This window comes from Apostichopus japonicus, chromosome 15, assembly GCF_037975245.1.
Source record: "Apostichopus japonicus isolate 1M-3 chromosome 15, ASM3797524v1, whole genome shotgun sequence".
Lineage (NCBI taxonomy): Eukaryota > Metazoa > Echinodermata > Holothuroidea > Aspidochirotida > Stichopodidae > Apostichopus > Apostichopus japonicus.
In genome coordinates, this window is record NC_092575.1 from 3,058,999 (window position 1) to 3,203,177 (window position 144,179).

General features: G+C 37.5%; 7 protein-coding genes across 9 annotated transcripts; 2 read left to right on the forward strand and 5 right to left on the reverse strand.

Moving 5' to 3' along the window:
- Positions 1-429: 429 nt before the first annotated feature.
- LOC139980869 (SEC14-like protein 2) lies at positions 430-9,771 on the reverse strand. The gene is made up of 12 exons (XM_071992863.1): positions 9,320-9,771; positions 8,583-8,652; positions 8,097-8,140; positions 6,294-6,356; positions 5,754-5,847; positions 4,687-4,781; positions 4,103-4,198; positions 3,532-3,676; positions 2,800-2,912; positions 2,363-2,505; positions 1,547-1,701; positions 430-813 (listed from the first exon to the last, which is right to left on the reverse strand). Exons 1-12 carry the CDS (start codon positions 9,371-9,373, stop codon positions 695-697), a joined length of 1,191 nt encoding a protein of 396 aa, XP_071848964.1. The 5' UTR covers positions 9,374-9,771; the 3' UTR covers positions 430-694.
- A 505-nt stretch (positions 9,772-10,276) lies between these two features.
- On the reverse strand, positions 10,277-19,798 carry LOC139980868 (SEC14-like protein 2). The gene is made up of 12 exons (XM_071992862.1): positions 19,605-19,798; positions 19,157-19,226; positions 18,137-18,180; positions 17,512-17,574; positions 17,155-17,248; positions 16,287-16,381; positions 15,746-15,841; positions 14,813-14,957; positions 13,909-14,021; positions 13,210-13,352; positions 12,560-12,714; positions 10,277-11,847 (listed from the first exon to the last, which is right to left on the reverse strand). The coding sequence occupies exons 1-12, from the start codon at positions 19,656-19,658 to the stop codon at positions 11,729-11,731; spliced, it is 1,191 nt and encodes a 396-aa protein (XP_071848963.1). The 5' UTR covers positions 19,659-19,798; the 3' UTR covers positions 10,277-11,728.
- Positions 19,799-20,951: 1,153 nt separating this feature from the next.
- On the reverse strand, positions 20,952-30,066 carry LOC139980871 (peroxisome assembly protein 12-like). 2 transcript variants are annotated; one of them, XM_071992866.1, is made up of 10 exons: positions 29,951-30,066; positions 29,280-29,422; positions 28,652-28,760; positions 27,985-28,097; positions 27,055-27,207; positions 26,351-26,426; positions 25,521-25,599; positions 24,024-24,201; positions 22,846-22,949; positions 20,953-22,499 (listed from the first exon to the last, which is right to left on the reverse strand). In XM_071992866.1, exons 2-10 carry the CDS (start codon positions 29,400-29,402, stop codon positions 22,382-22,384), a joined length of 1,053 nt encoding a protein of 350 aa, XP_071848967.1. In that variant the 5' UTR covers positions 29,403-29,422; positions 29,951-30,066; the 3' UTR covers positions 20,953-22,381. The 2 variants fall into 2 exon arrangements, with proteins under 2 accessions (XP_071848966.1, XP_071848967.1); XM_071992865.1 differs by lacking the exon at positions 29,951-30,066 and having other exon boundaries at positions 20,952-22,499.
- On the forward strand, positions 29,727-35,725 carry LOC139980872 (mediator of RNA polymerase II transcription subunit 21-like). 2 transcript variants are annotated; one of them, XM_071992867.1, is made up of 5 exons: positions 29,727-30,062; positions 31,373-31,498; positions 32,095-32,176; positions 33,226-33,356; positions 33,883-35,725. In XM_071992867.1, the coding sequence occupies exons 2-5, from the start codon at positions 31,457-31,459 to the stop codon at positions 34,075-34,077; spliced, it is 450 nt and encodes a 149-aa protein (XP_071848968.1). In that variant the 5' UTR covers positions 29,727-30,062; positions 31,373-31,456; the 3' UTR covers positions 34,078-35,725. The 2 variants fall into 2 exon arrangements, with proteins under 2 accessions (XP_071848968.1, XP_071848969.1); XM_071992868.1 differs by having other exon boundaries at positions 29,916-30,057.
- Positions 35,726-35,792: 67 nt separating this feature from the next.
- Positions 35,793-72,890, reverse strand: LOC139980870 (mitogen-activated protein kinase 1-like). Its single transcript, XM_071992864.1, has 9 exons — positions 72,699-72,890; positions 57,533-57,659; positions 53,634-53,689; positions 52,552-52,741; positions 48,656-48,860; positions 47,605-47,763; positions 45,324-45,433; positions 44,251-44,368; positions 35,793-42,763 (listed from the first exon to the last, which is right to left on the reverse strand). The coding sequence occupies exons 1-9, from the start codon at positions 72,812-72,814 to the stop codon at positions 42,750-42,752; spliced, it is 1,095 nt and encodes a 364-aa protein (XP_071848965.1). The 5' UTR covers positions 72,815-72,890; the 3' UTR covers positions 35,793-42,749.
- A 7,732-nt stretch (positions 72,891-80,622) lies between these two features.
- Positions 80,623-128,915, reverse strand: LOC139981064 (protein yippee-like 1). Its single transcript, XM_071993208.1, has 5 exons — positions 128,728-128,915; positions 111,221-111,953; positions 107,102-107,145; positions 101,918-102,026; positions 80,623-89,160 (listed from the first exon to the last, which is right to left on the reverse strand). The coding sequence occupies exons 2-5, from the start codon at positions 111,320-111,322 to the stop codon at positions 89,065-89,067; spliced, it is 351 nt and encodes a 116-aa protein (XP_071849309.1). The 5' UTR covers positions 111,323-111,953; positions 128,728-128,915; the 3' UTR covers positions 80,623-89,064.
- A 6,687-nt stretch (positions 128,916-135,602) lies between these two features.
- On the forward strand, positions 135,603-140,708 carry LOC139981060 (uncharacterized). The gene is made up of 4 exons (XM_071993204.1): positions 135,603-136,038; positions 136,878-137,222; positions 138,111-138,301; positions 139,116-140,708. The coding sequence occupies exons 1-4, from the start codon at positions 135,660-135,662 to the stop codon at positions 140,010-140,012; spliced, it is 1,812 nt and encodes a 603-aa protein (XP_071849305.1). The 5' UTR covers positions 135,603-135,659; the 3' UTR covers positions 140,013-140,708.
- The last annotated feature ends 3,471 nt before the right edge of the window (positions 140,709-144,179 follow it).

Sequence of the window (144,179 nt, forward strand, 5' to 3'; positions counted from 1 at the left end):
GGTGGGAAATATGCCCCCAAATGATCGACTAAACATATCTTATTATTTGAACGGTTTGTCAACTTTCTAGATCTGACTCGACCAAAATCACTTCTTGCTAAACATATTTAAATAAATTGCTTGGATTACTGAATATAAAAGCCACATCTATGGAGATTAGCCAAACCACTGACACACACCTGTGTCAAAGGTCATTAGCATTTCCCTATAATATGCTATAAAGTAAAATAGTAATCATATTTATCAGGGACCCAAACAGATTTCAGATGGAGGAGGGGAGACGAACACCCAGTGGTATTAACATTGCTGCCTGTGGTGGCATTACATAAGTCCATGTGAAAAACATTGTTTGAAGGGTACATCTCATGCCCCATCCCCAAGCCTCTCCCTTCTTCCTAGGTGTCAGGGACCCTGCTTAATTAGGTAGACTTCAAGACGGATTTAAGAGCCTTTCTTAAAAGCATTTCCCTTCCCTCTGGACAGAACCTCCAGCAATTGCTACTATGTGCAAAAAATTGGAGGCAATACCGATGACCTATAAGGGCCGATTTTGATTCAAGGATCAAGGATTAATTCAAGGATCAATTCAAGGATCAATTCAAGGATTAATTCAAGGATTAATTCTCTGGTACTTTGAAAGGATCATCTCTGGTACTTTGAAACCTAGATGTCTACCAGCATTCTCCGGTACCATTTAATTGTCATCGCCTAGCTCTGACTTTTCTAGAGATTCTTCGTCTGGCTCTAACACCTCAATCTGGTAACTCAATGTCTTACTCTTCATGCGAGAGGTATTTCCAAAGCAAAATATATCTGGAACAAACAAACAAATCATATGATATTTAATAATTAATTTGAATGGTATATCAAATGTGGTATAGGACATAATGTCACATAATGTCATTTTATATTTACTGTTATTGTCTGAAGTTTTAATGCAATCTTTCTCTAGGAATGGGCCCAAAGTTTGGCCAAAACAAAAAAATGTCATCATGGTTTTGCGAAAATCAACTACACAATAATTTGGTACTAAACAAGATTGTACCAGAGGAGAGGTAGACTTTAGGATTGGGTAAGTTTGTGTTTATAATGGAATACATAATGAGTCTTAGACGTAATGCACCATATGAGCAATGTCTGGCCACGTTACAGGGGCCCCTGTTTTGATGCATTCATTTTTCATTGAGTATATATATATAAAATTATATTAACATTCAAGCTTCTTCCATTTTATTTTTCGTATTCATATTTTAAGGTGTTTCGTCATTTTGTTACTTAAATTTACTTAAAACTCAATTTTTTTTCTTTTTTAGGAATTTCGTTGTAAATCTATATTATTTTTAAAATTATTCCTTCATATGTATATTTTTTTTATTAATATTCAGCTGCGTCATCAATTTTATTCTTCATATTCACATTTTAAGGGTTTTGTCATTTTGTTGTAATTGTAAAGTGCTCTTGAACATGCTTCAGCATGAAAAAGAGCGCTATATAAATTTGGTAAATAATAATAATAATGTGAAATTTAAATCTCAACATTACTTACAAAACCCAGTTGTCTCAGCTTCTACTTCCCCGTCGACAGGAATCACATGGCAGTTGTATTTTTTCTCTTCTCTAATTATCTCTTTACCCTCAGAGGATTTGATCTTCTTGTAGATGCTGAAGGTGACATCGCCCTCGTCTGTTTTGAACACGTACCTGAAGGTGAAAGGAAATAGAAAACTCTCAATAAAAAATATATTCACAGGAAGCACAACTTATTTTTCAGTTGCATTAATTTATTTCACTAACCAGACGTTTTGATCTCACAAGAGGGGAAAGGAGAAAAAAAATTATTAAAAATTTAAGGAGGCCCTACCAGTTTGGTTAATGGTACGATATACAACAAGAGTCAATGACTTAGAAGTATTTTTAGCTCCTTCTTTTGAAGAGAGGAACCATGCTAGAACCAGCGTGGAATTTAACCTGTACCCTGTATGATACACCGGTCCTTTTGACTGCAATTTGCGACTTGCCACGGGGTAGGGTAAGTACCATGCATTTCCTTTTTTGGGGGGCTTAGTTTTTACTCCTTGCTTTCTTTTTCTCTTTTTTTTCTCCTGCTTGTTATTCTTGTTTCCCAGGGACAGCTATTCCACAAGTTTTCTTGTTAACCTTTCTAATTCATAGTAGTCTCCTCAATCATTCAATTATCTTTCTACTGCATGTGCTATTCTTTCTGTGTTTTTTTTTTTTAATACCTATAATTCTCATATTATTTAATGTCATTATTGATCGTCTCGCTATTAAGTTTTAACATGATCTCTCTTTGTAATGCTTGATTGATTGATTGATGGATTGATAGAAATAAAATATTCACCTGATGGCACTTTCTGGGACCCTTACTTCATATTTCAGCATCTTCGTCCCTCCACTACTGATCACAATCTTAGACAGAGCTTCTTCTTCAAAGAGCTGGTCCTTCATGTAATACGATTCAGGAACTTTCCCTGCTAACACAATCTGACAACAACAAAAAATCGGAAGATATTTACCATTTCAGAATAAATTTTAAGGCTGATGATGTATGTTATTAATAACCAGGCACACTGACGGCTAAATGTTTCGTTTTCTTCTTTGTTTCACGATGAAAGACCCTGTGTGAACACTCGATAAATCTGGTTTCTAATTCATCTATCATTTACATAAGGTATATGCACTACCCAACCCCCCAACCCAACCCAACCCCCCCACCACACCACCTTACATCCCTTTGTCATGTCAAACACTTCACATTTATTCAGACAGCTTAATTACCTTACTTGGACACTTAGGGTCACCATCTGGGTCGACCTGAGATCCACCCCAGTGTTTAGGTAATTGGTCGTCATCAATGTACTTCAGTAGTGTGTCCTGCCATTTACTGCTACCTACCGAGGAAAATAATGTCATATAACACACACACATCAGTGTGGTACAATCTAGGGAACAGGGGAACACCCCTAGGGTAGGGATTGGGAGCAGGGACTCATACCACCATTTTTTTTTTCTTTTTGTGAAAACCTATAAAAAAAAGTAAAACTTTACTTTTTCATAGAAGTGCGTCTGGATAATTAATAGTTCCATTTATGTGATTAAGAAGTGTCCTCTTCAGGTGCGTAGCCAAGGGTGGGGGGCGATAGGGGCAGCTGCCCCCCCCTTGAGCATATTTTTAACATTTTTTTTAATATTTTTATGATATCGCTAGTAATTTCAAAAGAGAAAAGGCTAAGATGCAACTTACAAGGCCTGGGAAGTGCCATTTCCAGCGATCTGGGAGGCATTTTCAGCCAAATTTTTCTTGTACGCTTTGCGCCAACCCATGGTGGCGCTACGCTTAGATAGTTTGCAATGCCGTTTCTATGGCTCTGATAGTTTGCCTACATTTTGGCCCCTCCCTTCGCAAATTCCTGGCTATGCGCCTGGTCCTCTTGTTGTCTAAAATAAGAAATTTGTTTTCCTTCAGATCAGATTAAAAGAAAATAAAATTAATATATGTGAATCACTTACTTTTCAGGATTTTGACTTTGCTCTTTGTTCCTTCATCAAGAAATGGTCTGACCAGGCTATAGGTTAGAGGAAATATCGCCGGTGGTCTAGTGATGAATACCTTGTTCACTGTCTCAGGGTAGTACTGCTCCATAATAACCATTATCTGATGATAGGAATAAAAATATACCTTTACCTAAATATGATTTGCAAAGAAAGGAACCATTAATAACAAGCTGCTTATCGACCGCAAAAATCCGTAATTAGGTAAATCTGTAAATGTTAAGCTTAGCAGAATCATCATCAGACGCTGCAAAACCAAGCTAAGAACAATTTAACTCTTTGTCCATTGTGTCTCTCAATAATGTGTTCTAAGTTTGTTTTAGTTTCAGTAAATAATAACTGGACATGGGAGAATGTGGCCCCACCCCCTCGTCCCCCTTCCCTCCCCCTCCCCCCTCCCCCCACCAAAAAATTGTCACTATCTCTCATTTTATCATAATAAATCAATATTTTACTAAAATGAAAAACTTGTACCATTAAAGAGGAGTATAATTCAAGAAGGTTATATATTTTCTGTGAACATTCTTACCTCATTCCATAGGGATATAAATGGCTTCCATAAAATTTGAGGACCTAATCCTTCCATATCCAAGATGAATGTAATGCCCTCTATATATTTTCCTTGCTGGAGGAAAGAAATGAGAGGCAGGCTGTTTATAAAAGATGAGCAAATTATTAAAAATACACATTAAAAATACCCATCCAGCTTATTGAGGTGTAGGGAGAATGAAAGATCTTTAGTGTTAGGCTCCAACATTTTTCAGCTTGATAAATTATACTGAGAATTTTCAAATATACTTTTTCTTTCCAGACATTGAGAGTTGCCTAATGAAGCAGTTAAATGTTTCAGTTACTAAGGAGTTAGTGAAATGATGGCCCAAGTTGATCATGTGACCATTAGTTGAATAATTAACTTAAATTGCACCTGGAGCCCAAGCTGGTTCTCATTCTTCACCAGGGACCAGAAAGGGAAACGGAAGAAGGGGATTGAGGAGGGGGTGGGAACAAATGTAACAGTATGAACACAGACTTGTTCAATTATTAATATCACATGCACCTTAGCTAGATTCCTTTCCTTTTGTCTTTACCTAACAGAATCAAAATTCTCATTACCGTTTTTGAATTTTCTCGAGCATCATGGTATAATTTCTCGATAATATGAATCCCTACTGTCTCCCTATCACTTGCTTTCAAGGAGAATAAGACACCTGATGATGAAAAAAAAATATTATTGGTCACAAATTTTCTTTTTAATTCCTTTCTTAATTTAGTACTCCCTTCCCTGTTTTGTCTTCTTCCATTTGCCTCTTGTACTTCCACACCTCTTCTCGAAAATACAGCCCAACCCCACACCCCCCCCGACCCAACTCCCTTTCTTCCCCACCTCTAAAAATATTTTGGACATTTCTTACTTTAATCATTTTGTTTTGATCATGTTAGACAGAGTCTAAGTCAGTGGCGGAGCGTCCATACAGTCAAGGGGGGCGGATGCCCCCCCTGACGGACTCAAACGGACTGCTGGCGCCCTTTTCAGCTTTTTACCACCCTTTACTTCTTCGCGATTATTGACATTTTTATTGCACTCTCACCTACCTATTGACATTTGTCACATTTTGTTGGTGTAATTTTCTGACAAAATGGCGATGACACCTATTTATTCTTCGTTTATCTTCAAATTAGCAAGGCCCGGAAAGGGTAATTTCCGGCGATCTAGGGAGTATCTTTACTCAAAAAATTTCTGTACGCTCCGCACCAACTCGTGGTGGCGCTCCGCTTAGATAGTGTCGAAAGCGCCCCTACAGACCATTCCTGCCCCCTCTGACCAATACCCGTTGCTCCGCCACTGGTCTAAGTTATCTCTTAGCAACAGTCTCATACAAAACCCAAAAACGATTACACTATAGATATATAGGCCTAGTTTCTGTTTTATCTTCGCATGTAGGAATGATTTTCCTCATGTTTTCTTCATGTTATTGCTTCGAAATTCATTATTCTGAATTATCCTCACTGTGACACATACATTCAAACATTGGTACTTTTTTACTCAAACATGGCTACTCACAGGGAGGTACTGGTGGCCAATTAGCCCTCCCTCCCTTCCTCCCCACCCCCTCCCCCTCATCCTTGACACCCTCCCTTGGCCACAGGCCTGAATATCTGTCTGTGAATGTTGATCGTACCTCTCGCATCTATTCTTCCGATAGTCATAATGACAACGAGGTGACCTTCCTTGTCCACACCGCTAGTTCCATTAGGCCAGTACTTCAAAATTGCCTATAAAAGACAAAGAAACAGAACTGCAGATGTAATGGTATAAATACAATAAACAAGCCCTCCCCCCAACACATTATACCCTCCCCCCACCCCCTCCCCTCTTATCCCATCTGCTTTCCTTATTCTCTCCCATATACTGGTAGAAATACTTGCCTTGTGCTTCCCTCAATATGATAACAATTTTCAGTTTTATGCACATTTTCCTTCCAACAGAGCTGTCATGTTTTCTAGCATCAAGGGTAAATAGACATCTTAGTAAACAATCAAATAAATTCAATTGAATAAATTGAGTAAACAGTTAGGTTCAATAATGTGACACAACATACAATGACCAAAACCAGAGATGCAACTACTAGCTCTGCTTAAGCAATGTTACCCCGCCCCACCATCCCCCACCCCCCTCCCTCATTTCCCATATTTGCTCAAGGTGTTCCTTAAACTAATACCTCTGGTAATGGGTGATCATCAAGAAAGGTTGACATCTTGTTCTTGGCTCTCCATTCTGCATTCTGCAAAAAGAAGAAGAAAAAGGGAGCAAGAAGAATAAAATAACAAACAGCACAGAGTTGTATGAAAGGCTAAGCCAAATACAACTTCTTCTATCAGGATGGAAACGTAGGGGGGGGGGGGGGGGTATATTGGCAGCCAGAAGTAGGAAAGGGAGAAGAATGGTAAATGAAAGTTGGGAACAAACTATTGGGTAGAAGGATATGGTGGGTAGAATGGTGGGAAGGGAATGAAAAGGAGGGAGCGAAAATCAGGGACATTGGGACCAAGGATGGTTAGGAAGACTTTGGAGGAGTAGGGAAGGATGAAATACGTAAAAGGGTATGGAGGGTAAATGAAGGATGCATGGAGATAAAGGGTGAGTTGGAGCAAATGGAAGGAAGGAGGATGCGGATGGTAGCTGTATATGGTGGGTAGGTGTATATGGTGGGTATGTTGATATGGTGGGTAGGTGGATATGGTGGGCAGGTGGATGTGATGGGTATGTGGATATGATGGGTATGTGGATATGATGGGTATGTGGATATGGTGGGTATGTGGATATGGTGGGTATGTGGATATGGTGGGTAGGTGGATATGACGGGTAAGTGGATATGACGGGTAAGTGGATATGACGGGTAAGTGGATATGGTGGGTAGGGGGATGTGGTTGGTAGGTGGATGTGATGGGTAGGTGGATATGGTGGGTAGGTGGATATGTTGGGTAGGTGGATATGTTGGGTAGGTGGATGTGATGGGTAGGTGGATGTGATGGGTAAGTGGATATGTTGGGTAGGTGGATATGTTGGGTAGGTGGATGTGTTGGGTAGGTGGATGTGTTGGGTAGGTGGATGTGGTTGGTAGGTAGATATGTTGGGTAGGTGGATGTGGTTGGTAGGTGGATATGTTGGGTAGGTGGATGTGGTGGGTAGGTGGATGTGGTTGGTAGGTGGATATAATGGGTAAGTGGATATAATGGGTAGGTGGATATGGTGGGTAGGTGGATGTGATGGGTAGGTGGATGTGATGGGTAGGTGGATGTGTTGGGTAGGTGGATGTGTTGGGTAGGTGGATGTGATGGGTAGGTGGATGTGATGGGTAGGTAGATATGATGGGTAGGTGGATGTGATGGGTAGGTGGATGTGTTGGGTAGGTGGATGTGTTGGGTAGGTGGATGTGTTGGGTAGGTGGATGTGTTGGGTAGGTGGATGTGTTGGGTAGGTGGATGTGATGGGTAGGTGGATGTGATGGGTAGGTGGATGTGATGGGTAGGTGGATGTGTTGGGTAGGTGGATGTGTTGGGTAGGTGGATGTGATGGGTAGGTGGGTAGCAGAATGGGATGAACAGTTTGATGTGGAGGGTTTGGATAGATGTTAAAGGTAGGAAAGAAGGAAAAAAAGGGTGGATATAGGGGGATGTGGAGGGGAGGAAGATGCTATTGAAAGTAGGAGGATGGGGTAGGAAGAAGGATGATAAATGAAGTCTGGTAAAATGGATGGGGTAAGAGGATAAAGAAGGTAAAATGAAAGGACAGATAGAAGGATGGTATGGGTAGTAGGATAGGGGAGAGTATATAGGATGAGAGCTGAGTAGGATATGTGTATCACACAGAACAGGTAAAGATGGAGGCTCCAGGAGGTTGGGAGAGAATGGGTAGAGGATGAGTATAGGCAGCACGATGTGGCAGATCTGGAAGAGGAATTGTTTGGTAGGTTGGAAGATGAAAGAAAAATGAAAGATGAAAGGTAATCAAACCACCCTACCTTCCTAAACATGTCCTCACTCTTCTTCAGGTTAAACTTTCTAGCTGTAGAAGATAAATAAAAACATAATTAAAACAAAATAATAATAACAGCCTAAATAAAGAAATAAACTTAAAAAACTGGCCACATACATATAAATAAATAATTAATAAATAAATAAATAAACAAAACAGAATTAATCTGGCACACAGACACCCATTCCTTTTTTCCTAACGGAAATATATCAGTTGAACATTTTTCTTTTTTTGGGGGTAGAATTTCTCTAAATAAAAAATAGCATAATCTGAGATATTCTAGAAACTTATGAAAATCCTGAAGTATTTTCACTTAAACATTCCTTAATTTTTTTTCCCCTACCAAGTATTAATATCCCCTACCCTCTCCCCTCCCCCCCAAAAAAAAATACCAAACCAAATGGTTCGTCAGCTCAGAAAAACAGCACCCCAATTTTGCTATAAAGTTTAGTTTTGGAAATGCATGACTCACCTCTTAGGAACCTAAGGTAATGTTGGTCTGTGTAGGTATCCTTCTTAATATCCTTTAAATTGACTTTGAGCTAATGAGAAGAAAAAACAAGGTTATTAGATGTGACTGAAATTAACATTAAACCAACTCAATTTCAGTCAATTTCTAATTGATCTTACCCCTCACCCTTCCCCACAACCCCCTCTCTCCCCTCCCCCCAAGAAAACCTAACAAAATAAGCTGAAGTCATACTAAAACAAATTTTTACATTAATAATGTTGGTTCATGATGTCGGCCTACTCTGGGTCCCAGAAAAGCAACTCCCCACCCCCCCCCCTTCCATATACAGGTCCAACACACTTATGTCCTCAACACACTTTGCCATGAACTGAAACAAAAACTAGTGGGGAACTCATATTTCTGTAGTGAATGGGTGGGTGGGTATATTGCCTAACTTTTTAAAGATAGGCCTAAGTGAAATTTATTTGTTAGACCTATAGCCTACTACAACAGCTGACATCAGCTCAAACTTAGCTAAAAGTTATTCTCCTAAGTGCGAATTAAGTTTCTGGCATTTTTTAGAACTTTGCTGAAAATGTAACTAACCATAATTAATTAATCAATTGTCTAATTAATAAGGCAATGTCACATGTGACATTCCTTCATTCAAGTCTTCATTCTTTGGGTAAAAAATCTAAAATACTACTTTCCTCTAAAAAACGGTTGGAAAAAACTTGGCCAATAAAATGACTTCTAACCTGAGCAAGCTTCTCGGCTTGTCCTGGAGACAGATCTCCGACCCTTCCACTCATCTTGCTTTGAAAAGGGAAAAAACTTAATTTCTACGATCGCTTGCCTCGTATCTCTTCCTCACTGCCTTTCCCGATGCTAGTTGATTTTTGCTTACTGAGCAACTCCACAATGACCAACTCTGTTACCTCTGATCATGTTTGCAGTTGGTTTGCATTAACAGTTAATCATCGCCTGTTTGTTCATTCATGCATACCCTTAACGTTTTTTGTGTTATATCAGCCTACAATTAACCATACATACCTACCTTCAATGTTTGTTCAATGATTATTGATTTACCATCTAAATAAATCCTGTATCCATATCCTTCTAGAGGGTCCTTATATTGTTAACCTTTGGGACAGGGATTACAAAGTCAAAACTAAGGCAGACAAATTGATCCACAAATAAATCAGATAAGAGTCTAAGCTACTTGTTTACAGGTCTGTAACTTTTCCAAGATTAAAATTTTTCACTATCATTCTTAGTTTGTCTTGTTTGATAATCCTCTAAAACTTTGTTCTTCTCGATATTGGTATCTCTGTTCACCTAGTATTTTACCTATCTCTAAGAGATAAAGTTTGGTTTGATTTTATGGCAAAACTAAACGGTCAAAGTATCACCTGCACAGCTAGGATTCATTATATGTATATATATATATATATATATATATATATATCAATATACATATTATATGTATCTACATATATATATATATATTTATGAATGTGCTTGCACATAAATTACTTATTATATGTCAATTTCTCATATTTAGGCCTATTTCCGTTGTATAAACTTGCTCGCACAGAACTATGCAGTAACTCAACCCATAACATCAACACATTTGTTTGCTGCTACTTGGCTGTTATTTCCATTTCAGTAAATGAAATGCAACCAGATACTGAAAAATGAAACTCCATTTGACATAAATTTGATGATGATAATTTTATTTCACATCTGGCAAGTTTGAATTACAGTGTTAATTATGTATGATATATTCATCTATAAACTGTCGATCTTATCTTGCCGGGATGTTAAAAGATCCATAATTAGCTGCGACTTGATGAAAACTCATTAGTCTATGAAAGAACAATGGACCCTGGTGCTTAATTAAATCACATCAGAAAGTAATGACTAATTAGTGACATAGGTGATGATTACTTGGCTTCCAAAGTTCAGGTAACTGTCACAGGATATCTGCAAGGTTTATAAGCAACAATTTATACCTGATGGTTCTCTGACTTATCGTAAAAAGTAAATTCTACTGACTTGTTAGCTATATAAACGTACTATATGTATATGTACATCAGCACCCATGCATAGGCGTAGAAGCCCAATTTGAATTGGGGGGGCTGTAACAACTTGCCTGAAAAAAAAACCAAAATTTTTTGTATCATATAGGCATGCATCGGTTATTACATCGCATGCCAAAAACATACAATCATTTGCCATGTTATTACCCTTCCATATTGGTTAGAATTGCTGGGCAAGTCGTTACAATAATAATGATCATAATAATATCAGTGTAACCATTGAAAACAAATTGCAAAATATTTTTTTTCCTTTCAGTAGGTGCCCGAAAAATTCTCAGCATATTGCCCCAATTTTCACAAAAAAATTTATGGGGGCACTCCAGCCACCCCCAAGCCCCCCCCTCCTCCGACGCCTATGCACCCATGTCATGTACACTGTAAAACATCATCAAGGCAGCATTGCTTAGCACTACAATTAAAGTGATAAAAGTGTTAGGAAGGAATGGGTGACAAGATTGTCAGCTTGATGTATCTCCTAACAACACATTAAATGCATCATCTTTCTTGCCTCACACAATAACAACACGGAGGATATTTTTTACTGACAAAACTAAACATTCTGAACCAATAAAATTGGTGTTTTCACAAACTGAATAAGTTGCATTAATTACTTCATCAATTTAGTATCACAAGATAATCGTATAAAACAGATCTACTTGATATCTCAATCTTTATAAACATTAAGTAGAAACAAAAATTCAAGTTTTTAGTTGAGATTAAAATGTTCAATTTCTTATGTCCTTACTATTCTACCATCCCACTTAAAAGCATTTTGTCAAAAAGGGAAAAAAATAGGAAATGTGTGATGAATGATCTATATACAATGACACTAGTGTCAGTGTGAGATTTGTTATTTTATTATTAATTCTCTGATAGGTTCCAAAACAAAATAAAAGTAGACCATGCAGAAGAAAAATCCTCAAAAGCAAAATGTTCCATAAATAAGCCATTTTTGCTACTGTGCTAAATATAAGTAAAAAAAGTTAGCAAAATGAGAGAAGAGAAAAGAAGGGGGATAGTGGAAGGGCAAACTGTGCCTCCAAATGTACAAAACTTTTTCTCCTATTATTCATTATCTCCAAGCTCAGCCTTCTCAATGGATTCTTCATCAGGCTCCAGTACCTCAATCTGATAGCTTAGTGTCTTGTTCTTCATGACCGAGGTATTCTCAAAACAGAAGATGTCTAAAAAGAAACAGAGGAAATGCAAGGACTGAGTGATTCGACACACATCCGAAGGTATTTTTCTTTCATTCCCACATGTTATTGGATACCCATTCTGCCAGTCTAAATAATGTTTCCCCCACCCCAGTTCTTATAGATATAGAAAAATCCCATTAATACAGTATTAAAAGGGTTTTTTTCATCCAAAAGTGTTATTTAAATAGTCCAGATGTGGTTTAAGGGTATGTTCATTAATCAACTCTATCTTGACCATTGGTGGATTCAGGATTTCATAAACTGGGGAGGATCACTTGGGGTGGGTGGGTGGGGTGCATGGGTGGGGTGGGGTGCATGGGTGGGGTGGAGTGGGGGTGTGTTAGAGGTCCAGGAGGTAAATATTTTGTAGATACATTAGATAAATCACCACTGAAATAGCAGTGCATAAGCAAAACATTGTTAAAATGTAATACTAAAACTAAATACTAAAACTGTTTTAATACCAGTGCCATGTGATGATTAGAAATTACATGTTTGTTGCTAAATTTTAGTGCTAAAAAAATTCAGAAGGGTGGCCCGGGGCCCTCTCGGGCTGCCTCAAGTGGATCGGCCCCTGCTGACAGTAACAACAAATGCATATTTTTGGGCTTGTGTACTTTTATCACGGGGAAAATGAATGCCGAAAATACATTCCGCGATGCTCAGTATTTGACCGAAAATAGATTGAAATGCTTACACAAGCCGAGGTCTGCTGCTTCCACTTCTCCATCCACTGGTATCACGTGACAGTTATAACTCTTCTCTTCTTTCAACCACTGCTTCTCGTCACCAGCTTTATTCCTCTTGTAGATGCTGAAGGTTATGTCACCGTCATCAGTCTTGAACACGTACCTACATACATATATACAGACAGACAGACAGATAGATAGACAGACAGATATATACAGACAGACAGACAGACAGACAAACATATAGACAGACAGATAGACAGACAGACAGATAGACAGACAGAAAGATAGACAGACAGACAGACAGAAAGATAGACAGACAGACAGAAAGATAGACATATTAAAAGAGATGATTAAATGTAGGAAGGATAAGGAGTCTCATTTCAGTTGCACAATTCAAGCTATTAATCCAGAAGAATAATGCTGTACTTTGCAATGGAAAAAAAAATTCAAAAATGAATATAAAAGTTTATAATACAGCCACTTATTAATACCACATAATTGAAAATCATAATATTGACTCAGACAAATCTGCAGTCAGAGATTAGTAATCATCGAGTCTGTTTGAATTCTCTTCTAGTCGAAACTTGTATTTGTTCTTTCAAAATTGTTCGTTTGTTACCCTTTTGGAAGATAAACGTCTTCCATTTTGATTTACCTGACGGCACTCTCAGGCATCCTTACTTCGTACTTGAGTGCCTTCGCAGCTCCGGGTTTGATGACGATCTTTGTGAGCGATTCTTCTTCAAAGAGTTGATCCTTCATGTAATAAGATTCGGGGACTTTTCCTCCCAGGACCAACTAAGTATAGAGAAAGAAACAAGAAACGATACCGGTTCTTCAAACATATCTATAACAAAAATAGTTGAGTGGTTTTTCATAATTTTCCATAAATATGCAGAACAAACTTCAAACCAATACACTACATCAAAAGCATATATTCATCTGATGTACAAGTGAAAAGGTTGGGGAAGGGATGTCAGGGGAGGGGAAGGGGCATCAGGGCAGTTGTCTGAACAATGGATTTTAAGTTATGTTTACAACTGAAACCATTCATCCTTTGATAAAAACATGAAGATGGGATAATGGGGCAAATTTAATATGAAGGATTATGTGTAGGATAGGTCAGTAGGATGCGAAAGCACTAACGTTCTGCATACCTGGATAGGTTGATAGGACGCTCAAGCCTTAAGTTCTAAGGGTCGGTCTGCATACCTGATTAATTCAAAATATCTTGTAGGCCGATTTTTCTTTCATAGGCCAGACTGAAATCTCTGACTGGTCCAATTTGGCAAAGGGACTGCAAATTACGAACACAATGGCCTATATCAGCTAAATTGACTGTTGACATAAATACCTTGCTGGGACACTTGGGGTCACCATCAGGGTCCACCAGAGTTCCACCCCAGTGCTTGGGTAGTTGATCAGCATCAATGTATTTGAGCAATGTTTCTTTCCAGTTACTGCTACCTGTAGGTACACAAAAAAAAAACTAATTTGGTTAACAGAAGATTAATAACTTCTTGCATTCAATTACTTTATGGTGTTGTGCATTAACCTCAATCTAAATTTTGATACCACATTTAAAAAAAGTATATTGCCTGAAATTCAGTATTTTACAAAATTGCTGGAATTTTCCTGCATCATTAGGTCATACCCACATCAAACCCGCATCAAACCCGCATCAAACCTGCACCAAACCCGCACCAAACCCAGACCAAACCCGCATCAAACCCGCATCAAACCCGCATCAAACCCACATCACCAATTTGTATGGTTAAGATACATTTTTGTTTTCCTTCACAAGGCATCTGGCAACAACTGAGTTTAAACACGTCATCAAGTCAATTTCTAGGTCTTCTTGAGATAGAGGTGAGGGGAAGGGGTGATGAAGAGGGACAGGGGAGAGGGGGCGGATATTTGCTAACTAAAAAGAACAAAGAAAATTACACTGGCTTATCTGAATAAAAACATGAAAAGGAAATCATTTTGTCCATTTACAAGAGATGGGGGGGGGGGTGTAATCTAAAGTTTAAGTTACACCTAAGGCTACCTCAGAATGTCTTTTACTGACCATTTCACTCCCTCCATGATAAATACTATATAAGCTCTTATGCAGGCAATGTGGAAAGCTAGTACGAAAAATTGTAAAAATTTAAATAATATTGGTTTATGAATCAAACAAGTCCTTCCAGAGCAATTATCGCAATAATTAGTATTGTTTGTTTGCAGAGAGAGGTGGAAAGAGAAGAACCATTTACTTTTTAAAATCTTGACTTTTTTCTTCGTACCCTCATCCAGGAAAGGCTTAACGAGACTGTAAGCTAGAGGAAATATCGCTGGTGGTCTGGTAACGAAAACTCTCTTAACTGTTTCAGGGTAGTACTGCTCCATAATAACCATCATCTGTATTTTAAAAAGAAAATAAAATTGTTCAAAAATGTCAAAATTTATCTTTAATTTATTCCTAAATATCAAAATTAGGAAAACAAAAGAGTTCTTTATGGACATTATTCAAGTCTGCAAAACAAGTTTCTTCAATCACACTCTAAATATGTATTGAAAGAAACATATGTACATATGAGTTAAAGGGCCTGACGTTTCGATCCTAGCAGGACCTTTCTCAGAGGCTAAATGAAACGAAAACAGACTAAGAACCAATGAGACACAGATGGACAGACAGTCCAACTAACAGACACACATACAACTAATGAATTTATTTCTTAGCTCTCTGACCACAGAGATCAAAACATCCATTCTAAAATACAGACAGGTTTTTCAATTCAAACTTTTTTTCTCAGTTTGGTCCTCAATTTAATCAATAACTTAATAATTGTAATGGATCAAACTAGGACACCCTGGCCCACAGATTATATCACCAAATGATGAACACATCGATAAATCGGATTTGAATTCCCCAAATTTCGTCCCCTGGACACTTTTTATACTAATATTAATCGTTGCAGCCTGGTAAATTTTAAAATTATTTGGACTTTTTACTTAACTTTTTTTCAAATTAAACTTGACATGTTATGAACTAGGGAGCTAGAATGTGATGCAGTTTTAATATAAAAAAACGATGTTTGAAAAATTACTCTAGAAAGAAATTCATCAAATTAAGTCATATTGCTGCTCTGAGGGAGCATAAAATGGTGATATAAGAAAAGTAAAGAAACTTTAGTAGAGCCAACTACCTCATTCCACAAGTTAATGAAAGGCTTCCATAAAATGTGAGGTCCTAGACCTTCCATGTCAAGAATAAGCGTCAGGCCCTCAACATATCGTCCTTGCTGCAAAGAAAAATGGGTAAGACACCAAATGCAAATCAGATATTTCATCTCATCACAACACATTACATCATTGCCATGTCAGAGGGGGAGGGGAGAGGGTGGGGGATTCATGGCACCTCCATTGTCAGAGGGGGGGGGGACATTCAGTCCCCTGTGAAGAATCAAACCACTTCTCAGGGCCTAGGAGGCCCCTCCATAAGTTAGGCTCATCCTCTTTTACCTAAACCTGATCAGGGGAATTTAAAAATTTCCACACACTTGCTCACTTATTTTAAATCCTGTGCACGACTTTAATGCAATTCATTCTTGAATATAGATAATGTTACAAGAAAACGAATACATATTATACTGACATGAGTATATAGACTATCTTGTAGTACTGGTCAATATGTTCATTCTAAAACCAATATAAAACGAATATAATCTGTCTGTATTTAACGCTCACCTTCTTTGAATTTTCTTTGGCAATTTCATACATTCGTTCAATCAGATGTATGCCAACCTTCTCTCTTTCACTTGACTTCAAAGAATAAATGATTCCTGGTCAAAATGAAGTGAAAATTTGAATTAAAGAAATTGCAAATAAATCTGGAAAAAAAAGAGATAAAAAACTTGAAGATACATATTGCACATAAAAGGGAAATGAATAAGAATAACTTATGTAGTCCAAAAGTTTCCGAAGCTAATTCCTTGGATGACAAAATTACTACGAGTAATGGTAAAAACTGACAAAGTGTCATTGTTGAATGGAAAGTAAATTTGCATGGAATCTGAAGGTTTGCTGGGAAGAAATAGTCCCCCACACAACTTTGTCAGCTGCAGGTTTCTAACAACACTTTCAAGTTATCATGAATTTAAAGGGAGTGAAGACTCGCGCACAAAGAAACGTCTAATGCCGGTAATCTGACCTAGTTTCGAATGAGGTGTAACAGAAGTGTTAGACACCACCATCGATCGCAGAAAATACACACACAGCTAGCTACCGTCGGTAATTAGACACTAGTGTACAGTCAATACATACAGCTACGGTCAATACCCACAACACATTGTACATAGTAGCGATGGACATCTCAGCAGGGAGTTGTTATGGAACTCCCTGATCTCAGGTCCAGGTTAAAGATAACAAGGTATCTCGTTTCATTACTGTCTGCATTTTGTAGCGACAAGAAGAAAACTTCACTTGCAAGCAAGCAGAAAGTTAACTTTTTCAGAGCGCGGCACGCGGTTTGGGGCAAGTCTTCAATGCCTTTAATTCACCTGTCAATTAGTAGTTACAGGAATTAAAAGTAGCGAATGAATCGTAGAAATATTACCTCTTACATCTACCGCACCGATGGCGTCAATCTCCACAGCATTTCCTTCTTTGTCTACCCCTGGATATCCTCTTGGCCAGTATTTATCCACTGCCTGTAAAAAAAAAAAGAGGGGGGGGATTGCAAGGTGGCCGCTGATGTGAAAACTTGGAAAACATTGAAACCTAAAGACCCTATCTGGAAATGAGTGAAACGTATATTATCGCTACCATTTATTTATTGTGATGACGTCCCCACCCCCCCCCCCCCGATCTCTCTCCTTAATATAGTAGGGTGTCATGGTGGACTTGCTTAAAAATACAACTATACAGACTTCATAATAATCGATGAGAAATTGGAGACATTTAGAAAACTGACCTCGGGTAAAGGATTGTCTTTCGTGAACGTTGACATCTTGTTCTTTATTCTCCATTCCACATTCTGGAGAGAAAATATCAATCAAAATAAAAAAATATATAAATCTGAATAGAAAATATATCAAGAATATAAATCACAACATGCATAGGCATTGCTTCATAACAGAAACTGCTGTATTAGACTGCAGGTTACATCATCCCTACCCATCCCCCCACCCCTCCTCCCCCTTCCCTCTCCTGAACCAACAGTCACAAACATACTTTCCAGGTCTAACTCCAATGCCATTAGATCATCTAGAATTTTTTTTACTTTATTATTATTAATACAGTCCTTTTATTTAAATGCTAAATTTTGATGTGTGCAATAATATGCATTCTTAAGATGACATCGAAAACAGAACTGGTACATTACAAACCTTCAACAGGCACGATGACATTTTTACCTTAAATTTCAGAGGTTTTAAAAACAATGAATCAAACGTGGTGCTGGCCAGCGAAACAAAGGTTTTCTTGATTGGACTGAACGTTTAATTAAACTTTCTAAAATTAGGAATAGTCACAAAGACATTGATGAGTATCCAAATTATATCTGAGAAAATATAGCTTTGATATAATTCCCTTCCTACCTTCCTTAGCATCTCCTCGCTCTTCTTCAGGTTGAAATTTCTTGCTGCAACAAATGAAGGAGGAAACTAACTGAACAGAATATGTCAATTAGACCGGCAGCATTCCTGAACATAGACATGTTGATAATTTTGCTCAAAGTTTTTCAAATACTGTGTTCGACAACTTTCAATCCCCACAATTGAGTCGGACCAAAGTTTAGTGGTGTTGAATTTGCCAGAATCATTACTGTGAAAGTATTGGAGTTCATGCATCGCTGCCCCCCCTCCCCCTCCTCACCCCACCCAAACTTGAGGGCAGCCTGCAATACTGGTTAAATTTTTCATTTGAGGTGGCTATTATTTGACTGTCTAGAAAATGTGCATGACATTGACTACCTTTTACATTAAAATCTTGACAGGTAATCTTTATGCGATGCAATCCAAAACAATGCAACACAATGCAATGTTGTTTAAGAGTTTTGTTCTTGATGTTATCAATATACCTGGTTCCCCTACACCATCAGTGGTGACAGGGGACCATGTCCTTCCCCCCCCCCCTTTCCCATAATTGTCATATTAGCAAATATGGTGTCATTAATTTGAACATTAGTCTGAATCATTCCCATCCCATCTGCCACCCCCCCCCTCCCCCCTCAATAACTCTGGGTAAGTTTTGTGTACTCTGAGACCTACTTTTCATCAACATGAAAGAAGATATTAGTAAAGCCCTTAAAATGATTATTATTATAATAATTATTAATAGCCCTGCTTAGCTCAATTCCAATGATGATGATATCATTGAATCTGCTGTTGCCAGGTACATTATATAAACTCTTGTCAAGTCACCCTGTTTTCTGATAAATGTACTATCAGGATTTAGTTTCATCGAGTGATGTAAAAGCTTTACTACGAGATAGTTTGACATACTTAACTTTACCATCTGTAGTCAACTATGGCAATCAATGGTAATTCACACAAGAAAAAAACACATCATTCCTTAAAGTTTTAAGAAATTATAAACTATCAAAAGTATAAACAAACCTCTAAGGAATCGCAGCAAATAATGGTCTGTGTGTTTCTCCAGCAAGATGTCCTTCAAATTTTCTCTGAACTAGAGATAAAAGATGCCATGAGAACTTTACTTTACATATATTCTGTGCAGAGTAGTAATATATGTAGGAGTCATATATGTAAAAGAATAGGTAGGGTGATAGGGGAATGTGTACAGACCCTCCAACCAACCCCCCCCCCACTCCATATTCAAATCCGACACAAAAATTAAGAAGTAATTGTAGAATCTTGTATGTAGACCAAATTTTATAGCTTAATTATGCCTCACTACGCCTCACTATATGGGGGGGGGGGTAGGGAACCTCCACATGTGAGATAGTCACACCCCCTCTCTTTTAAGCCCCGGATAGTCAACATAAAATGCATTTGTAACATAATAATAGGCCTACAGTACAAAAGAACAGTGGTCATTCATTACCTTAGCTAATTTTTCAGCTTGTTCGCTGGACAGGTCACCCACTCGTCCACTCATTTTGCTGATCTGTTGAATCTTCCTTCTTCCTGAGTTAAGCTTATCCTTTATCCGCAGATGGGATTAGTAGCATGAAAGAATCAGATTTAATGAATCACCTCGAGTGACTGACGACCCAACAAGTTCCTCTAACAACCAATTACAGAAGTGCTGTAATTCTTGGTTAAGTTCAAAGATCATTTAACTTTTAACACATTAGTTTTTCAGTTATCACACACTAATTTCAGAAAGTACAACCCTGGGAGTTTAAAGTAATAGACGTGATAAGCAAGACGTAATAGCTTTTGTGTCGTTTGAACGATAACAAATCGTATCGATTAAAGGTTATCGTCTGTAATCTTGATGTGTTTGATCCCAACCCTCCTAATTACCTTGAGACAGAAGCTCTACCGATAATGGCATCTAACGATTACTAAAGTCTTATCGGAGGATTAAAATAGAAGGGAAGTTTGAACTGTTGGAACTCCAGACAATCATTAGCAGATGATCTGCGTTAAACAATGAAGTCGTTTGATCTAATATTTGATCAAAGATCTGTGGGTACATGTGTATATATTAATAAAACTCTGGTGTGTGTTGTATGATAGATCAGGGAGCTCCGTGGATAGATCAAGTTTAAAATCAAGTAACAGTTATTAAACGCTCCACATAGTACATTGAACTTGGTAAAGGTTATATGTAATTAATTAAAAGGGTTAAAGCTAGCTCTGAAGAAGGAGAGAGACTAACTACCCATTCTATAATTCTATTGATCAGTGTCAAATTATCGATTAGCCAGATAAGGCAAATGCCTAGAGGACCCAAAGACACCTCAATACGATAGAATTTGAGTTGGAGGAGGCCTCACAAGGTTCATGATGTCCTTGAGGCTTTTACACAAGATACAGATCTGCTGATCCCCTCCCCCACCCTTTCCCTCCCCCTCCCCATTTGGATCAGATCGTGCAGTCCAAACAACACACATAGTTTCTGAGGCATTCAGAAGGCATCAAGGCACTTTTTGTTTAGAGGGCATATTCATGCTTGACATTACAGAGAATGGCTAGTTTACAAATACAGGATATTAATCACATGTATATAAGAAAAAATCAGGATTTTTCAAAAATGTTACTTTTTCTTCACATTTAAAATTGATCAAACAAGTTGCATGAAATGCACTGCTTTGGGATTTTTCATATCTACATTCACAGAACTATTATTAAGAAAAAGTAAAAGAATTTGTTGTTTAAACATTTTTTATTTCAGATATAAAAAATACAAATAATTACTTGACAATCTGTTTTGATTGGAAAGTAACAGAAATACAATAAACTTTTGTTATGAACGTTTCTTAATTGTTATCTTGAATTGCACAATTTATATGAAAAATAGTTAAATTTGACATGGAGATTCAAAATCACATTGAAAAATCATACTTCTTACTGTAATTCTTATGTCAAGGGAATAAATGTCCACATTTGAAGCTGCCCAGCAGAAACACAAATTTTCTTTTGTATTTATTCTTTATACTGTATACAAATGTTGATGTACCCTTGGGAAATGGCTAACTTGATAGAATCATTGTGATCCATATTTTGAAATTATGAATTTTAAGGCGATAGTGTCAGAATAAAACAAAGGGACTAACCATTTTCAAAAGAGAAAAATCAAAATGTATTGGATTAGTGTCCTAGATAATAATAATGATAATCATAATATCAATAATAATAACAATAATAATACTTTGAGCACCATATAAAGATGTTAGCAAATTTTGGACACATGTTGTAATTTTTGTAAAAACTTGCTGTTATCACCAACTGACAACAAAAAAAAGGCACAAAAATAAGATAACATTCTAAAAGTAACAAATGTTATCTCTGATAACTTATGTCATATAGCTAACAGCCAATCAGAGACAAGGATCAGTTAGTTCGTTATTTGCCTGCCTCTCTAAGATAACTAGTCTGTTGGCTGACAGGCTGTTCCTTTCTAATAGATATATGAAGCAGTCATTAATAAAACTGATTATTCATAACTGAATCTTCATAACTGAATATTCATCAATAACTGAATATTCATCAATAACTGTATATTCATCAATAACTGAATATAATTAAAAACATCCAGTTGGGATTCTTTTTTTCTATACTGTACTTTAATGTGCCACTTCAAAGCACTCATGTCAACAGTAAGAGCAGTATGGATACCATATTTCTATCAGTTGAAGGAACCGTGTCAAGACGAAAAATCTTGCTCAGTTTGAATGAATCAATATCAAATGATAGGTATTATCTCCTCAGACCCTACTGTGCCTTTCGTGTAAAACCAAACACAGCATGAAGGTTTATGTCCTGGCTATAAGAGGCTGCAGCCCCCTCAGCTTCCTACATTTGACATGGTACCTGAAGGTCAGCAACTGTTCCTACATGTGTGATTTGAAGCGTCATACTGGAGCTGTTAAAACTGGCTAACTACAAGAACCAAAGATCAAAGATTTTTAGTGCCACTATTTGATTGTCCTTCCACATAAGATTGTAGATTTTAAAACCAAAGGGATAAAGAAAACAATCCCAAGTATATGACTTCTCTAACATTCCAAGAAACAATACAATATAATTTAGTGACACTACATTTATGTAGGTAATTGATATTAATAAAAAAAAATTGTTGCACAATATTGGCTTGAAGGTGAGCTGCATATTTCTGATCTGGATGGTGATCAGACGAGGTCATTCCTATAATTAATCAGACGGTGGATACAATTTAACGACCTGATCCAGACTTGTGGGATACTTAGTGATCGGACAACATCTGTGGTTTTGGACGTAATTGAAGATACACGGATAACAGAAGACAAACCTGAAAATCAACATTAAATATTAATCAACAACTAGAAAAGAAAAAAAATCATGAAAAAAAATAATATTAGTAATTACTGTAACGAAGAGAGAGAAAAAGACTGTTAGCAAACTGCAATACCTACTGCCAAAAAACCTGTGTAGGTAAAATATGTAAACAGTCAGAGTGCCTGATATTTCGATCTTAGCAGGATTTTCTTCAGAGGCAAACTGAATACTCTGAAGAAGATTTTACCAGGATCGAAACGTCAGGCCCTCCAACTTTGACGTAACGTTATAACAAAACAATGGCAATGACCTTATAAATGACGAAGAACATCATCTTAAAGGGGAACAGTTGGACTTACCCTGATGTTGATAAAGTGGTATCATTTGTTCTCTTTCTTTGGCAGAGTGGACATCTTGATTTATTTTCTGGTAAGAGATGCTTGACATCTGACTGTAGTTCATCCTAATAAATAATAATCAAAACAAAAGATTTACAAAAAGGAGTCCAATTTACAATAAAATATTCAAGCAAAGCTTTTTAATAATTATGAATAAGTATGGAGAGAAAACTTAATTCCAATCTAATATAAATAATAATCAGAACAAAAAGATTAAAAAAAGGACAGTCCAATTTAAAATAAAACGATTACAAGAGACTTTTTTTTAATAAATATAGTCATAAATATGAGCAAGTATGGATAGAAAACTGAATTTCAAACTCATAATAAATACTTTGGTATTTTGACTATGAGGAGAATGTTACTTATGCTAGTTTAGAAATTTTCTTTGTTCTTCCAATTTTTTAATCAAAGTAAAAGTTGGATAAAGATTGACAGAAACCTAGTGTACTATATTTGTTTTCTTTTTATTTTGTTTTTTAGTTTTGACACTCTAATATTTTTCTTTGGGGTGTGGGAGGGGACTAGGATGGTATTGGCATAATATGGATACCAAACTAAGATTGGTAAACCCCAGTTTGTTTGGCCAAGAAACTGAGTTACCAAGGTCACTGGCTTGGCTCAAATCAAGGCAGAATTTCAAAGTTTATCAGTACAAATTTAATTACAGAATAAACTGTGCCTGGTGGGAGGGGGAAGGGGGCATTTTCAGAGCAAATTTTGCCACCAGTGGCGGAGTGTCCATACAGTCAGGGGGGGGAGGGCCGATGCCCCCCTGACGGGCTCAAATGGACTGCTGCCGCCCTTTTCAGCTTTTTACCACTTTTTACTTATTCGAGATTATTGACCTTATTGTTGCACTCTCATCTACCTATTGACATTTATCACATTTTGTTGGTGTAATTTTCTGACAAAATGGCAATGACACCTACTTATTCTTCGTTTATCTGCAAATTAGCAAGGCCCGGAAAAGGTCATTTCCAGCGATCTAGAGAAGTATCTTTACTCAAAAAATTTCTGTATGCTGAGCACCAACCTGTGGTGGCGCTCCACTTAGATAGTGTCAAAAGCGCCCCTACAGACCATTCTGACCCCCCTGACCAATACCCCTAGCTCCGCCACTGTTTGCCATCACTTACTTTTGGTGGTTGAGGTATTGGTAAAGCAGTGAAGGCTAACTGTGCCTGGTGATCTCCGTACATGTACCACCATTCTAAGAACTGTAGGAAGAATACTCCGACCGAAAGCCCCTGAGATAGGCAAAAAGCTACAAAGCCAAGAAGACTCTTTGAGCCTTGCAATAACTTCATTTGAAAACTGGAAAGAAAGAAAACAAAGAATGACTGACTGTTTAGGAAAAAGAAAACAAATGTAAAAACAAATGTATGGCACAACATCAGTTTAAATAATGTTATCAAAAAGTTGCTAGCCTACTATTTCTAGAATGGGGTTTAAGTTTAGAGGCAAAAGCGTTTTGTTAAGTTACAGGGCCTACAAAATACAACACAGATTTTTGCATTTTTTGTTCGATATACAAGCTTACAAGGTTTGATGGTATATTCCAGCAAAAGACAATGTTGTACGCTGGTAGCTGGAAAATCCATCTGAGTATCTTGTTTTCAAACTCTAGATGGACTTGTTTGAAAGTGAGTGAGATAGTAGCCAGATAAACTGGTCATGTTTCCAAGCCATCAGATTGCAGAAGGACTGTGAGGTTTTGTGACGTCATCATGACACATGATCTTCAATAGCACTACCTTGTATTTAAAAGTGTTGGATTGCCCTCGAGTTTGATTAGAATGTTTATATTCCTGGGAATGTACACTGAATTCAAGGCTTTGATATAAAAACTGGATTTCAATTTTGTTTTCCCTCTGATAACAAATGATTTTCCTCTACGGTTAAATGATTGATACATAACAAAGAAAACTTAACACATCAATGTTATAAGTCATCATCAGTTCGACCTCGGTTGACCATTATCATCATGAGGGGTAGGAGAAGTTGGCCGGACAATAACCCTGGCATCGAGATTTCTAGTCATTTCTGTCTTCCATAAGGGTTGCTAGCTCAGACGTACTTTCAGCCCCACTGTCCTCTAGTAGGAAATGCAGGAAGGTTTTATGCCTTGCACCAGGGGTACCATGTTTTGGCTCCCAGAGAATGAACTTGTTGGCTGCTTCTTCTGGGTGTCAGTGGTAGTGACCAGGTCATTCCCTCTGCTATTGTCAAGTGCACTCCATGGTTGACCATAACACAGAGGCTTATCATTATAACTTCCACCTTCATAGCTTGTATCAGTTATGGCACTGATATAGTTTATATGTAACAGCGATAAACTAAAATGAATTATCCTAATTTGGTTTGATGCTGGACCAAAGAAAATATTTCTTTTTCCAAATCTTCACAAACATCTCCTTCATATTGGTTAATGATTACGGTAAGGGTTGTTCTTCCTCGCAGAAAAAGGAAGAAACCGCAAATTTTACAAAACTTTATCATTTGTGGCGCATGAAACGTCTGTAGAAATACTTGCTGGTAATTTTTGTATTTCCGTCACAAATGTCCCGACATCTTACTAACTACACGGTACTCTGGCTTTACGATGGAAATTTTATTTTGTCATATTTACTTACGTTGAAGGGTGGGTACCTCTTTGTGCCTTTGATACCTCCGGCAGTACATCATCAGGCGTTAGGTAAACTAATTTTAACCCTGAAAGAGAACAAGAGATTGGTCAGTTGCTCATCCAAATACAATTAAACTTTCGGTGACACTGAATACTTCGTTTGTTCCCAAGAATACTTTGACCAGCTTTAGTTGAAGAAATCTTGTGAGAAGTGGAATATAGTTATACAATTTTCATATTGATGAAAGCAGTGGTGTAGCTAGGGGCGTCAAGGGAGGGCACGTGCCCTGGGCGCCGGGTTTAGGGGGGCACTGAAATGGGAGAATGAGAGTTAAAAAAATAAGCACTTTTTTAGAAAAACATGATGAAATTGATGTATGTCTTCAGGCATGAATATTTTCCAGTTACTAATAAGAATCTGAACTGAATGTAGTTGTTTTTATTAGCAACTTTATAGATTGTGATTTCCTTTCAGTCCATTTTGACCGTTTTCTCTTTCTTTTTATTATTCTGTTCTGTATTCTGTAATGACTACATGTCACAGAAATTTCGGGTACTTCAGTATACAGTTCCAAGGCAGTTTTTCGAAAGGTGGAAATATCATAGGTGGAAATATCATAGGCGTAGGAGCATAATTTGATTTAGGGGGGGGGGGGCTGTAACAACTTGCCCGAAAAATGTAACCAACAATTTTTGCGCGCTTCGCGCGCAATTTATTTTTCTTTCAGTAGTGGGGGCGCACTTTTCTACTCTTGCACCCGGCGCCAAAACCTCTAGCTACGCCACTGAATGAAAGCCAACTTAAATTTATGTATAACAACAGAATAGTTATGTTACCTGACAAATGCATATACGGTGAATGGCAGTTTATACCCTGGAATAAGTACCTCATTTGATAAAGAAGGAATGTACCCTGTAGATCAAAGGAAGAGGAATTAATGCAGACGACATATACGGTGTGATTTCAAACAAAGTTTGCTGGTTATCTTGGGAATGACTCTGATATCTTGTAAGATATGTTTTACAAACATCAAAAGTTACTTTTTCAATAATGTTTTAAATAAATTTATCACAGAGTGTAAAAGTGTGACTGTTTGCATTTACTTTAGATAAATAATAAATATGACTTGTGGAACAGGAATACTCTTCTCCCCGTAGTAACAGTTTCCGTACATGAGCCTGTAACCCCACCCAATGTACAAAACAGTATAACCATGATTTTCCCAAACGATATGGAGCAGACTTTGTTCTTCTTTGAAAATGCATTGTTTGGTGGTAAAGACATACAATCATTGGTGTACAATATTCACATTGTATACTTACATAATTCACCATTTTGTATAGGCAGGAAACAACCCCTGTCTATCCCTTGCCTGTGCGACCCCATTCTACCCCACCTCTACCTCTACCTCTACCTACCCCACCTCTCATCCATCCCTACCGTACTCCTTCCATGGGTCGTCCCCACCCCCTTGTGCAAATATATTCAGGACCTTATGAAGTTTGGCAGTAGGTGGGTACAAACAGTTTAAAGTGCTCACCTCCCAAGACATGTGAATGAATGGATATATTCTTATGTACACCCTCTGGAATTTTTGCATTCCACTTTGATTTGACCAACTGCCAGATCTTGATCCTTCTTTCCATTTTGCAAACAACTTATCCAGTTTGAGTTTAATGAAGGGTACGAAAACCTGCCAAAATAAGGAAAATATTATTTTAAACTTTTCACAAGACATATAAAAAAAAACACTATTAAAAAAGAAAACATATTTTTAATCGAGAAAATCATTCAAATGAATTTGTGTAAATATTGCATTTAAATGAATAAAACAAGTACTGTTTTGTTTCTTTGAAAATAAATGACCAAAACTTGACTGGTCAGTGAAGCACATTCAAGTAAACTAATATTAAAAAATATTAAATCTTGAACTAGCTAAAAACATTTCTGAATATTGTTTTCATTTTATGGGTTTTGAGAATAAACTCAACCTCTGATATCTAATGGGTGAGATTTTACTTCTATGGAGAGTGGGGGGTGGGGGAGTGGGGATTGGAGCTGGTGGGTATGTATAAGTGCTCAAAAACAAGGTGATGGCAGGCTTTCATCATATGCAAACAGGGCTTTTCACTCAATTTCTTACAAAGGAACTTGTAATACACATAGGTTTCAATAGGTATATGACTTCAATTCAGCATTCTCCAGCTTACACATGGATGTAAATATTTGACTTGTAAAATTAGTGCTTGTAGGACGGCATTCACAGCGTAAAAATGGCACTTTATAATATACAATATACTGTCTTTGAAACGACATGTAACAACATCTGAAGAAGTTTTTGACATTTTCCTCCCACTGTTGGAAACATTATTTACCACTCAAAAGGGTCACACACGCAACTACGCACACTCTAATTAAATCCCTGGTAAATGAGCAGCTCAGTTCATGCGGGAAATTAAATTTGACTTACCAAAAAGGCAAGGGATTTTAAGTGTTCTCTTCTGCTCAATTTGTTAACAGACGGACCTGAACACTTTATAGGCACTCTTTTCATTCCATAAAAATTCTCTGAGAAAGAGCCATCTGAAACAGAACAGAAGATATTTTCTTGACTTTGATATATTCAATTTTGAACAAGAAAAAGATGTGACTATTAAAGAATTACAAATTATTTGTAATTCTTTGATGATTCAAATTACAGATCTGTTCCAATGTCATAGATTAAGTTATACTAATCTGGAAACATGTGGAGTTATTTGTGTACCATAGGGTGGGTGCATTGCTACAAATGCATTCATAGCTTCATTGTATACCCAATAATGAAATCAATATTATGAGGTTAAGAAATCATTTGCAGATATTTGGAGAAATTTTCAAATAGGTCAAGTTATTTCTTCCCTCTCTACATTTTGTCCTCCCAATTTTTTAGGGGCCCCTCAGTCTGGGACCCTGGGTCTGGGTCCACCTCGAACAATGGTTAATTTGGTCATACATCAAGTTTTGTTTTGAGGGATAAATTAATGGACTGTGTTGTGAGATTCATATCACAATATATTTCATGTTCAAATGGATTTGTGGAGTGCAATACTATACATTGATAAACACAATGTAGATTCTTGAAACTTCCACATACTTACTGGTCTTAGCTAGAAAGTAATTTTGCAAAATCAGATCTAGGAGCGCATAAATTTCATCACCATAGCGAAACATCCACCCATAACTACCAGGATTCTTTTCAGCAATAAACTGTAATGGCGAAAGGAAAAGTACAGAAGCTGGTTGAATAATTGGTTATATTACTAAATAAACACATCTCTTGGCATTATTCAGAAATTTTTTTTTAGGAAACTTTTGCCTGCTTCCCAGGTGACAGGTTGCAACTCAGTATTGTGTATGAAAAGCACATTGAAGGCTATCATAGATATACTCTTAGTCTCTTACCACTGAGTGGAAGATGGAGAGAAGAGCCATTAGGATTATAATCACTGGCTTAATATATAAATGAAACATGAATTTAATATTGAACTTCCAACTAGGAGCCTATACTCTGCTACTGCAGGTTAGGGGCACAGTCTGCCAGCCTAGTATAGTAGGGAAGCTTCTGATTGGGTATAGTGGTATGATGCTTGCCTTTTATCACGTACAGCACATTACAGGTAACTAATGCAGTTTCTTCAGGGCACAAATGGGAGCCACTGTTGGGTATATGGTGTAAAATTTGATCAATTCACAGACAATTGGGTCCTATTTGTAACTTTTACAAACCTTTAAGAAGTGACTGAGAGCAGGTCTCAAGGTTGCTGTTAAACTCTCCTGAGCCAAAACCTCAAAGAAGGAAGGTCTTGCTTGGTCAGCCACGGATGTCAAATGAGCTGCATATTCAGCCATGACTTTTGTGTACTTTCAAACTAGCAAGAAAGTAATACAAACAAAATATGATATCTACTGAGATATAATGCAATGATACCAAATTTAACTTCAAATCTAGGCCTACTAATTGTAAGATACATGTGAGACTTTTTCCCACTTTAAAAAATGACCTGGAAGGCAGTCATTTTCCAATTTACTATAATAAGAAGCAACTTCACAGTAGATGAAGATACTTGTTCTTTACTCCACAACAAGGAAAACTCATGATCTGGGAGTTGTTTAACGAATTTCGAAACATTATATCTGATGGAACAGGAGGAGCGACTTGGCCAAGAATGGTCTGCATGTGCTAACGTTGAGTAGTCCATATCTCTATGCGACACACAACGCCAACACAGTAATATTACTCAGCCTACACTTCACACCGTACACAACAACACATTACATGGTAACAAGACCCCGCCTGACTTCATCCGTGTTACTGAGTGGATGACAAAAGCAACTTAAAGATAACGGGTTTGCTCCCACTGTCGGGTGGAACAGATAAGCAACAGTGTTAGCAGTACCTTACAGATGTTTGGTGTACCATACCACAAAACCATTCCAACTAAGTTAGATTTTGTTTACTTCAAATTCAACTTTGTCCCGTTTTCCTACATCGGTGCGCAATAACGTGAGGTAATATACTGGTTGCGCGAAACTTGCATTGTAGCGCTTGTTATTGTTATGCAATTCTTAAGCCTAGGCTAAGTAGCCTAACTCTGTAATAGGCTATGTTAAATGCTGTTAAGTCTTGGTAGACCAAGATGAATAGATGATATTCAAGGGCCATGTTTTTCGGCCAACGTTGAAAGCGATTCTTTTCCACTTAAGTGTTCATTATAATCTTCTTCAATTTTAGGTGTTCTGGTTCATTATTGAGAATATATCACTTGTTAAAACTATCTTGGTCTTTCTGGAAAAGCTATTCTATAATTTATTAAACTTAGCAAGACCAAATAAGTATGTTATCCGACCTTGCCTACCCAGTCGAGCCTCTAGCCTTACTTGCATTTCATTCCAGTTGAGCGGTGGAAATGAAAATTTCAGATGGCATGAAACATTTTGTTCATATACCATATTTTAGTTTGATTAAGCTTCTACCAGGATATTTATACAATATAATGGTATACTCTTGAAAACAGAAGATTCAAAGCACGACTTGTTACCATATATAAAGAGACTCATGGCCTGATCCCAAGCAACATAAATAACCTTCTTGAAGACAAAGAAAAACCAACTACACGTCAATCTCACAGTTTGAATTATAAAATTCCTCAAGCTCAAAAGAACTGTTATAAATATTCACTTTATCCTCGCACCATTCCTCAGTGGAACGCACTCCCACCTGATCTAAAATCAGCACCAAACACCGCCTCCTTCAAGTTAATGCTGGGAAGTCAGCAGCACCATTAGCCAGCTTGGAGGACTGCACGTCAACAGCCACATCAGGGGCGATTTGTGCAGTATTACACCAAGACCAAGACCAAGACCTACCCTATACTTAATGCTTGGCCTCTAGCCTAGGCTAATTGTCATCGTCAAGTTGAGACAGATTAGAATCAGCACTCTAGCGCAGAAGTTGTTTCACTGATAAAGATGGCAGTTTGGCGAGTACAGCATTGGGTACTAGGCCTCCGTGATAAATTTGTATTGCATAATATAACATTGTTTGATTTATTTCCTTTAAGATTAGGTTTGCCTAGAAATGGCTAATGTTATTCACCTGAAAATCAGAAAAATATTGAACTCACTTTTCCCTAATCATCTGTTAAGATAAAATCTTTATTCTTCCAGCATTTGTATGAACAATGAGGGTGGGCTTCTGTTTTCATCCAGTTGCAAGTCAAAGTATTAAGTAACTACATTCATTGTGTGCCCTATCACTATGTATTCAGCTTTCTCTACTTCATTCTGTGAAAAAAACTCTTGTGTTTCATTCCAAACAGAAGATAGTCCTGCCTTGCTGTCTAAGACGATTTCATCATTTATGATAATTGTGTATCCGTGGCTATTTGAATAGAAGAGTAACAATGTCGGATCGTGTCACCCAGCTCCAGGATGCTGTTAACCAGGTTTGTTGCATGAATTGTACTTTAAAATTTGAAACCCTGGTATCAAGTTTTCTCCTTTTGATGAGTTTTCAAGAGAATAATGAAGCAGGCATACTCTTCTTTCCCATCACCACTCTCTCCCTCAAGACTGCTTCTTGAATGCCCCCAACTAAACAACAACGGTATACCATAGGCAAAGTACCAATGGTTTACCAAGCAACCCCTTTGACAATCACTAATAAAAGGCAATGGAATCACAAAAAATCTCTTCAAATCTCAATTCACAAGCCAGATATGCCAAAACCCAGCCTCTGGTCAACACCACTTCAAGCTTCAAGCAAGGTGAATTACTTGCTTTTGGTTGAGAGAACCTTGCTCCGGTTTGCTTTCAGATGGGAAGGTTATCACTTGGCTGGAACGTTTCTATATTCAGATATGTATCAGATGCCATCTTGTCAGAACTGAGTCTTAATGGAACTAAATTCCCAATCTCCAATGAAAACTCTTAGGGTAAAAAACATCCAGAGGTATCTCTAATTTGATCATAATGTTATTGTGAGCAGTCAGTATTCAATTTGCTTTTGAAGCATTATATTTTTTACTTTTTTTGCTCATAGATGGCAGAGCACTTCTGTAACAGTATAGGGGTTCTCCAGCAGAATGCCACACCTTCCAAGTTCCAGCCACCAGAGAAGCAAGGTAATATATCTGCTCTTGTTGATTCTAACACTCGATTATATTATTTTTATTTGTTTGTTTCTTACCTTGATTGTTTCTTCTTTTTTTAAAGTTATTAATCCTAAATTAATTCAATAATAAAAGGATTCAAATTAGTATTGTTCCTTATTTCTCTGTTTCGTTATTCATCACTCCTGATGAAATATAATAATTACCCCAGGTTAAGATCAGGACTAATTCAAGCGGTGAAAGTACATCAAATTTGTCTTTGAATCTTCCAAATTCTTTCCTGCTTTTCTCATACCTAACACCTTGAAATGTAACTCCCTTCCTGAAAAATGATTAGTTGATAAACAATAAGAGTATGTAAGATCACCTGCAATCAATTGGCAGAATATGTGCTAGAGGGACATACAACACCCTCCCTCCCACCCCCCCCCCCACAACCCACTCCCCCTTCAGTTTAGAAACTATAAGTTTATAGAGCATTTAAAAGCTATTTTGATAGTTGTATATAATTATTTTCTAATGTTAATAGTGATATATGGACAGATATCGCACACACTCCCCCAAACATATTTCACCCAGCTCATAGGCATAAGAGGCAGGGGGGTGGGGGGCTGCAGCCCCACCCCCAATCAAAACTTTTTGTGAAAATTCGGGCAATATGCTGAGAATTTTTCGGGCACCTACTGAAAGAAAAATAATTTGCAAGTTGTCTTTCAATGGTTAAACTGATATTATTATTATCATGATTATTGTAACGACTTCCCCAATAATTATAACCAATATGGAAGGGTAATAACACAGAAAATGATTGTATATTATTGGCATGTGATGTAATAACCGATGAATGCCTATATGATATGCACATTAACATGTAGAACGCGTGCGGAGCAGGCGAAAAAGTTTGGTTATATTTTTCGGGCAAGTCGTTACAGCCCCACCAAATCAAATAAGGCTCCTACCCCTATGATCCAGCTCCATCAAGTCCGTCAGTGCTTACGCACATGACCATCGACACAATGAAAGGAAAGTTTACCTTTCAGTAATATATTTTGGCTTCCCAGGTACTGCAGACGCACCAGCTGTGCAGGATGACTTCACTCAGTTGTTTGCTCAACTCATCGCAAGAACGGCCAAAGATATTGACGTTTTGATAGAATCATTACCTAGCGAGGAACTAACCACAGAACTCCAGGTAAAAGCTTGTGTTTATGTTTTATGAGCCTTGTGCCAGCTGTACGAGCAATTTATTGATTTTGTCATGATTTGTTCATCACTGCAAGTATGGCAGAGACCATGTTAACTTAGGGAAATTCCAAAATCTCAGATATTGAGTCCTTGGAATGACCTTGAGAGATGACAAAGGACAAAGGCAGGGAGGAGTGAACACTTGCAAATACAGCAAAAGCCTGCTTCATGTCAGGAATTGGAAGTTTCAGACAGTGAGACCTAAGATTGTAACAAAATGTGACTAGGGATGAATTCAGTACTTTGAGGTGTGGAGGGGAAGAAGGGGGCAAGTAGATAAGGTGGGGGGGCAGGGGGGTTGAAGTGAGTGTACCTTGTATTGCCGGTTTAAATACCGACTTCATGGCGGAACAATTCTTTCTGATTTCAAACCTTCAACCGACTCGAGAAAAATGTCAAAAATTCTAAATTTTCACGAGTGGCGAAAGTGTACCATGAAACTTGACATTCTTGAATCTTATTCTTCTCTGTAGAATACCAGCTTGAAGAAACTGGAACAGGAGAACAAAGAAGCTGCACAGCGACTCAGCGATTTGGTGAAACGAGGAGATACACTACTCCTGAGAATACAAGAAGCCTTGAGCGAGATTGCAGAAGCCCAACTCAGGACTAAAAGCTCCATCACGAGTAAAAGCAGCAACTCGAAACTGCCAGACAACGGAACTTAAAAGAGACCTATATTGTACACCTTTTGGAAGCAAAACAAAAGTATTTTGTGGGGAAACTTTGGAAAGCTACTCCTAGGTTTGCCACAAGGCAGTTGGAGAGGCTGACATTAGAATGAGGGCGCCATTTAAAATGCCACATCATGTGAGTAATGAACGGCAGTTTATGTTTGTGGCAGAGCGGTGGTGGATGCTTATCAGTTTGTTAAACACGAAGGTGGTGGCTGCCTGGTAAGTTGAGATTGGAGCAGTGCAAGCTGACGAGAAAGTACATCAGGCCGAGCGAGGTATTTTGGGGGAGAATTCTTCTTAACAATTCTGAAGTACTGTTTGTAGTGCAATAAATATGATTGCTCCTTGGGAAACCTTTTATTTCAGCAAGAATTTGGGATTTCACATGAATTATTGATGTATCATTTTAAAAACCATATTTTTGAAATCATTGCAGAATTTTGGCTCTGAAAAAGTTGTGTTGAATGGGTCATTCACCTTCATTTTGTGATGAAAATCTATGGGAATGTATCTAGAATTAACTGCAATGTTATTTGAGTACTACCTAATAGGTTTTGTGAACTTCCCACCAAAATCAAAGTGGTGCTTTTATTGCTATGTGATTAAATTAACATTTGGATACTACAATAAGCCAGTTTTTACATTGCAAAACTGTTGTCAGACATGCACCAAAGTTGTTATAGCATTTTCAAGAAATTCTCATGCCAAAAAATCTTGATCAACCCCCCCTGCCCCCCCCCCATACCACTCCCAGAGCATATTGGATGTATACTATATGAATGAAAGTAGTGTGTTCACTTTGGTTTATTGTGTAGATCGAATGTTTAAGCATCCAATGATGGCCACAGTGATATCTATTTCAATCTAGCATTACCAATGAACTTTATTGATCATTGAAAGTGGATTTTGTTCTCTCTTCTCTCATGTAAACTGGATTTGTTTTGTATCTTATTTCCTGTAAACTGGATTTTCTCTCTCTCCTCTTGTAATCCCTCAATGCTTTGCTAAAATATTTTATACCACTCCCTTTGTGAACTAACAAATCAAACATGTTCATATCCTGTCATTGGTTTTTGTATAATTTAACGAAATTATTTTCGTTATTCTACTGAACAGCAGCCAACTATCTGTTGAGACGACAGTTTGGCTCTTAAAGGCATTGAAGACTCGCCCCAAACAGCGTGCCGCGCTCTGAAAAAGTTAACTTTCCGTTGCTTGCAAGTGAAGTTTTCTTCTTGTCGCTACAAAATCCAGACAGTAATGACCTTGTTATCTTTTATCTAGACCTGAGATGTCCATTGCTGCTATATGTACACTGTGTTGTGGGTATTGACCGTAGCTGTATGTATTGACTGTACACTAGTGTCTTATTTCCAACGATAGCAAGCTGTGTGTGTATTTTCTGGGATCAATGGTGGTGTCTCACACTTCTGTTACACCTCATTCGAAACTAGGTCAGATTACCGGCGTGAGACGTTTCTTTGTGCGTGAGTCTTCACACCCTTTAACAGAACTAAGTGACTTAGTCTTAGTACCAAACCTTTTATGATTACATTGTTATTATTCTTTTCCATTGTATCTGTTACACAGAAGTATTTGTAAAATTTTGAGAGATATTCAATAAACAGTGATAACATTACGAGAAGGTTGCTTCGACTCGAGTTGGCCAAAATATGAACAAGAAAGAAAAAGATAAAAACAGACAGTGATTTGGGGCATTGGTGCTGCCTTTAACTTGTATTTCTGACACATTTTTATGTAATATAAACATGGGAGAACTTCTTTGTAAAACATATACTTGGCCTTGCGGCATGATCGGGATTCATTAGTCATATACAGGGTACCACTAAAATAGAGGGTGACATAATCTTTTAGAACCAATTAACACTATCAAACAACTCATAAAGATTTGGAGATATAGGTTTTTTTGCAGATTCGGTTAAGTCACAGCCAATTCTAATCTCTCCCGACCCTCATGATTCCAATTTTCTTAATAATAACTACATACACACTAATTTACTTATATAATGGATGGGCCCATTGACAATATCACAAAAGGCCAATTCTGTAAATAACAGCTGCGGCATTATAACTCTGGAGGCACAAGTACCAAGGATCTCAAAAATTGTTCTCGCTATGAAAAGTGTAGTCAGATTTTATTTTTCCCCTTTCACTTAATTGGTCCCTCCTCTTGCTCGGAGATGAACAAATATCGTTTCAGCATGACGGTAAAATATAACGAAGATGGTCATGAATTGTGTTCCCCCTCCCGATCCCTGAATGCAATTACAAAGAGTATCCTACTACAAACTCAACTCATTTGACCTGATGATCAGAAGCATGTCATCATCAAAGCCAGACTTAGACTATGGGAATGGGCCAGGGGGGAGGGGGTGATGGGGAGGGGATCAGGAGCCTAGTATGTGCTTGCTGATCATTCAAATTCTCTACACAATCCATATCGGTCCACATCCCAAACTCGGTGGCAAAAATGCACAAGATGTTTTTAAGTTGCATGCGACTGTTGGAAGGAGCCAAATTGACAGGGGTCTACTGTAGTATTTACCTCGTTCCTCACACTGCAGTCCCTAATCACAGTTACACTGTTAGTGATATTGTTCACCACAGGCCTGTCCCTCTTTAACAACAACCAAAAGGTTTTATACAACAATGCATTGTTTTAATCGGTGAGACCCGTCAACAAGATTCAACGTCGACGTCTTGACACTATGAGCTCCATCCCATACATATGAAAATGATCTGGCATTGTTACTTTTGAGGAAGAAATTTAAACAAAAAATTCTAGATTAAAAAAAAAAAAAAAAAAATATGAAGAGAAGAGGAACTTCTTCATACATTTCAAGCTATCTTCTAAACTTTTAAGCGTCTTAGTCAACAGTACAAGTTCCCAAAAAACCATGTGAGCCCATAAAAGGACATCCCTTCATACAATAGTCCAGTATTAAAATACGAAGCTCCTACAAAGATAAAATGGTCCGCTTCTAAACTACAACCTCACCTTCCTCTCAAACAAAATGGTAGACTATGGTGATGACAAAAATATTGGTATATTCTTTGAAAACATTTTGTCACCTTAATAAAAAGTCTTATTGTTAAATACATCCTCCAATTCTCGACTAATTGGTAAGCTGTCGCTCCACCTTCTGCACCCCCCCCTCTACCTTTCCGGTCAAACTCTAAACCGTTTCCTAGTAGACGAGAAGAGATTAGTACAGTCACTAGAGTTCACACCTCCCATGGCAGCAGTATGATACATATATATATATATATGTTTCATCACATTCTGTGAATATTCCAACAATCCTGCACACAAAGCATTGGCAGTAGATATAAGACGTTGATTCACAACGTTTGCAATTTTGCAATCAACTTTAATAGCAGTCTACTTTTCTTCCATTAATTCATATACGATCAAAGTCACTTTTTACTTTCACTTGTCCAAATATAAAATTAAAACGATAGCTGAATATAAATCTTTTTCGAAAATCTGATTTCAATGTTTAGCACATTCTTTGGGTACATACATACATACATTTGCTTGATCTCCCTCGCTTGACTTTTAAACTTCAATCGGCCAATAAGAGTTACTCAGGTGAGCAGGGAACCTGGTGCTGCTTAAATACATGAGTAAGAGGGAGCCCTCAGCAGGTCTACGCAGTTTCAACCATGACATAATTTATCTCTACTCTGCATGTCTCGATAGACGTCACGAACGATCGACAGCAATGGCTCCATACTAATGTTACCTAACTTTTTTCCGATTGGACAAACCGTCAACATGTCACATGAATAAACAACAGCCAAGCGAATAAAGTTCTACACAGCACTTTTTTAAGTACCAACAGATACACAGGTCCAAAATGGTCACCCTCTTACACATTACTACATCTAAATGTCTACGGTAAAACCAGAAGAGGGAAGAGTCAAAACTCTCTATCGAAATAGCTTTCCATTAAATGTATATGTCTTTAAAAAAGGCAGGTTACGAAATATGAAGGAGAAAGTAAATAAAGCCCCCCCCCTCCCTCCCTTCCCATCCCCCAGATGCACAAATGCCTATTTCTGTAATGCAACCTACTTGTATATCTCTGCATATCACAGAAAATCAAACAATGATTTTTGCAAGAGCCAGACAATCACGATTTCCATCGTAACAACTACTAGACCATCTGATGCAATGTCATCTTGTTTCATGCATCCACCCATTGACCCTTTGACCTAGTACCATGGCTGCACCAGTGAAAATCCAACCCTGCCCGATTTTTTTTTCTCTCCTTGCGTGGATTACTGCTATTCATTACAACTGCACAACAAAAAGCGGAATTTTTTGTAAACCTTTTGAAGCATGTCAGGAGTATAATTTTGACAGATGGATTTGACCTTTGACATGCTGATGAATTAAAGAGTAGGAAAGGATGACATCATCAACAACGAAAACACTTTCACGAAAAATATCAAAATTTATAAATTAATATCAACAAATCTAAGAGATATGTGACTGGAGAATCTCTACGACACCGATGTGGATACTTTTTTTTGCAGAAAAGTTTGCTTCAAAAGTTGAAGAGAATGCAATATAATGTTTAAATGTTGTTTATGGTACAGAACTATTTTGTCTTTTATAGTTACATATGGTAGAATATAACAAAAAATCACACTTTGTAAATATTTTCAATGCCATGCAAAATCAAACATAAGATTTTTTTTTTCACTCTTCAAAGAAATATTCAAATTTCTCAATTAATGCTGTTTCATAATGTGTGAAACCTTGTTTGGATAACTTTAGAAGAGTTTTCATCATTTGCTTAACAAGCACTTGATTATGACAACTGGACTGTGTCCACAAGTGTAACAATAACATTTATGGTAACATATTAAATGCTCCACACCTTGTTGTACTTAAAAGGCATAACCAAGGAGTAACTTATTTCCATTTATCGGTCTCTTCACAAAATTCTATTATTAGGGTTTTTTCCCGCCCAGAGGAACTGTTCCATTTTAGGTGAAAAACTGCCCTCACTTTCTGTTGCTCCCTCACCTTTTTGGGGAGGGGGGGGGTGGGAGTGTCATGTCCATGAAATAAAAATAAGATATATGAATCTAGAAGATCTACACAAAGATATGAAAAAGAGTGATAAATTTTAAGATAGAAATAAAATGGTTTTCAACGGAAAATAGAAAGAATGTTTTCGTTAACTGACATCTCTCCAAATAAATAAAAAAATAATTGTTTACCTGCCAGACGAAAAAAAAACCAGTTTAATAATTTCAACAAATTCATTTTAAAATTATAGTGAAAAATGACGTTGTCCGTTACAGTTATCGTCCATGCTTTTTTATAAGAAAGAGGGTCTCAAAAACACACCCCATCATGAAACCTTATGTCGGTTGATAAAATTAACACCCCATACTTCAGCTTTTGGAAATTATCAACTCTTCCATGAAAATGAACAAAAGTACGGAATAATCATGAAAAACATTCACAAAATGCACATGTTGTTGGTTCTTTGATTACTTATGTTACCTCTAACACATAATTTTGCGATGGTCCATCCAATACGGTATTTGTAATGTCTTCCCAGGCTGACATTGTACTTGCATACATAATACATAATTCATTGATTCAAAACTTTCCATGACGAAAGTGCACACTTGTTAAATGTGCACACCTTGTTGCACACCAAGTGCACACTGTGCACACCAAGTGCACACTTGTTAAATGTGCACACTTGAAAGTGCACACCTTGTTAAATGTTCTGTACTTGCTCAGTCATGTTTGGTCTGTCTGTCTATCTGTCTGTTTAGAGTTCATACTTAAATGCCTTCTACTTATATCAAATCCTGCCACTGTTCACCCACTTTGCCAAAATGCATAGCCACAAGACACCAATCCATTTTCACCAACCCTCTCCCCCACCCAACCCCCAATGCTTCACTTGCACAGGAGGATGTGAATATCGTAACGAGATGACTTCTTCTAAGAAGTAAATATTATAACTGCTATTAAACTATATTCCAAAAAAAAAATAATTGAGTTCTCAAAGTTGATCATGTGAAAAATTCAAATTAGGAATGACATTAACTTCTTAGTACACCCTTGACCAGTTCTCTGCTGGTGTAAAGAACCAATACACATCCCGCCCTCCATCCCTGCCTCTCCTGTCCCATGGTAAAAACCTCTACCAACCTTTCCCACAAATCGACATCACCATGCCCATACAATAGTTTATCATCACTGCATCACTTGTAAAATGGCATTTTAACTTGGCCCCATCTCCATGAGTACAATAATTATCAAATTATAATTCTTATATAATTCACAGCTCAACACAATAAAGATAAAGTGGGAAAAAAATTCTTTATACCTTTTTAAAAGGTTACATATAATGTTGGATGATCCTTTGTACAAAATCTCTCTCTTTGTATCCACAACAAATGCCTTCAAATTACAAAAGGAAGATTGAAACAAACTATTGTGAGAGAAAGAAAAGAGAAAAAAAAAATTTGAAAGAAAAAAGAAAAAACTGTTATTTAAACCTTTACATAGATAGTGAAAAAGTTTTTTTTTTGTTTCTTGTTAGTAATTCGTTAACATGATTTTTTTTTTTTCTTTGCGATGATCTTTTTTACATTAATATTCTAAAAACCTATTGAACTTAATATATTTTTCTAGTACATACAAAAATACATTAACACCAAACCTGCGAGAGAGGGAAAACAAAAAATAAATCGAAGGGGGAAGGGGAAAAAAAGGTGGCGTTTAGTCGACTACGGAGGTGCGTTTTAAACACGATATACTTGGAAGGACTTGGGTGACGAGGACTCTATTTAGTTCCAGGGATTGGCTAAAGCTTTGAACAAGTACACGATTAGTAAAATGAATCAATGCTCTGTATATCCAAAAAAAATTGAAATTAAGACATGGTCAATCCATCAGGCAGGTATGAGCCTGCGGTAAAAAAAATCACGGAACTTTGCAAAAAAATTGCGGTATAGGCTCCAGTTTGCATGTTACAGTGTGTTAGGATAATAGTTTTTGTTCTCGTGGTAGCAAAAAAATCACGGAAAAAGCTCATGCCTGATCAAGGGAAATATTAGTCTGGTGTTGAAGAACACTTCACTGGAACGGATGCTGCTTTTAATCTTTCTGACGATATCGTCGGTAAAAGGTTACCATCAATTAAGGACCTTGTGAGATTTTGTCTATTATTACATTCTTTGTCACTTGCTCTTTGTCTATGTGTCCAACACTAATTGATGTTTGCTGTACACCTATTGCAGACGGACAGATCACAAACAAGTTTTTACCGAATCCCATGCTAGTTTTTTCAGTGGCATAAATGAATTGTCGACTCCAGGAAGTTGACATCAACTGATATTTCCTATATGACCCCTTAGTCTGCTAACTATTTTTACCGCCTGACATTTTTCGGTTAAAATTCTCCCCAAAAAACCTGTAATTCAACAATGATTCTGATGGAATATGAGCATGGTTAGTACAACTCAACATGAAAATTAATGGTGCCAATTTATTGTTTTGTTTCATTATTCATCTGATTCTAAAGGACTTCCCTGACTCCCAGTCTCTGCTGAAGGTAATTTTCTATTGAGTTCACAGCAAAGATAAAGCAGCGACTCTCAACCCTTGAGGTGAAGTAAAGGAACTCACAACAAATTCACTTGACACAATTTTATTGGAAAACTTTCAGAGCCTTCGATTCCATTGAGACTTCCTTGCAGAGGAGGAACGAACAGAGCTAACGACTACCTAGGGATGGACCCTCATTTATTTCCATGCTAAACATTTTGGTAGTCTTCCACGCACGATTTTGGATATTTGGATACCCAAATTCCCCAAAACAGTGTACAGTAAATATCCCTGTGAAAACTTGAAAATTTTATGGAGGTTGTAGAAACCCTTCCCAGGTAGCAAAGTGTAGTTCCCTGGTCATGTTCTTTGGTCAGGTGTCACTGCCCTTTTACCCCTGTGTCATTGGAAGGGTTGGGTGTGGTAGGGGGCAGGGGTGGACCTAGCCACGCATTGCGAATGTAAAGTTGTGGAAGCAAATCCAAGAATGGTGATCTCTTTTAAGGATAAATGTGACCTCTCTTGCAATTAAGTTTATTATTATTATTATTAGGCCAGTGCTTTACAAAAGTTCCACATAATGAATATGCATATGTAATGCAAAGATGTGAACAATGGAATGGAAAATAAATTCATTTGTAGATAACCTTTGCAGAGTGAACACAGTTTTGAATAAAGCATCACTCCAAACTGGCTAGTTTTTCATTCTGTTTGATTATTACAATATTTTCCTCTTCTCTGCTCTCCGCACCCCTCATACCCCTCTCATTTTGCTCACAGCTACGGCATACTGACAGAAATTTTCTCACAAAGAAAAAGTCCATCAAACGAGAAACCACAAACATAAAAAAAAAGTGCACAGCTTTACTCCTGGTGACATCTATGAGTCAGACAATGGCAAAAAAATAAGGGAAAGAAAACAAATACACAACTTTTTTGAAAAAATAAGAAAAATATAAACAGTACAATATACTTCTTTTTTTTTTCATCATTAATCTTGCAGACAATTCCACAAAGCGTGCACTACTGGTTGTGGTCTGTATCTTCCAATCTTCTATGAATAAGTCCCTGAAATGAAGAAGAAGATCAAAATTAAAAATATAGAAAAAAAATTCTTAAAATTTATTCCTCTTGATGTAAAACTTAACTGAAGTAATCATTAAGTCTTTTATAGATTTAAAAAAAAAAAATAATATATATGATTGAGTTGTATTGTAATAATAAAGAACTCACAAAATTATCATGTCTATTTGTATAAATGTCAAATGAGTCAATAAAAGAGATGGAAAAAAAAAAAAAAAAAGATTTTAAAAATATATAAAAATTTCAATGCTTGTGAAATGTATCACACTGACCTCTACGGTGGCTTAGTAGGGACATAGCAGAAGAAAAAATTGAGATTAAAAATCAAAATTTTGACTTTTTAACTGACAATTTTGCGATTTGGGGACACTTTTTTTTCACTGTCCCTATTAAGCCACCGTAGACCACAGAGTCCCAGTTTCATAGGTTTTTTTTCCTTTGTTGAGATGTAAGATACATTTTACTTCTGTCACATTATTTCCTGTCCTCCACAAGGATCTGTAAACGTCATGCCAGGACTAAAAACATCGGCGGCCCCTTTATATGTTTTCTCGTACGTATGAAATTAATATACGTCTCTGAAACATGGTTAAACTGTAGGACAAGATACTAATAAAAGGCATTGACCAATGTCCCTGCTAACCTGGACAATCAATGTGCGCCAAAAATGCCCTGCCCACGCCCCCTCCCCATATCCAAATACGTGTGCCTCAACTTCGTAAGGGTACGCAGACCCGAAAATATCGGCGGCCCCTTTATATGTTTTCTTGTACGTATGAAATTAATATACGTCTCTGAAACATGGTTAAACTGTAGGACAAGATACTAATTAAAGGCACTGACCAATGTCCCTGCTAACCTGGACAATCAATGTGTGCCAAAATGCCCTGTCCACGCCCCCTCCCCATTTCCAAATATGTGTGCCTCAACTTCGTAAGGGTACGCAGACCCAAAACCCGACAGCCACATTGAATGATGGTTATATTAACTTCCACTTGAACCACATACTGATGGCACTGACGATCACATCGCATAGCGGGAAAAGTTTTGGCATTTCGATTGTTAGGGAGGACGGGAAAAAGTCTCTGTAACCTTAAAACTGAATTTACAAAGAGATGACTAGCTGCCAACTAACTCTAACACTGTAAGGGATACACTTAGCCTAGACACATTGAAAGATTATGGTAACTTTCAAAAACCTATTTAGATTTCCCCAATTGTCTACGTGGTCAAAAGGTTAGTTGGCTCTACTGGTACAATTTTAATTTGCAGCCTACCATTATAAAATAAACATCAGAAAAAAAAGGAAAAAACCATCTTTCCTGCTTGTAAATTCTGTCTACCTTCAACCATCTGATCTATCTTCTTCAAGTCAAGGAAGGGACATTATTTACTCTCACTCCCCCATCCCATTACCCCTTCCCGCCCCCCCCCCCCCCCCCCGCAAGCAAAATGTGGTTATGATTACATACCATCTGCCGCCGTTTGTGTAGTAAATTCCCGTGCTTCATCAAAGATCATTCTCTTTAACGTCTCCTTTGGCAGATCGTCAAGTTCAGTCTCAAAGCTGAAGGGCTTTTCTGAGACCGGCTGTAAGAGATGTTTCAAGCAAGTTCTCTGAGTTTGGTCAAGCAATCTTACCAAAAACCCTCACCTTGTAATACTTCAGAATGAGAGAGCAATTTTAGCAACCTAAGACTCCCTCCTGGATTATTCCATCGACCACATGAGCAGGCTTACATTTCATTTTTCCGACATTTCATTTACCCATGTGCTATTCATATCTCTATTATCCATTACAGAAACAAAACTCAAAATTTGCCAATCGTTAACATTTTACCTACCGTCCCAATTTCATTAATTCAAATAAAAGATTGATTGACAGGATAAGTTCATGAACTACCAGAAATGGATCAGAGGAAACTTAAAAAGTGTTGCTTTCGCGTCAAGACATCTCCACCATCATGTTGGATTAGTCTGCAAGATATTTGACACGAAGCTGCGCTCACGACGTGTCTAATGTGAGCCAAACAACAAACAACTTAACTCTAAACACCGAGTGAGCCAGGGTTCTTCTTGCTCTCACCGATACCTCTCAAGATCTATCAACTTTACTATATAACTGTCATACCACTTGCTACACATTCATTTCTTATTTACGGCTTGGCTTGCCTATAAAGAGTGGTTATTCTGTGTAAATTGTCAGATTCAAAGCACCAGGGGTGCATTCTGTACAATCATAACACTTGGGTCATAACGCCCTCAATGACAGTTATACTAAGCCAATTTATACGCATTCACACACCAGTGATTCACTGTGGTCGAGTGGTAAGGACTTCGGTTCGTGACACAAGATCCGGGGGTCCGATTCCTACCTTCGCCTGATGAGTCCCAAAAGGATGAAACTGGTCGTAAAGTGGAATTTTTCTGGTGTGTTGTTCTTTATTTATTTAGTATATATCTGTCATACCACTTGCTACACATTCATTTCTTACATACATATATATATAGATACTGTGTTTATAAAAGATAACTTATCAATTACCTCATCAGCTGGGTCATAATATTGCTCCAAGTAGGGATGAGCTAAAGCTTCTTCCACTGTTATCCTCTCATTGGGGTTAAAGGTCAACATTCTACCCAATATATCCAAACCTGTTTCATAGAATGGAGAAGAATAAGGAATGACGAAACATTGCGACAATGTTCAACCTATCATTACATGATTTATGGATGACTTATTATAGGCAGTTGTTTATGTCTTGATATGCCATATCCTCAGATGTTAAAACGGTCATTTCTCAACAAAACAAAATTATACGTGGTAAGGAACTACATGCCTGGTTGGACAGCAATGATCATATCATAAAGTAAAAATCTAAAACATTTCAAAATTAAGTTTTTGCTTACACTACTCCTTTATTAAATTACCACAATAATTACACCATTATAGTGAATATATATATACATTTATATACAATTTCTAGTATTTTAATGAAAATCAACAATACAATCTCATAAAGCTAGTATCGGCTATTATCTGCTATCGCGGTAAATGACGCAGAGATGTGTATAACAGTTTTTGTAAACTGAAGCGTATCGATTGTTTTCGTCATTTTAACGAGAAATCGAATTCATAAATCTGAAAACAGCTATGCAGACCATAATTGCTTCACAAAAGAAGCACTTTAATAGGGATAACACTGAGCAATAAATATCATCTGAAATCACCGATCTCATATGCAACGTGTTTGACTATATGACGTCTTATATTTCATATATATAGTATGTAAAACTAATGCTTTGTCACCGAGTCGGATTAAGAGGTGGCGGCCAGGGCATAATATCTGACACAACAGACGCTGCTTGTCTGCTGAGATCATCTCTAATGTTAATGAGTTCATAAGACTAGCTAAGAATATACATAGTACTAAAGATCACCCACTTCACTCCGAGTTGATCTCTCTTTGTGCAATAGAACCGACAAGTACAATCTACGTAATCCTACTATCTTGCCAACTTTTAGTATTATGCTTTATAAGAACTCATTTATCTACAGAGCAGCCATTTATATTCAAAATGGGTTCTTAGAATCTCTGTTATAATCCTGTTAATCTTTCAAACTTCTAATCATCCATCTTATTTCTTATTTGTTCATGCTTTCATGATTGTACATTTTTACGACTTTTATGTATCATTATTATGTGTCCTATTTATAAATTTTATAATTTATACTGGAATAAAGAAATTGAAAATTGAAATTGAATATTCATATAGCCTGGCTGTAGGGGATTCTGCAGCTGCTGCAGCTTTCTTTGACATGAGGTGCCTTGTAAAGAATGACAACAAGCTCCCCTACCCCTACTTAGCATTATAAATGTGGGTAGCATTATACATGGACGGTCTTATCTCGGTAAACCACCACACCTGTAGCTACCACTCGGACGCAAAAGTGCCCTCTTCCGAGTCATTAATGTCTGTCCTAGCTGGAAGCTTGCTTCTACTAATCTCCAGAAGCAAGCCAACGACAGCTCTGACAAGTCGAAAAAATTTATCAAAAAATTGATATGAAAACAAATATTTGACATGTAACATCATCCTACAAAATTAGTTCAAATGCCTTCCTGATCATCATTGAATTTTCAGGCAAAACGCTAATTACTACTCTTTTTCAACAACAAAATCCTGTTGAAAAGAGCAAAGAACATTTTTTTTTTGTGTAATAGGATTCAACCCAATGACCTCTGGGATTGCACTTGTTTTTCGAATCAAGTGCAATCCCAGGACATTTTGTGCTCTTTTCAAATTGTTTATCCCCAGTCAGTTTTATCTTCCCCACTGTAGAATGACTTGATCAAATTTTATCCGTTGATATCTAATAAAATGTGTAAAAGTAAGTTGGCCTGACGTTTAGATCCTAGCAGGATCTTCAAAGGCTAAATGACAAATAACAGTAACAGAAGGGACAAAAACACGCACAGAATACAGACAGGTTAATGAGCATGGTGAACACAGATAGATAGATGTAAGGGGATTAGTAGACAAGGGATGGAGAGAAGAAAGAAAGAAACCAACAGGGGAAGAGGAGAGGTATGAGATAAACAGTAGAGGGACAAAGAGAGGACTAAGGGAAGGTGTTTTTGTCCCTTCTGTTACTGTTACTGGTCATTTAGTCTTTGAAGAAGATCCTGCTAGGATCGAAACGTCAGGCCAACTTACTTTTACACATTCTCATACACAGGCTCTCTAGTTGATAAGCAGTTTGCTAACAGTTTTTTTTATTTGATTTCTAATAGACAACAACTCTTCGACGACTATAGACTCACTTTTTGCGTCGGCATTAACGAAGATCTTAGTCCAGGGCATCTTTTCCTTGCGAGAGAGGGACTGAAGGTAGCTCTTAGCTTTGTCATTCTTGATACACTCCAGGTCTTTCTCTGTCGGTGAGCCGATGATTCCCAAAATGTGGTTCAGCTGATCCAAATCTGAAGAACATTGATGTTAAGTAAGGATAAACAGAATAAAACCCCTCGTGACATGAATCAGGATACCATAAAATCAGAATGCCCTCTAGAAGCACTAGTAATTTGTAAGGGACAGTTTCCCCCTCTCATGATTAGGCTTGTCAAGAAACAACAAAGTGCTCAACTGCTTACAAATGTCCATAGGAAATCGTGTATCCTAAGGATGAATTTCTCTAATGTTAGCTTAAGGCCCTTTGGAGGCCTCGGCTTGATCACCATTTAATTAGAAAAAGAGGGGCAAAGCGCCTCATTTGGATTCGACACATCACTATCTGTTTGAGACAATTCATGAGAGAAAATGACTCCTTCGCGGGGTTGCCAACCTCTCAGGCCTTACAAGCAAAACAAGTTTATTTTCTTAAGCTTAGGCTTCTAATTTTCCCATAAGGTTTATTTGCACTTAGGTTATACCCTTTAAATGACCTTTCAAAATGAATTTGTGATAACTAGGTGATGATTATCTATATTTTAAAGCAAATCCAAGAAAGGAAAACACAGCCAAGAATGCTCCACACAATTCACCAAGTTTTGTCTACAATTTACTATGACAGGCATTCATAAAGATAAGCAAAAATATTTCACGGACACAAGAGAGAACGTTATTTCTCACGTTTGATTCCCTAGTGTAGCTAAACCCACTGTCAATGTAAATTAACATTTAATTAGAAGCAGAGAGCATCGATGGCTTTCAAATTCCAAGAAATAGCTATTTGCATATATATATCACAGAGCCTAATGTTAAGCTTACAGGAGTATATACATATATATATACCCATGCATGGCAATTTTATTAATCATCATCAGAGACGACCAAATAGCAGGCGTATCTATGGTCACCAAAAAAAAAGGATACAGTGTTTTCCTGGGAAAATTGGCCGGTTGTTGAGCATCTCCGCTAAAATGCAACCGACGGACCAGATGTCTATGGCCTTGCTGTAACCCTTGGAGTTGAGCATAATCTCGGGGGCCCGGTACCACCTGGTGGCCACATACTCTGTTAGAAAACCGGTGTGGTCGTGATCGGGGTCCGCAATTCTGGCAAGTCCAAAGTCACAAATCTACTCAGAGGAAAAAGAAATAAAATTATGTAAAAAAAATTCACAATAAAAATTAACTACAAACATTTGAAATGATATATATATATTTATTTCTGGGTGAAGTGGGGTAGGAAGGGGTGAGGGGGGGCGGGCTGTGACATTTTTGCAATATGATTGCCAGCCACATCAGCGTACAAAATACTGTGCATTATCAAGTGAGCCATCTGGTCTTTAGTTTTGGGGGCAGGTCCCAGTCAACTAAAATTAATCTGGTTCAGCCTCAGCTGCCAAGGGTCATAAATAAAGAAGCATAAAGAAATGAACATATTATCTAACCGGAATATATCCTGAGTTTTATTTATGTAATTTGATTATGTAAATGTTTGCCAGACAAGTGTAAAATAAAAGTTCAGTCGAGAACTACACACTTAAAAATTGACTTTAGCCACACACAAAAAAAAAAAAAAAACTTCAAATGTAACTTAAATACCAATCCATACACATCACTATATTATCAAGGGTTAAAACAAAAGGGATCGTACAGAAATATATATTTTTTAGTAACAGATGTATTTATAATGTTGATATTCATGAAAAAAAACTGGGCTGTTTATTAATAATTTAGTCTCTTTTTGTAAATTATCTTTCTTGACACTTCCCTGTAAATTTTTGTTAAAAACTCAATTTTGCACACGTTTGCTGGCATTAATATAAAACATTCGTTATATATAAACATATTGAAAAACAAACAACAATATGTGCAATTCAAATTCCTTTCGGAGACCCCTGGTCTTCACTGACAGATGCTAATAACATACAAATCCACTCCTACACTTTCAGCCCACTCTCACAATCTGTGCTCATGTATGTGTAATATATGTATAATATATATAATATATATAATATATCAGCCCTGCTCTTGACTATCAGCAACTGAAAGTTCTGCACTGTCTGATCGTAGTAAAGAGGAAATGCCTCCTCAAAGCTACCTTCCTCTGACATCTTGAGCCAAAATAATTATGCCTGCTACTTGTCAGTCAACACATACTACATTAATAACTAAGGGATAAACATTGTTCATTCCTTTACAGACTTCAACTGCTTTCTACTTACAACTGTTTTGTTTTTGCACTTTTTTTGGCTTTTCTTATTCCATCATCTCTTTTTTTTCCATATTTCAATTATTTATTTCTTTGAGGGAGGGTGACATCACCCCCCCCCCCCCAAATGAATTTCTTTGCCAAACAATGCAAGCTAGAACCTGGATTTCAAATTAAGTGCAGGAATACTTTGAAGGCACGATCCAATCTAAATAATTTTTGTCTGACCTCTTTGCACGTCCGTGAAAGAAGTTGCACAACCAATTACGATGGAAGAATAGGCAGGAAGAAATATACAGAACTGTGTGAAACTGATTAATCAACACTTAGTTCTCCAGAATCAGAACCAAAAACTCATGTGATATCCCGGGCATCTTAACCAAACCCTCCATTCTTTCCTGGCAAAGTTTATCTTTCCCCTCGTGAGAGTGTGACACACAAGCCGGTGATGTAACCAAAGACTTTGACTAACGTCACAGCATGCCAAGAGAGCTAGCTGTCGGTTATCACCCTGGAATATTGAGCCTTTAGAAAGAAAGAAAGTACGCTAATAGCTACGAGAAATATCGCAATCCGATCTCAAACTTTGATCGTGAGATCATGCGGAGCCCCGGAGCAGAGAACACTGACGAGAGAGTCGCCGTAGCCGTACGTCAATCACGTTTGGGAGAGACGGCCATGAAAAAAAAAATAGTGGGTAATATTCAAACAATCTCTCCATTACTTAATCTCCAATAACCTCCCGAGTCCATGACTTATTGAGTGGCTTTTGGCATTCTGTGAGCTCGTATCTCAGAGAGAGAGAGTATGGCAGCTGGATGTAAACAAAACATGATCGAGAGGAGCATAATTGATGCGGGAATGTTTCGGAGCAAATTAAAATCAAATAAATATATCCCTCCGAGCAGGAATCGCAGTAGCCGGCCAATTATCCTAGCGATGGGGAAGATGAGATCATCTCTAGGAATACGTGAAGGCTTTGAGTGGAATGAGAGCATCGAGTGAAACACTTAAAGCTTTTCAGATGTAACCAATAATAATGAAATATCCGTAACTGTTTCTCTGTTTCCCAAACGTCTTCAGAAAGCCAGTTGGCTTTGTGCTTCCTTGCTCATACCATTTGCTTAATATTCTTATTAACTATCTGACGAATTGTAGAGCAAGTGAGTTAAAATTTGTCCAAGAATTAAGTGAGAAACCAGAAAAGGATCAGATATTTTCAGCTCTTATTTGTAGCACTCCCATTGTGGGTATCAACCATTTTAATCCACTGGTAAAAGATTCTACAGTCTAGACTTTGTTTTTACAAAATGTTTCAATATCCAGAAAGAACAGTCATCCTATTTCAAATATAGACACACAGATGAATGAATAAACTGATATTTTCTGTTACCAATTTTGAGCTATGGAATCCGCTTTGCCACATTTCAAACATCCCTTTGATACTTGTTGTTGGTAAATAAGAGCTCTACATGACATTGTTTATACACTGTGAAAATATTTTACAATCTACTGCCAAAGCAAAAGCCATCTGTGATAAAATCATGGAGAAAAACGGCCAATTTTGAGACAATTTGAGATAAACCTGTTGATCCCTTGAAGCTCAGAGGGTGAAAACTGATAAGGCAAGACGATCATTTTGTTGAAGAAAATTTCATTCCTGGATGACTGCCTGTTTTGTTGAAGACCTACAGTATAGAGCTCCTTCCACAAAACTAAACTGAACAGAATTTGACCAAACTATGTTCACCAAAAGAAAATCATAGCATAATAATTCACAGGTTAATTGTAGCTTTAATTGCGGAGTTATCATGTTTCTAAAGGTTTTCAGACTTTGACCCTATTGACCTCTACCAATTTCAAAAGGGTTCTTGCACTCACCAAGCTGGATCGACATGCTAAGTACTGCATGAAGTTTAAGAACTTTTTGTACTTTTTGAGTTATCAACAGAGTTGACAGAACTTTGACCTCTGTTGATCCCAAATGACCATTGAACTTCACAGAAAAGAATATGTTTCTTGTACTCAATAAGATGGATCCACACACCAAACTTATGAAAATTAATCCAACATTAAATTTTTGAATCATGCCATCACCATCACATAGATCGCAAAATTTTAAAGGATCTTTTCTTTGGAGGCTGTTCCTCCATGTTAATCCAAACATTAAAAGAACCTCATTTACGGCTAGGAATTATGTTAGCCTTGGGAGAAGATCCTGCTAGGACCAAATCCACTCTAAGGTTCATTCTTTTGTGAGAACATTTTCGGGAAGTAACTCAATTTTTATACTCCTATCTCTGTTAGAAGATTACAAGCCGCTTCATTACAACCAGTTGGATTTAAAGTGCCTCTGGAAAACAGAGAGGAAAGAAAAGCAAAAAAAACCTTTCCCAGGTGATAGTGATATTTTTTCGTCGGTGAAAGTGAGAAAGTGACAAAGAAAAATTACGACAGGATAGCGCAAAGAAAATTTCAAGTTCGATTTAAAAAAAAAAAAGTTTGATTTTATACGACTATCATAATGTGTGACTAACTAAAGGGCCAATTAAACAGCCTATAAGGAAAGAAATAATGATTTAAACACAAAAGAATTCAAATTGGGACTTTACCTTTAGATCGCAAGTAGTGTTCAGCAGGAGGTTACTGGGCTTCAGGTCTCTGTGTAAAACATTGGCAGAATGGATGTACTTCAAGCCTCGCAGGATTTGATATAAGAAATAGCAAATGTGGTCGTTACTCAGTTTCTGGGTTTTCAGTAGCTTGTAAAGATCGGTTTCCATCAAACTTTGAACAATATATCTGGAGGTATTATGCAAGTTAAGGAGAGTACAGAACAATCCAATCATCTTACAGTGTGCCTATCCCTTGTTCTTCCCTTTTCTCTTTATCCTCCTTTTTTAAATCTTCCGTTTTTTTTTTTTCGTTTTAAATCTTCTCCCAAGGGGGGGGGGGGGAGGTGGGATAATGCACTATGAAAATAACTGCAACTTTGGTTTAGTCTGATTTGGGAGTATGGGAGAGATGGTGGTATTTTAAGGTTAACTGTCATTGGTTCTGGGAGGTGTTTTGAGGGAGGGCATAGATATCAGGTTAAGGCATTGCTAGTACCTGTAAAAGGCACTCTTAGAATTTAATAGTTTTATTGAGCAAAGGTGCTTGGAAAAGGGCAATTTACTAATCTCATTCCCACTGTTACATGATCATCAAACTTTTTTGTAGTATTTGACAAATTTAGATTTAGACCACCTTAAGGTTGCATTTTATGTCGAAATAGTCAGAGAGCGGTGCAGAAAGTAAATATGTGTAGAATTCAAGATAGAATGGGTGTTGACCCAGACGAGGGTCAACAGGGTCACAATGCTAAACATCACCAGATAATAGGCAAGGTAGATTGGGAAAGTGCACTAGTGCTGTCAACTAAAACAATTATGTAAGACACACCTCTACATTGAATCTCAAGGTGCCCATTACTAATGACCTCAACCTTCCCCATTCCACCCCACCCTCCCCCAGCCCACCCTCCCCCAGCCCACCCTCCCCCAGCCCACCCTTCCCCAGCCCACCCTCCTCCAACCCCCCCAACCTATACTCTCCTTATCTACAAATGAAGTGTCTAGAAGACATCTGTAAGTGCTTCCTCCCCCCCCCCCTTCTCTTACTTCCTTTCTCTCTCCTATTTCTCAAAGGATACACATCTTTCATCTCATCCACAGTTGTTGCGTGGATAATGTCTTGAATATTGATAATCTGAAAAGAAACAGGAAGAAGAAGAAGAACAATAAGACCCGATTAATTTTGCAAAGCGTTTGATTACGAACGAGCCTTTGCAACAATTTAATTTTCCGTCCAAATTCGACTCCTACACACATCCCGGAGATACTATCCTTCCCCCTCCATGATAACAAAGCCAGGAATACTTCCTTCCATTGGTAAGATTATTGGGACCCCTTCCACTCCCAGCCTCCCCCCCCCCCGACCTTAATGTATATCCCCTCAATACATAGCTGATGCTGCTTCAAATGGGTTTTAAGGCTTTGAACTCTGTTGACTTCAAATAACTTTGACCTCCACCAATTTCATTAATAGAGCTCTTGTGATTCTCAAGGGGGGATCAACGCTCCACAAATGAACTTCAACCGAGACGTTCTCCTTGAGTTATCGTGTTTACAAGTTTGGCGCCACACATACATACACACACAAACACACGCCATTACCATCGCATAGATTCCTTTGCCTCTGGCAAAGGATCATGAACGGTAAACTGGAACCGAACACACCTAACTGTACAAACTACAACTTACGTATTACTTTTACAATGGTTTCAATAAAAGGCAATGCTTGGTTTGAACGAAAAGAGGGAGCTTGCAGATTCATCCATTCAATGCTTAATATTACCAGATCTCCTGATGAGAAATATTTAAGCAAATGTAGATGTTATCACACCAGACTTTATTTTCCTTTTTTTTTGTGGGAGTAGAAATTTGAAATTGAGATGAACACATGTCAAAGATAAAAAAAATTAAAGTATTATCCATCTTTTTCATATCCTGAAATCGTAAGTTAATGCAGAAAACAGGTTTGCAAAAATCTCAACGATCTTAATCTTTTCAAATAAAATGGCTGGCTGCACTTGCAAACAGTTTGTGTCTCCTGCCAGGCGTCTACAAGAGATGTGAATATCTTGTAACTACTGCATTTAATCAGCCCCTGTAACAGATCTTCAAAACTAAAGGTACAGTACTTAGTTTTCCAAGCCAGGCCTAACATGAATATTCAATCTATAAAACCATCTCTCTTGGCCGGGGGGGGGGGGCATCGACCTCCGCTAGGTCTGTGAAATGCTTTCGGTGGTCTGTGAGGATCAACAACGAAGTTGGTGTCCAAAAGAAACCAGTCGTTCTCGTCAACATTGTACCGACTAACTGTATATAGGCTATCAAGAAGCAATACCGTTAATACCAAATGTTAACAACACAGACAAAAAACTCCCACACTGAAGCACATGTTTAGAAAAAGTAGTGACTACTGCAGAAGCATGTATATTAAGAGCGAAGATACTTACAAAATCAAAGTCCAATTTGGCAAAGCTGTTCCCCCTTCCCCCCCCTCCCCCCCCCCCCAATGAGCCATAAAAGCACATAACAAAAACTGATAGGCTCCAAAATTTAAATAAATATGCTGACATGTTTTTCTAAATATATATTTTTTCTTTATACCCCTCAACATTTTTTTGTTTAAACTTATATCAAATTAATTTTTGTGGGATGATTTCCTGTTTGGACTTCATTTGACCTACGAGTCTGGTTGGGATGGTTTGCAAGGCTTTCCAGCCAGTGGTCGATGTCCACTTTGTAATGTGATGTGTTACATAACTTTATGTTAAAACGTTACGTGTACATGTTATTCGAATAGACCAATCAGAAGTCTCCAACCAGTGATATATATATGCAGTACACAAGGCGTGTGCCTCCACTTCACATTCCTACCTTACAGTATGTCTCAAAGTTGTGTTTCCGTTCACGTTATATTTATGTTATTCCTTGTAAATATATATGTGTTGAAGTCCGAGACTTGTCATGTTCTTATTTGATAAATCCACCCAAGTCAATAACTTTACACACTTTAGGTGAAACTTATCACTAAATGTTATTTGGAGACAGAACAGCAACCCAGCAGCTTTAAGTTGGTCCTACAGTAAGACGTGGTGCAGTTACGCAGTACAAAACATAATTCAGAGATAAATCGGCTCCAACAGAAACCTGACGGCTGAGGAATATTATCTTTCTGCAAAGTGCTTTCCAAGGGACTAGTTATCACCCAATTAGTGATACTGTTGCTTGGCAACAAGGGCAGACTATAGCAAACTGCAAGTGTAATATTTATGTGGACTTTTACAGTATTGTTGAAGACAAACATAAGAGAGATAACATGTCTGAGTTGGCAGAGTATATATCTACAGCGAGACAAATTACACATCCATCCTTGTCACTTCAGACTCAAATGTTGAACATGATGATATCCATTTAAGCATTCTCAATCACACTGGTTTGAGTATGTTCTACCAATGACAACACATACCCTGTCTCCTGTACACTCTGGACGGTGGATGAAAATACAGCAATCAAAATGCATGTAGGACGTCTTAATGGTTGATCCAGAAGCAAGAGGGCACTGGCCTTAGAGAGAGAGGGAGGGAGGGGAGAGGGCCAATGGGGTGCAGTGCAAGACTGAAAACTGCTTCTTAGGCTAGGGTACACCGGAGTGTGTACGAACAGAAAAGAGCTAAACCAAAGTTAGTATTCATCAGAGGAATTGCTCTTAAAAAATATCAAATGAGTTAGGGCTGTCATTTTAAAGAAAACTCATGTGTTGTTATTACAAAGTGCTCCCTCTATGGTATTCAATACATCCTCTTCACTACTTTAATACCCTCCTCATAAGAAGACAATTATGTTGATAATACATTGTATCATATATGGAACGTAGTGTCAACGGTCTCATGTGACTACACTTCCAAGTCCTTTTTTATGGTATCGGATCGAGTCCTGTCGAACTTATGTATAAAAATCTGAAAGGGGAAACATACTCACTATGTGGTCACCTAACATGTTTTATGGTGAATTACTAACAAAATCAAAGTTAATTTGTGTGTAAAGAGAAATAAATTTGTCATCGATGAGCCTTTGCACAATTGTTGGAATAGAACTATGTAAGTACAACAATAAACCTTCATGCCAAAAATTTACTATACATATCTCAAAACTGATATAACCAACTATCAAATTGAAAATAATCCTTCAGAGGTCTAATCCAAACTTTGTTCTAAAGTTTTGTGTGTGTGTGTGTATACATATATACCTATCATTAAGGTTAAAGGTTAATCATTGCTAGTTGTGCACGACTTACAACTCTCCCTACAGTAGACCTCATCCATTGAACATACAGTAGAAGGCAGCGATGATTCAAATGTTCACACATTTACCTAATTTGGATCATAGAACCACATTTAACGTATTTCTTATCTCACAGTTAAAGACCACAAGCTGGGAACCCATAGTGCCATGCTGGAGGTACTGTGCCAAAATATTTAACTTCGTCCTTGTTAGCCGTCAAAAATTTACCTCTCCCGCATCCCTTCTATATAGCCACCGAAAGACTCGGCAGGGGATGTTATTTAATGTGGACACATCGAAGCGATCTCGACAACGAGAAAAATCACCACTGCAAACTATGTAATATTATGGGACAGTACAGAATATGCAGCAGCATATGAATCTTAACAGCAACTTGAAAGGTTTGATCAGTGTGTTTACAATGCTCTCACTGTGAAGCAGTCAAGGTTTCGTTTTAAAGCTTTAATAGCAAAGTTCTGACACTTTTGTCAACGTGTTTACATGAAATTAATATAGCCTGAATGAGAATAATGTGTTCTTAATAATAAACAAATTTGCTATGATCAATGTCTTGTTCAACTAACACAGTACAGTACAGTAGGTCTAAAACCTCCTCTGTCCCTTCAGGACCACCGTACCTGGATACAACCAAATTTCCACACCAAAATGAGGGCGGCGTTCAAGGTGCGGGACTTACATTTTCGTGTCTGAACCTTGTAAGAATCTTGATTTCTCTGAGAGTTCTCTGGCAGTAGGTCTGATGTTCGAAAGGACTGATTTTCTTGATGGCGACTTTTCCTTGGTTTTCATTGTTTGTGGCAGAGCTAGAAGAGAGAGATAAACATCAACACAAAAGTTTCAATAAAGTTCAACAACGAAAGAAAAAAAGATTTTTGTGACGATTCCCCAGTCCTTTAAAATTCTACTATTGGACAGTATTGTTGTCAACACTGGTCTCCTGGTACTAATGGGCTTTAAAGGGAAACAGCAGGGCAAAGAAGAGGAAACGATTAAATCTCAAATAAAATAATTAAGTACATCACACCAGATGGGGGAGAAATACTACTACCAATGGTAACATTACATCCTGAGCTTCAGGATGTAATTCACTGACAGAGTGAGAAAATACGACCTACCGTAGAAGACTGACCGGTTTGACTACTTATGAAAGAAAATGCCAACCTGTCTCCTCTTTAAAAATGCACCTTTCCCATCTACCTAACCTCCTAACCTTGGTAGCATTTTAGCATTGCAAAGACATTACCAGATCTTCATTAATCTAAAGTAATTGTCATAAATGACCTGTACTTATCAATCAAACGTTTATAATGTAACCTCAGACAGGGTATTGTGAGGTTCTTCGCTGTTGTACGGTAACCTTGATATAAAGACCGACTGTACATTATCTCAACTTCCACGTAGCTCAAATACTGTAATAAATGACCTGTATCTATCAATCAAATGTTTATAATGTAACCTCAGACAGGTTATCATGAGGTTCTTCACTGTTGTACGGTAACCTTGATATAAAGTCCCACTGTACATTATCTTAACTTCCACGTAACTAAAATACTGTAATATGAAATGACCTGAACTTATCAATCAAACGTATATAATGTAACCTCAGACAGGATATCGTGAGGTTCTTCGCTGTTGTACAGTAACCTTGATATAAAGTCCCACTGTACATTATCTTAACTTCCAATTAACTAAAATACTGTAATAAATGACCTATACTTATCAATCAAACGTTTATAAATGTAACCTCAGACAGGTTATCATGAGGTTCTTCTCTGTTGAACAGTAACCTTGATATAAATTCAGACGGTACAGTGTACATGATCTTAACTTCCACGTAACTAAAATACTGTAATAAATGACTTGTATTTTATCAATCATCATTTCATAACAATGAAAAGTATATATAGATAACATCAGTAAAAGGAAACTGGTAGGTGCTTTTGCCATTGTAGTTACATCATCCACTTCAAAAACCAAAGTACAGTGTTTGTTATAAATGACATGTTACTAATCAATCATCATCATCATCTCACATTATCATCATCATCTCTTAAACCAAACCTTTATGGGACGGAGCTTATCTTTCCCTGTAAACAAATTGTACAAATGCAGTGCGCCCGTACCCCTTAGACTGATCACGACTCTCGTTTAAGTTTAAGGGAACTCTTCTCTAGAGTAGAGCAAACAATATGATGATGATGTTGTTATGGCCATTCAGACACTTCCCAGGGGATATCCTCATTGACAATCAAGTGGCATGTTACTTCCGGAGAGGCTTGGCAAACTTCTAACAGCTTAGCACAAGTTTGGACAGTTTTTTAAGGCTCTACTAGAAGTAGTTCCATTCATACTAATAACTACTAACTGTTGTAGTTAATAGCTTGAATTACAGTGTGTGTACTTTCCTGTACCACACTTAACACCAGAAAGCTACATACAGTATGCATACCGGGTTATCATTTTTTTTCCAGTATGATATCACAAAATGCTATGCAAAAATGGTCAAAATTACTATGCAAGTCCAAACATGTATAGCAGTTTTTTTTTTGTTTTTTTTTACAAAGGAACCAAAGTATTTTATCTGACACAAAATCCACAGACTTCAATACTGCTATGTCACAAAATCTGAACACTAAATTTATTTTGTTGAATATACCTTTCCAACCAATGCAAATTGTCACTCAAATGAAAAATACATTTAACAATGTTACAGGATGACTCAAGTACTGTAGTGTTGCAATGTTTATCGGTATACGTACTAATCATATTGGCCGATAGTGACAATATCCGCCTAATATAATACTACTATCGGTAGTTTGCTACATCAACTTCCAATATTTTTTCGACGACTGATATTTGTTGTTGCACAAACAGTTGCCTTTTCTTCCGAGCGAACTTCATATTTGCAATGTTTGGTAGCGACTTTATTCCACCCCCCAAACAGATCTGTATCGGCTCATACTGGGATCTAAGTTATCGGATATCGATAAAAGCTGATACTAGCGGTATCTGTGCAACACTAGACTATAATAAGGCAAGAGTTTGATTCTGACATAACCCTAGAACCCCCGCAAATAGAGCACTGGTCTTGTTTCTCCTTGCTATAAAATTTCTTAAATTTGGATTTCAAGATCTTTAATCCTGAAATATTGCATGTCAAATATTATCGCTATAATCAGGAATGCTTCTTGCATACAAATTTATGCAGACCTGTGACATCAGCTCGTTAGGTAACATATAAATTAACGTAGTACTGCTAATCATTTGTTTTAGCGATTCTCTTAACCATATCACAACACAATCTGTTAGCAGCATAAAACAACAGAGAACCCAAGGACAAAATTCCAACTAATATATTTATCCTTGACCAATTTATAAAGTATAATTGTAAACAAGGTCATAATTAAAATGCCATAATTTGTTGGTTCCAACTGATTTCTCAACTTCTTCTGTTTTTCATTGGTTATGAGAAACACTCCAAAATTACCTGGTTTGGATAATTACGAGTGACGAGCTTACCTGTCTCCCCACAACCTTAGCACCTCGTTCTACCGTGCCTAGAATGAACTGGCAACCTTTTAACACTGCACGCCCTGTATGACTGGCTCCTCCAGTTAATGATTATTTCATTCTGGGCACCGTAGAATGAGGTGCAAAGGTTGTGGGGAGACAGGTAAGCGAGGAGCAAACTAAATTGACACAACCGGCAGGGAATAATTTATTATTGAACTTTGTAGTAGTTTGGACGGCTCTGAATTTTAGCTCTTCAAAAATACTATCGTTCCTGGTACAAAGACCTGTTGTACATATTTGCACCATTATATACATGTATAGCAACTTGACCACTTCGCATACATTTGCAATAAAAGATTCTATACTGGAAAAAAACCGATCCCCTCAAATGGACTGTGTACATGCTAACCTAGGCAGTTCAGGCATTCCCATTGATGATCCTTGGATGTTTAAAGCATAATTTCTGAAAGACTTAAATTTATGCTATGTATTACACAAAAGGACATTTAACTTTAAGAGCTGGATTGACAAGCAGACACATTGTCTATTCAGTTTTAAAGGAGCATTTCCAGACATTGAGCAAATATTAAAAGTGACAACTTGAAAAGCCAGGATGGCTTTCAACAACAGTACTAGCACTCACATTTAATTTTTTGAAATTAAGTCCTGAAATTGATTCACTCACTTTTTACTATATTGAGGTCTTTCTTCCAAGTTGATTATGGAGCATTATGGACGAGTTATTTAACTTATGTTGACATAACCTTGAATTACTGTTTACTTGTTAATGAGTAAGGATAACAAATGTGACACAACAATCCGTGACTCATTTTCAACTGCTGTGTAATCAATTTTTTGTTCTTAAAATGTTGTAGCTTTCTGAGTTGAGTGGATTGAGATATTCAATAGTACAATCCCATATCATACATTGTAGGATAATTGACCAAATTTCATTTCATGTTAACAAAGTCATTTAACTAAAAAAACAAATTTGACATGAACAGTGTGTAGGCATTGAAATCATGAGAACAGAGTGGAAACATTTATTAGTCATCACCTCATTGACTTTCATTTAGTGTACAAAGTCCAAAGGAAGTGTAGCACTGTAGTTTTGATCAAATATGATCTTCTACTGCCGGTAATACTCATTAGGTTCAGTAAAATTGTCAACCAAATTTAAGCAATTTTGTGCTTTCAAGAAAAGACAGCGTATGTAGTCAATCAAAAGTAGACTAATGCCAAAGTATTGTTGCCAGAAGCAAAATTAAGTGATATGATACATACAACCAAACATGTATGATACAATATGCCTTTTCACACTTTCAGCTGCACATGGGGATATTCAAATTGAAGGTGATAAGACATTCGTCTAAGTCAGGGTTGTCCAACCTTTTGCAGAGGAGGGCCACATGGAATGATTATGATGAAGAGGGGGCCGCATGAACCCTACGCTCGATTTTTCGATTTTTTGCCCGAAGCCCAAGGCAACAAAATGTGAGCACTGCGCGCGGAGCGCACTGATTTAATTTCCTTCCTGATAAAACAGTTGAATGAAGTCCAGCCGCCCCCCTCCCCTCCGCTTAGAGAGTGTCACACAAACTGACCTGTATGCAGTTTTGTGGACCCACAAGGTTCGAATGATTGATTGTATAGCTTCAAATTGTTATCAATAAATCTGCTCACTAAAATTTCGCACCGTAGAGCATCTCTGGCGGGCCGGACGCAACCCTGCGGCGGGCCGGACTGTGGCCCGCGGGCCGTAGGTTGGACAACCCTGGTCTAAGTGATGGTCCGCAGTGTTATAAGGTTGACAAACCCTCTCATAATTCCCAAATTATATTCACACCAAATTTGGGTATTTACGAGCATTGAGCTTACCTACTGTATATCTCCTCACGACCTCGGTGCTATCGCGCATATGGAGAACTGGTAATCTTTTAACATTATGCCCTCTATTGACCTGTCATTTCCGGACCACGGCCCTCCTCATTGGTAACATTTTAGGGCTGTACCCCCCCTCCCCTCAGCACTAAACCATTTCACACAACTGATGGCTAAAATGGGAATGGAACAGACTTGTTACACACAGTAAGTCTGCATTGAGTGAATTATAGTATCTTTACAACCGAGTCAAATGATCCCAGCTGCTTTTAAGCTATCTCTGTGTTGGGATAGAACAAAATCTCAGAAACGTTATTCGGTTGATTTCATTATTTAGATAGCTTGAGTTATGACTCATTACCAATTTACCACACTGGAATGTAAAGTGGTCTTGTCTTCCTTCAATGATGGGATATGTAGACCTACGAGATGCCAATTACCACATGGGTGCTTCACTGGCACTCTCAGAAAATGGACTCTGGTTTTACGATACGTACTCAAATTCAATTTGATGGCATGTATATATATATGACGTACAGTGGTTGGATGTTCAGTGCGAATCCATGTGAGTTCACATGCCCGCTACTCCTCTATCAAACACTGACTGAGAGAGCTACACTTTGGCTGGTACAGTGTACCTGCAAAGCATTAAATGCTTTAGCTTCTTTCCTATTTTTGTAAACTGGTCAGGGACCTTGGTATTCGGCGAAACGAGCTGTAAGACACTACTCTCTCCGGTCTAACATAAACCATTACTACTCTGCACCTGGGGACGCCGGCCAGAAAAGTTTGTAATGAATCACAAAATTCACCAGACAATCATTCCCTATTTACAGAACTTTATTAAAGACGGTTGAAAGAAACAAAACGATACGTGGACAAAACAAATTCAGCAAACAAGTACGCGAGAGCAATTTTTTTACTTTTTTTATTAAATTCTATGCTCTAGTTTTTCTCTGTTTTATCATCTCTCCATGATCAACCCTACAGTAATAGGACTACAGAACATAGAGACAATTAAGAAGAGTCTCGACATCATATGTAGTAGCACTGACATACAAACAAGACTGTTGTATCATCACAAGTACAGTGCACATTATGATACTGCAAACTGTACATAATCGTAACCAATCGTAATTAATACATTGTAATTTGTATTTCCGCCCTCCTCCTCCTCAGGTAGTCCTGTCATAGCAATTTGAAGATGCTTGTTTTTGATAAAGCATTTCGAGCAATTTAATTGATTATCGATACGACAGCTTGCCGTGCTTGGTTCTTAACGCATCTCAGACCAAACTGCACGTAATTTGCCACCAGAGAGGGCAGGCTTAGACCTTTTCATTAACCACACCATATCTACAGTAGATCTCCATCAACGCCTGTGAGCAAATTTCAACTGATATAATCATTCGCTGCATGCCCCGAAAACTCAACAGTTTGGATGATCAGACTGTGGCGGCAGTCTATTAAATGTACTTTCTCACATTACTGTACGTCAGGGTTTAATATCCCTATCCCAACTTTTAATTTAAATTTTTTTCCTTTTTTTTTGTGGCCTGTGAGCATGTTGCCTTCTCAATCACTTAGCTGTGTAGATGCATGATCTTGATTTTCCAATCGGTCTCCCTACTGTAGCAGTACAGATCGTTGCAGACACGTTGAGCTCACGACTGGCGAGAGGGCTGGCTGATGACAACTTCAGTAGAAAATTACGGATTAGGAAACTGGGTTACCAATCAACGTGAACGCAATTAATATCTCCTAGACAGAGCCTGGCAGGAATTTCCTTGGCAAATTTCAGGACGTTCTCGACCTCAAAATGAGCAAGTTCCTTCTTTCACGGATCGAGAATGAGAGAGGTGGATGGATCATGATGACATTAAAAGGAACATCGAAAGAATTTACAGACAATTTTTGGGGTAAAACGCTCAGTGCCAAAACGTGACCAAACTTGCGAGAAATCAACTTTGTTTAAAGAGATACTCACGTCATGGACAATGTACAAGACTGTGTTGGGAATGGCATCTCGTATTTCTTAAAACTGTGAAAATCATGGTTTGAAGACAATGTTGGAACATGGCATAGATTTACCGACAAATGTGTCTATTACATTATCGTCAATATCGAAAATGTTCAACTGTTTTTTTATATGCTGGTTCATAGAGCTACTGTACAGTGGTGTGTTATTCTATGTTTTATGGCACTACTGATTCTGCTCCTAAAACATAAATTGTTATGAAAAACCTCTGTTTAAAAGAGGTATAAAACTTTGGAATAAATTGAAACTAACAAACAACATCACTTGTATTTGTCTCTTTCTTCCAATTTTGTGCATCTACTTGGAGAGGATGGACATATATATTTCAAGAGGCATGGATGGCTCAAAATGTAGTCTAGCAGTGTTGGATGGTAATACAATACAGCAGGTTTTTGCAGATAGGACCTTTCATTATGTATTCATTAAACAATTGAAAATGCTCAGTTAACAGGGGCACTCGGTTATACGCTCGTTTGAATAGCGTAACCTCAAAAGGTTTCCTTTCTTAACCATACGCAGATCGAAAATGGAAATTATAAAGTGGAAGAAACCTAAATGACTTTCCAAAACGCACGTTGCTTTAATCAGTTAAATGAATGAATTTCTTTGGTCCCCGTTTATATCAACTCCCAGGTCAAATCGAGCAGAAATTACAATTTTTGTGCCAATTGTATTTCAGACATTATGTTTGTCCCGGCCTGCTTTCATCAAAAGAGAAACTTCACACAAGGAATGTACGCACCCAAAAAAATACTTTCATTTTGGTCAAATTTTAAATTGCAAAAGCTGACAAACATCTCTGGAATATTCCCACAGGTTCTATTCTATTGTACGAACCAAACGTTACATCACGAGCGTTACACAAGGTAAACACATCAATTAGGTCTAGCAATGCCTGCCTATAATTGACAGTGTTCATTAGATTTTTGACGTTGTTGACTTGTATATCTTTTCCCCAACTTTCGTTTGTCACTGACAAACAGAATACGGGAGAGAGAATACCGGTTCCGAGAAATGCTGTGAAAGGGACAACATGACGAATCCATTCAATTGAAGCCTTTTTTAAATCCAATATTACCTCCGATAAGTAGTAACTTTATGATAATCTGACAAAAAGAGATGTAAGATGACCAAATTAGGTAGTCCAAAAAGGGACACAAACCCAACCAACATCTTTCCCATACATATTACAACTTAATAGGTCCTTCGTGATGAACAACCCCCTGCAAAACAGCTGACAAAAATCCTGTTTCTTAAATTCTTTCGGGAGGCATCCAACTCTAAAAGTCACATCAGCTACAGTAAGTTAACTTTCCAAATGCATCAGGGTTTCAAGGATAAATCAACAAGAATATTAGGAATAGACATGTAAAGCTTTCGAGGAACATTTGCTGCTACTGTATGACATCACAGATCCACACCGGGGTGGGGGGGGGAGAATTGAGGGATTAGGCCATTCAATCGACCATATCTTGATTTAGGGGACCTTCAGAGATATTGAATATGGGATTTTCGACTGAAAGCGTGGAATATCTTTAACTTTCGTAAAAGTGTCACACTGTCAGCCACCGGGATAACGCTTTTAAACAGTTCTTGAAACATTAGTAGGGGGATACAGTATACTAGTATAGTTATTTGCACACAGGTTCTAGGATATAGAATTGCTGTGTGCAAACTTTACTTGGTACAGAAGCTCTTCCACATCAAACCATCAAATTGTAAAAGTGCGGATTGTCTTTTCCATCTACGATAAACGTCAATAAAAACCTGCTTTGCCATTCTATGTTTGAGGGGAAGATGAGATACAGACTTTCTATTTTGTTTAATAAACACCACTGGTCTTCACTACAATCAAGAATATTTGGCCTTCTTTTCATGCTTCGGTGCTTTGGTATTTCCGAGCTTGTGGGCTATTCAAAGGAAACAAAATTAAGATCAACTTTTCCACATAAACAAGGCTCCCGGAAAAGCAAAAGAAAACCCAGAAAAACAAATCGATGCAATGAAAGTTGATTGCTACGGACGGACGTTCTCTTTGCCTCATTGAAAAAGCATAGCATGTGCATGAAGGAGGCAGGTAGTAAAGGGACAAATAGAAATGATATAATAATGATTTGAAGAATTCTGTTGTCTAGCAAAAGAGACAGCAGACATTATAGTATCACATCATGGTGCAAACCTATATATGATTTATATGATATGGTACAAATCGTCATATGTTGTTATACACCTCTGTTAGGAGCTTTGAGAGAAGCAACCAGCTTTTCAGGCTGTATGAATTTTTTTGGCTGGGTTTTTTTTGGCTAAGAGCCCAACTTTGGGTGGAAAGAGAGGAATAGGAAGAAGGCAGAAAACTGAAAATGAGAGAGGCAGTGGGTGAACCATTTTCTTTGTTCTCTAAATTTGATTATCCATTGTAACCATTTATAGTATATATTTAATACTTCACTACCCAAAAAAAATAACGATATTGATAAACATTGCCACACAAATGAAAATATTAAATAATTACGGTCTGCCAAACACACAATTCCAACTTCTACACAAGCATTGTTGTTCGAGCTGTAAGCAAAGCCCTTACATAGCTGAGTGTAATATACTAATTTCTGGCAGCCCGCATAAAGTACATTTTGCATAGAACTTCTCCTCCTTTACATTGAAAAACGTTGTATTTAATGTTTTTAAGATACAAGGTTAAATTAAATACTAACAATGTTTACTATTTTTCCACATGAAACCCATAAATCAACTACTGTAGGAGCTTGAGACTTAGTTACAAATTATTCAATTGTCTCCTGTACTGACTCCACCCAACCTTATCGGAATGAGGTTGGCGGGTTGACGATTTAACAGTAAAATTGCAGAATACAAGACTCTTAATAGCCTGATTAGCCAAACACTGCCTTGGCAAGTATAACCTTTTTCTAAGAAAGATTGAAATTTGACTTTCAAATTGCTGGCCAACTCTGTCTTGATTTATGTAAAATACTGCCATAATAACCACAAAGCCAACTGGATGAATGACTTCTTGCCATGTTTCATACTGTATGAGAATATTTCATGTAACACTAGCAGATGAGATTTGTCACAATTTTTTTTTTTTACCATCGCTGTCTTCAAGTGAACGAGAAGGTTCTTGCACTTGTGTGGAACTACTCATCAAATTCATCCACATATAACCATTTACCATTATTGTTACCATGGCTGAAAATTTTGCACATTTTGACCTGTAATTGACATTTAATGACCTTTGACCTTCAAGAGTACCAAAAATGTCATTTGCTCATGAAAAGTTGACCTACAGTACATACTTAGCATGAAGTACATCCAGGCTTTACATGGGGATTTAGCATTGTCCGACTTTGACCTCAAACGACCTCAGATGATATTTGTGAAAATCGCTTGTCCTTTCCATCACTAAAATAGACACACAATATATCCGAAAATTCATGATGGACCATGCATGAAGTTTTTGAATTCTCATGTCTACTTAAAAGCTAAGCCATACCACACATTCTAACACACACACATACTGTAAACACCATCATCACCATCACATAGATTCCTTTTGCCTTTGGTAAGGAATACAAAAACATATACATGTATCAAAAAAAAATATTTAAAAAAAAAGCCTTCCCTTGAAGTATCTTATGCATGTGCTACCCATTTCTACTAGACTACAACCCCTTCAAACATTAGTAATCTGAACTTAGAATCAAGAGAACTCATGAATTATTTACCAGAGTCTACTGCAAGAAGACATCACAGTTGCCCATGATGTGCAGCAGCATACTATTACATGCTGACAGCAGACTGTGGGTTATCATGTACAGAAATTAAATTTTCTAGATTAGCGCTGCTGTTTCTCTGTCTATCTCAACTGGGCAAGTCGCCTTCTAGTGCTGCTGTGTGATCCAAGTTACATAAATTTCTCAATACTGCAGGCAGGTGATATGAAAGTGCCGTGATCAAATTTGTGTAGACCATTTATGTATCCTCTCTATTTTTATGACTTGAAGAAATTTGCACATCATAATCATCATTTCTAATGACAGAGATCTGTCATTATAATATTTTTGTCTGGATTATTAGGAAATTTTAGCCAATCAAAAAATTTATTTTCAAGAAGGTCTGGGCAATTTGAGGTTTTATTTTGTAGTAAAGGAGTATCAGGTTGAAGCCAAAGTCAAAACTAAAGGTGACATTTTCACGGTGAGACGAGAGAGAGGAAGTGGGTGATGACTCCAAATACGGCCATAGGCGGCACGGTGCTAAAATATCCACCAATTTGTGCAGCTGACGAAGATGGGAAAGCATGGTGGTATAAATGGTGACATTAACTTCACATGTGTACGATGTCTGGAAATAAGATTTGTTGCATATATTTATTTAGTTGCACTGATGACATATCATATTTCCTCTGGTAGACCAAACAAAATGTCTTCTCATGTTGTGCAAGGAAAGACTATTAGCCATAGGTATTACAGCCATTCATGGGGTCATTCATAATGTGTACCTTTCAGGCAGTTTACAGGTTACTGTGGTACATGCTGTGGTAGAACTGAGCTCATCGAAGAAAACAAACAGGTCTCACTCCTGGGGTCTTTGCATAGTATAGAATGGCACTGTTATTGTTCCCTATTCTCTAGACATGCTTAACAACCGTACCTGGACTGACAGTCGCTTACTTGTCCGAAGCCATGCCACAAATACTCATCTAAATAACCTCTATTCTCCAATCAATAAGCAAGACAATGGATGCCAATGACCCCCGTTTGCATGGTCAAAATTTCAAAATCAATTGCGTCAAAGTCTTCTATATGAATATATGTCAAAGACCAAGGTCTTCTTCCCTGGATTCAGTGATAGCCATTCAAGCGTTTCCCAAAACAATCACCCACTGTTTCAGTGATTTGATCAAGACTGTAGGAAAAATATCACACCACAATACAAATCTAGATATAGATTTCAGTGCTAGAGTGGTTGATGCAGGGAAAAATTTAGTGTTCAAAATTTTGCTGGCATATTTGAATGCTCAGAGCTTTGTCTCTGTTTAAATATTATGGTTTCTATGGTACAAACAGTGCTATGCATCATAGCACTTGTATATAGTAATTTTGCCAAGTTTGCATTGCAACATCAAATGATGCATACTTATTGTCGTGGGAGAGTTTACACTACACTGCAAAGTAATATACATTGTCAAACATTGGTGCATACAAATCTAATTACTTTTCTTAACTCTCTTTTCAGTAGAACTAGTAACCATATCAATGAAGAATGTGTACACGCCCTAGCTATAACTCAGCTACACCTGTAGCCCAAGAACAAAATCAGTGTCATTTACAAAATGTTTTGTTGTGACCTGTCATAGGACGAATACAAATGTGTTTTCATTAGAGAAAGCCTACGCATTGTCAAAACCTAAGCATTACAAAAGCCTAAGCATTATGATAGTACTGTACCTACAGTAGTCTATCGGCCTGAGACCTTAAGTCTGACTCTTAGTAACTAGTCTTTACGGAGATCGACAAATCTTGGACAGAACTGTAGTGTAGAGTTATAGACATTTTATGTGGTGTATGACACTGTTCATGATTAATCATGTTGGGTTGCAGGAATTCCCTGGTAGTGATAAATGATTTCCGTAATCGTTTTCGATAATTCCCAGAGAAAGACGGTAAGCCAAGGGTAAACAGAACAAGTACTGTACATTGCAGCAACATAAACGAGCATGCGTTATGCTCACATGCACAGTATCGTACTACACACATGTGGTACTTCAGCTAGCTTGTCATACGTGCGTGCGGCCGTGAGGTAGAAAGCAAGCTTGGTCGCATCCAGGGTCTGTACTCTGTAGTTTACGAAGTATGTACGTGACTGTTCGTAATCACTAGCGCATATCATGTACAGTATGCACATACAGCTAAAGTGTAGGATTTTCCCCTCTTACTGAACGTACCAAAATGTGATTTATTTCTTATGTTGTTTCTTATATGAATGGAGGGCAATACCAACAAGCTACTTTAATATTTTTTTTGGGGGGGGGGGAGATTTTCATTTTAAAGAATAGGGATTTTCCAAGTTTTGTTTGAAGTGTTGAACAACCTAAGCAGGGTTTTTAGGTTGTCCGACCCGAGTTTTAGAAATCTTGGACGAGCGTAGGACTGTTAAATTTGCGCCCTGTTGATGGTTGGAAGTCTAGACACTGCTATGATGGGATCATGCATTCAGCAGGGATGGTACATTGTTACCGGATGTTGGCTCTTAAAATATATCAAGAAATCGTTGTTCATGAGGAACTAGTTAACCGTGTATATCGATCATGGAAATTCTCATTTCAGGAAATTGCAACAACCCTCCGAGACATGTACTTTTATTGCCTATGTACAGTACATACATGCATGTAACAAGAAACTCACTCTCCTTGGCTATACCTAACAAAAGTGAGTGACATAAATGGTAATTGAGGCACACACGTTAGTTACTCAATTGGGGAAGGGTACATTTGCAGCAATGGTTTTGGAGATAACATAACCATTCCTTACATTTTGAAGTACATGTATGACTGTCATGTCCCACCAAATGAGATCCCCCTGGAAGACTGTTATTTACAACACTAAAGCAGCCACATGTTTGCATGGGAGAAGCTAAATGGCCAGCTTATTAGTGCACTTCACATCTAGTTGCTATCCAACTTACAATGTTAGATAATTTTGGAGTGTTTTTTCTTAACTATTTGGAGGACCATTCATGTGGGGGGAAAGCACAGATTTCTTCTCCATTGACAAACCAATTTTACTTTTTAGCCAACAAGGGATGATACTCAAGACCTCAAAGATACTAGCAGCTGGAATAATTTATCCGGTATAGCATCGTAAACTGCTCTGCAAAATGGGCAAAACTGCTATACAAGTGTAAAGATGCATGGTAGTATTGTACACAGGAACAACAAGTACTATTTTAAAAGAGACAAAGTACAGAGCCTTCAAAACTGCTATGAAAATTTGAACCCTGAATTATTCCATGATTAGGTTTCATTGCTTGAAGTGCCACTGCCTTTATCGGCATGACCACATTACTGGAGATTGGCAAAGAAGCAAATTCTAACACGAGGCATAATAACTAAGCCTAAAACGGTTAAACTTACATACTTTATTCCATATCCTAACATAGGTTAGGTCGATAAAAGAAGTACCTTGTCCCTAATGTCCATATCCTAACATAGGCTAGGCCAATAAAAGAAGCACCTTGTCCTTAATGTCCATATCCTAACATAGGTTAGGCCTATAAAAGAAGCACCTTGTCCCTCATGTCCATATTCTAACATAGGTTAGGCCAATAAAAGAAGCACCTTGTCCCTAATGTGATATTAGTAAATTTGGATGGCATATAGTAACTTCTCCCTGCCAGGAGAAAAAATATTGTTTTTGAAGACAAAGGCAATGACGATCTCTGTCAAGTTTCCTGTGTTTAGTTCAAGTAAGTGATTTCGAAAAGGGGGGGGGGGGCTTACAATTTTATTTTCACACGGTTACTACCGCGTCTGTCTGTGTAGCTGTATGTGTAAAAACCAGAACACTAGGTTAGGGAACACACAAATGTTTCCCCTATACCACCATTACAATGTTCTTGGCACCTGTGTTTCAACCAGTTAGCTGAATTAACCCAATTTTACTTGACTTTGTTCTGTGGCACAGTTTTGTCCTTCAACTGATTCTGCCAAAGGTTTTGAGTCACAACAGTAGAAGCAATAAAAGAGTTCTGTTAGACCTTACGTTAGGCCTAACACAAATTTCTGATGCTTTAGCCTAGGTTTACTTTTCTAATTTGCCAACCTTTGCTAGGTCTAGTGCAATGCTAGAGGATCTAAGTAGCAAATAATGTTTTCATGTAGGCCTAACCATAGGATATATCAGCTTTATCAAGTCAACAGTTAGCCAAGCCTATAGTTCTTGATTGACATAACTAGCCTATAACTATTACTTAGGCCTAGGCTAGGCTTCCAAAATACATCAAAATAGGCCTAGGCCTAGCCTAGATTGTACTCGTTTGTACGGAAATTATGCAGATAACAGCTTTAAAATGGGACACTGATGCATTTAAGGCCTGACAAAAGACCAAATTGCTAAATAATGCATAAAGTATTATTACTTTTCACGCAATTAATGAGATACACTTGCACTAGGACTCAGAGGCGGAATCATTGCATACCTAGTCTGTACCATAAACATAAATTGCACAGCGTAGGCCAAACGGATGTAGCTTCAGTATATACACAATCAATACATGTATGCGCAGGTTTACACTGACGTTAGCCTAATAGGTAATGATCAATTTAGATTGATTCATCGTAACGTTAGGCTACAACAAGTGCAACAACAACTATTCAGTTCATGACATTACTTACCATACCATCCCGTAAGCACCCTCTCCTATGTAAGCAAGACCTGTATATTTAGGACCAACATTGAAGGCCTGTCCGCGGACTTCTTCCACGGGTAGTTTACCGTTTCCAGTGGCCATTTTTTTAGCCTAAACACTTATGGGTCAGCTAACACGGCTTGCAAGTTCTGCACGGCCTCCCAGCTATATTGCCTTGATAATCGCTGATTCGCCAGGTTCGTACCATGTGATCTGCCTCTGACGTCAAGGGTGGATTTCTGATATTCAAAATCAGAGGGATACATTCAGCTGGATTTCTCGTCTCAGAGAAGCGATAGGAGTCGGGAAATTCCCTAACAGGAACATTATTCCCACTATTCTCTATGGTTATCGAAAAGGTACCAAACCTGCACAGTTGAATTATGAGTATGTTACAACTTACATACGATTAATTATCGAGACAAGATTGTAGCCAAATCTTAAAAACTGCTACCTGCTATACAGATATATAGCAGAGATCTTTGATGTTTTAACACAATATAGCCGTTCGACACATTCGGTTATATCAACCTGCAGGGGCGTCAATCACGGGAGAGGGGAGGGTGCAGGGGGAATACCCCCTCACTATCTGCTAAGCCAGCACTGATAGCAGCATTCGCTAATCTCCTTTTCCAGTATACTACTATTTTGTATATTTCATAGTATTTTGTATTGCACGTATAAGCAATATAACACTATATGTAAATAATATTTTGCATTCAGTTTTGTTAGTAATGCCGCAATAGTTTGTAAGTGTTTATGAGATAATTTTATATTTCATAGGAGTTTTGAGACAGATACATATATGGTGTTAAGCCTGGGTTCTAACCTGCTAGTCATGTTGATGTTATAACCATGTTACTCATACCTCAATTCTAGTTTAGTGGTTATGTACAAATGTCATCTCAAAATATTTTATTTTTGATTAAGTTAACTGATGTACGTACAGGGCCGTAGCCTGCGGGCAAGGGGAGGGGGGCCATAGGGACAGCTTCTCAGTTTCTGAGATTTCCACTTTCCTAAATGAAAGTAGGCCTTACGACAATGTGAACCTGGACATTATGCAGGGCTATAGTTTTAGCGAAATGTTCATATCTTTTCTTGCGATTTCATATTCAGTAGTGTGCAGCCTCAAGATTATAGGCGCTTATTGTAGGAATGACGTTCAAAAAGAACACACGGTTTAGCTTAACCGCTCACCACGTATATGCACGATCGCGAGTGCAATGACCGTGCTTTTGTTTTGGTTTTCACGAGTTTGGTTAGAATAACAATAAACGTAGAGAGCTCCTAAGATTTAACGTCTGATGTGAAACTACGGTTCATAAATACAGTTTCGTCCATATGTTCTATATAGGCCTATCAGTTTCATTGTTAACATATATATCAATGCACCAATGTTTTAACTACATCAACATCCATTGCTATCAGAAGTTGAACTTGAAACAGCAAAGACATTATAGGCTAGAAAGGGACTGGCACCACAAGTATTATGTTACACCATTTGCGCTGTGTCACTCTCTTACATGCAGTGGGATGCGATACTTCAAATATGTGTGTGGAGGAGGGGGGGGGGGAGCTGAGTTCTACATTTTACCCGACCGTTCAGGTGAGAGCATGGACCTCTATGAAAGGGCCAGAGGTGAATGAATAATATACAGGAAGTGGTGTGAACCTGGGATTGTTGAAGCCTAATCCTATGTAAGGGGATCTCGGAGTCCACCCCCCCCCCACCCCACAATGATGCATTCTAAGGCATATTTATAGACTAGAAGTTAGGTATAAAAATACTTCGAAACATATGGGTGTACTAATAAATACTCTTGGATGTTTGTGTGAAGTTGAATAGCAAAAGGAGGAGGGGGTGGGTACACCCATAGCAGTATTCTAATTTTCCGCCCGCTGAATGTAGTCAATGCGCCAACTGAACTATTTTACCCCGACTGACTATAGAAGGTGAGGCTGGGGGGGGGGGGGGTTGCTTGGACACCCAAGCCTCCTGATAATAAATGGTGCTACATGTTTTGGTCCCTTTCGGAGACGTTTAGCAACGTTTTTAACATATAACTACATGTGGGTCAGTTGGGTCAATGTACTTTTTTTTCCATGCACGACACACACTATGTATAATGAAGGGATGAAGATTCGATGAAAATCTATTAAGTTCTCTCTCTCCGTTCAAGTGTCCGTAAAATCGATCAGGAACGTAATGGCATTGAATGCATTCGCGAAAACGAATAGAAAAGCAAGACTGACAAACGAGGCCAAGAAGCTTAGTTTATTGGTCAATTACTGACCTATAAAAATCTATAAATGTTGAACGCAGTTAACACGTAGCCTGCACAGCTGTCGGTTGTGTATTATATAATACTGTTATATAACATTATGTACGCTCGCATGTATAAGCAAGCCATGCAGTCTAAGTTACATTGGTCTTGGCCTTGTACCAGTAAAAGAAATTGATCCATTATCATATTCTTAAATCTTCATAAGTATACATCTCATGAAGCATCGTGTGTGTTGAGCACGTAGTGCACGAAAACTTCCCTAAGTAATCATAGTTACGTGATGACTTTTAAATAAGGAATTTATGAATGTAATCTCCATCGGTGTACTGTTTAGAAAATAATGACCCTTTTTGGCAGGCAGTGACGTCACAGTCATAATAATCAAACCTTTAAAGGTGGTACGGTACGTCACTTGACTCCGTATACAAAATGACGTCATTGATGCGGTATATCTGTTGCTTCCGACAGAGGGAAGCATATGGAACGCGAAAAGGGAACAATTCCTGATTTGTACAAAAACCATGTAAAATTCGTTACCAATATGTCCAAATTTGTAGCAACAACCATGTAAAAAATCGTCCAAAACATCCTGATTTGTAGCATTGGGGATGTAAAAATCGTTAACTCGTTGCTACAATTGACGCCGTTGTTAACGAATATTTCCCTTTTCGCGTGCCATAGAAACATAGTGCAGTTCCGTGTAAACGCAGAGTACCAAACTTACACACACAGATGTGTTTTACATGCAGACTGAGGACCCCATTGTTCAAATCTACGAGTACCACTGACTAACTGCAACTCTTCAAAACGATGTTAACATCAATGACATAATCAGTTCAGTGTTTTTAATTTATTATCCTCTCCTATTTCATTCAATGTTGTATATAGCAGCTCTATGTGTTTGCACAGACAGAACTTCACTCCCAATGGAATGCATTGAAACCTTGGAACGCCGTAAATAAACTTCCAAATCTGTCAAACTTCTGTGCAATGGAAATGTTTGCATTATTACTACGAGCACCGTCTGATTTGCAAAGGAGTTGGTGATCCACATCCGAGTCGGACCAGCCTGCATGATCGTGTCTCCCGCCCCCACCCCCCCCCCCAGATTGATTACATGACGATAAAGCTAAGGTGGGGGTAGCGTGTTGTCGGACCCTTCGTTCTCAAACCATGGTGTCTATAGGCCTACAATGCTGTACTGCGGTTGTTCTCAATGAATTTTCTACGTAGGCCAGAGAAAACTTTGGCTGGAGCAAGGGGTCAGTCAGAATTGAAAATTTCGTGAATGTTAGGCCGGTAGGATATTCAATCGTAAGGCTTTATGACCCGTGAATCCGAATAGTGCAAGATAATGGGCCATTTGGTGGAGGGGGGCCGGGGGAAGGGCAGCTCTCCTTGAAGTCTTTCGCGGGCCGGATTTGGACCCCTAATATACTGCTGTAACGCTGGTCTGAGCATACAACACAATGAGAGAGATACGGTGGTCACGGTTACGAACGTCGATGAACTTAATTGTTTACAGTGCATTAGATCACTGATAGAATGCAGGACATAAACTGATAATCGCTCTGTTTAGAGCGCAAAAGAAGACTACTTGAAAAGAGTTCTACAAAACCATACCGAGGAGCTTACCAACATAGCTTAAATGAATATATGCAAATCATATAATGAATATTCATAATCAAAATCATCGCATGCTGTAACGTACGGTAACTTATTACTGCAGCTGTATAAACGCATTGTTATTACACTGTATCTACACTTAAAACAATAAAAGTTTCAGACGGCTCATCCACGTGACATCAATTCAGAAAATAATGGCGCTAGAAACGACTCATTTCAACATAATACACAATTATTACACATCCGTTGTTATGAAATAGTAGTCAAATTCCATTGCACATCCTTATCAGACCTCTTCACCCGTGTTGGTGTAATTTTATTTGATCAAATTGGCTGTATGATTCCATAAGCCTACACTGTATATATTACACGAAAACAGTGATATTTCCTGTGGAAGGTCAGTAAGGTAAAGGGAACTCTATGTTACTGGTATATGAACAGTTATTAACAATCAATCCACTCTTGTCAGTACAATCGTCCTTTATGGTGGCGAAGGGAAGGAAGGAGAGGGAAAGGAAAGGAAGATGGAATGTTGGAGGTGCGGGGATGGGGGATGGGGGAGGGGGGCACGTCACAAAAAATGACAGCTTACCCGAAGCGAAACATTTGAAAACATCTTAGTGTTATCACAGCTTATAATGTTGTGTTGCACTGAAAATTTTATTGTATACGCGTTTGATATTGTGTATACATTCATGGTTGTTTAAGCAAGCACAAATAACACAAATCATTATTAACAAAGTTTGAAATTCCCTTCATTTTTTGGCCGATTATACTATTCAACCTGACTGTTATAGTCGTCATTTACAAAGCTCTCAGTGGACGTGATTTGTTTCTCGGCCGCAAGTCAGCCGAATAAACAGTAAAATTTTGATGTAGAATATACAATTTTAGTGCCAGGTTATTATTATATTGAAACTAAATAACATATCTTGACAACAGAAGTGGCTGTAGAATCAAAACTAGAACTTTTGCTTATTTCCTCCCTTTCTTTCTAATTATTACCTTGGTCTATGACGCATCAACACTAAAACTCTGTCTGCAGTCATCATTGAATGTGGACAATGTTGTGATAGCTATTGTTTGGTGGAGGTGAATTTGTTCGTAAGATTTTCATTTTCTTCTTGGAAATTCTGGAAACTGAAACAGCCCTCAGCCTGGAAAGTGACAAATTTCGTGTGTTAGTCAATGGAACGATTATATATAGTTGTGGTTCTAGACCGGATAAAAACACTGTAGAGGACGCCCTCCAAGCATTCTTGTGGTAGTGGGAAATATTTGTAAAGAGCGCCACAATTAACGCACGATCTCGGTTAATATCTTGATATGTGGGCAGATTTACTGCATAAAAAGCAGTTATTTCTTCAAAAATATTTATGGTATCACTTAACAAATCTGTAGCAAAGTGATGGACCTTGAACAGTTCATTTTGTTTATGACTTTAAACCACCATTTGGAACAAATTAAGCGCCATTTTTTACTAATTCAGAAAGCTTTGTGAAAAAGTGCCATTCGCTTCTAGTCAGATTTTTTGCCGTGAAAAGTGCAAAATCTGACTATACAGCCATGGTTACGATTGTGAGATGAATCGCGAAATTTACACATCTTACACACTGACGTTACTAAGCAACCAAAGAAAAACAACAGCCTCAAGTGTTATCGACATGTCTGATGTAAATTTATCACCAAACGTGCATATTTTCCACCAGACTTGAGGATCATAGCTAAAGTGAAACAAAAATCTATCAAAAATTAAAAGAACCAAAAAATGTAATAAAGCGTTCAAGAAGTAGTCACCATGACGACAATAAAAAGCTTCTTTTCCTGGCAAAACTGGTCTGTAATTAAAATTATGGTAATAAAAAATATCGTTGCATTTGATTAAGTATGATTATCGTTTTCCATTGGGAAACGTAACTAAGATTGAGTCAAGATTCAAATCACTAATTCCACTGACTCAGCTCTAGTCCGGAGATTTACTGATAATAACTCGATTTCACCTAAACAAAAACAATGTTTTATGATACTATTCTTTATGATACTACTTTTGATGATACTACTTTTGATGATACTATTCTTTATGATACTATTTTATGATTTTATTCTTTATGATAGGCTACTATTCTTATGATACTATTTTTGATGACACTGTTTTGTATGATACTATTCTTTATGATACTATTCTTATGATATTATTCTTATGATACTATTATTATGATACTATTTTATGATACTATTCTTTATGATACTATTATTTATGATACTATTTTTGATGATACTATTATTTATGATACTATTTTTGATGATATTGTTTTGTATGGTACTATTCTTTATGATACTATTTATGATGTTTTTCTTTATGACACTATTTTATGATACTTTTCTTTATGATACTTTTTAGATGATACTGTTTTATGTTTCTATTCTTTATGATACTGATTTTTATGATACTATTTATTAATGATACTATTGTGTAATAAATTATCAAACAACCATGATGATTTTCTTCTTTTTTTTTTCTTTTTTTTTTGCCAGATTTGTGGATCAGTCTCAGAGTGCGAGTGAATAATAAATGTCCGACAATAATATCCCCTTTGTTTACCCAGATCATTAGTCGGACGCATGATTGTGCAGGTGGCCTATTGAACTTTCCGTTCATTACGGTATAAATTAGTTTGTATAATGGACTATACGTGTTCTTGAAGTCAATATTGGAGTCAATATACGGAGTGTTAGCTCAGTGGTTAACACCGGTGCCTTTCAATCGTAAGGTCCCCGGTTCGAGTCACTCCCAGATTAATATATGTCGTCCAGTTACAGAGTTGTTGACAATTAACAATTCATAATCATGGACGTGAGAGACTGACTTCGGTCAGCTTGCGGCTTTGATAAGCCAATTAGGCTTCTTCGCGAGTTCCTGCTTGCAGGAGGATCTAATATACGTAGGCTACATACATACATATTGTATCCCTATTGTAGCACCATTATACCGATGGTATTACGTAATGTCTGATACAATCCAGATCTCTCTAATAATACATTTCCGTAGCATAACAAGCCGTTCGATATATAGACACAACAAAATACATTACAGTCGTTCGTTATTATAGTTGTTACGCACACTGGCTGTCGTATTTCTGACCATACATAATCCAGCTTTATTCGCACGGTCAGGGACACGCATTAAGGCTACATGCTAAACTTTATCAAAATATTCCCGATTCCTCGCAGGTGATTTCAGTAGGACAGTGCAATAACAAAATATTATCACGGACAGCTTGTAAAGCGAAATAGCGCCACGCATATCTCCACGGCTAACTCTGAAAAAACGAGGTCAAAACAAACTGACGAAAACAATAACAACTGCAAATTTCCTTTAAAAAAAAAAGCAAATAAAAAGCAAGCGCAAATAACATAAATAAAACATGTTTTATCAAAGAAATGAAAAAGATCCTCAAAGACTGATGTTCAATAGTGATGAACGATTTGAGGGTATCCTTCACATGATCTCTTGTGGGTTACAAACCTCAGAGGCTAACACCATTTTTTTTAAACCCGAATTTTGCTTTCTTGATGAGTCTCTAAATTCTCACATCATTGAGGAACGGTCAATGAGATGACAGTATTAGACAAGACACCTGGAAGGGGGTCTGGGGGCATGGGAGGTATGGGGTTGGAAATATTCCTGAGTATACATCTACCTGTCGGGAGATGGGGGTAAGGGGGGGGGGCCTGCTTGGCCTTGATACACTCTTCATTCTTCCTTAAGTATATTATGAAAATTAGAAAACTTTTGTTTATCCTATACTTTCCTGGGCCCAGTCCATAATTCCCCCCGAGCCCAACAAAAACACCCCTGGGCTGGTGGGTGGAGTGTAGAGTAGATGATGGGGAGGGGGAATGGCAGGAATGCATGGGCTGGGGGCAAGGGTAAGGTAATGCAGTGGTAAATGGAAAATAGAAAATTAGAGACAGAAATGACAAAGAGACATGAGATTTATTATTTTGTGACAGAGAGAGGCTTGTTAGAATCAAGGCACCAGCCATCATCACAGTGTCTTTTACATGAAAACTCACAAAACTGAAGAAGAAATGAAGAAACCAATGATCTGTACACGTTTCTATGGCGACTTTACAATGAGCATGTTCAACAAAATACCTTCAAACGTCTAAAATAGAATTTTGATTATTTTATCATCTCTTTTTTTTGTTTACTTTTTTTTTAAACATTTTTTGCTGTTGTTGTCTACTCTCTTTCCAACTATAATCCTCAGATGTAACGATGTGTCAATTAAAACAAAGAAAGAAAAGTTTGTTTGACTTTGAGAAAGAAAAATTAGAGAGAAAAGCAGAGGTTAATGTTACTATGAATGTGCTCGCAACACAAAGTTCTCTGACATATTCTTTATTAAATGTGAAGATAAAATGTGATGTTTTGGACAGTACTACAGGCAAGAACATAATCAAATGAACTCATTATATCCATATATATATTAATTTATTATTATTATTAACTTTTTTTTTGCATTATTAACTCTTCAATAATTTTTCTTTTCAGACCTCGTTTTCTTTACTTAAGTCTTTTCGAACAACAACACCGACGACTCTAGGACTGTATATGCGAAGGCATAGTAAAACCACACTGAAGATCAATAAACCAAATTGCACACAACTATCTAGATATTTAAATTTATTGATAGAAAGAAAGAAACAAAGCAAAAAAAAACAAAAAACAATAACAATGTGTTAAATTACTCTCTTAGGAGGCTTTTGTTTCTTTGTTTGTTAAATATTATTCTTATATAACTATTTTTATCATTATAGTCAGACACTACATCTTGACAGAGTATAATTTTAATATCCCTGATGGTCATATTAAAAATTATGAAACTTTAACCAATGTGTAAAGCAGAGTTTACATCAGTTTATCAACTTTAACCCTATCGAGTAGTTATCCCCCCCCCCCCTCCCCCTTCGACAACTCCCGTTCTATCACAGCGCCCACCCCCACCCGTCACGTTTAGCCATGATCTGTATTTAATAGCACCTTAATAAAATTAAACTGTTAGGTAAAATTGCCACCTCCATCTGCCTCCCAATCCACCAAATCATTTTACAAGTACTGGACTACCAGCTAAAGGTAAAAGTAGGGGGAAGGGGGGGTGAAGGTGGGGAGGGGGGTGGAGGCAGGGCAAATAAAATTAGAATGGGTAGACTCATTTATATTTCAAAATGGATCTAAAATAACAAGATGTTTAAATAATTTATAAACAGTTCAACAGTACAAGCTGATGAAAAATGTTCTGCGGACTGTAAGAAGAAAAACAGATGGCGTAAAAAAACTTGACTCTAATTGCGACCATTTTGCACTTTCTAGCAAATTTTTGGACACCATGGTTCTCATAGAATTAACAGACTGGTTCATTGGCTACCATGGTACCAAAACAAATTGCGTGTACGTTTGATGGCTATTTCTCCCCGTCCCAATTACCATCATTCATTGCCCTCGCCCCCCCCCCCATCTTCCCTGGTAACTTTTATAAGTGATGTGTGACTACAGTTGAAATGCTTGTGTTTTTTCATAATTATATTTTCCAAGATGAACTTTTGCATTTTGTGAATAATAATAAATAAGCATACCTAATTGAAGCCCCTCCTCTCCCTACCCCCCCCCCCTATTTGTTTTGTATATCTAGGTATCAAAGTTCAGTTTTGAATATTTAACATACCCCTTCCATATATGATAGATTAATCACTGAAATATCTAGACAGTTGTTGGGTGGCAATTAATGGCAATATAGTAATAACTGAATAACCTTATACACTGTCAAATTTATGGTATTAAAATTTCACAGAATGGACCTTTATATTATCAAATTTTCTGAGAAAATTCATATTTTTGATTTTCACCACATAAATTAAGAGTTATACGATCAAAAACATCTATCCTCTCCAGTAACCAGCCCTGCTGCCGAGTAACAGTTTGTCATCAATCAATACGAGATGAAGAGTGGCAATTTCTCTGCTTCCTTCAGAGTGCGGGGGGCGAGAGGAGAGGTACTTCTTGTTTACATTGCCCACAGTCGTTATTCATCCTTACTCATCATCATTCTCAAAGATTATCCTTGAAAAAGAGGACTTAATTTTCCTCTTTTTTTTTTTCATTTTTAAAATGGAACTGATTCCGAATTGTAATAGGTCTAAATTTAGATTGGGAATAATGTCAGATTGTTTGACATATTTTTTTCTTCTCTTTCTCTTTCAATTTTATTTTTCCTTTTTATGAAAAAAAACAAACCCATTTTAGATACAAAGTATGATATATCAAGCTTACAAGAAAGAATGTAAAACGCCTCCTTGGCTGACATTTACTTTCATCCTACCTATCACAGAGGCAATACTGTTGATCTGAACAAAAACCTCCATGCAGGCGATAGTTTTTCAAAGGAAGACGTGTATCGCTTTAATTCATGCTTGTGCTCAATTTTCATTTCCCATTTTTTTGTCTCTGCCCCCCCTTAATTATTCCCCCTCCCCATCCCTGTCCATAACCCTGAAATTTCTGACCACGACTAAAAAATTTACCAATACCTTTCACAGGGGCAAAAGTAGGTAACTGCTCTTAGTGCCAACAATTGAATACCACAAGTTTTCATGTAATTGGTTTATTAAGAGAGGGCTCTCTCCCCAAGGTTTCCTGGGGGACTGCTGCCCCCCCCCCCTCTCCTCTCCCCGGTTGTACTCCAAAAAGTTGAAAACAATGACAAGGATTTTTCACCACAGCACTTTGATTCCCTGTAAAAGTTTTTCATTGCATTGGTTATTATTGAATAATATTTTATCATTTTAACATTGTCTGGGAATGTCATGCTGGTAACATTGAGGGCATACACTGTACTGCAAGCTTCTACTTAATAACACAAGGTCTTTTGCAACTGACTTGAATGGAAAGCCTAAGGTTAACTTTTGGTTTTCTCAATCAAAAATCATTTTGATCGACACTGAGGAAAGCCAAGTTAAGTCTGATATTCAAAATCTCTGTGTGTATTGTTTTGTACTTTTTACTGATTTTTTCTCTTTCTTTCGATAAAAAGGAAAAATTGCAAGGTTTTTCGGTTCTGAATATAAAGCAGAAACAAACTCATTTGAAAACAGTTTTGGTCAAATGATCACCTCCACAAGTCAAATAATTTTGAATGAATCCATTTAAAAAGGTTGGTTTTGAACAGTTTTATGGTCTGTCAACATAAAAAACAACAAGTGAGAAAATCCTTGGCCGATTAGAACCCTTGAACTTTTTAAGTAACTGACCTTGCAGACAGATTGAAGTAATACACAGACCTTTCTCAAGTGACTTTTGAAAGGATGGCTACCCTGAACTTTCTACAAAGATGCTCACTCAAGTAATCAGGAAAATGTCTTTAATTAAAGGGGTATTCAGCACTGTACTGTAGTTAGCCCAAAACAACAAAAACCTGGTCAACAATGGTTGATCTTTCAGACCCCTTTCAGACATAACACTTTCAATTTCAAAGCATTTTTTTCTGGGACTAATTAGGAGATGAAAATTGACCCCATTCAATATCTGTGAATAAATTTGGAAGGTACCAAGCACCAGAAAAAAACAATGTACTTTGGAGGTCAATTTTTGCCTGCCACTTTCTATGTGTAGTCTGTGTCAAACTTTGTTGCTAATTATATCGATGACCTTTGAAGTCACTGATTTGGTAAACACAAAACAAATGGGGTCACTGTTCTTAAAACAGAAGAAAAGATTATTTTCGCTGTCGGTATTTGTACCGGCAACGAAATCAGGCGTGACACGGTCAGCTTCATGGGGTTTATATTGCAAAAGTTTGTATTACTCTTGATACCCACATATTTTGAGGGCATGCCAAAATAGAAAAATTTAAATATATATCGAAAACTTGTGTATTGTTTTTACATGCACTTTTAAGGCACCCTAACAATTTTTTGAAAGCTCCCAAAAAGAATTAAACTTAAAAAAGCATAAACTGTTCTCACATTTTGGGGACCGACCGAGGGTAGTTCATTGATCATGTAACAGGTATGCGGGGGGAGGGGGGGGGGGGTGGTGGGGGGGCAAGGGGGATTCTCTTAAATCTTATGGCAATGGTACAGTAAGTGAAGTTGATCTACAGAATGGTATGACATGTTTTGTTTTTTACCGATCTTGCGAAAATATTCTTCCTTTGCATATTACAAGAAATGAACGAGGACTCATCAGTTCTTACACAACACACGAAGGGAAGGTCTTGAAAAGAGAATTAAAACTTACTCACACTTGTGACCATTCATGGAGTTTCCTAGCACATTTAAAGCAAACGTGACGCTAGTCACGACAAGTGCCATAATCAATGTAGCGGGTTTTACGATGAGGCAAACTAAACTAAAAACACCATGTAGTACCACAAAGCCGACATGGTTGTTGTTAATGTATAAGGTATTCATTCATATATGTATAATGAATAAACATGAATTTTCAAAACAAATATCACAGATAGCAGATCTCATTGGATTATACAATATCTTCCTCTTTTTTGGAGAAAAAACATCATAATCAGACCTTTGTTATCTTCTCCTTCTTCTTTCCTCCTGTTTGCCATTGATAAGTTCTTTACTACCTCATCACCCCCCCCCACCCCACCGTCTGCCCCATTATCCCCCTACCCTTATCCCTTGCCTACAAGTCTAACTGTTTAGACGTTAGCAAGCAAATTCTCAAAGCCACATCATCTCACCTCCCCCAACCTCCCATTTGTATTGTTTTATTCCATAGTATGACTGACAACTTTATTTCAGTTCATTATACTGCCCTCTACTCTAAAATACAGCGCCCTCTTTGCTAATATACAGCGCCCTCTGTTATAATATAGAGTGCCCTCTTTAATTAATGCCCTCTACTTATAATAATCACCCGTTTTAACACAAAGTGCTGAACCTGTACCTGGATGTAAGGTAGCCAGGTAATATTATTTGAATTAAGATGTTTTTGATATCTTTATTAAAAACGATAACAGGAAAATATTTAAAAAATAATAATACATCCCCCCCCTCCCATATTTTGAATCTAGTTGCAAATATGGAGCTTGAAATGTGAGAAAATGAACCAAAACATTTTTTGGGGACTAATTAAATTGATGCACAAGATATTAAAACAACAAGAAATCCATCATATCATTTATCATATTCTATATTCATCTGTATTTTTTGCCATTTTACAAATAATTGCTCTAAAAGTTTCCAAACGAAGCATATTTCATGGTGATCCCACTCCCCCCTCACTTATCCTCAAACATTGAGGTACCATTGTCAACAGTTCTACTAACCAACTATTTATTCTTAGCATTTTTTACCTTCAGTTTATAATCTGAGCAATTCTGCATTACTGATAAAATATTACAATTATTTAAATGAAAACTTCCAGCAAGGTTCGTCAGATCATTTTAAAACGCTTTTTGTTGCCAAAATTTCGATCTTTAGTCTCTTTTTCTGGTAAACCACCACTTTCCAGGACTACTACTACTCTTTGCTTTAAATAATCAAATCAAACAAAGTTATTTAGTTCCATGAACTACTGTAATTAATAACTACGCCATTACTAATTATGGTTTGTCAAGATGCATGAGGATGACGAGGGACATTTCAAACCGAGACAGTTATAAATGTCACACTACACTGAAGTTTCTCCTTTTTTATCTTTGTCTCTAAATTATGTTCTTATTTTAAAGTCTTGAATAGTGTTCCTTTCACTACCACACCATAATTTAACACAACATTCAGAATTTGAAAGATGCCACAGACGTTGGGTCGCATCGACCAATCTTTGAAAATAGAACTTTGTTTAGTACGCAACGTTGTAAATATAGCAGTCTGTTTGCAATGCCAAATTGAATAAACCAGAGTGAAAAATGGAAAAAGAAACCCCTTCCCCATCCCAAAAAGAAAAAGAAAAAGAAAAAAAAAGAAAGATAGATAGGCCTAAAATCATGAAGAAGAAAATATTTAATACTAAAATGACTATAAATTTTGAGACAAGAAATTCTCTTGAAATAAATTAGAAACAAAAGACATAAGCACTCTGCACTATTTACATGAACTAACTAATTAAGAAATGCACACACACGCACAACAATATAAACAAAAGACAAACGAGTGTTCTCTTGACAAAATTCCTACCAACCCCCCCCCCCTTCCCCAACAAACAGAATAGAGCAAAAATAAATTATTTCGCGAGCAACACCCCACGGAACGAAGTACAGTAAAGAAAATTCTTTGACGAAAACAAGTTGTTGTCTTTCTTTCCCAAAGTCGACTCATATGGTGCTGAATGTTTTTTATTTTAAATGTTTTTTTTAAAAACATAAAGATAACCAGCATCTTTTAAACATGAACAGCAATGTCTTTATTGATAAATAAACTTATAGATATCTGTGAATATATATATATGAATCTCATTCTCAATGAATGTTTCACCGTAACTTCTCAAGCAAGTCTATCCAAAAGAATGTAATTCTGAAAAAAATCACTTATTTTTTAGGGTATTTTTCCCAAATATATTTGCTTTGAACTTGGACAAGTCACAAACCCACAAGCATTTTATTGTTCTTAAATTTAGCTCTTTGCTTCTGGTCCTTCCATTAAATTCAAATATTATTTAACTTGAATTACATCTGAATGTTTCATAATGATTGAACAGATATAAAACAAACTGAGCTCAATTCAAAGGCAGGCTAATAAAGCCAAACAACATCGATAACATTCACCCATGTTGTTAAAATGGTTTCCCTATTAATTGCATTGCCACCTTGTTGTGCAACAAGTGCAACTTGTATTCTAATTGTATCAATATAAATGTGATGCAACAAATGGTAAATTGGGATCTGCAAACTCTGTCAATACATATTCCATTACATAACATATTCCATTACATAACCAATTCCAAGCAGGTAATTTGACCTGACCAGAATCTCCATAATGCCAAAATGCTGAAAAATGCTATAACTTCAGCTACACATCCTATCTTAACGCTGAATTAGACATGCAAGCAAGCAAGCCACACTAGCAACGATTTTCTTTTGCTGTGGTATCAAGCAACCAACAAAACATTTGAAAAAGATGGAAAATTTTGTTTACAACTTTTTTTTGCACCATCTGTGTAGTTATCCTTTCATGAACCACACTGCTACTGTATTTTTTCGTATGTTCAGAGCTGTGGCACCCATTATAAAGCTAGCATTTAACAGATAAGGTTAAACGTTAGTACATACCTACCTCAGCCGGGCATGACTGCCAGCAGAGGGAATATCTCACCCAAGTCTACTTAAGTACTAAACAAACACTCGGACATTCAAAAGTAAACCAAAAATAACAAAACAACAACGACCACATGGAAATGAAAGTATGAGACTGTTGAAATATGATCACAAAACAATTACGGTAGAAATGTAATCAGCTAGACCGACGAGGAAGACCTACGACGACCCACGAATATTGATGTGGCTGGCAAAGAAATAGCCAAAGGTCGTCTTGAATGATCAGATCAGTATCCTCGCTAAAACCATGAGATTCTAGATGTTTGTCAGAGTATTTGACATCATAGGTTTTTTTTGTCGAAAGATGCATGCATCACCATCATGATAATAAAAAAAGAAAACATGTACACACACGCACACGCACACACACATATATGAAACTCTTAGTACTAAGCACTGATTAAATTAGGCCATCTCACTCCACAGACCTCAATCGCATATATTTCCTCCTCGTTTCCGAGGCTCTTAACTTCCGGCTTTTTTTCACCAACTGTCCTTCGGTTGCGTTCCTGAAAATGTTGCTTTTTTTCACCAACTGTCCATCGGTTGCGTTCCTGAAAATGTTTGCGTCACATGACGACGTCGTCATCGTTCCTTGTCTCACTTGCACTTTGCGATAATTCCTTGCAAATTATAGAAGACCCACGTATCCGTTTGAAATGATGCAGGATTCTTTATTTTGTGTTTCTTTTCCTGAACTTATTGCACTTGTCCGTTCTCCTGTTTCTCTCTCTCTTTCAATCTTTTTTCCTTTCTTTCTTTCGCTCTTTCAATACAGGCTTTCTCCTATTTTTTTCTTCCCCTCTCCTCCTCCTCCTCCTTCTCTTTATATCCACAGCAAGAAAATTCCATCCACAGAACATTCATTTTTCAGACATAAAAAAGAAAGAAGTCTCTTTATGTCTCCTTTTAAGCTTAATTTAACAAACGACTTCTATTAAGATAATTAAAACTCCAGCTAACCCCCTCCTTCTCCTCTTGTTCTCCTGTCTAAAAATAAACAACTTGTTGTCCTCTCCTCTCCGTCTCAGAGAAACGGCCACATTTCAGGGTCAGAGTTTTAGATGTAGAGGGCGGGCCGTTATCCCCTGCATAGTTGCCCCTAATCACATTCCCAACCATTGTCCTTGGTCATGTGGGCTAGTTCTATGATGTATTTTCCTTCTTTGTACCGTTGGCTATTCTCAAAGGCACGCTCCTGGTTTAGAAGAAATAGAAGAGAAAAAGAAACAAGGATAAACTGAATGTTAAGTTCAAAATGCAATAAGAAATAGTGTATTTATATTAAAACCAATTCATGATTGTCATTGGTTGGAAACAAATTTATAATGCGAATATTCATGAAATAAATATCATTACCTCAGAAATGTGGTACAGAGTTATTTGCATAAAGTGAATGATTGGGCCGTGTGTAAAAGGGTTTTAACAGGTAAAGATCAATAATGTGTGTGAACCATAGTTCAAAGCAGCGCTATGCACAGGTCTAAGGCCACATTGTACAGTAGCTACAGAGAGCTTCGTGATGAACTGCACTGCTGAATTAGCGTCTCGGGAGATCAACTAGAATTCACGGCTTGGCAGGATCACTTGACACAGATTAAAGACCTGGATTTATTACTGCATGAAATGAATATTCGTTATTCCCATAAAAAAAAAAGTCAATTGTAAGGTTTTCATACATTTTACAGAGTTGAAACGGTGTACTACTGTGGTACGTAGAAAGACACTTTGCCAAAACCAATGCGCGGGTTGCTGGTACGTTATTCCTACAGTGTATCAACTTATCTGATGGTAACACGTCAGGAACGACAGAAATTTAGCTACCAAACAGAAGAGAGAAAACGCTGCCAAAGTTTAATAGAGTTAACAAAGAAAGCGAACAGAACAGCATTTGAACCTCAGGAATTACGTATCCTTTGCTCCAACAGCTCAGCTCAGGATCATTTTGGTGCTAATTCAGAAACTGGTAGCATCACACCCCCTCTAGTCCTAATGCCCCCCCTCCCATCCCAAAAACTAATTAGCTAGCCAACATTAAATTTGAAGCAGCCCATACACTAACATCTCTACAAAGTAGAAAGATACCATCAATATATGCATGGATAAACAACTGCTCAAATTTGAATATGAGGTTATAGGTCAATAGATTGACCCAAAATTTCAGCATGCAAATTCCATTCAGATTTTTGAAGACAAGATAATTAATTTACCCTAGGGACACAAAGTTTGAAAATTAAGTTGACTAATTGCATACATTTGAGATGCTCCATTTGTACTTAAACACTGGAAAATGACATAATTAATGCCAATTACCCCCCAAAAATACCATTTTGCTTTCAACCGTATTTTATAGCAAGTGAGAAGAGATGCTACCTATGTTTGAATGTAGAGCTAGCTGCTTTAATTTCCAGTAGCGATGCATGAACACAATACTTTTGCTTACATTGACTTTGCTGAGAATGTTGGTTCTCTTTCATAGGCTGACTACTACTACCTCGGTAATTGATTGAAGACGCAAATCAACTTTGATTGAGAGCTCTGTCGGGCTTCATTGTAATTAAAGCATGTAGTCCAACTGTACAACATAGAAGAGCTCTCCCTATATAGACATGTATAGATACAGTATGTATATGCACTCTGGAAATGCAGACAGCGCTTGATTACCATGGCAACCATGGGCAACTGGAAACGAAATTGATTTTAAGTAGGCCTGCAGTCGAAGAAATATTGAAAGATACTGGCAAACTCGGTGTTTACTGTTGGGGGGGGGGGGGGAACACAAAACTGCATAGATAGTCTTTAGGGGATCAAATTGGCCTGAATTTATTACCCAGTGCGTGTGAGATTCAGTCAACAGTATATATTAGCAAGCTGTATGAGAGCTCACATAGAACATGTGTTCTATTTATAATATTTATTTAAAGTAGCAGTTTGTTGCATATATGTCACTTACACTAGAACTAATTGGAATGAATGCTTAGTCCACATTCTTAATAGATGCATTCATATTTTTTTACCTAGTGTGTCCAATTTTGTTCAGTTACTAAATTTTACTAAGTTTTGGCATTTCTTAGAAGTACCTCCTACGTTTAGGTCGGCTGAACCTGTAACTTGCCAAGTCTTGTTTCAAAATCTGATTATAATTCATCTCTTATATAAATTGAGACATCAATTATTTTGCAACTCAAACAAAAGGTAAACGATCGAGTAATTAATGAATTTGATTGGATTCTCAATATTTTGTCGCCTCCTGACCATTTTTCCACGGCAATGTTTGTGGCGGACAAATTGGAAAGATTCCATGTTTTTTTTACTAATTACTTCAATATTTTAAAAAGTTACACTCGTCGACCTAACGACCTAATTTTATCTTGGGATTTTAATATTGAATAGTATATTTTGCGCATGAGGTTTTCTTTGTTCTTGTCGTTCTTGTTTTTGCTGTTGTTAGCCTATGTTTATTATTATGTTATTATTATGTTATTATCAGCCTAAGCATTCATGATACATTCAGTGGTTTATATGCAAATTAGCTTCTAACACTTTACATAGTATGTCATATTTACGGAGAAATGTACAGTAAGAATATACTAACAGACTAAAATAATATCGACACAGAATGACAAACAGATTTGTGGGATTCTGACCTAATTAATGTCCTATTATTCAATTATTATAATTATTACATTTTTTGGCTCTAGTTGATCCTTCCATATCACATGCATAGACATGAATATGGTACCACATATGACAACTGCATGAATTCACATGTTATTTATGCTATTTACCAAATATAATGCCAACTCATGTTAGATGATAATGCAAAATTATGTTAAACGATTATTTTCAGGAATAGTTGAAATTAAAGGGGAATATCTATTATCTAATACAAACCTTAATATAAGCTTTAGAAACATTGCTAGTGCTGAAATGTTATCTCCTTATTTTTTCCCCTTGGAATTTTACATATCAAATTACAATAAAATCTTCCTAAAGTTATTCTCTAAACCATGGTTTCCCAAACCTGGGGTTTGACCCCAACTGGGGTCGCGAAGCAATTCTTGTGGGGTCGCAGGCTTGTTTCAAAATATAAAAAAAAATCTGAGGGTACCCAAAATTTACCCGAATTTGAACGTTCGCAGTCAAAATCCTACAAAATTCACCCTGAAAACTCATATCTAGGGTTTTATTAGCGGCCGTTCTAGCGTTTTTCCTGAGTGAATCTGGCGTTTTTTGCTCAATTGTCGCTGGCCACCCTGCTTCTGTATATTCACTATATTGTTTTCACATACAACTACAGTACTGTACTACAGGTACATGTGGGCCTGCACAACTTCATTATTCCGGAGACACAAACTTGGGGTCGCGCTCGGATGGCGCTACATGAAATGGGGTCCCCGCCTTGAAAAGTTTGGGAACCACTGCTCTAAACCATACCAGGGGAGCTCAGCATCTATTGTTATATACCATAACACCATAATCTAAAATTTATTTTATTTTATACAAGTCTGACTTTGCATAAGTCTGTACATCAATGTCAGTAAGCATATAAACTTGCAAACAATACAAACAGAACCTTGAATGTAATACCTACCAGTACTTTTACTAAATACATCCATTTGTCATTTTTTCTAAATTTTATTAACCATGTCTGAAATCACTAGCATTTGTTTTTAAAATCTATTTGGCTTTAATGAAATAGTAATGTGGGATGTTACTAGCCTGGGTGATTTTTGTATTAGTATCCATGGTGATTTTTAATGAACTGATGTACATACTGATAATATGTAAATGAATTGTACCATCACTTACACATGGCAGAATTTGTGTTGCATAGGGATGAAATACATAACAGTGAAATTTTACACAAAATTGATCTGCCTAGATATTTTTCAGAGATGATAAATAAGTCACTACAGCTGGTTTTTAATGAAGATTACATTATTTCACTTTTCCAAGTAGAATCAATAAACTCAAGTTTCTGTTTCTCTGTTACCCCAAAATTATGATCAGGTTATACTTCTTTGACCTTTATTGATACCGACTTACATCCTAATTTACATATATGCACATCAGGTTAGGCTCATGTATGCCCAACAGTATTGTGAATTATTAAAGTGGTCCTGTTTAATGGGGGAAGTGGGATAAACTACAAATGATGTGGACTGCATAATCATTGAAAATCACTGTACCTGTGTACAGTAACAACAAAACCCTAGGGAATTGCTTCTATGCAGATATCCCAAAACTTTATGTTTGGATATGATGAGTTACAAGCTTAGCTATCTCCTCACAACCCTAGCACTGTCGCTGTTCTCTGACAAGAACAATTCGCTAATATAGCAAAAGTCCATGCACATAGAAATGACCATTTACTAACATTTTGTATATACAGTTCTAAAATGATTACCAGTTCACTCTAGGACAGAGTGCTAATGTTGTGAGCAGACAGGTAAGCCAAGAAGTGAAGTAAAAAAAGGCACACTTATGTTTGCAGTTACAAAACTTACAACAAGATAATTTTCATTTTACGCGTATTCTAAATTTCTAAATGGGACATCCAAGGGGGGGGGGGGGTTCGATAAGGCCTATTTGTACCTATGATGCAGATAAAAGTGATAACGTAAAATCAATCCCCCTCTGTGTTGAGTATAAAACTTTCAACTGGGACTGACTATGCTGTTACTTATAAACCTAAGTGAGTATTGTATTGGTAAGTACTGTTTATTTACAAAGGACCATTGTCATTTAAATTACCAAAACTAGTTTTGTTCTTAAAGGGACGAAGAGCACACTTTACAGCGGAAGAACATCATGTAACTAGTACTATTATATCAATAAATCAATATGAAAGATCCTTGTCACCTTCTTTTGGGGGAGCTAGCTAAATAACGCTTTTTGTCTTCTTACAAAATATCTCCTTTTGAAGAGACAAGAGGCTTTAAAGCTCTTCATATTCACTGATCAGAACCCCTGTTGTCACTGACCCTCTCTCTCCGCCTCTCTCTCTCTCTCATCATGGAAACAGCTTTTGGATATAACTGTCATATTTTATGCAGTATAGTAGTATTACCCACAGGGACCTGCTCTTGTCAGCAGTAAACCCCTTTTGAGATAGAGAATGACCTTTCATCATTTTGAATGATATATAACAAACAAATTCCTACCTTACAGTCGCATTGATTGCCAACTCTTTACCTGAAGTGATGCTGTTCACAATATAGTCACACCCTCTCATGGTCACAGATTAATCAAAGTTTGCACCTGTATCCTGGCCGTTAACCCCCACCATCCCCTGTTCCGCCTCCCACCCCTTACCCCCTCCTGTCCACCATACATCCTCTTCTTCTTCAGCAACAAAAAAATATCAACTTGTGAAAGTAAATCTGCACAGAGTCCTTAGATTTCCATTGTAAAAATTTTAAATTATTTTTATTGGCGTACCAATCTGCCAGAAAAATTGTTTGCACCTGTCTTGTACCAAACCTTTACACTTGCCATCAATTCCCCTTATCTGCTAGTATCCCCTCCCATTCCTCTTACCCCTACCCCCCCACCACCCCTCCCAACCACACATACTTTTGTCTTCAACAAAACATATAGAGAACCAAATCTGTCAGACAAATTGTTTGGACGGTTAAACACTTGTTTATCAAGTTGAGAGACCCATTATAGACGACGAACGATTGTCAACAACTTCAACAGGCCAAATCAAAACAAAAACAATTTGAAAACACAAAACAGAATTAGTATAACAGTCGCTTTTTGATGATATTTCATACAATCCTAATAACCTTCAAGTTCTGGGATAGCAATTAAGTCTTCTTTTGTATCTTAGGTCGTCTGTATTATAAGCAGTGAAGATAATACCAGTCTATTACATTTCATCATCTTTTACAAACTGAAAGGTACTTTGTTATTGATAAGGTATTGGTCAGATTTTGTGTCTGTTGCATTTACATTTCATATGAAAACAGCTTTATCTACTTTTATTCAACCTCCCCCCCCCCCAATCTTACCTGTTCACCCTTATAGGCGTGTACTCCAATCAGGAAAAGGGAGGGGATGGGCTGTTGGGGCTGTGGGGGGAGAGGAGGGGAGGGGAACCTGTTAATTGTTGGTTCTTTCACTGACAATTAGACCAGATAATCTTACAAATTCTTTTCTCATGGTCCCCCACCCCCCGTCCCTTCCTCATCCCTTTTTGCATTGGTCAGAATTGTCAAACTGACTGCATGTTCATTACCTCATTCAAGCTAATGTTGATGGAAACCACAATTCCTAAAACACACAGTGGAGTGCAACAATTTAAAGTTTGTCCCACCCTGTTTATGCCCCCCCCTTTTGTCTCTTCCCCCTTCCCGTCGGTATCCCCTAGCTTTCTCTTTTCCTTTTCTACCCTCCCAACATATCTTTTTTCCATTCCCAAGATTTTTCCACTCTAACACCTCTGACATAACAATGTGTGATACTACAACTGAACCCGACCCATGATAATTGGTTTTTCTCTTTGATGCTAAGTAGATTATGCTTTCAGATTTAAATTGGACGGTGGTTAATAAAGTTGTAAAATCTTATCACCTTGTCATTGGTTCTAACCAGAATGAGAGTAGGTGTCCTCAAATTCTTTAAAGCAACATATTCTATAGTGAATATGCAAATTTAATCTGCAATGGTTTTGAGGTTATTACATCATACCCCACCGAGAGAAGATCTGTTTTCTCTGTGGAAGGGGAGGGATGGGGGGGTGGGAGGCATCACCATGGCATACCAGTCATGAACATTTGTGTACAACCTCTGACCTCTCCCATATCTATATATGGTCTCTAAAATGCAATCAATTTATTACACAATGCAAATGACTGAACATTTCCATTTCACCTACTAAGACTAAATATTTCAGATGATTTTTTAGCAAACACATATCGCAAATATATAAATCAACAATCATCGTATCAATATTGACATTAAAACAATTAATCATTTAAATGGGCTTAAAGACGTTCTGTTAGAGGATCTTAAAGTAGACCAAATTCAGGTTTTCCGCTCCACGTGCTACTTCAATACAGAGTATTCTTTTGTGTTGATATTGTCCAATTGTTTGCGATGAATATTCCATATCAAATCCCATAGCAATATATAGTTTGAACATGAGTTTGGGCTAATCAAACTTTATTTGATATAGCACTTAAACCGAAACTCAATTTTTTTTAAATTGCGCTTTTCATGGAATCAACAACAACAACAAACAAAGAAGGAGAAACAAATTATCTAGAGGATTAAATATTGACAACTTAAAATTGAATAATTATTAGCAACTAGCTCACATAAGCCTATATTTAAATTAAAAACGTTAAGGAGGAACATGTCTATTACAGCAGTATGTCAATGGTAGCATGCTGAGCGAGCTGCAAGCCAGGCTGCATTGGACATTTTCTCTGCCTGCTATGCTGTGCTATTTCCCACAATAGACACTGCAGGCCTGCAGAGATGATCTCTATTGTTTGATATTGATGCAGCTTTGCTGCAGTGGTTCCAACAGCTACTGCAGCCTTTTCTTTTGGAAACAGTACTGTAAACTTTTGACAAATTTGCAGTCTTTGAGTTTACTTTTTTGAGTTTACACTTGCTGCTGAACCCAAACTTGAAATCCCTGCTTTAAATGTATTGTTCCTGCCTTGATAAAGAGGCAACAGGGTTGCAGGTCTTATTTTTATTTCCAGCAGGATTGAAAACTGCCATGATGCCAGAGAAGAGTGCTCGTTGATTGATATAGTGTTCATAAATCTTATCTGATACCATCTGCAAAATATCTCTGGAAATAAATTGAAGGTAAGAACAGGTAGCTCTCCAAAAAAGGACCCTGGGATTAAAAGTAGCAGGTATCTGTACTATTGTAAATGATTAAAGGCATTGGACGACTCGCCCCAAACAGCGTGCCGCCATCTTTAAAAAGTTAACTTTCTGTTGCTTGCAAGTGAAGTTTTTCTCTTGTCGCTACAAAATGCAGACAGTAATGAAACATGCTCCCTTGTTATCTTTAGCTGGACCTGAGATGTCCATCGCTGTATCGTTTATACACTGTGCTGTGGGTATTGACCGCAGCTGTATGTACTGACTGTACACTAGTGTCTAATTATCGACGGTAGCAAGCTGTGTGTGTATTTTCTGGGATAGATGGTGGTGTCTAACACTTCTGTTACACCTCATTCGAAGCTAGGTAAGATTACCAGCATTAGAAGTTTCTTTTTGCATACAATGTTACTGCATGATGCCCGAGTTTCATACCCTATTTTTATCCACACTGTGCTGTATTTCTTGTGTGACTACATAGGTTTTCGTAAAAACCATATAAGTTCTTGTAGCTCAACTTCCCCAGAAAGGCATTCTGGGAAAAAAATTGCAACCGTACTTCCCCTCGGTGCAGCTCATTTTAAGATACCTTAACATGAATCTTTGAGAGAAACCTGCTAGCATTTAAAACTACACATTCTCACATGAAAATGCAGCCTATGCTAAACCCTTGGTCTTTAAGTTACCACTCCTTTTACCCGCTCTCTCCACCTCTCTCTCTCTTTTTGGAAAGTGAAACAGAGAGCTTGGTTTAGTTACTGTCTGATGGAGAGGACTTGATACAATTGCTCCAACATCGACTTGTAAATCTGACACCGCTGTCTGTTAGGTGACACCAATCTCCAAATAAACGGTCACCTTGTGCAAAGGGAAACTGAGAGAGCGAGAGAGAGAAGAGAGGGTGCACCTAATTAAGGTAGCCACCTCTCTCTGTCTCCGCTGACACTTGAGCTATGAAGATAATCGACAACTAAACTCTCTCCAGAGATGCTTTTCAGGGCATCTTGTAAAAATAGCAAAGGTATTTTTAGTTTCACAGTCACTGGAAGGATGGACATGAAACTTGTGTTGTTTTACACAGATGACTCACCTAGGCTAAGTGCAAGATACGGTTACCGTGGGTGACAAAATGGCGCTAGTTGTAAAGTATATATGTGTATATATTTCAAAATAATCCTATCTGTAAAAATTAAGTATCCCAACAGTCATGATTTCATCAAATTATGCCCATATATGTATATATATAGTCTTCGACTGGTCTTAAATTCCTATGTGACTTGTATGAAATAGTACAATTTAAAACAGGATGCGAAACAAGATAAACATGTCAGCTAAAAATTGTGCTAATGCATGGCATATAATCACCAGAATATTACTCATGACAACTGCATCGACTTTCATAGTCAGTGGTGGTTTGAAATTTATATGCTTATTACTGATGACTCATCTAGCAGAATGAACAATGTGCAGTATCAACAGCTGACAAAAAGTGAAAGTTTTCTTTGTAAGGGACCAAATACTATGGCTTCACTTACATACTGTAGATTGAATGTATTTGTGCAATGTAATGTGAACATCCAAATGAAATACAGAAAAATTTACTAACTTATAAATGTAATATACCTCAAAGGTCAAAGTCTACCGTTTAGCTCTTCTACCAGCCTGAGTCTGACTGATTATACAGGATTTACATCAACTTGAAAATATAGCAGAGCGAACAGTTTCTACAGCTGAAAAATGTTGCCAGGTGAAAAATTGTATTGTTACAAAACTGACTAAACATAGCAGTATGTATTAAAGAAACAGTCCTGAACAGATAAAACAAAATGGCATTCGCATATTAGATGTTACAAAATGTCCGATTCTAAAGTAGTTTAAGACTTAAAGTTTTAACCACGGAGAGTTCTAAGACATGTGACTTTATTATTCCTTTCAATTTGTTAAATCTTCCACATTTCATACAGTAACGAATATCATTCCATATGTAGCCTGGCAATAAGTTAAACAGCACACACAATTAAACTTTAGAATTTCACTCTTACCAATCAGTTTAATAAAACATCTCCTGAAACAATCACAAAATAAATGTCACCCTAATACATATTGACTACATAATGGCAATGGAACTAGAACTGCATCTGCCTGCAAATATGCAGTATTGTAGTACATGTGGCGTGCTTGCAGAACTTTTCGTTTTGTTCATGGTGTTATTTTTTGGGTGGACAATGCACCAGGGAGTATAGTCATGTAGGTACCTACAAAGTGAGGGAGCTTGTGAGCGCTGTGACAGGCTCAGAATAAGTTGCCTACGCAGCTAGCCTCTGAAACTGCAAATGTACAGAGACTACATGAAACTTTAAGTTTCAACGTCCAGTCATGTAGGTATCCTTCACTTGGCAAGTAATGCCAATATCGTAGCGCTCATGTGCACTGCAATAAACAATATGAAACCTGGTTACATTGGCAGTTATAATTCAGATGGTATAGTAATTGTGTGGGAGTTATAGCTTAAGTGGGATACATGACCTAGATCATGATAACTTGCAAGTCCTTCACCTCAGCCTTCTCATAAATCAAACCCATAAACAGCAAACAGATGCAAAACATGTTTATTCATGAATGAATTACAATGCATCTGCATGTAAAATGGTAACAGTAGCAAGGAAAAAACAACTATCCAACAAGCAAGACAGAGGACAGTAAGCAACAGTCCCATCCCCACCCTCAGTCCCACCGTCATCCATCCCACCATCGCCCCCACCAACGAAAGGTTGACAAGTGAGCAAAACCAATGTATTCATAGTTAGACAGTATTCACAACAAATTTTAACACATTTTACTTGCCCAAAAGTTTTCAAAAACTTTCTTTATCATTCTAATCCTCATTTTTTATACTTTCCAGACAGTGTTCAGTTTTCGGGAGTATTCTTCATGTGAGACAGATGAACAAAGACAAAAGAAAGAATCCGGTTCCAGAACCTGTTTTCTCTGTGTTGACAATGTTTACAATATATCACAGCCATTTTTGGACATGTTCTGTCAAAACTGCTGAAACTTTGAGGGGCTAGACAGGAAAGGTTCCTTATCTTTCCATGTTCCCACCCACGCAAAATCTGAATAAATAATTAAATTTTTTCATTCCCCTCACCCCCCACCCCCCCCCACCCCCCTCATCTTTCCCATCAGTAGATAGAGAACAGTCAAAGATTGTATCAGCAGATAGTACGACTGACATATTCCAGAGACAGAACAGAAAAAAAAATTAGGCCGAACCTGTTGTAAACACAGACAATGGAAAAACACCAGTGAAGCAAGACATCTTTACACAATCAATCAAACTACAGGCTCTCTCTCCTTCTGATTCCCTGATCTGATGTCTTTCAATTTACGAGGCTTGTATCCCTCCCGACTGATAGTAGGATTATATGTGGTACATGTAGTACATATCACATTTATAACCCTCTCAAATGCCAACTATATAGAGTATATCGACCAATGATGGCCTGGCGTGCACGATACAACTTAAAGAATATTCGTCACACAGGATTATACACACCGATCTTCATGTCTAAAGAAAAATATTATATTATTTTTCTCTTCCATCAAGTCTAAATATGACATCGTTGAACCAAATGCGATCCATTTTGGTTATGTTTTTTTCTCCAATTATAACAATTTTTATTTTCTATAATGGATTTTTTTTTTTTTTTTTTAAATTCTGAATCAGAACACAGTTGCAATGTTACATCACAGACTTAACTCCCAGACACAGCTTTTAAACTAGAATATTTCTCAAAATGTAAGAAAGATTTTTTCCTTAGCTGTCTGGAAGAGTAATTCTTTACAAAGGTTTCTCTCTGTCTTATAAGCTAAGGATTATGGTTGTGGAAATTTTACTCCCCTCTTAATGTCTTATTTTAATCTGTTAATCCCATTTATTTAAAGAGTAACGAGCATCGTCAATGAAGAGGGCTGTTCAAAATTTCTTTCTTCGGATGACTCGTGATGCAAATTCAGTTTAGCTGTTATCACCACCACATTCATCTTTAGAACATTTACGATCAACCTCATTATAATATTATAGTTTGAGAGTAACTGTAAAATTTTCCAGTGCATTTTTTTTTCAGAACAATAACTTTTGTGCGGTCTTATTTTCACTGACAAAATTGAGTAAAAGAAATAAGAAATCCAGATTCTTTTTTTCTTTTCCTTTTTTGGAAATCTGATGTGTAAGTTAATAGCGCGGAAACTAAGTAGAAAATTAAAAACACAGTATCTATCATGCAACTTGATTTCTCTCGATAAAAACAAATACACACGAACAAAAACTGTTTTGTTACAATTTTCGTTGAAATTAGTATCATGGTCGATGGAAAGTTGATATTTGTTGGGGAGGGTATATGTTTGGTGGAGAACAGATTTGCCAAAAAAATGCTGTTTTGTTTTGTTAGAAATGTGGTCGAATCGGATCGTGTTCGATGGAGAATAAATGTTTTCTAGACGTTTGTTGCCAAACAGATATTTTGTTGGAGAGTGCATGCTTAGCTGATCTTTGGCGGAGAAATGAGAAGCTTGATGAATGTTTGGTGGAGAATAGATTCGCCAGAAGGGCTGGATATTTCGAAGAAATAAAAAGACATTCGCCTGCGATCTCATCCCTTCCACCGAGCAACCCTCAAAGTCTCTTAGGGCATTGTGGTCAAGTGGTCAATGCAGTGGACTGGTGATCTAAGGATTACAGGTTCGAGCCCTGGCCAGATCACTGAGTTGTGTCCTTGGGCAAGGCACTTTATCTCCATTGCCTCTCTTCACCCAGGTGTATAAATGCGAGGTAATTTGTAAATATAGTTGCGTGCGCCGGTTTGTGGCTGCACCCTATGGGAAGTCCCCCAGGGGACACGTGGTTGTGGTGCACTGTGGTGCCCCAGGAGATTGATTGAATTGCGCACACTTTGGTGTGTAGGTGTGACAAGTTACCAATGACCAAGGCTAAGTTGTACCAGCGCATAGAGACTTTAGTGTATATTTGCGCCTTATAAGAACTGTGTATTATTATAGTTATTATTATTAGATCTATGTTGTGTCAATCAACTGTTACTTACATATTTCCAGCCAAGAGTCGTTTTGCAGCATTCACAGTAAATATCTGACACGGCATGTAGCCCGGTTAGCAGTACCCTCTCCTCAGCAGGTCCACAGCCTATGTTTACTCTGAAAAATGGATGACACAATTAAAAACACCATGGTCACACATCAAAAGTTGCAACAAAAAAAAACAACAAAAAACAAGATGGAATGATATTAAAAACAGTTACATCATTCAAATATATGTTCAAATGATTTACAAGTTGCTACCATATCGCTAACAACCAAATATTTATAGTTATAACATTAAATCTATCTGCACAGGTGATCATGTCATCAAACTGTAATAATCATATTATATAACTACAATATAAACAGCAGGGTTGCCATTATAAGCTATAGAGCATTTTTACAGACTGTTTGAACATGAAACAAAAATCAATCCTTCGAATGAAGGAAGCTATTAAAGCATTCCTGCATCATCAGGAAACCAACTTGGCAGATCATTAAATGTCACTTCACCGATTTGATTATCAAAAATGTGGAAAACTATTAGATTGCAAAGATTTTGGCAATAGGATGTTTATTATGTAGTACAAATAGATCAGTCCAGATATTACACATCTCATCAATTCAACATGCACTGCATATAAGCATCACCACACATGTAAAAATATGAAAGTATATATCTTTATTAATATTAAATGTACAGTATAAACTTCTGATATGTATGACAAAATAGTCAGGCTTTTGATGTAAATATTTTAACGTAATATCAAGTAATGTTATATCTAGGCTAAAACCGTTTCTCAGGTATCATCCAACTTATAGTATGCAACCAGTATATCATAGTTCACTTTTGCACAGACACACAGACACACTAGAGAGGAAACCGAATATACACGAATGTACAACCTCAGTATGTATTCACTGCAGGCAGTGGGCTAAGCCATAACTTGTTCCGCAGACGGTAACTAGGGCAACAGACATTTAATTCTTACAGCAGTTAAAGAAACAACAGCACAGATTCACTTTTGTTGTGAATGCATCAAAGTTGGACAGGCCACACAACAACTTTATATTAGAATATTAGAATGTGAATTATTATAGTGAATTATAACACCATTTTTAAAATTCCGACTTTTGCCTAACATCTCATTTTTCTGTTATTATAATTCCGTCATAACACTGTAATTATGACGTAAATGGTTTTACAAGACTGCTCGACACGTACGCCATTCGACAGACTCTAACTGAGATCTGGACGCATAACAAAATGCTCATCAAATATGATGACATTTTCCATGAAATGTGTTTATGAGAACTTGTGTTGATATTACAAGCATGTATGTGTATATATAGTTCACTATTACATGTTTATGAGGCAGTCATTGTGGTTTTCACGATTTGTGTAAGTAGTGTTGTAGGCTCTGAATTTTCCCTCCTGTTTTTTCCTTTTTTAAACAAAGTAGTTCCTGTGTACAAAAGCTGCTTTGAACATGTTGCACTTTTAAAGCAATTTACCCATTTTGTCTATCATTTTAGGATGCCACACTGGATAAAATTATGGTAGATTTTCTGTTATATAACGTGTCTTTTTGAACTCAACCTGCATTGGGGACCTGTATCAGTTTGACAAGATCAATTTCAGAACAAGTTTGATCTATTTGTGAGCATATTGACCGGTGAATGCCATATGGCTCACCAAGTACTTCATCTTACAAATAGTACATCTATATTTTTTTTAAATTCTGGTAATCGAGTACCAGTAGGATTAAAAATACATAGCGGAGAGTAAAAGTACAGTTACACAACTATGCTAGAATATGTGTAATATGTGGATTCAATGTCATATGGACTGATAAGCATGCTCCATTTACAGTATATACATCAAGCCACCCCCACCCCCAACCCCCCCCCCCCCCCCAGTGTTTTCCTTCAAGAAAAGTGCAGGAAAAAGCAACAGGGATACACACACAAAAATTGATGTTATCAAACAATTTTGTTTCTTCTTTTGTGGCTTGGATATCAGAGAACACAGAAGGAAGTATTAAAATGTGGTATAAATCTTTGGGTCAATTGAGGCAATATTAGACCACTTTAGGCCTCCCAGGAGCAGCGTACCCGTACCCGGAAAATTGTTTATTACTGAGTAAAGAAAACTTTGCTGCTCTCATAGCCAAAAAATCTTAATGGTCACATAAGAAGGGAATTAATGGTGCCATGAGCGACCAATGTGTCAGCTATCTTGAGATGGGTAGGGTTTACACAGCTAGTGAGAACTTCTACAAGGACTTTGAGACCACATTACTTTGACGATTCTGTGTTTAAGTCAATGGGGCAACTATATATGGAGTATGCTACCATAAAGTGTATATTATATGTTGCCAGGTACAAAAGTCGTATTTAGCACCAAACGTAAACTACATCAGTCATACATCAGCTTCAAATATTCATATGAAGATTCGACTCTATTCAACTCTATTCAACATTTTTCTTTTTCAATCCAATTTTTTTTCTTCTAGAGCAGGGGTGGGCAACCTTTTAGAATGAATGGGCCAGATATGAGAGGTGAAAAATTTACTGGGTCGCACCTAACCAACGACCTGCTGTTGATTTCAAACCTTTGATTCCGAGGACTTTCAAGCAATAGGTGTGTGTACTTAATCTGTATTCACAAAAACAAATTGTCAATACAGTACAGTTGATAATTAATGGGGATAATAGGCCTACCTGACAGCATCATTAGTGCCGATAAATTCTAAGCAGCTAGCTCGTTTTTTTTGTGATGATGTAAAATAGATTGATTTTTTTTCTTTTTCTTGAGACATCTCACAGGTCGCAAAAAAATCACTGGCGGGCCGCATGTGGCCCGCGGGCCATAGGTTGCCCACCCCTGGTCTAGAGTATCCACAGGTCTTTTTTGCCAGTGTCACGCTCATGACACCTCATAGATTAGAGAAATGAGTATTAATATCGGGTCTACTGAAAAGCTGAAGATATCAAATTGAAAATATCAACATGTCTTTCGGAGTCTCATCATGGCTTTGCGACCCCTTAGACATCTGACAGATTAGAAGAAAGTACTAATAACAGGCAGACTTTTAAAGCTGTTAAGACCAATCCCACTTGAAGGGTGAAAATCTATCCACGAACGAATGCAGGTGGTTCACTTCAAAATGGCAGATTTCAGCAGGAAGGAGAGGAATTAATGCATGAACCAGACAGAAGTGGGTCAGTGCTAAATGTGATTATTAATTTTGTAGGATTAGGCAGATTAGGAAAAGTTTGCGCTTTGAATGGACACGACTAGATAAAGGGGAAGAGGATTAATGAATGCATATAATTATGAAGTCAATTGTCACCTTAGGTACAAAATTAAACGAGGCCCAACAACTATACTGCCAACCGAGTTCACATCATTTTGAGTCGAGAAATCAATGACATTTCACGAATGGAACTTTCCATCATTAACAGTTGAATTTGTTGTCCAGACATGAACATAAAACTGGATATTACCAGAAGCGTGGATCATGTGACTTTCTAAATCCGACCAGTTTTATAGATAAGGGAGACACATATTGAAACCTTTATCCATAGTACTGCACATTCCAAAAATTTTCAAGACAGAGAAAAGTGTATCCCAACTTTACTTTAATAATTTCCATATTTCAGGGCAAACTGCTAAGTATTTTCTTCCTTCTTATTTTTACCTCCAACGAATAACCAGGCCTTACATTTTGGTGGTCTGAACAGCCAATCTGGCTGTCCGACAAATTGTATGCAAAATAACAATAACCAATATGAATGTACACTGTAGGAGAGATGTAACGGTTTGGGTGACAACAGCATGATACCATTTTATCATTTAATCTATTTGGGAGTATTTTAATTTCAAAGCAATCTGCATCTGATATAAAGAACTAGTCTTCCACCAGACCAACCCCCACAGAGCTGATTTTGGTTGTCCGGTGAGGAATTTGGTCGGCTTGGTCCGACTGGACTACCATCAAGAAATTCACCCAGACATGAACAACCAAAGAGAGCATAAAATCCTACAGATATAATTATTTTGGTCCTTCAAGCTAAATTCCCAGGGGAGTGGGGACATTTCGCTTTCCTGTGAAGGTTGAAACACTTCCTAAATTAAAATATGAAAAAGGTACAACGACTTTGAATTGAAAGCCCGATTTTTTTTTGGAAGTGCTCGACATAAAACAAGAGTAACAAAGAATGACGGCGAGTTCGCTCTCCTTTTTCTGCCTCTTTAAATGCATCTAGCGATGAGATTACTTCTCCGAGAGTCTCGGGAGAGGAGACACTCTCCGAGACAAAAAGGCAGGGGTACCCCCTATCAAACTCTCCAACTCCCATCAGGACGACATGATCTACGTCAATTGGGGAGGGCCCCATCTGAGGGTACGATACCATCATGAAATATTAAGGCAAGGAGAGTACATACTGCAGAGATGTGTCAAGGGAACGCCAGATCCCCTCCGCAAAATGCGCAGATCTTTGGAGACAATTACCAAAGGTGAACTCACTTTGCAATATATTGAATACTACCCAATCACTCGTAACTTTTTCATTTTTTATTTTTTTCCCTTTGTCTGCTCAGAAGATCTAAAAGGCAACACTTTGTGCAAAGTCTGAAGGATTTGTTCCGTTGGTCTAAGTCCCACATTAGGGATGCATACAGCTCATTAGCATGAGCCATTTAATATTCATTCCACAGGTCAAGAAACCAATTAATTATCTAATTATCTCAGTTAGGCTTGACTGTAAGGGCGGGTTATTTGTAACCGAAAGAAAATTGGCGCAAAATTTGTATGAGCGTGAGAATGCAATTTCCTTCGCATAAATACTTCGTACAAACAAGATTATCTTCCTGCGGATATTTGCGAGCTGGCATAAAAGGATGATCGGGTACAGAAACTTGTTCACATTTGAAGCTCAGCTTTCATGTTGCAAACTTGCAATTTATGATTTATGCAACGGAGACAAAACTGTTTGGCCGACAAAAATTAGCCAGATTAAAACTGAATTCTTTTTCAACTACTATAAAAGCAGCTGGCTGGCTACCTTTGAGTGAACATAGATGGTATGAGAGTGTCTTGGAGTTTGTTGCAATCGTGTTTGAATTATTAATACTGATAAATGTTTATAATAATCATAATAATTAAGTGAACTTAGAAACTTACACAGAATTGAACAAATAGGCTCGACCTTGGCTTCCCTGAAAAGACTGGAGAAAGAGAGAGAGAAAAAAAGAGAGAAATGAGTTTATATGGAAATTATAAACAAACAGTGCGATGTGATGCTATGACATGATTTAACACATTAGGATAGTTCTACAATATTACCATTGTTGCGGATATTCTGCACACCTTGTGGTTAACCCAGCAGCTGTGAGAAAGTATGGACAGCTGTCTTTAGTACAGAGTAATAAGAAATTGTAGTGTAAACAATTGAAAAAAAAAAATTACTTCGTTGCCACGGAAACATTAATTCAACACTTGCATCTACAGTACACAGACTCATAAACGTATCCAATGGCTAAATTATAGCATAACCTAAAAAAAAAAAAATTGTAGAAAAGAAACTAGCTGAATTTCTAAAGTCCTGGTATTACACACATTCTGATGAGATGGCAAAGTTAACAGACACACATTACACACACTTCAATTCACCTTACTTTTCACAACTGGTTAAATGCAAGGCCAACCTTGCAATTTTTTTTCTTTTGTTCGACAGTTAATTTTACGACAGGGTGAAATCACAGTTTTAAAGCTAATTAATATATATATGAGGATACCAGAAACTAGGCCCTTTTCAATCAGTCACGCCCAGTGGACAGGCAAACTGACATATCTCCATAGTGATATTTCTAATAACAATATTTACTAAACGTAAACCAGCCTTGGTTTTTTCTTTGTTTATTCCATTCTTTGTTTGAAACAGACATTAAGTTTTCTAATGACGTTATAGCTGAGTTCTGCCCTAGAAAAAGTGTGTGGACGTGCTCGTCATTTTGAATTGAATTATTGAATATAAAATTTTTTTTTACCAAAGTGACAATTAGCGTTTTACAATACAGCTCTAACGTTATAACCTCAACAGTTCCAACTTCCAGTTAGACATAATGGAGAAAATTTGTTGGTATTTGAAAATACATTTGTTTGGCGTTGCATATGATTACAAATAATTGCATATTTTGTATTATAAAGTTTCTGAGCCCAAAATTTTGTGAGAATCATATAGAATTGCTCATTCATTGTCAATTTAGCCATCTTTGCACAAATGAAAGGAAATAACAACCAATAAGGGCAGTACTGTACAGTAGGTGTAGTAGTTTACTCAATCACAGAGATATTGTAAATAACAATCACAGATGCAAGGGTGGGGATACAGGTGGGGGGGGGTACACCCACCCCTCTCCCTTTTAATTCACACACAAATTATTAAAATGAGTTATAAGCACAACGTTGCCTGTAGACCTTATTATACATCAAAATAGGCCTCCGAAAGCATCATTTTAAGTCTAATAATTTTTCCCCCATCCAACCCTTTTCATGGGGGTCAACTTCACTGACTCCAGGATCACAACCCCCTCTCCCTCCCACTCCTTTTTAAAATTCTGGATCCGACCCTTAACAACCTCCGATATCCCGATATCAAACATTGCATAAAATTAACAAGGACAGGTCTACGTATGAAACGAAAAATGCTGTTAACTTTTGCTGTATCTGCTAAACTGATGCAACTTTCATCTTCTCCTCTCCTCCCAACCCCCTCCCCCCCCTCTCTTTTGCTTTGTTAGCACACAGCCATTTCAAACAGCAGCAATCCAGTTATTCTTGGAATAATCTATGCGACTCCACTCCATGGTGTTATCCTTGTGTGTAATGCTATGCAGTGTATCCCTCTCATGCCACACACATGTCGTCGTAGTATGAATTGCTCGTTTAATTGCAAGGGTTGTTTTGATGGGAGTTGTTGTGATATGCTTTCATATTCACAGGGTACCTGACGTGAACCCTGTGTCATCAATATGTTGGATACCCTGGATGTGATTAAACTGAATCAGTAGTCTTATTAAATGAAACAGGAACAGCATATGATTTAACCGACGTACTCTCTGTGATCTGATAATAGTGCAATTCTGGGGAGCTGCTGTATATACAGCGCACTACTTGGAGGTAAATTAAATGTACATAATAATTGACCTCGGGAGGATATATAGTTCGTACGAGGTCTACATTATCTAAACCCACTTAATTGAGATGTGTTGTGAAAGTGTGAAGCAAGGGGGAAGGTAGAGAAAGGATGGGGGGGGGGTTGGTTGGACTGCGCCATAAAAATCCTAAAACTATAATTATTGACCAGTACAAATTGTAACTGCCAAAAAAGTCTGGAAATTTTGAATAATTTGTGTAAAAGCCAATTTAGAAGAATTTAACTTTTTTTTACATTTTCTGTAAACTTTTATTTAATCAACCAACTTGAGTGAATTCAATAAGCTTTGAAGTTGTTGAGGGAGAGACATTATAAGTATTATCAGAGCAATTCCCCCCCCCCACCTCCCTCTTTAAATCTGAAATGTCAGTTGTACTGTACCAACTGTTAGATTTTTTGGGTTGTTTTTTTCCCACACTCTATATTTATAGTCTTATTAAGATATATCAATTACTTGCTTATCCTGCAACAAACTACGACAATTATTTCTAGAAGTCAAAGCCAACTGCATCCATCTGAGTATATGAATAAACCAAATCAAAACTTCATTCATTTTCAGTTTCATTTCTGTTCTTTCTTTCCAACCAATCACTTAATCAGAAGGACAGCTAGGGACTGTCTACCCAACAAAATACAATCTTTCAGACAGACAAGGAGCTAACGGACAACAATATTTATTACCATAATCCCCGACCACATGTGTGGCAAAGTAATCAAACTTGACTTCCCACTTCAAATCACTACTGATTATAAATGAGTCACACTCAGGGCTACACACAAAAAATCCCACTGACAATAATACACACACACAGACTGACAATAATATACACAGAACCCAAACAGTGTGAGTCAGAGAGAGGACTTTTTACTCACAGCCAACAAAATCTCGGAATAACCTTATAATAAATTGCATACCTAGGTTGTTCATACAAATCAATGACGCAGTGCTTTCACACATATGAGCATCTAGAGGTCAGATCCATGGTAGTACCAAACTGCAATAAATGCAAGACCTTAATCTTACCCTTGGGATGTTCAGATTTTAAATGTCAACATCAATTTTGAATTTTTTGTTGTTGTCAAAGTTAAAAAAAAAAATGGAATATATAGCCAGATGAATATATATGAGAGAGGTAAAATGAATCAAGCAAGAGATATTGATTCATAACACAAACTTCCCTGATCTGCATGCAAATTCCTGGAAAATGTTGTGGTGGTGTTATATAGATCTAAATTTATAGGATAAGAGCTTCTCTCCATGCAGTGTCATGGTAGCATAGTGATGAGTGTGTGCTAAAAGACTCTCTTTTGAGTCCTGTGTGTAATTACTGTAATATTTTCAATGTTTATATACCCCTTTCAGGCATTCTTTCCCTCCATCCTACTCCACCCCAAAAGAAAAACTGTTGCTGAAGTATCAACACTAAATGAATAATGATAATAAGATTTGTCTTAATTTATCCGTTTTGAAAAATTAATTTAAAAAATAGCAAATTTGAACGCTCGAAGCATCTTTAAGCAATGCTTCGTTGTTCCATATACTGTACACGCATCTTCATGGTCCTTGGATTTAATCATTCCAAGATTCCACATTCACAAAATACCAACAAAATTGAACCAACATAACATGACACCCCCCATCCTACCCTATCCCCTACCCTTCCATTAAACCATCCTGTTTACCTCTAGTTATGGCTCACAGTTTAAATGCCACATTCATTACTGATGCAAAAATCATCTCTGCATTGTTATTTGAGTGTCAGACAAGTTATTTGGAACCTTGAGAATTTGTACCTATACCCCTGGAGGCAAAAACACATGTCGATGTTTTCAACTTCCCGTCCGTCCATATGTTTGAGCGAATGGGTTTGGTTCATATTCATCAATATTTATTCAATATTATATCAATGTTTTATACACCTCAATACATGAAAATGTCACTATTTTCAAACTACAGTGAGTCTGTCATGAAAGAAGAACTCACCAGCAACGCTTATAACGAATATGTATATATTACCCTGTAATTAATTAATCTGTTACACATGCGTGAAACAATGAAACCATAACAAGTGATTTTGAGTTACCTTGGATATGAGGTCATCGTGATTGGCTAGATGAGCCCTGCAGTGTATACAGCTATACCTTCTGTGACAGTTGGGCAGATATGCCTGGAATGTCTTCACCATCTTGGACTTCTCCGTGTCAATCTCTCCGACAAACACCGTTGACAAAAATATGGAACCGAATCGCTCCGTAAAAAACAAAAGACGACGAGATCACTGCGAGCTCGTTACCCGAGGGGCGAGGTTTCCACGGGGGGCCCCTTAAAAAGCTGCGATCCAATTCAATCACGGCTGCAATAGTGTTAAGCACAACGACGCGATGCTGTGCAACAATTGCTACAAAATCAAAAGACAAAATGTTGCGTATCCCAGTAAAGGTATTCTTGATTCGTCTGACGCCAAAAATTTTCAAACTTTCAAAAATAACTTTTCCAAATCTACCATTTTTATGACCTGTTTGCCAAATCAACAATTTACTATATATGTACTGTAGTTCCTTTCTTCTATTTTTTTTTCTTTTTTATGGTGGAATTTGACAAATACCATCAACGGATCATCTATCTGTAAGGTTCAAAATTCTCTTAGATTGCATCTGTTTAGATCTTTTCCTTCCCTTATATAGGAAAGGGACTCTTCTCGTGACCATCTGCATAACAAGGTGACCAGAATTTAGGTGCCGCTGGTGTCCGACCAGGCTCCTGTACCCTGTAGGGCTGCCTATCATCTGATAATTCTCTTGAGAAAGAAATCTTTTCTGCAAAAAAAAAGAAAAAATCAGAAAAAGGATAATTTATGATTGTATATTGATGTAGATATCTTTACTTGATTGCAATCAATATTTTGAAGTACCTTTTAGCAGGGAACAGTCAACTTACCAATAATTTCACTAGTACCAATTTTATGGCATCCCATATAAACACCCAGCTAAAAGCTGTATTTGCGTGAGGATGTTGTGGTCAAGTGGTTAAGGCAGTAGACTTGTGACCTAAGGTTTGCAGGTTTAAGTCCTGGCCAGATTGTTATGTTGTGTCCTTGGGCAAGGCACTCCATTGCCTCTCTTCACCCAAGTGTATAAATAGTGACTGATGAGGTAATTTATAAATATAGTTGCCTGTGTACCTCTCTGTGGCGTCACCCTATGTAGTCTTGTTCAAGACCCTGGCATTCTGCCATTACTTTGCCTTCTACGATTAATATGAGTGCGCCCTCACATCCTCTATAGAAAATCTGTCAAAATCGTTTTAAGGCTAATTCCGCTGACAGGCAGATTTGTGGAAGGGCGCCCTGAGTTAGTGTTATAATTCGACGATATTTATATCTAGAACGAACGTCTTGACCAAGACTACACCCTATGGGAAGTCTCAAAAGGGACACATAGATGTGGTGCACTGCAGGAGGAACCGCTTGAATTGTGCACACTCTGTTGTGTGGGTGTGCCCACTTTGGTGTGTGGGTGTGCATACTTTGGTGTGTGGGAGTGACAAGTTACCAATGACCAGGGGTAAAGTCGTATAAGGGGGACTTATCCTCAGACAAGACTGTAAACTTTCAACTTCAGCTATATTTCCATCCTTGCTCCATCAAGGACATATCCTATGATAATGTCTCAACATCTGAGGCCCCGCTTCAAAGAATTAACAAAACTGAGCTAGGCAAAGACAAGTCTAAGCTTCAAACAAACTAAAAAGAGACCATGGGACTCACCAAACTCCCTGGCCAGCTTGGGGTGGGGGGGGTGGGGGAACTGTCAGTGCCCATACGGAAGAAACAATAAGCTCAATTTTCCAGCCTAAAAAGGGCTTCTAAACAATGAATAGTATATCGAATGGTCTGTGCAGGAGATCAATCTTTTTTATGGCTGGCTCACCATCCGACCGAGTTATTTAAATGAGACAAGATTCGAAGAAGTTGTCATAACGACACACACATTTCCAGAGAGGATTTTATCCAGGTTGTTTTAATAGGGAGAAACTATCACAATATTAATATGCATATAAAAATTTAATATGTTTAGAGCACATGAAACCTACTGTGCTCTCTCTACCTTGTTAACTTTTGAAACAACTTAAACGAACCAGGGCACAAAAAAAAACACCTACAAAGCCAACAAAAAAAAGGTCAATAATTTGTTGCTACCAAAACCGAAAGCTGCTCAACCATACTGCTAGGTAATTTAATACTACTCTCAAGTGCCAGACTTTAACCCAGGTGTGTATAAATGAACATTACATTACAAATGTAGACATCAGATATTATAATCCCAACTGAATGCCTTCAGACTAGATACACTGCTTCACATTGATAAACAGAGATGACTTTCGGATTCACGGCTAGCTTATATGACTTGTTTCACTTCACTGCTGCACTGGAACGTACGAAGTACGTAATCGTAGATAATCTACGCAGACATGGTTAAAATACATGTATGTATTGTATGTATATATATGACGACTGGGGCCAGGTAGGGAAAGACTGAAAGCTAAAATATACCCACATCTTCTACAAGATTAGGGCAATAATGAGAAGCAATAATAAATGGATGGCTTGTTGTATAAGTCCATAGAGAGACAGAGAGAGAGTACACAGTTATATAAATTGAACCTTATTACATTGTGATGGAGGTTTGGAATATAATCTTCTCTGTATGTATCTAGTTAATATACATATATATATATAGTATCTATAGCTAAGAATAAATGTCCAAATTTTTCAAAGAAGAGACCAAATACTGTAAATAAAAAGCCTTAAAAAAAAAACTGACTGCGACCAATTCAGAATAATTTTGAAAGTTATTATACTGTATGGTATGCATTGTCCTTTTAGAAGTCAACACAGTACGGCCCTAAATGGTAGCTTGCTACACACACACACACATATATCATATATATATCAATATATATAAATTGCTATAGGTAAGTATTTCCCTGAAAAGAGAAATGGAATAACAATATGGCTAGAGGAATGAAAATTAAATGGCCAATACAACTGAATTTTTCATAGCTTTTGTTGCAATAAACATACTACACTGTACTACCTTACGGAGTGTTAGCTCAGTGGTTAACGCCGGTGCCTTTCAATCATACTTGTATAGGGACAGCTTGTATCAAAGCATAGGTAACTATCAAAGCATATAATTAGCAACAACCAAACAAAACTCTTTTCATAATTAAGGATATGGAATTTCAAGTAACTTGCTTCAAACTATTTTTTGTTTTTTTTTTGTTTTGTTGGCTGTTTGGGACGAATGAAAGACTCTTACAGTGATAAAGCTATTCAAAGTCATTTTCAAAGAAATGTGACAAAGGAATGTAAATTTAGATTTTGCAGTTTTGGCATACTGAGTCAGTGCTGTGTATTTTCTTTCATCTAGTTCTAACACAGCAGTTTTTCATTTTACCTAACTTTGTAAAATGCTGAGAATAATAAAAGTTTTAAGCTCTGCTTCATTCTCTCACCACCCCCACTCCCCCCCCCCTGGCCCCACAAATTAATACCTATACTGTAGCTCCCTAAAGACACACCAATTCTCACATCTGTAAAACCCACTCTACTAATATTATGGGAATGTCCATGATTGGACAATATCCATACTCCACCGACTACCCTTCACAAAGCTTACTGCACTAACCCCCCCCCCCCCATTCTCCCACCTACCTTTCTCACTACCATATTAAACAAACTGTGGACTCCTTCCAAAACCAAACCACATTTTGACAGATCAAGTTCAAACCAATGAGAGTCATACCTTCCAATAGTCACCAGCTGTAGACAAAGGAAACCTAACACCTCACAGCTGTGTCCAAGCAGAAAGTGCCTCAACAAATATTGTAATGAAAATCATATTTTTTCCATCTCAGTTCACATGGTTTAAGGAAGTTGATTTGCTCGCAGAAATTGCTACAAGATCAAACCTATTATAAAGTCTAACCACAAAGCTCATTTTCCTTCCCATACATCCTGTGGTTTTGGAGTAGACACCCATGTACACTAAAATAGTTTGGTTTCCTTTATACAAATTTAATATACAAGGGGGGGGGGGGAGGGGGAGAATATGTCCACAGGCTGTTTTGATAACTTCTATACCCCAAAACCAGAGAAACCACCTATTACTGTACCTACTATATTATCCAGATCTTATTGTACATGTAGTATAAATGGCGGCTAATGTACCTAGAAAGTCGAAAATCCTTTGTTCTCTGATGGCCCAACTGTAGGAATAATTTCTCTAGTTTAGTTATTTGGCTAAAGGCCACATTTACAGACAACAAGACTATCAAAGAGTTGCAGAGAAGCCCAACGTATCTTCCACTTTTCTGCACCATACCTGGCATACCTATCTATCCCTTTCCGATGTCTTCTGTCTCCCCTTCCATCCCCTCTTCCCCACCCCCTCCCGCACTCCTGAGTTTACCTTTATTTTCTACCACCTAATCGATTCTGATGACATATAGTCCGTTTCCACCGACTGCTGTCATTTCATTGATGACAAAGCACTCATCTACTCCAGTGGGGGGAGGGGGGGAAGTGGGGGTGGCGGTGGGAGCTGTGACATCATCAGCTCATATGTAGTTACTGGCGATGGAGCCTACTGTACCTATCTCCACTTGAGTTTGAGTTTGACTACTTCTGCTATTGCACGTTAACTTAGATACCTAACCTATTAACTGGTAACGTTCTAGCACTGCAAACCCCCCCCCCAATAACCCCCTCCTCTGGGTCAACGCCCATCACTTCTTCCTTTTCTGATCAACCCTTAATGTATTTGTTGTATCATGTTTCACGTTTTACAGTATTGAATTCCATGCAATGATAAGTTGCTTGTATCCCCCCCCCCCCCCCCTTATCCACATTGCCTGTTCCATCTCTTCTAGCATAAGTTTGCAACAGAGATATGAAGCACATTACTAATGCATACACACAGCTCTTGAACATTTGATGCATGCTGGATAAAGATGGGTCTAATGTAATATTTGTATGTTCATTCATACTTAGTAAAGATTCCTAAATCCTATCGGTCCATTCAGGTCAGCTGACCGTGGTTAATCCTGTGAGTAACGCACGGTAAAATTACGGGGCATCACTTTTATAAATCTTTGGTTATATGTAACCAAAAATGTTTTGTTTTATGATTTTTCCCCCACACAAATGGTAGTGTATGAATGAACGGTGTTAATCAACGGTCTAGCATGCGTTACTCACATGATTAATGCACTCCGGATGTTAATGCTATCACTGGATGCACTCGGGCTCCGCCCTCGTGCATCGCTTGCATTATCCCCCGATCGTGCATTAATCCTGTGAGTAACGCACGCTAGATCGTTGATTAACCCCTTAATAATCCAAAGTGAACAAATGCTTACCAGTAACACAAATTTCGCAATTGATGAGACTGACCGGATTTACTATTATGCTTAATTTACACAAAAGTGTCTACTAAAATATATGCGATTGCTCTTGATCAGAACTACAGTAAGACCCCCCCCCCTCTCCTAAATTTATGATGATTATACAAGTAAACTGTCTCAAAAAAACAAAGAAGAAACTGAAAATCAATGAAAAGCTCCAACAGTGAAATTCACCAAATTTTTGTCCCTGTGGACAGAAATTCACTTCCTGCTCATTTTGTTACTTGTTACTTATCATTCAGCCTCTGAGGAAGATCCTGCTAGGATTGAAACTGTCAGGCCCATTTACTTTTACACATTCTCTTACACAGGCTCTTTAGTGAATAAGCAGTTTGCTAACAGTTTTTTTTTTTTTTTTGATTTCCTGCTAACTTTGATTTCCTGCTAACTTCATCAGTTTTAGCCTTTGGAGAAGATCTTGCTAGGATCGAAAGGTCAGGCCAACTTACTTTTACACATTCTCATTCACAGGCTCTTTAGTGGATAAGCAAACTATAAGCAGTTTGCTAACAGTTTTGTTTGATTTTGATTTCCTGCTAACTTTATCAGATTATAGACAAAGTGTACTGCAAGTGTTTATATCAAAGAACTTCTAAACTGACCACTTCCTGTCTTTGTTGTGGACATTCACTGTGATAAATCTTTCTAATTTCCTGGTTCTGTGCCTATTTGATCATTTAAACTACTGTTGTTGTGTAGAATGAAAGGCACTAAATCAAATTGTCTGAACAGGACAAAAAGACAGGTCTTACGCCTTGTCCACATCTGAAAGCACAAATGAAGATCTGATACAGAGAGGATTATCAACTTTGTAGTGTGAACATATGTGAACTTAGGATCAGAACCGGCAAACATGATCCCCTATTGAGGAGGATCATAGCCCCCCCCCCCTTCCACCCACCATTCAAGGCGAGGCGATCAAGAATGTATTGTATGAAAGCTTGGGGGTCTCATGACCTGAGGCCTCCATTTACTTGACATTGGACAAAGACAGGCCCGTGTTTAAAGGTTTTTGTGCTTGCTCTAAAATGCTCTTGCATTCCACAGGGATCCACCATCATTTTCAAACATGGATATCCCAACTTCAGTTCTTTTTTACCCTCCCCCCCCCCTCTCCCCAGATGGAAAATAAGAGCCTACGATCCTTCTCCACCTTCTCAGAGAGAAGTTATCATCCTCTTTAAAATGGAGTTCTAACTTATGTAATCATAGGCTCCTATCGGGGTATATCATGAGCCTGTGATATTATAGCCCTACATGACTTTTCCCCCTTTCCTAAAGTTAAGGCCACCACTTCGATTGTCAATTAAATGACACTCAATGAAGGTGGAGAGCAAATTTATGCTTACAGTACATCCAAGTTTTAACAAGTTTATAACAGAAAAGAAAAAAAATTGATTTTCATCGGATTGATTTTTCTTGGTATATAATACTGCAAATTACATGGAACATGACCTGATGTGTTACCTATTTTTTCTGATGAGCAAACACAAATTTGTCATTATGACATAATAGGAAGTTGATCATGTCATCCTGTGATTGTGCCAGCAAAAGTCAAAGAAAGAATAAAAGCCCAACAATTTTCGAGGAAGTAATATCAATTGACGTGAACATAACAAAGATTCGGAGAACTGTGTCTTAACAGACATAAAACCACATTTATCACAGTGATTTAAATTCGTCAAGTGCTCTAACATGATGCAATTCATTCATATATCTAGAACTCTGTGTATTGTGGAAGTAAGAGGGCGTAAAATCCAACAATAGGTTAAATTTGTGGAAAAGAGCAAAAATTGTGTGGCTAGAATGGGGTTAGAACCTGTGACCTTCAGGTTACAAGCCCAGTTCTCTGTTATTCATTTGTTCGATGCACGAAATCATTATTTAAAGTCTCTTCGCAAAGCCCTGCAGTATCACATGGGTTGAAAACCAATTGATTAGAGTGCATATGGTATGAAAAGACAGGAAAGACAATCTGTGAAGTAAATATATACTAAGTACAGTCTAGTTAGTTTAATATAAATATGCTTGTGATTCATTCTGGGTTCATTCAAAACAAACACACAATTATGCAGTTTTAAGAAATAAATTAAATACAAAATAATTAAATTTCATATCTAGATTTATTCATATTTATAAATCTATATATATTTATATTTAAGCAACCACTGTTCACTATTATCACAAATTGAACAGATTTAAACTACCTGTAAAACTCTATTTTCACTATTCCAAACAGGGAAAAATTTAGTAATCAAATTTTGTGTGGCAGTTTTGAAGGGTCTGAATTTTGAGTCAGATTATTAAATAATATGATTCATGAACTTCCCGAGTACAATACTGCTGCTGTACAGTACATTTAATGCACTTGCATAACAATTTGCCCATTTTGCATATTTTCTTTTAGTTTTGCATGGCATTTTACAACGCCTTATGATAGAAAAGAATTATATTCCCTGTAGTATGATATGGAATAAACAATTTTATCATAAATATACTCTATTTTTAGAACTCATGAACTTTAGAAGGGTACAAAATATTCTGAGAAGTCCTTGGACTGTTGCCAAAGATCCATTCATTATGATTGATGGAGGGACTATGGAGCCAAACACACTTTGTGTGCATGCCGCAAAATGAAATAGCAATTTAGCTGAAAGCAAATTCTAGCTACTTGGGTCAATTAAAGGTTAGCCACAGCAGCTAAACAATGCACCTAATACTTTTATAGGGTCAGCAGAAATTTAACTACAAAGTGCTCCCAATTGTAACTAAATTTTAGGTTCCAAGTATCCCTTATCACCTCTTTCCTACCCCAAGCTCAAAAATTTGTCAGAATTATTTATGGTTGATACAAATAATACTGCTGCAAGTGAGTTTGCAACCCTCTTCAACAAAATAATAAACAGGATGTATAATATTGATTATGTTTTTGTTTCCCAGGAAGTCTGGCCTCTTTATTCGATATCATGTTACCTACTTTAGTGGGATTTTGACAACAGAAAAAGTAGGCTCATATATTGTAGGCCTAATAGTGGTATGCAATATCCACACTCCCTCTCCCCTTCCCCTTGGTTGTCAAATCCCATGTGTACCCTGAGATTAGGTATGCATCTCACAGTACTATGGCCATTGAAAACTTTCAATTCAATGGGATTGTACTTAATTCCAAACAGTGTTAATTTACGATATAAGTGTATGTACTGTACATGTCCATATCACATAGAACTTCCATAGAACTTCAGTACTGTATGAGTAACTGCACAGCAGCTGTTGGTTACGATTCAAAGAGCTCTGTATTGTAAATATTTCATAATCAATTATTATAATTATTGTTTCAAACCTGCAAACGTTGGAGCCTGAAGCAGCATCTCTGAAATCGGTTTGATAGTTTTCAATGCTACAGTATTCAATAATAATCATAATAATAAACAGTGGTGTCGTGTGAAAATGCTATAAACAATTTGTTTGCGGAACTACTAAAAATTACCAAAAGTTACATTGTTTCATCACTTCACGATCTCTCGCGAGCAAAAAGGAAAAGTTAAGTTTAAAAAAAAAAGCTACAGTGTAACAAAATTTCAAATGGAAAGAGTGGGAAACAAAGTCATTGAAAAACATTAAAAAGTTTGACAACATCTGGAACTCCATAACCTCACGCAAAGTAATGTGTATGAGCTTAAAATACAAACCTTTTGAAACTTTTCATTTTGCAACATTTTACATCATGTAAAATTACATGATTTAAAATGTTGCAAACTGAAAGGTACATGTGAGAAATATTATCAACAAATGTCTGGGCAATGAAAATTTATGGAATCAATGTTTAATGATGTCCCCTTTAACCTTCCTTGAAGTAAAAAACTAATTCTAGGAGGATTTATGCAGTTTTAATCAATTGCAATATGAATATTGTGAGTAATAGGTTTTTGTAAAACCTACTGACCAGACGCAAAACATCTCTGGGTTTTTTAAAGCCTTGCACAGAATTAACTGCAATTTTGACAGCAGCAAGATCTGGAATAAATATAGGGTACAACTTTGTGTGGTAGCTAAGGGATAACCAACATTGGGTAGGAAAGATGAATGAAGAAAAATAATTATTATTTGGTAGTCAAAATAAAAAATAAATTTGTCATCAAACTTCAAGTTGTCTAAGAATTTATTTAAATTTGTTTTATTTTATTTGACTAAACATATAAATAAGACTAAGGGCTTGTAAGTCATCTTATGAATCAGATCCACCTGTTACAGTATATACCTAACCATCAGTGCTCATAAACTGTTTGATTCTCCATCACCCACCCTTGTCCGTTCCTCAGCCCCCTGCCCCTGCCCCCACAGATCCAACACGCACTACTCTTCTCCCATTGACCAGCATTCTTTGATAAATGTGGGCAATTGTCGTCAACAGCTTCAGTGACTGTGCACTTTTAAAATGGCATCATAACGACTAGCGCATATATATATATATATATATATGCTAAGTATGGAATATGAACCTCTCCTAGACTCCTTCTCTCTTAATTAATTGATTCAGGATCAATATATTACAAAGCTGCAACATTTGGTAGATATTACCATCTGTACCTATATATAATGATACCTGATAGTATTAATACATGTACTTAGAAACAGATATATTGTAGATTTATTTGTACATGTTATGTGAATAATTCATCATTGTGATAAAAAGTCTGTACTTTTCCAATCTCTTTGTTTCCATGACAATGGGCTTTTCATATATGTTTACCATTAACTCATTTTAATTAGCCATCTGAGAAGGAAAAAACCCAACCATACGGCTGAATTGAAAGTAGTCAAACCTTGGAAATTTCATTTGATCTACAACAAAATATGAACGATGTCGATTAATAATTCATCTTACTTGTTGAGTGGATTACACAAAACAGCATAGAACTTGAAGACGGGACTTTGCACCTACGTTTTTGTTATGCAAATATTATTTGTTTCTGCGAGTCGGCTGTTTTCGGAATTATTGAAACTTATGGGAGTTGTGAAGAGAGAAAAGGAATGGGGGGAAAAGCAAGTTTTGAGGAATAGGAACATGGAATTACAAAATGAGGGGGTGAAGGAGAAGGGGTGTGTAATAGGTACACGATAAAAAATATATAAACAAAAACACCAGGTAGAGGCTGTAATGCACACAGCTTTGGATTATTATGTAATAATCAAAGATATATTTCTCCAGATAGAAACTTTTGAAATGTGCAGAAAATTCAGAAAAATTCAGAAAAGGGCCAGATTTTAAAAGACACAGAAAGGGTTTCTGAAAGTGAAATAGACATGTGGCATATAGGAAGTATGATGCAAGAAAGGGTATACACTTTATAAGTGTTCTGAACGTTTTGTGTTAATCTTAATAATTTGGCCTCTCATAAAATTGATCAATATCATGGTCTTGTGTAACAAAAACCTTGCTGCTACGCACAAGACCTTGGGTTCCGGTACGTAACACTTTCAATGCCCAGTTTGCATACATTAGTCCCTACCAATGCCATTATTCTGTATAGACTCAGACAAGAACATTGGGACTGTTTCTAAGACTTATCTTTGATTTTTAATTGTGCACTCGTCTCTGGTTTGAGATATATGAGACAAGGACAATTATAACTAATTCCACGGAACAGAGTACAACATGTATACATACATACCTCCATAGAAGGAAACTTTACAAGCAAGTTTTTGAAGCAACACCTTAAAACAAGGTACTGTAAATAGTGGAAATTTGACTGAAAGTAGCTCTGTGTGTTACTGAACTTGCCTTCTCTCAATGCAAAGATGTTGTTTTGATGCTACAATCCCCAAACCCATGACTTACATAAATTTTTCAAATTTGACTAGTCATTTCATATAATGATGTAGTACAGTATGCCAAAACTTAAGAAAGCTTTTTCCAAGCTTTCTAATGGTACCAAGTTAATATATGAAAACTGTCTTCGTGATAATATTCATTTATTCCTTGCTCGTTAACCCTTTAATTACAGCTACCTGAATATCCCTTTAAGTCTTATCACTAACCACAAGTTTAAACCCACCAATTGAAGTTTTCTTTGTTCTCACTGATTACTGATTGAATAACTAAATTTACAGGTGGATGTGTTTTCATCTAGTTATCAGCGCTTTCCTTAATTTATTCTTAATGAGATGTGTATTCTAAAAATAGACTTTAATCTGGCTGGTGGTGAGGCTTATCAGCTGGAAAACCTTATAAATATAAAGGCTTTTATTAATCAACCCTGGTCCAGATAAGGAAACCAGGCAGTTTAGCCACAATGTTTACAAAATTCATCAGTCCTCCCTCCCCTCAAATGCAATCCTTTTGAGGGAAATCTCTCTCTTTTTATCAAGTTTATTATGATTGCTACCTAGATTATACCAAACCTTCTTATTAACAGCTGAGAACCATTTGATTAAACAGAGATCTCCTACTACTAAAGGAAGGCAACATTCCTTCAAGGTCATCAAGACTGCCCAAAATTCTTAGCATGCTAACAATTTAGTTGTTTAGTCAGTTTCCTTATGGTGCATCTTTTTCTTATTATTATTTAAGCTGTATGATCATGTTAAAGTTTCTTCATTTTGGTCTGTTTATTTGTTATTTCTCGTTTAGAATGTTTCATCTCTCTATCCTTTCATTCTATCTGTAATGTATTACATTCTTATTATTGTTCCTTTTCATCTTTGTTCTAGTCTGTTTGTCTCTGGTTTCATCATTGTATTTTTGGCCCAAATGGCCGCCCATAATTAAACAGAGATCTCCTACTACTAAAGGAAGGCAACATTCCCTGAAGGTCATCAGGACTGCCCCAATTTCTTAGCATGCTAACAATTTAGTTGTTTAGTCAATTTCCTTTTTGTGCATCTTTTTCTTATTATTATTTAAGCTGTATGATCATGTTTAATTTTCTTCATTTTGGTCTGTTTATTTGTTCTTTCCTTGTTTTATAATGTTTCATCTCTATATCCTTTCAGTCTATCTGTAATGCACCACATTCCTCTTTTTCATCTTTGTTCTTGTCTGTTTGTCTCTTGTTTCATCATTGTATTTTTTGCCCAAATGGCCGCCCATAGGTTAACAGAGATCTCCTAACTACTAAAGGAAGGCAACATTCCTTCAAGGTCATCAGGACTGCCCCAAATTCTTAAAAGATTAATTCGTCAAAGTTTCTTGGAGGAGTTACCTTCCCAAAAGAGGATTCCGATTTTCCGAATTAATTTCAGACATTGAGAGGGGGAGGGGGAGGGGGAGGGGGAGGGGGAGGGGGAGGGGGAGGGGGGTTCAGTAAAACAATTCAATGTCTCAGTGAGAGAAAATGCTTTGATTGTCGGCAGTAATCTGCTTTTGGGTGAAGTCTAAACATTCATGATGACCCCTATTGGACTTTTCTAGCATACTTTATGTGAAACACTTAAAAGACCTTCACTATACTCAGTAAGAAGTACATTCTTTATAGGTCAATTACTATTGTTCCAACTATGCTATAAAAATGCGGGATAAAAATGTAGAGCTACCATTTATCATATCTCTAAGACATTATTTTATGAAGTCTGGCTGGCCACTGTTAAAAGTTCAGAATATTTCAGTTTTTTGAAGTGACTGAAGCAATAACGTGTGTCATCTCTGTCATACTTTGATGTCTGCGAATATCGGTAGAACCCCTACCAAAGCATATGAAGTACTCCACGGAAACTTTCTGCTAGCTATTTTTAGTTATAATTAACCATGAGGTGGCAAATTTACAGAAATAAGCACTAAAGACCTTTGTATGCCAAACAAATATTGATATCAAAATATTGAGAGAGTCGTAATCTTACAATTGAATGAAAATATTTACATTGCGCAATATTGAATGAAATCCACCAAGCCGCTAGTTTATTTGGTGGTTGGGCGAGACTACTGAGGGCGGATCAACCCTAATTACTTTTCCAACTGTTAGTTATCCTTTATCTATTTAGCCCTGTCCTGTCCAACAGGGCAAAAGAAAAAGTCCTTTGTCATTTACCGATCTCCCATTGTTGTTTATTTTGGAAGATTGCACACACGCAAAAAAAAAAAAAAAAAAAAAAAAAAACCTCACAAACAAAGAACCAGCTGTGATTTACCTATAACCTTTCCTCAGTTCGACTGGGTACAAAGAAATTTGGTTCAGAGAAGGGATTTTTCTAGTTAATCCATAAAAATTTGAGTAAATATTTTTTACAACCTTTTAAACAGGCCATATTCAAAAGTTATTCTTCAAGAGAGGCATATAAACAGTACAGTACTTAGTGAGTTATCTTGGTCTTTCAGTCTGAAGAGCAGCAAAACCAAGGGCAACCGGAGAAATATGGCAGGGAGAAATAGAACAAAGGGACTGGCTGAGTCATAAATAAATTATTGCACAATTCTGTCACCCTGCCAGGTTTGACTTAACAGTAGGCCTACTTAGCAACAGACATGAATCTAACCATAAAAGGACACTGTGTATGGTTGAAAATTTACAGTTCTGTGAGCATAATCCCTCTCTGCTTAGCCTGAGGACAAGTCAGTATTAAAGTGCACTTACAAGTTTTCACATTGAATTTATTTCATTTTTCAATTATAATAGTCAAGTCCCGCAGCAGTTTAGTTCTTTTAGCTTGACTTATAATTGAAGCAAATACATGCATCCACATGAAATAATCAAGGAAAATTCTGCCAATTATCTTATTGCTATCTAAAGTATGTGATTTGAGATAAATACTTTGCAGAAAAGGGTCTGGGTAGACACTATTTGTTACATCTGTACTAGTTATTAAAATGCAACACTAATTCTGGTTCACTGTTTGTTACAATGTCAACGGTTTTCTTTTCCTCAAGGGCACAGAAAGTCCACTTAAATGCCAGATCTATTATGCTTTACAATCAAAGAGAAACATATAATTTGCTGGGGTAACAAGAGAGACAGTAATATAAACTTTTACTACTAAATCATGCAGAAAGATAAAACACATTACTGCACCAAAATAAAGCATGGATGCCAAATCTGCACAAAGCTACATCATAGTATATATGTTATAACTTACAACAGAGGAAGAAAATAGGGCATATATGCAGGGAAGGTCATGTCATGCTTGCTTACTGACAGCTTCTATGATGATGGACCCCATTAAATATTCAACAAATAAATTACAGAAATTGAGTGCATGGAGGTAAGAGAATGGAGAAATCTCTTCTCTCCCCCCCCCTCCCAGCCCCACTATATTATATACTCCTGCAGGGATGTGCCCAGAATTTCCTGAGTGCAGGGTATACTGATCGCCGTCCTGGGGGAGGGGTCTCCCCTTTGAGAAATTTTTCGATTTTTGAAGGTGCTCAGATGCCGAATGCTGGCACTTGTGTAGCTTTTTAAGCACATACACAAGTACTAGTTTTGCTAACAATTTACATTTTTTATCTTTTTTTCAATATGTTGAATTATATTGATTAGGAATGTCAGGATTTTAGTTGAAAATAGTGCTGGGCGGGATTCACGATTTTTAAGACAGTGCTGGGCGGTAATTTGTAGTGCTGGGCGGGACCGCCCAGTGCCGCCCAGCATGGGCACATCCCTGCTCCTGGTAGACACCAAGCACCCTCATCCTACAAGCACAGAATCACACCAGATACTCATGTTACACAGGGATATAATTTATTGTTCAAAGTTTGTGTACTAGTTGTTTTTAAAGGTCTGAATATTCTGTGTACAGCATCTTCATATGATATAAAAGGTTTACTGACATTGTAATACTACTCTGTCTGGGAAACACTTCATGTTCCTTAAGGAAAACATAATAACAGTTTGCTGGCAGTCTTCTTGGACTCTTCTTGGACTTGTGGGACCATTAAACGTTACAGGGCTTTACAAAGGGGGCAACCTCTTTCCTTGTTTATTTACATTTCACGTGAAAAGCAAACGCACCATCATAGTAGTGCTAGGTACAGTGATACCATTTAGGGCATTAGTCAGAACCCATTTTTTTTATCTGTTTTCATAGCAGCTCATTGAATTTACTTTAGATTTTCAGCAGATTGGCAATCAAAGCAGCACAACAAATGTCCTCTGTGGACTTTGAAGTGAGAAGCAAACAGGTACTGTACCTCAAACAACCTTCTAAGCTGAACAGTAAATTCAGTTAGTATTACCATGAAATTGCTTGTTTATCATGGAATGGAAGAGGCATAAAAGAGGTATAAAAGGTCACAGCACATGGTTGAAAGAAAGTTCTCCAGATACTCGCGTCAATTCAAAATTGCCATTTTGACACACTGAGCCATTTCAAGACTGACTCATGGGAAATATGAAGAGCAAGGATTAGTTCTAAAAATCACAAGATGTCAAATAAGCAGAAACTAAGATTAAAGTAACCTGCTGAGATTTGTACCAATCCCTACCCCCCCCCCCCCGCACCCCCCTACAATTGAATACCTGGCAGAGACAGAAAACATTTGCAGGTGGAAGGACACAGTTTAAGCATTTGTTGTGACCATTATTTGACATTTCAGCATATTTTGTGAAAGTCAAGCAATATTGTTGATCTTTAAGTGCTTTCCGCAAGAAACTAGATTATTGGTGGGTTTTGGAACTGTTTGCAGTAAATAAAAGATGATAATTTCAATGTTTTGGTTTGTGTTAAAAAAAACAAAATGTTACAGAAGGAAAACCTCTGTATCGTTCTAACGATGATTGGTGTACTGCACAACCAACGATGATACTCATAGTTACATGTTCAAGGAAGATAACTTTTCATATTATCATCAAATATCCATACTTTTGCCCAAGAAATGTATATACTAAGAATTCTTCTAGGAACAAGGAAGTTATTTCATATAGCACTTTCAACTTACCATGTACTTACCATACACACAATGCATTTGATCTGCTGTTTTCTTTCACAGCAGAAAAAATGACCCACAGACACACTTGGCTAGTTTACAACAGTTTACAACAGCTCACTGTAGAAACAATAACCATTTTTTTAAGAGCCTGCCAAGTAGCTCTCTACATTTACTATATCATCAATTTTAACAATACAATGGTAATTTAAACATCCCACTCTCACTGAATGGCCAAGAAGAATTTATCTTACAATACACAATTATTGATAAAGAAATTGCACTCGATATTGATTACGTTGGTAGAGCTGGTAGCTATGTTGAACCAGTTCTGATATTTGTTTCACAAATGACACTACAAAGCCCATTTTATATGCTGGTATTGGATGGTTTGAAACAGTATCTTAGGCTGTGTAGTTTATAGGACTTTCTAGGTCTAACTCATTAAGTATGCAGTTAGTTATTGTGAAAGCATGTCCATGGGTAATGTCGTAAGTGTAGTATAGCCAAAAGGTGGCATGCTCCATACAGCCTAGAGTCTATATCAATCTGCCCAAGTGCCCAGGAGAACATCGTTTTATATATGTTATCAAACAAACAAAATTTTGTTGCTTGGGTGTCAGAGTACATGGATAGTAGTAAATGTGGTGCAAAAATTGGGTCAAGTGAGGCAATCTTTGCCTACTTTAGGCCTCCAAGGAACAGCGTAAATTAATTGTTACTATTTGAGAAAAGAGGTTTGTTTACAAGTTGACAAAAACTTCAGGCTCTCATAGCAAAAAAATCTTCATGGTCATGATACAGAAAACTCAAGGTACTCATGGCCAACTTGTCAGCTATCCAATGGTTAGAGGTTGGCTAGTGAGAAATTCTACAAAGACTTGATGACATTACTCTGACGATTTAGTGTGAGAGTCAATGTGGCACTTAAATGGAAAATGTATTCTCCACCAAAACCAGGCACTAAACCTAGCACTTACTACTCAGCAGCCTAACCTGTGAACAGTTACATTGAAAACAGGGTTCATCCTATTATATTCCTTAAGAATTACCATTTGAGTTAAGACCTTACCCATTCCCAGTGCTAATCTGCACTAGAAATCAATATTAACAACAATAGTTCGCTCCCGCCATTACGCTACAGATTGTAAAGGTTTCCTACTTGAATCAGAATTATGCTCAGACTTCATCCAGCTGGCTGTGTAACAAACATGGCGCAATATTTATGGTACTGGAACAAATCAAAACAAAGGGGATTATGTACTTACCACGAGTATCATTGGTCCATTCACGACTGAAATGAAGGTAGAAACAACATCCCTGTTCACATATGAAAAAAGTTGATTGCAAAGAGAAAAGAAAATACGTCAAACTGTAATATCGTCGCTTCAATCAGCTGAACAATCAGTAGAACTGACGTACATTCGCAACATCTATATGGCTATCTGTGCTTCAGAACTTCGATCTTCGACCCGTCCGTGTCATGTTTTCAAAGGAAGTAAATATAGACCCGTCGATTTTTGTGAAGGGTTTCAAAGCAGAAATTTAATTCAGCTTTTGCCATTAAAATTGTCATTTACGAGCAACTATAACTTTATATTGTTGACACTTTTGTAATAATAATATCTCAAATATGTACACGATTTCAATCTATTGTTAAAAATTATGGAAATTTTATTCTGAAATCTAAATCCCTAGAAGTTCTACGCGTATGTAGTTCTAGACTATGCGGTTTGTTTGGGTTAATATGCAAAACAACTAATTTTCCGATTGACCAATGGAGTAGAAGTACACACTCTGCACTGAGGTATTCCCCTTTGGTAACTGTCTGTCTTGTGACAAAGGTACCACACACCATAGGGTTGAAAGTGCAATCATTTGAAGGTCACGGACGTAGTGGGATGCGTTCTTTCTCACATGATTCATGACAAAATGTCAGTACTTTTATCTTCTTTATCAAAGAAAGTTCATGAAGTTATTAATCGATCGTAAGTCGTTTAACATCAGTTACATCACATAGATAAAAGACATCGACAAACACAAGTATAGACAGTAGACACTGAAACGGAATTTCATATATCACTTATTTTTTAAGTATCTCTAAATAATCGTATTTCAGATATCTGAAATTATTATCTTTTCAGGTACTGAAATTTTACCGTAGATATCTAGAATATTAGTTCAGATAGATGCAACTAAATTTCAGAGGTTGTTTTTTCCCCTTCTATTTCCTTCTTAGCCCACCCATTCTTCCTCCACCCCTATCCTTCTCCGCCCCCCCCCCCCCTCTTCCCTATTCCATCATCCCTATCTCCTTCATTAACCCAACCTTTCTCCCTTCCCCTCCTCCTCCCGGCCCCATTTTTATTCCACCGTAGTCAGTCTTGCTCTCGTGTCACTGCGTAAAGATTCGGTTCTGCTAACCCCTCACCCTTACGCGATAATTATTACCTTGTCACCGTACCGACGGAGACCAATTTGACTTCAGTTACAGACAAGGAAATACGTTTCAGTTCCTTGTTTTGACTAAATAGACAGTTCTGCCAGGCTCTTACTATGGACCTGACGGTTGTAAATTGACGCTTTCAATTGATTAGCAAAGCCTCGGAATTAGACCTTCCTCCGCAATTTTATACTAGTACAATGGCGGAGTAAAGTTCAACGTGTTTTATGTCATACCAACTATAGCACTAACGTGCTCTAATTAAGATTTTGCTACATTGCATGGCAACAGGGAAGGGTACGTACACAGTGTGACCTATAGTCTATTATAACAATATGCTATACATGCTGATGGGGACGTTTTCAAGGAAAACGTGGAAAACGTCCCCATCAGCACGTTTCCTTTTCTGAACGTATATGTAAGGAAGCCGGTAAACAAACACACATGTATTGGCCTATTGTACTTCAAGCAGTAAATCGTTTCGACTGATATTTACAAAAATATTTACATATGGTACTCGATCTCTACCTAATACTCCAGACTTGTACTATAGCACGAGTACAACGGCACGAGTACGCCGATTACAAGTAGAACCCCTATTGGTATGAGTATCAGTACATTGTGAAGGCTCTAAGTGTGATTATAGAGTACCGCATCATCATGCACTAGTATATCTAGGCTATATACTAGAAGACGTCTCAAGTATGAATGACGAGTGCAATGCCATTGACAACGAGTACAAGTACAGGAAACTATACGCTAGAATACAAGTACGAATACGGACTCACTGTAGGTCTGCTTGGAACTATAGCCTCCCCGCCCTCCCCCAGTCGTTTATCACTCTGGTTTTTGTAGTCCATTATTCAATTTCAACTCAAATCAATTTTTTTTTTAAATGTATATAATTCACTGACAACAGTAGTTATAACAGAGAATTACATAATATTACATATCATGAACACTAGAGAAAGCAATACTGATCATCATAGCTAGTGACCGTGAAACAAACCAATCAGTGTCCTTAGCCTTGTTGGTTAGGGTGTCCTTAGCCTATAGTTGGTTAGGGTGTCCATATAGCCTAGTTGGTTAGGGTGTCCAAAAAGCCTAGTTGGTTAGGGTGTCCTCATAGCCTAGTAGGTTAGGGTGTCTATGGCCTAGTTGGTTAAGGCTTTAGAGGCCCGGATTCGAGTCCCGGAAGTTGGAATCTTTAGATCCAACTCCTTACATAACGGGGTTTGTGAAGTCCTCAAAAACTTATGAACAGTTTAAATGTCAAATCAGCAAATGAAGCTTTCTGAGACAAATTAAGACTATACAATTTAAGGTCTATGATTAGGTATAAACGCAAAGTTGAGGTAATACAAAGTTTGAAACTTTGTGAGGTTGAAAAGGCGGGGTGTACCAACCACCCTCTCCCGCTACCCCTCCCCTTACACACACACACACTCCCTGAATCAGTGTCTGATGGCATCCCGGGCCCGGAGAAGTGGTGTAACTTTTCCCGGACTGAATGTTAAGTATACCCCCCCCCCCAACTGACGTTTTCCCTGTCCCTGGCCCCTCTTCCTGGGCAAACCCACTGATAAATTCATATGTCTATTACTGCTTTGGTAATTTTCACCAAACAAAGCTATTAATATAAAGGTAACTTAAGTACATTGCACCGAGTAGGGCGCTTGAATTTCCATTTTACAAGATAGCGGGAACAATTATAGAGGAAATAGAATTATGATTAAATCAATCTGTTTATTACGTATTTTATTAACCATGCAGACTCTTTGTCGTTTGGGAAGTGAGGCCACATCATATAGTTAGAGATTTGCTTTCGGTCCTGACAAATAGTTTAATTGAAGATATAACAAGATAAAACAATGAAAGGAAATTAAAATCAAAGCATTACATGTTGCACACGCGCAGACGGTGAATGACCGTCTGATTACAGACCGTCTGAGCATGCGCGTGATGTATAGTGTTGAACTGCAAGGTGAAGCACCTCCCTGGTCTGAGAATTCAGCGGCGTAAGATGTGTATTTTAAATGGTTGCCAATGCCCTTCACACTCTCTTCCGACACTACCCTTTCTCACCCACCGCATCGCCACCGCCCCCCCCCCACAAATCCTTACACCCCAACCCCATTGTCAGCATGCTAAACTTGCGTAAAATTATCATGTATGATGTGGCTATGTACTTGAAAATTGACAATGTTGGTGGTGGGGTTGGGTGGTGGAGGTATGGGAGAGCTGGGGCTATGCTGACGTTCTTTATACAGCCGTGCAGAGAGATACGGCTAAGTAGTGGGATACATGGGTGGGGAGAGGGTTTGTACCCATGAACGTATACTCTCTACCCCCATCGTAGTAAAATATTGTTGAATTATGTAACTGTAAAATGTATTTTGACCATGTTCCCCTGTGACCACTTGCTTCTTTTTATATAGTCCTATGGTGGACCTCCTCTTGGGGCAGAAATTGCTACTTAGCTGGAAAGTGAATGTATTCCGGTAATTGTATGGGCAAAGGAAGGCAAGCACTCCATGCGTAGTTTAGCTTTGTGGATACATACTCACTTCTCAATGTTAACCCTGAAAATTTAAACATGCGTCCATATGAAATAATTGCTATGCATAATCCGATATATATATATATGTATAGTGTGATGTAATTTTGACCCTTATAATGTAGTAATGTAACGTACCATGTATTGACTATGTACGAGTTAATTTCATAAGAGCAGGAAGTATTACAGCTCCTGATTGGTTAGTGGACAGACTCTAGAGCACGTCACCATGTTACGATGTTATGACTTTGGAAAAGTGCGCGGTTAACTTTACTTCGTGTACAGAAAAACTTAAACATCAGCCTGAGGCATTAGTGTGTATTTCTTTTTGTAAGGTAAACACATTTACCTCTATATGCTCTAATGAAAGAGAGAATCCCAGCTGCTCTCGAGTAAGACTTAATGGTCGTAGCTACCGGGGGTTGGGTGGGGAGGGGGAACTTTCCACTAGAAAAGTATACTGTTTTCCAAATGATAAAACAAATATATATGATTAAACTGATGGTATTGATAGCAACATCTTGTAGTTCTAACAACCTTACCCAAACAAACTTCTCACATGTAAGAGCCATCCAGTCAATTTGACCCCTCCTAAGGACGGACAATAGCCAACATTTTTACTCCAGCCTCCTCATCCCTCCCAGTCCCCCTACCCAGCCCATCTCCCCAGTAAAATATATGGGTTCTGGCTACTGGCCTGGTGAAAAGAGAAAAGTATGTTTGAAGATCCAATTTCAGTTCACTTTGCGAGATTTCAAAGTACAAACGTCGGGTGCAGACGAGGGTTCCAAAATTTTTCCTATGTTTGTCAAATTATGTCATGGTATTTCACAGTGTTACTTTACAGCTGTGGATTTCCTCTTCAGCATTTTCATGCATGTGAAAGTATACAGTATTCTGGAAAGTGAAGAGCAGGCCAGATAAAACATACTGTTAGAAGCTGATATTTCTTTAGGAACAACACCTGCAAATTAAAATCGTATCTGATAAGAATGAACAGATGAAGGGAACTCAGAGAATTCAATTACTTGTGTTTTGCTGCGGCAGTTCTAGACATGGTTGTCAGTTGTACATAATTCTAAGAGGACAACAAAACTATAGCATATTAAAAACAGGGACCCAGACACAGAGAAGTTGGGGACGGTGCTGAAATAAGCTGAAGAAAATTACTGGGGGGTTGGGCATTCCGACTGTTTACACGTGTAGGGCCCCCTAGACTGAGTATATCAAAAGCCAGTCATTGGTTTAATGCACGTCAAATAACGTTGTGTAAATGCGACAGATTAATCGAGGGCGCTATGCCACATCACCGGTTTCAAAATAAGTCAATCTTAATGCATCACCTATTATGACTGGACAGTTCCTTTGTAGGTGAGGCTCACATCTCACGTCGATATTTCAATTAACAAGATATTCTATGTTTCCGAAACATTTCACGGATTTCCCATGTGAAGAACATTTCCCAAAATTAAGTCAATGTCTGAGGCATATATAATCAATAAATATTTATCGATAATGCGCAATAACATACACGCAAGTCACTGTAACATGATATTAACCCAAGGAGAGACTTTCCAAGCACGAAAAATACACAAAATATTACTTTTCATCGGTTTTTCGAATTATAACTTTGGGAAAGAAAACATTTTTACCAATCAGGATTGTTGCAACAAAAAGAATTTCCTTTCTTTGTGCGGGAAGTAAGAAAGATGGTGCTAGTTTATATATATATATATATATATATATATATATATATATATATATAATACATCATTGAGATTGTAGTGAGTTGGAAAATCCAGAACAGTGAAAATAATTCCAGCCTCCGCCGGGTTTCGAACCCGGTCCTTCCGCTTTATATGCGGACACCCTATCCAACTATAGGCGGAGTACTTGACTCACGATTAATCACACTGATGATTGGATAACACTATATATTGATAGGTCATAATGTGGTGAATGGTGGGGTGGGGGGGGGGGATGAGGGACGACCGGGTGGACGTAGATGGTTGAGAGGCTCAGTCCCAAGTTTTCAAAAATTTGCTACTCGGTTCGTTGATTGATATCACCTCATATCCGTCACTTTCAATTCTCATGTCTAGTCTTCGCTAACGATCGAAATTTAACCGAAATTATTGAAATTAACGGAATATATTATGTATATTTCGATGATCTGGATGTTCTGTACAGTTAACGCGGTGGAGATCTTACTGCAAAGATATCCGCGCGATCTGTACCTTCGGACTTTCGCGATTCCCAATTCTACGGACCATTGGTACATACTTAATTGAAATATTTTCGCTTTGCAGAGCTGAACTTGGATTTTTCGGACCGAAAATATAGTTTTCTCATCAAGGAACCTGCGTTATTTGTGCGCATTTGTTACACTACACTCAGTTGGGCCATATATATCTCAACAAGAACAACGAAGAACAATGCGCGGGTATTCTAAAGGTGGTCTGGTCGTAAGTGTAATCAGACATTTTTAGTCTTCACTTCTCATTTATTCCACTTTTAAAGCATATTTTCTCTCCCGGTGGTAGGCCTACTGCTTTATAAATTTCCAATTTCATATTTTTTCCAGTTATGTTGTTTGTCAGTGCATGTGTGTGTCGGGATGGGTGGGTTGGATTCTCAAGACTCCCCACACCCCCCCCCCCCCCAACTTCTACTGGTGGCATTTCAGTAATCAGAAGTGGGGACTGTTGCACGGTTGGCACGTGAGATTGAATAGGCCCCCAATCCATCCTGTAACTTCACAGGAACTGCCTGGATCAGCGGTTATCGCAGTAATTTTGCATATACAGTAGTACACCCAGTATTCTGTTGTTTATAACTAACCTGCTGCTATTGTTTCCGTGTGGGAAATAAAGGGCTTAACTTAGTATCGAAAGCACAGGTTTCTCAACCACTCCACTCCGGTTCAGTTTTGTTATATTCTATCGAACTCTATCACTGTATCAGTCTATGGTGTTACACATTACAGAATAACTTTTCGTATTCAAAACCCGGAAGTGCGCGCTCAAAGCTACGTCATACTCAGTGACCAATGAAATTCTTTCTAAGCGAACAAGTCACAGCACGATCCTCCTATTTTCAAGGGTGAAAGATCACTGGAATACCGCGAAACGAAAGAAACAACGACGCGCGATAACTCAGTGGACTGTACATCAGCTACACAACCTACAACACTACAGACCATGCCACATATTAGCGGCTACACACCTATAACAACCATGGACCAAGAACAGTATCGTATCGTTTCAAGTCCTCAGAAAAATGCACCTAAAAAGAAGAGGACTATGGGGTTGAGAATCTCTAGTGACTCTACAATGGGTGGTAGAAAGTACCAAGAAGATAGGATTTTGGTTTCCTTTGACCGAAAAGATGATGCCGACTACGCTTGCTTGTGTGTGTTCGATGGCCATGGCGGTGATCAAGCAGCAATGTATGCCAGAGATCACCTTTGGGAAAACATCAAACAGCAGAACGGATTTTTCTCTCGAAATAAGGAAGAGGTCATGAAAGCGATAAGACAAGGCTTTCATTTCACTCAGTCTGAAATGTGGAAAGTTCGTCGTAAGTTAACTCTGTCATTGAAAATGTGTTGTCCCCAGGTGCTGATAGTGATAGTGACACTGTTGCTGTTACAGCGTTAACTTAGGCCTATTAGTACTAGCCTAATGCCAGTGGATATATTAATTTTGTAATACATACAGAAACTAAAATATACTGAACTCTTAAGTTAACGCTACAAAGATTAGAAACGTAATCATACACATCTGTACCTCGGCCTATACCATTATAATCGCTAGCCTTGGCCTACATTGTTACACTATCAGTGGTAGGATCTGCTTACAAATTACATGCACCCGACAATGACAGACAGGTCTAGCTTACCTATGGCTAGCCATAGATGTGTTCTTAAAGTAAGAGACCTTGGGTGACACGATCAAGCTGGAGATGATTTCATTCGCAAGCATTGTCAATCTATAAAAAAAGCAAACCTGAATCTAACATCTGGTACTGTGGTAGTTGTTTGGTTAATCTGGCCACTGCCTACTGTAGTGATCGAAGCAGTTACCGTTAATCTAGTTATGTATTACATATTGGGCTGTACCCTTCCCCAGGATATATGTTCCCTTGTATTGGGAAATAAATTCATCCCAGGTTTATCCTTTTAATAAACAGGTAAAGTAAGTTTGAAAAATGAAAAGCAGTTTCAAATGCTTCTTTTCCCAGTGGTTTGATCTGGTCAGGATGCAAGTTGCTGACATTGTTGGTTGGTTATACTAACAGGACACACAAGTAGATTCTTTAAACTGACTTTTTTTGCATAAAGACTTTCTTTGTGTCTACAAATTCTTTATCCTTCTAGTGGCCTTGTTAAATTGTTTCCCATGTCTTCTTCTGCACAGCATTTTGGCCCAAGACTGCCAGTGGATATGCCAGTACTGCCGGGACAACAGTGAGTATGGCTATAATTTGTGGCAGCGACATGTACATCGCCCACGTCGGAGATTCCAGAATCGCCATCGGCCGTCAAACGAGCAAGGGCGTCGAGGCTGACGTATTGACCAGGGACCATAAACCATCGTTGCCTAGGGAACTGGATCGCATACACAATGCTGGCGGGAAAGTCCAAAAGAAGTCGGGTGTAGACCGAGTCGTTTGGACCAGGACCAAGAATGACCACCAGGGTCCTCTAAGGAGAAGCACCACCAAGTTTGAAATCCCATTCTTGGCTGTCTCTAGATCATTAGGCAAGTGTTGTTTGTTTTCTTACGCGGTGCGTTGTTTTGGTCCCTACTTTGTGAGGTAATTCCTTTGTGAGGTAATTCTGACGGCTTTCAGGTTCAAATTTTGTGTAGCAAGTTTGAAGTCTCTGACTTTTGTCTTGTATAAATGGGTTAAAACTCATATAAATCTTTGAACTTGTATAGCAATTTGACCATTTTGCAAAGCATCTTTGCGATGCAATACTGGATAAATTATTCCCTGACAAACATCATGAAAAAAAAATTTGCCTCAGAATCTCAAACATTGATTTATCTTGTTTATACCGTGTGTGATTTGATTGCGCAGTCAGTGAAAATGATGAATAACAGTTAGGTGCAAAGAGATCCTGCCCCCTTTGAGATGTGCAGTAAGGTTAACTGACAAAGTAAAGTACTTATTTCTACCAAAAAGGAAATACTGAATTCAGTTATAACATAGAAAATTACCGATTGGTCTCAGGTCTGCAAGCTACTCATTTATAGTCTTCTTAGAAATCAATAAAGGCATGGAAGGATACATTTATCACACACAGTCGGCATATGATACCAGCAGACTTGCATGTAACCAAAAATCAAACTAAGAAAGTTTGTTCCTGAGGGTATCTCAAACAAATAAACAGTTTGTGCGTGTGTGTGTTGACTATGTTACTGATATAGTACAAAACTACAATTGGAAAAACAAAATCCTTTCCAAAACGAAACAGTGAGTAGGCTGTGATAACTTTGTATCAGCTCCAATCTTTTTATGAGCAGTACTTGACAGGTTTTGATAAAATTGGTTAAATTAATTTTTGCCAAAATGGCCAACATTTTAGTTCAATACATTGTTGGTGAACAACCAGCTCTTACCACGGACATTCTCTAATTTTACAGGAGATCTGTGGAGTTACAACTTTGATAGCTGCGAGTACATTGTGTCACCTGACCCAGAGATCTGGCATCACACAATCGACCCAAAAAGCGAACGCTTCCTCATCCTAGCCTCGGATGGCCTCTGGAATGTCGCCAGCGTCTACGATTGTGTCAGTATGGTCGATCAGTACAATGTGCATCGTTTGAGCAAGGTATTGCATAATTCGTCCAAATATATTTTTTGTTAAGCCAATCCAACGTCATATCACCACGTAAAGCTGTGAAAGCAACTTGTGTGTGCTGAAATTTGAGCTGCCGCCATTAGTTGCCGTTGTCTGGTCTTTTCTTAGAATGTTCTTTTTGTTTTGTTTTTTAAGGAATACTTTTATTGTTGGATAGCTGGTTTTCTGTATTTAATTTCTGTATTTAAACGAATTTGTAGATTGAGGTATTGTATTATCTCTATTTTGAGTAAGAAATAAGACAAATATCTTACCCATGGAATCAGCTGAAATGTATGAAGTTGATGAAAGACTGATTTGTATTGGGTTTATCATTTTGCTTCATGGTATGGTATGCTTTATGGTTCTATAACTAATACAGTTTTTGCAGTGAATATGGCATAAAGGAAATTTTCAGAAAGTGTTGCCACCCTGTAGTTTATGACATGCAAGCAACCTAAAAAATTCAAGTCAGTATTAGGGTCTCGGGAAAAGGCTTGGATGGGTAACTCTACTCAACACAGGAATCAGACTCCCTATATTCTCTGAGTTGAATAGAGACTCTCACTGACGTGTGTAACACTGATTCTGTCAAGGTTGGCTTCTTTTCATCATTTCTTTCACAGATGTGCTGTGATAACCGTAACCTAGTCTGTATGTAGCTTAGCCTAGCCTACTTTATACGTTTGTATCAGGCAAACATCAATACATAACCAAGACCTACCACACTTTCATGTATCCTAGCCTAGTTTATATGATTGTATCAGGCTGATGACATGACATTCTTTGTCTCATCTATTTATAGACCGGTGGCCTCATGAAGGAAACCATCTCTCACAAACTGGTCAAGAGGGGGATGGACCTCTGGAACTTCCGCATGCTGAGAGCCGACAACATCACCGTGATCACCTGCTTCTTTGAGATCCCGGAGATGCTCGACGACGAGGACGACCGGCTGGAACTCGACTCGGTCAGGGATTGGGCAAAGGCCGGTCTTAGGATGAAAGGCCCTCACCCTGAAGAGGTCAGTCTGGTCAAGCCACCTCTCAGGCGGCGACAGGCCTGTCCCAAGCTCTCGTCCTTGGAGAACTACAACATGGACTACTGCAAGGGCAAAGACAAGAGAAGGGGGACCGACTATCGCTTCCCGTACTGGATCGACAGCGACCTAGGGTGGCACACGAACTCCCTGCATCAGGTACCCAGGGTGAAGACGTGTAGCTGCAGCAAGGTGAAGAACGGAGTGCGGGAAGTGCAAGCCAGGGCGAGACACTCGAGTTCAAGTTCAAAGAGCTCGGGTTCAAAGGTGACCATGAACAAGATCATGTACCCACGGCCAAGAGTGGGCGAGAAGAGAGCCCTGGACGGTGGCCGCGAGGACGAAACGCCGAAGAAGTTGAAACTGGACGATGGCGATAGAAGACGGGACAGCATCCAAGCGGGCCGTTCCCCAGACAGCAGCAGCTCTGACATTGATGTGTCTCCTTGTTCTGCCGGCGCAGATTGTATTAACCATTTTCAGAAGAGGCAAGAAAAACCTGTCCTCTCACCTCCTCTGCCGTCCGAAAACAGTCCCAACTCGGAAAACGTGGAATTGATGACTCCGTCTCCGAGTAGAAGAAAGTCCGTTCGACGGTCACCCAGAATCCAGGCAGCCGCTCTGACAATCCCAAAGAGCAGACGGTCGTGCAGAATACGATGAGCGGGATTCAGCCCACCGCATCTTTCAAATATACCTCTCTCTACCTGCAAGGTATTTTTAATTTTTTTTTAAATATTTTGTTTTTATAATCAGTTTGGGCATTTTTTGGTGAGCATTGTCTCACCCTAGGTTTGCACTTCCCCGAATCGGTGCTCGTTTTTTATCCGCAGTGATCGAGATTGGTATCACCCTCGTTTTCATTTTGAAATTTCAAACTTTTTATCGACGTCACAGATGTCTTCACGCACCAAAGTTGACAGAGAAACCTAGAATTGATTTGTGCATCGATAAGTGATAAGACGTGGTGGTTTAGAAAATGAAATAACTTTACAGATCTTAGCACCAGGTTGTAAATTGCCTTTTTCGCTCGACCAATTTAAATCGGGCATTGGGAAATCGTGTGAAAAGATATCGGTCACGCTAATCGATCGACTCAAAATGAATTCTGACGTTGGCATCGCTTCCACAAGACTTTCAAGTACTGTGTCAAGAGTTTCATTGTAAAGGCAGACTACATGTGGCATTATTAAACTGCAGGTTTGACCCAAACTAATAAAACCAACCCCAGTGACTGCTAGGGCGTTACAGCTTGGGTTTTGAGTGCTATGTACCTGCCGTGGTGACTCGCAAGTTTCTTTTGTCAAAGAATAGTTTGCAGAGCTGGGTCATCACTATGATGAAGTGGGTAATGAGTGTGTAAAATATTCTTTTTTTGCCAAAGAAAGAAAGAAACAACAGGACAGTCAATGGTTTTTGTGTTGTTTTTGATAGACCTCGTCACTAGACTCAATAGCTTTTCATTATGGAAAAACAAAAGAAAAAGTGAAGGGCCCACCTTTTCATCTGGAAAGGCTATGGACAATTTTGATGTATAAATTAAGATGGATTAGAGATAAAATGGGGAAAAGCCTGATAATTCAGAAGTGTTATCAACTTAGGGCCATGTCCAGTTGAAAAGTTTCACGGTGGAAAGATTATTTTCAGAGTCGAGAAGCTTGTGGTACAGCGTAGAAGCGAACCCAACCTGTTGTATAATTTACCCTAAAATAATAGAGATGCTTGTCTTGAAAAGTCCCATAAAGATAAGGAATTAATGTGCTGTTAGTGAAAATATGTATAGTTTTAAAAAGTGACTGATATTTGTCATTGTGATGTCATAGTGTACCACTAAGAGTGGACATATTTTTCTTTGTTGTCATTTAATTTTTGTTTGTTTCCCTATGCATATTTTCAAGGGTTAACTTAAAATAAATGTTGGTAGTGAAAATAATGCTTAAGAAGATGGTAGATCTGAAAATTTCAATATTTGCGAATATCCTATCGGCAAATATCCATATCTACCACGGAAAATGAAAAAGGAAAGAAATTTTGAGTTGTTCATCACTAGCATTGTAAAGTAGGGTATTCGTGATGGCCGGGTTTGCTTTCTATTGGCAAAGGAGAAGAAACAAAATGGGCGATAATAAACGCGAGTTTTCACCGATTACAGTTTTTACAAATTTTGAGATGTTAGTCTGGGTTTAAACTTAAAAACTGGAGAAGAGTTGTTGGTTCCTCCACCCTAGTGTTTTCGAAGCTCAGGGATATTAAAGCAAAATGACTCTCGTACGATTACCATTCATTCATTTGGATGTTTTATTTCTAGCGCATTTGTGCCTTTGCAATTGGTTTCACGGCATTGGAGTGCTTTCATTGACGAAAAAGTACATTAGCGTTGAATTTCTTCCAATTATCAATTCTTGTATAATACAGATATCTAACCAAAGGAATATTTTTTAAACAATTTTATCAATATTTTGAGGCATTTCACCATATTGTGTGTTAATGGACTTCATCATTTTAACATTGAACATTTTAGCATAATTTTTACACATTGCTTATCTTTTTGGTGTATCCAAAGAGCATATTTTTAAATTTTTTAAAGCCACAAAGTTTTAAAAGTAGTTTTGAATTGTTTCTTGATGTGAATTATTTAGACATCAGAAAATTGAAGTGTTTGTCCAAAATTTTGCAAACAATATTTTTCACCGAGCCTGCTGGTACAAGTTATGATTCAAAATAAAATTGAAATTGGGCAAATCAAACCCATTGATAGTTACATGAACAATTCATGAAAATACTGTCTGTCACACACTTTTTCATATCAATATAATAATCATAATTTGAGAAGCAATGAGAAAATTTTGAAGTTTTTTAACTTTATTATTATTATGAGCTAGGGCATTGAAAATATTTTCATCCAGATCGAATGAAAATGCTTCTTTAATTCTCACCTCAGAGGTCACTGGAGTTGACCTTACGTACAAATGGTTATACATGTAAGAGTTTAAACAGACATGACTCTAAATGGAATATCTAATTATGAGATGCAGAAAGAAAGAACAATGACACATATTGAGGCCAAAAATGTTAACAAAATATTTTTGTTTTTATTGTTAAGTATTCTTTGAAAAGTACAAAAATATGAAATGTCCTGTGATGTCACTTCCACGGAATACATAGATTCAGTTGGTTGTGATGTTTGCATCGTATGAATAACTTGAAATGTGGTTCAAATGCAGTCCTTACTATTATTTAATTAAATATAAAATTATTTGGAAGTAAAAGGTTTTCTCTCAAAAATAATTGCCAGTTGTGTCTACTTTGGCATTCTTCCAAAATGATCCTTTTATGCATTAAACAGACACTACATTTATTATATTCACATTTTGAATTTTAAAACTCAGTTTTTTTAGAGAAATATAGTCATGATTTAAGTCGGATTGTTGAGTTTCATTTCAGAAGCAACGTCCTTACGGTCACTGCTATGAAGTTATCCTTATTCACATTGTATCACACAATACTGTTGTAGTACCATACTTAAGGACATTGACTTTAAGATAATCATTATATCGTATATCTTTACTATGTAGTAAATGTGTGTTAACAATATAACTATTGATGACTATCTAACATCGTCAGTAAGATACGTAATTTACGATTATGCTGTTGTATGTTTATTACATATTTGTATGGATATATATTATCTCATATAATCGTTGATTCACATAATATGACACAATAGGTAATGTATATTAGCATGTCAATGCGGGAGTTGAGTTGTTCATGTTGCCCCAGACTTAAGGTGCATTTTGTCCAAAGTTTGTAATGTACAGTAGGCTAGGCACTTCTATTAAATATTGTAGCCCTAGGCTTAAAATGTCGTTGCTTTATTTGGAAAAGTAACAATGTCGTTTTTTGACACTATTAGGAAAATAAAAAAAGCTAGCCAAACAGTTTGAACAAAATCTATTTTAATGCGGAGATATGCCATTCTTAGAAATGCGAGAAGCAGCTACCAAAAAAAAAAAAAAAAGTAGCTAAAGATAATGTACGACATATCGAAGAGTACTTGAAGAATTATATTTGTAACGATGTACATAGACTGGTGTATTTAGAAGTGTGAAGTTCTGTGAACTGGCGGTTTAAAAACAATCAATTATGATTTAATTTTGAGGGATTGCTAAAGGTACAAGATAACTTGAAGCTACTGTATACGTCTTCTGTTTGTGGCACGAATAAGTTAAATGCAACCACTTTCATTTTCTTTAAGTTGTATGTGATCTTGACATTTTGATACGGGTATGGTTGCATTTCTTGCTTCTGTCGTTCTGTTAAAATTGTCGAAGTTTAGGGAATCGATTTTTTCCCATGTCATTTCAGTTTTGTAATTTTATTTGTAGGTTCAGGACGTCTCTTTCTGTTTTGTATTTTGGGTGCGAAGAATATGTTACTATGGGTACGCAAGGTGGGGTATGTCCAATCTGTTAGAACATTTCAATGAATTACGTTGGAGAATTCGTCATTGTAATGGAATTCAAGAGTATTTTTTCCTACTTGGGTCTTTTTCCGATACACAACCAAATTTATTTTACATGGTTTTTTTCTTTTTCTTCTTCACAATTATAGAAGCACATAGACACTTTCAATGTTTTCTAATGTATGTATAAACAACTTTCCGATATACTTGAGACAAATAGAATCTCTCTCACAATGACAAATAATCCCTTTTTCATGAAATTTGTATTGTCTTGTGTTTTCCTAACCAACATCTGATTTCAATTCCACCGAGTAACATAGCAACCTGGATGATAAATCGCTAAACTTATGTAATTAATCATCTCGCTA

Coding starts and splice junctions, on each gene's coding strand:
- LOC139980869 (XM_071992863.1), bottom strand. CDS start 9,373: ATGAGTGGAAGGGTCGGAGATCTGTCTCCAGGACAAGCCGAGAAGCTT. Junction 8,653..9,319: donor AAGCCGAGAAGCTTGCTCAG/GTTAGAAGTCAT, acceptor TCTTCTCATTAG/CTCAAAGTCAATTTAAAGGA. Junction 3,677..4,102: donor TTATATCCCTATGGAATGAG/GTAAGAATGTTC, acceptor TCCTATCATCAG/ATAATGGTTATTATGGAGCA.
- LOC139980868 (XM_071992862.1), bottom strand. CDS start 19,658: ATGAGTGGACGAGTGGGTGACCTGTCCAGCGAACAAGCTGAAAAATTA. Junction 14,022..14,812: donor AAAAGTCAAGATTTTAAAAA/GTAAATGGTTCT, acceptor GTGTACCTACAG/GTAGCAGTAACTGGAAAGAA. Junction 13,353..13,908: donor ACCCCAAGTGTCCCAGCAAG/GTATTTATGTCA, acceptor CTCTATACTTAG/TTGGTCCTGGGAGGAAAAGT.
- LOC139980871 (XM_071992865.1), bottom strand. CDS start 29,402: ATGGCTGAATATGCAGCTCATTTGACATCCGTGGCTGACCAAGCAAGA. Junction 22,950..24,023: donor CAATACCTCAACCACCAAAA/GTAAGTGATGGC, acceptor ATTATTTATTAG/GATGAACTACAGTCAGATGT. Junction 22,500..22,845: donor ACCACTTTATCAACATCAGG/GTAAGTCCAACT, acceptor GTTGATTTTCAG/GTTTGTCTTCTGTTATCCGT.
- LOC139980872 (XM_071992867.1), top strand. CDS start 31,457: ATGTCGGATCGTGTCACCCAGCTCCAGGATGCTGTTAACCAG. Junction 32,177..33,225: donor CCAGCCACCAGAGAAGCAAG/GTAATATATCTG, acceptor TTGGCTTCCCAG/GTACTGCAGACGCACCAGCT. Junction 33,357..33,882: donor AACTAACCACAGAACTCCAG/GTAAAAGCTTGT, acceptor TCTTCTCTGTAG/AATACCAGCTTGAAGAAACT.
- LOC139980870 (XM_071992864.1), bottom strand. CDS start 72,814: ATGGCCACTGGAAACGGTAAACTACCCGTGGAAGAAGTCCGCGGACAG. Junction 48,861..52,551: donor ACACTACTTGCGATCTAAAG/GTAAAGTCCCAA, acceptor TCCTCTGAGTAG/ATTTGTGACTTTGGACTTGC. Junction 45,434..47,604: donor CGTTAATGCCGACGCAAAAA/GTGAGTCTATAG, acceptor TCTATGAAACAG/GTTTGGATATATTGGGTAGA.
- LOC139981064 (XM_071993208.1), bottom strand. CDS start 111,322: ATGGTGAAGACATTCCAGGCATATCTGCCCAACTGTCACAGAAGGTAT. Junction 107,146..111,220: donor ACGATGACCTCATATCCAAG/GTAACTCAAAAT, acceptor CTCTTTCTCCAG/TCTTTTCAGGGAAGCCAAGG. Junction 89,161..101,917: donor CGACTCTTGGCTGGAAATAT/GTAAGTAACAGT, acceptor CTTCTAAACCAG/GAGCGTGCCTTTGAGAATAG.
- LOC139981060 (XM_071993204.1), top strand. CDS start 135,660: ATGCCACATATTAGCGGCTACACACCTATAACAACCATGGACCAAGAA. Junction 137,223..138,110: donor GGCTGTCTCTAGATCATTAG/GCAAGTGTTGTT, acceptor CTAATTTTACAG/GAGATCTGTGGAGTTACAAC. Junction 138,302..139,115: donor ATGTGCATCGTTTGAGCAAG/GTATTGCATAAT, acceptor ATCTATTTATAG/ACCGGTGGCCTCATGAAGGA.